This window comes from Fundulus heteroclitus, chromosome 15, assembly GCF_011125445.2.
Source record: "Fundulus heteroclitus isolate FHET01 chromosome 15, MU-UCD_Fhet_4.1, whole genome shotgun sequence".
In the NCBI taxonomy this organism is placed as follows: Eukaryota; Metazoa; Chordata; class Actinopteri; order Cyprinodontiformes; family Fundulidae; genus Fundulus; species Fundulus heteroclitus.
In genome coordinates, this window is record NC_046375.1 from 4,095,596 (window position 1) to 4,227,769 (window position 132,174).

The 132,174-nt window shown below is 41.4% G+C and overlaps 2 protein-coding genes and 1 long non-coding RNA gene across 5 annotated transcripts in view; 1 reads left to right on the top strand and 2 right to left on the bottom strand.

The window, feature by feature from the left end:
* The window catches only part of esr2a (estrogen receptor 2a), a 34,389-nt gene extending 25,479 nt beyond the window's left edge, over window positions 1–8,910 (bottom strand). The window contains exon 1 of one of the 2 annotated variants that reach the window (XM_021323205.2): window positions 8,674–8,910. The gene's annotated coding sequence lies outside the window, so the exon portion shown is untranslated. The remainder of the gene's footprint in view (window positions 1–8,673) is intronic. The other variant, XM_012875793.3, reaches the window with a different exon arrangement.
* A 56,800-nt stretch (window positions 8,911–65,710) lies between these two features.
* Window positions 65,711–121,674, bottom strand: jag2b (jagged canonical Notch ligand 2b). Of its 2 annotated transcripts, XM_036147229.1 has the most exons (26): window positions 121,326–121,674; window positions 119,568–119,888; window positions 101,917–101,971; window positions 96,173–96,430; window positions 95,682–95,742; window positions 92,332–92,462; window positions 87,914–88,033; window positions 87,643–87,756; window positions 87,370–87,483; window positions 83,041–83,154; window positions 82,618–82,664; window positions 82,338–82,511; window positions 77,553–77,715; window positions 77,288–77,449; window positions 77,097–77,210; window positions 76,818–76,931; window positions 74,637–74,750; window positions 74,217–74,333; window positions 72,913–72,940; window positions 72,220–72,305; window positions 71,213–71,326; window positions 70,951–71,066; window positions 70,391–70,648; window positions 70,144–70,275; window positions 68,214–68,364; window positions 65,711–68,108 (listed from the first exon to the last, which is right to left on the bottom strand). In XM_036147229.1, exons 1-26 carry the CDS (start codon window positions 121,392–121,394, stop codon window positions 67,591–67,593), a joined length of 3,765 nt encoding a protein of 1,254 aa, XP_036003122.1. In that variant the 5' UTR covers window positions 121,395–121,674; the 3' UTR covers window positions 65,711–67,590. The 2 variants fall into 2 exon arrangements, with proteins under 2 accessions (XP_036003122.1, XP_036003123.1); XM_036147230.1 differs by lacking the exon at window positions 83,041–83,154.
* Window positions 121,675–125,770: 4,096 nt separating this feature from the next.
* On the top strand, window positions 125,771–127,961 carry LOC110369354. The gene is made up of 3 exons (XR_002428957.2): window positions 125,771–125,868; window positions 127,246–127,308; window positions 127,941–127,961. It is a non-coding gene; the product is annotated as an uncharacterized LOC110369354 (long non-coding RNA).
* Window positions 127,962–132,174: the final 4,213 nt, after the last annotated feature.

Sequence of the window (132,174 nt, forward strand, 5' to 3'; positions counted from 1 at the left end):
AAGGTTTCTCCTGAAGAGGTCCTGTTTAAAAAAAAGGGTTAGGTTTCCCAAGAAGAAAAATATCAAATCTCTTCAGTAATGTCAACAATATAAGTTCTACAGATTCTAGGTATACATAAATATACATATACTTATGTATATTTATGAAGTCCCTGGAAAATCTATTTGAAGACTTCCCAACATATCTGCCTTGCACATATTAAGGAGTTTTTGACCAGGGCCCAGCCAGGTCCTGTTAAGTCTTATTAAGTTAAGTCTTATTACAGGGGATTTTCATCAACAGCAACGAACCCCTAAAACCCACTTATCACCAAATATTGAACTATTGATGGCCTCTGTGGGGTCTAGGAGGGTGCATCATGAACAGTGCTGTTTACAGTGCTGAACAGTGCTTGACCTATGGGGTGGCAGCACTGCAAATGATTTACTGTAACACACTCAGTGTGCCTGCAATGCGCAGGGTATGTTTCCACTGCTCTTGGTGCAGTCAAAAGAATCGCACATAAATTATATAAACCGAACAATCCTCGTTCTCCATGAAAACCTCATCGGGCCATGTGAACTGAGCTCTATGGCTCACAGCTAGGGAGAGGTACCCACACCTCCAAATTGTGCAGCTGCCTGCTAGCTGATTAAGTTTTCAGTTCATCATGTACAGTTCTTCTGCCAAATTAATTTTCCATTCTGTCCAAGAGAAGACCCCTTTCATAGTATGCAGCAAAAAAATAAGGAATAGGAAGAAAAATGTGATTCATAATATAACTTCACAACAGCTGCAGTTCAATTAATAAACATTATTTGATTTCGAGAGCCTCAATATGATGAGCATAAAGTGGTCAATAGGAAAAAAAAGACAACACTTTTGAGACATGCCAACACTCAACAGAGCCCCAACCTGGAGAAAACATTACTTTGACGCTAATATGTGGCATTCTGCACAGAAAACTCGCTCATTGCAGCCTTTGCTTCTGCTGAGGGGCTAATAAAAATACCGATGGCCTTCCCTACATCATCGAATCCTTGTGTCTCTGCTCCGTCTTCTCAAACCCCCAGTTGGTAATGGCAGATGGCCGTCCACACAGAGCCTGGTTCTGTTGGAGGTTTTTCTTCCTGTTAAAAGGGCAGCCCCCCCCCCCCATCACTACATGCATCCCTGGTTTGAGGGATTGCTGCAAAGTCAACGGCACAATGCAGATGACTATCCACTGTGACTACACGCTCCGAATGCTGCAAGTCAATGACTCCACGCAATCTGCTGGCTTTTCATAGATAGAAAACCTTTTAACCAAAATGGTTAATGATTTGATTCAATTGACTATGTAACGTGCCTTGAAATGACATGCGTTTTGAATTGATGCTATAATCAATAAAACAGAATTAAGTTAATGGAAATTCTGCTGATTTTAAGCAAACCCTTTGGCAGGGCTATAATATTAACATGATGGGAAGGCCATAAAGCAGCAGTGAAAAGATAATATGATGAATTAAATCATACTAAAATAAAGTTTTCCAAATTTTCAAGCACTCAGTAATGCTCATATAGACCCTGGGGACAAGAGTCACGCCATTCCAGTTCGAAGGGGTCTTGCTACTATTTGTGACAGGGAAGCTTGCACAATAAGTCCCCCATTAAAAAGGTAGCTGCAAGTTCATATTAAACTAACAAAAGTGGATATAAAGACAACCATAAGTAGAGTAACAGCAAACACTGTTACGGGAAAACACTGTGTCAGGGACAATTTATAATACAGTTAACACAAGGCAACATAAGGTCCCACCCCCAACTACTCTAAGGCAGTAAATCCAAGGAGAATTTAGCTTTTCTTTCCAATTGATTCTGAATTTTCCCTATTTGGGTATATTGTCTACATGTTTAATCCTCATTTTGGGTGATTGTGGATCAGTAGCCGTCTGGCAATTGGAAGATTGTGGGTTCGATTCCAGCTTCCCCCGTGTCACACGTAGATGTGCCCCTGGGCAAGGCACTTAGCCCCAAGATGCCTAAGTATTGGTGTATGGATGTGTCAGTGTGATTGGATGAATGTGGCTATAGTGTACAGCGCTTTGAGTGGTCAGTATGACTGGAAAAGAGTCCGTTTACCATTCCGGAAAGCCAACAAATTATTTTAGTTTTAATTAGCGCTGACTGCAGCTCCAGATATGTTTAAAACCCAACTCTTCACACAAAAAAAACGATCTCAACGACCATCTACCACGTTGCCTGGGCATCGGTGCCATTAATCACCCTCCTCGGTTTTTCTAAAAAGGAGGGTTTTAATCATTCCCTTCCTCAAGCACACGGTGATTTAAAGCCATGAAATCAGAGAGTTTTCCATATTCAGTTTCAGGTTTTAATTACACGGTTTGTTGGCTTATCGCTTTCTAGAGAATAATGTGGAAAGATTAAAGACGTTTATTACACTCACACAAAATGTATAAAAAGAAAGCAAGGCTTAAGGATATATATATATATATATATATATATATATATATATATATATATATATATATATATATATATAGATAGATAGATAGATAGATAGATAGATAGATAGATAGAGATATATATATATATAGATAGATAGATAGATAGATAGATAGATAGATAGATAGATAGATAGATAGATAGATAGATAGATAGATAGATAGATAGATAGGTAGGTCATGTTCTCAATTCAACCCTAAGACATTTCTAAGGTGATCTGTCTCAGAACGTCTAGTTTAGTGTCAGCGCTTGCCGTGACCTTGCGCCTGCAGCCAAACGTCTTCCACCCAACACAGATGAGTCACTTTAAGAGTCGCAAAGATCCTCTGCCAAGGTTTTTTTTTTTTTTTCCCTGCTTCTTTGACAACAGTTTCTGCCTAAAAGCAGATGTGGATGGGCTCGTGTTCCTTTTGAAGCTCTGACCTTGCCTTCAAACTTCCTTGCTGTCACAGTCTCCGGGAGCTGGCAGCTCACTGTGGGAGAAAAACTCCCTCGCGCTCCACGCCGCTGCTCATCCTGCCGCCACTAATGGAGCCGTCTGAACCTAGAAAAGCTGGTAAATGTTACTCAGAGACTTGAGTTTTACATTTTCTTTTTCCTCTAACCTTTTACGGGAGGAGATGCATTAAGTGGGAGGAGGAGGGATCAAATGTAATACAGGAACAAGTTCAAGGGATGTAAAATCTTAAAAGTCAAACTTAATGTCTTCTGGTCTGTCCAAGCTAAATCACTTCAAAAAAAAAAGAAAAAACAAGGGCAAGAAACGTTTAGGTATTACACTTTGGATAGGTTATCTCATATCAAACCAAGTGGTGCAATCAAAATCCGCTGTCCAAATTATGTTCTGGCTTATATCCTGCACCTCCACAGCCAAAAAAGCATATGGCGCTCCAAAAATCACATACAAACTAACGTCCAAGTCATAAAAAGCCGAATCTGTAGTCCTCCCGGCCATTAGCTAGATTCCACAAAAGCTCAAGGCCGTGTCGTTTTCCCATCCTTAAAAGTTCACTGCCTCCTTAAAATCCAGGCGGAAGAGGATGTGGAGCAGCTCTGAAAGACCTTGTGTGTTTCTATATACAGTAAAGATCCGATGGTGGAGATGTGAAAAGACACAAAGCTAAAAAAAGAACATTATCAGTTAAGTCCAAAGGGAAACACACATTGTTAATAGCTTTTTAGCATCAGAAACTTAAATGTGATCCTTCAGGGTTTGTTATTTAACCATTTTCAGCTAATCTAAACTAAACTCAATTCCAATATTTGATTTTGTGCAGAGCTACAAGTTTTGTAATTAAAAAAGAAATTAACACCCACGTTTACTGGGTTTTAAGTTAATCGTTGAGCCAATAAAAAAAAAATAAAAAAAAATCACCAAGTTCCAGTTTCTTTCTCTTCCCATAATGGAATTCTCTCATTAAATGGCTCTAGTTTAGTGATACATTTATTTCTCACGCATGAAAATCTAAATCTAAAGAGTTACTGTCCATCTCCCTTAAGAAAAAAATAATAAAAAAAACTTCTAAACCTTGTCATTTCCCATCAACATCTAAAAAAAAAGAAGAAAAAAAAGTTTTTTTCAATCCAACAAATAAATACCAACACTGTACAGCTCAACATTTTAGATAAAGGACAGCCAGACATAATTGTAACTTAATAAATTTAAACATGATGTCACCGTTCCTGGTCTCAACTAGACTATTAAACTGTGTTTTATATGAACTACTTAAATGGTAACCCCTCTGCCCAGTTTACTGATTCACACTGAAACATTTTCTCATATGCTGGTCTGAGTCACTCATCTTCAAAATAATAAAAATTAAAGCACAAGCCTTATAAAGATGCAAGGCAAAACATTAGGGGCCAATTGAAGAGCACATCTATCCCTACAGAGCCAGAGTCAGCAAAACCAACATAAATACAGGTTGTAGCCATGAAGGGATGCAAATGTATGAAAATCTACCATCATGGTTACTGTGAGGAAATTGATTACAGTTATTTGTTTTACCATAATTTTGTCAAGATATGTTAAATTATGCTACAAGTTTATTTACTAACAGCACACCAGGCGGCATTAATACAATGATCAAACTCTTTATCATAATCAGCAGTATTAGTGATAGGACTAGCAGCAATTTAATTTTACATATAGCAGGCAATTTGATAAATATCCATAATTAAATAAAGTCAGGCTGAAATAATAGTCATCAACGCACCCCACAATCAGGCTCATGGAGTGGAAAGTAAAAAAAAAAAACAATACTGTACACAACGCTATTCTTTTTAAAGTGTAATGTTTGAAGATCAAGGTGCATTACAGCTGCACTTGAGACTCTTATTGTGTTTTTTCAGGGATTTTTTTTCCTTCTGCTAGCCGCACAGTAAATTGGTCTTTCTGAATAATAAAGTTTATTTTAAAACGCCATCAAGTACTCGTAAAAGATTAATAATGTGTCAGTTGAGCCCCTGCAGAGTTTTCGAATGATTATTTGCATCTCAAGTCAATAAGAATCGGAAGTGGGATTCGGGTGGGTTTCCTCACATAGACACAGACATAACTTTTTATAAATGGAAGAAAGGTTTCACAACGTATGCAATCAGTCTGCATGATAGGGTTGCATTTCTCTGTATAAATTAGATCTGATTGACTTGTAAAGGGCCTTGAGAGAACATTTAATCTTATTCTGCACTGTATAAACAAATGAAATCAAATTAAACTGAAAATCATCCGACAAGTCCCATAATCACTTCAAACTCGGATTACAAATTTAAAAAAAAAGGTGTTAATTTGTTTTTTCTGCCCTTTGGTGGACTTTTCGCAAAAATGTAAAAGGCAGATAAAAAATAATTGGATTACAGTGTCAGGGGGGGGGATTGTTTTCATACGTTCATAACAATATTTCCCTTGAACAACCAAACAGCTTGTGCAAATCAGACCCATGCAAGGACGAAAGTTTATTAGTCTTTTTCTGCAGGAAAAGCAGGAGTGAAATGCAAGAGCGGTGGAGGAGATGGAAAGGGCAAAGCAGGTGAGACAAAGGAATTATTTATGTTGTTCTTCTTTTTATTTATCACTTTTCACAATATCCTGCATCGCAAAATATTTATTTGAATCCAGATTGTGAGCTCCGAGCCCGCATTTTACCATCAGCAGGTGTTTCGGTTTCTGGAGCAGATGTTTGGCAGCCCGCAGCCCTGAAGGACTTAACTATGGACGTCGAAGTAACGTAGTCCAGGACTTTATCTACCGTGAAAATATGTGGTTTAGGTAAGGACAGGCGTGTGGCCCCAGAGGAGCTTTAGATCTTGTAAAGGGCCCGGTCTGAGGAATACCTTTGGTCCGAGGCGTAACTGGAGTGTAAGGAAACTTTTGAAACCCCAGTATTCAGAATATCTGACATTATGAAATAATGGATCAGGACAGCCGGGGAAGCAAAGTGTCCATGAAGAAAGTGCCTTATAAAACAAATTGAATATTTAGAGCATGAAAAGAGGAACTAACATACACTTGTAAAGCAAAAACAGGAAATAAAAATAAAATGAAAGTAATAAATAAGTCTAGTGAATCTGTGAAAAAAATACTTTAAAAGTATTACAATGGGCTCAGAGTGGGTGCTCTTGATACAACAAAAACAATCATTATTAACTGCTCAGATGGAAAAGCAGGGAGGTCCCACAATAAAGATTATATTTTTATGTGCGTATTAACACTAATACACAGTGAACAGCACAAGATAATCTTACAAAAACCAGTAGACGGAACTTATATTGCGCTTTTCTAGTGATACTGACCGCTAAAAGCTCTTTACACCATGGACATATTAACCCAATCATACTCACTAAGCTGCACACATTAATACACCGATACATAATAATATATGAAGTGGGTTAGGCAACTTGGGGATAAATGCCTTGCCCAAGGGGGAAAATGAGATGCGACAAGGGGAAGCTGCAATTAAACACACAACCTTCTGATTGCATGACGGCTACTACCCAGTGAGCCACAGTCGCAGTAGTTATGTGTTTTATTTAAACACTTCCATCTTCTGACATGTAATATGTTGCACATAAACGTTTAGAAGCTGAAGGGGGTGGAGTTGGTAGCACTGCTGCGTGCAGTGTGAAGGTCCTGGGTTCTGCATGAAACAGTCCAAAACCATGACTGTTGGGTTAATTATTACATTTAGAATATATTAAGGCTGGACGATATAGGAAAAAAAAGCATATTGATAAAATAGAAATCATATTGATCGATATAGATAATGATCAACAAATTTAAAAGATGTATTTTAAGTGTAGCCCTGGTTCTGTGTTGTGATTGGTTGTAAGGATGTAACGACTGTATTATTAACCTACATGGCTAAAATGCATAAGGAAGGAAAACCTTTGTTCTATTGAACTTTTCATCGACCCTTTTTTCTATCATTGATATACGTCAATCAATATATATATATATATATATATATATATATATATATATATATATATATATATATATATATATATATATATATATATATATATATATATATATATCGTTATTGAATTATCGTCCAGCCCTAGAATATATACATTATCATAAAAATAAACCTAACTATATATGTCCAGATGCTAAACTTTAAAAGTAGCATTTTTTTACCATTACCTTCATATGTCATTCCACTGTTACGCAGACGACACTCAGATTTATGTCCCACTACCAAAGAAAACGTAGATCACCAAAACAATGTCATGGTGACATAAAGGCCTGGATGGCTCTCAGCTTCCTGAAACCATGTGAAAGTAAAACTGAAGTCAGGGCTTTTGGTAGCACAGCTGAAACCCCCCACTTTAGATGAGACCCTTAGCTATCTGCACTAAAACAGCCATCACTAATCCAGGGGTTTAAAGTGGACAAAAAGCTTACCTTGTCGTCAGATCAAGCTTTTATAAATTTGATGAAGTTGGCTAAAATAAAAATCAATTGTTTCTCATGAACCACTTTGAGATTGTGATTTTTGCCTTTGTCACCAGCCGCCTTCATTTCTACACTTGCCCAGATCCAGAGGGTACAAAACTCACAGATAAATATGACAACATCACCACCATTTTAGCTTCTCTGCACCAGCTGCTGGTACATTTTAGGAGTTCTTTTAAAACCTTTTTATTTGTTCTTAAAGCCCTCTGTGGTGTTCCCCCATCCTACCCGAGCACCTCCACTTTTATACACCCTTGCTTCCTTCAGGACAACACCAGCAGCTCCTCTGTGCTCCGAAGACGAAGCTTGGGGAGGGGGGTCCGTTCTCCGAAGATGTGAAATAACCTACCAGTGCAAATTAGACAGGCCTCCTCTCACTCTGGTTTTAAAACTAAAGTCTTGGATCTGACCTTTGACACCATTTGTGTTCAGATGTCGATTTCTACTCGATTTTGTTGCTTTACCTGTTTAGTGTGTATTGTATGATTGCTCTCTTACCGCTGTTTTATGTTTCTTATTTTTTTTAAATCAGTATGGCACTTTGGTTCTGTATGGTGTTTTAAATCGCTTTAGAAATAAAGCTGGATTGGATTGAATTTTTATATTGGCAAATAATATAAAATTCACACTGCAAATAATCAACGGAAACTGCCTGGGAAAAAAAGGCATCAAACTGACTCCAAAGAAATTAGGTCCACGTCAAAGGAAGGAACCCGTTTCTAAAATGTGTCTGCGTATTTGTGGAGCTTGAACTGATTGTGACGCCTCTGACGGTGAATGGGGCAGCATGCGGGTCCTGAGTAAAAAGGAATGTCATCCTGTGAGCTCTTCCATATCAGAACAGCTGACTGATAATATGGGCTTTCTGAAACGTCTTGGACTTGTTGAAATCTAAAACACCAATCCTCAAAAAACGCACCAGAGAGCCCTTATTAAGCACAGAGGAGATCGCGGCTTTTACCGTTTCTGCTGTTTGACATAGTTTGCAACTTCCATGGGAGCTGAAGGGCTGTTTTTAAAAGGCAGGTTGTTCAGCTGAGATTTGGTAATGATTACTGGAGCCTGCAGCAGCCGGGCTTGTTGCATGAGTTCACCCCGCCACCTGTTAACCGGCCTGATCAGATAAGTCTGAAACGCGCAGTTCCAGGCCTTCGGCTGTCCCTCTTTCTCTCTCTCTCTCTCTTTCTGGAGGCTGTTTTTATTACTTTAACAACCCGGAAAATAGAATTACCTGCTCCCCCAAGTAAGAAGCTCCTGTTGCAGATGAAACTTGTCCGCCCTGAGCGCCTTGAAGTCCCGCCGCGGTGTCAGCGAAGAGCGAAACAACGCGGGAGTACCGCTGCGCTCCGTCCGTCCCGAGACGCGCAAAGTCCGAGCGCAGAGTCGCTCCAAGCTGCCAGGCTGCTCTGATTTAAGGCACGCAACTTCCAGCTCTCAAGCTAACCACCAACTGCCTTCAGGGAAATAAATAAGCCGAAGCTGGACGGCGTGAGGCGCGCAGGTTCCGGTTGGTTCCTTCAAAATAAGAAAAGTGGAGCGCAAAAAAAAAATAAAAAAATAAAAAATGAACCGACTTGGACGAATTAAACATTTCTCTTTTGAAAAATAAAAACAAATGTGTTGTGGAAAATCCATATATTCTATATATTTTAGTTACTGAAAGTTTCATCCCCTGACCTACAACATTGCTGCAACACTGAGAAACGTTTGCATTCATTTTTGACACATTTGTGCTTAAAGTATGAAAGAAGTGTAAAGTGAAGACATCAGACAACATAAGATAGGTACCACTTTACAGCAAGGCTCCTCTTACAGATTGCAAAACATGTTTTAGTTATTCTGTAAACACTTTTCATAACTCATTCCTAATTGTTTATTATGCATTAATTAAGGGCGTGCAAGACCCAAAACTGACCGTTTTCTTGCCAAATATTGAGCCTAATCTCTTCAGCTATACATTTCATCTAGAGCTGCTCATATTAAACATTTCAGACTAACTGAATACCTTTTAAGCATAAACCGATCAGTTGCTTTTGTCCACTAAACTCTTTGGGATGAGTTATAAAGTGTTCACAGATTAATTGATAACATATCTGTAAACTATCTATTGGGCATTAATAAGGGCAGCCTTATTGTAAAGTGCTACCGGAGTTTATTTGTCATTGCATAGTGCTGTCAGCATTTTGAGTTCCTAGATCGAGAAATAAAATCAACAAAGACATAATAATATAGTAAGTAAAATAAGAAGAACAATAAGAAGAACAAAGCAGTTTAAGAGTTACTATGGAGTGTTATTATGGATCTATGTGGCGTGGACAGCTGTAAACAAGCTGTCGGTGAGAAACAGAACAGTAAATGGTAAATGGCTTATACTTGTATGGCCTTTTATCAAGTCCAATGACCCCAAAGCGCTTTACACTACAGTCACCCATTCACACCCTGACGGTGGTGAGCTATGTTAGTAGCCACAGCTGCCCTGGGGCAGACTGCCAGAAGCGAAGCTGCCATTCATCAGGGCCCTCTGACCACCGCCAGCAGGCCATGCAGGCAAGCCCAAGGACTGTGACGTCCAGAGCAGGGGATCGAACCAGCAACCCACCAATTACAGGAAGACATCCCTAACTTTTTGCGCCCTGTGGGTGAATGAATTTTCGGGGGGTTGTCCACACTGCAGAATTTGAAACTATCAAGCACATTTCATCTTCAGAACAAGAGACATAAGTGGCTCCGGGACTGCAGAGAACCACAGGGAGAGGCAGCACCCCGAATGGAGAGGGGATGGAAGAGTGGTGACTGCTGTGGACTGAAAAAAGAAATTACACAAAGATCCTTCTCACATTTACACTATAAAAAATTGGGGTTCCACAAGTTTTTGCAAACATATTTTAAGCGCTTAGGAAACAAAAATTGTACATTTTGAAAGATTTGTGTCCTGTTACATCTGCTTGAATTGTAACAATCCATTTCACAAGAAGGTGATGTGACAGTTGTGCTGGCTTTGTATCTTCAGGTCCTAGATCTAATTGATGGATTCATTAATTCTGCTCTCTTGCAGATGATTCCCAACCCTTTATAAACTTTAGAAAGACTTCACAACCATTTTCTCTGTTAACAAGTTAAATTATCATTTTAAAACAATTTTTTTTATTCAGTCAGGTTATCTTTTGTCTCATGTTAAAACGAATTACCTGAAATGCATTTATGCAACATAAAAGCAAAAACTGGAGCTATTTGCAAGGGGCAAATACTTCTCATCACATTTTATTACATCCAGATCACAAATGGAGTTATTATTTCACAAATAATTCCTCAATGTAAAACTATTTGTTCCAGAGTTCCAGGTTCGTTCAATTTAATATATAATAAATAACTGAAATATATATATACATTTGTGTGCTTTCAAAAGCTTTTTAACCTTTAATTTATCAGTAAAAGTGTTTGTAAACCAGTTCTCACTTACAAACATGACCTATTTAGATACAGAAGGTTTATTTATTCAACATTCTCCAAAAACTGAACTGTCACAAAGTACTGTCCACAAAACAAATAAAAGACCATTAGCAACATGTACTATAACAGCCAATAAAAAAAGTTAGAATAAAACGCAACAAAACATACATAAAATATTTTAAAATGATAAAAATCTTGCCTAATACAGTTAATGTTTAATTACTCTCAAGTTTCAAACATCTTTGTTCAATGGAGAACAATCCAGCCAAGTTTGGATTAATTTAAATAAATTAGATTTTTAACTAGAAAAGGTTAAGTTTAGTTTGATTTATGCATGTATGTATGTGTGTATGTGTGTATGTATGTATGTATGGATGGATGAATGAGAAAACAATAGAGGAAAAGAGCAGACTGCAGGAAGGGTGGAGGGAGGAGAGTCAGCAGGAGATCTGTGAGTGTGAGACATGCTGTGATGTTCAGTTTGGATACCGTAAGAACACACACACACAAATACAAATATAGAATATATACACACAAATATACACACAAATATATATATATATATATATATATATATATATATATATATATATATATATATATATATATATATATATATGGCTTGGAGGAGGAGGTGCAGGAGGACTAACGAAGGTCAGTGGATGAAATTAAACAAGCATGGGCCCAGTAGATGCCATACCGTGTCATTCTCACATCAAGTAATTTGACATAATACAGAACCCCTGGGTTTTTGTCCAGGCTTGTACATCACAGCTTAGATTGTTTTCAGCATTTTACATTTTACTATGATCGATTAGTAAAAGGTTAAGGCGACGGCTGTTTGCGTGAAGCTTACTCCTGTTGTGAAGTTCATGGAACACTCGCCTCAATAAAACAGCCTGTTTTTTTGCCTTTCCCGTTTTAAAAATTGACTGAGAGGGGGAAGCTTGTGTGTCTTTGAACCTTAGGAGATGAGGAAATTGTGGATTAATGCGTAAAAGCTGCTAGACACCAAACTAAAAATTGGTAAAATATTTGTATTTTGGGATTTGTTAGAGGCGTCCAATTTGATTGAATGTCTACTTTTGTTAAAAACAGCTTTCTTCCCAACATGGGAAAGCGTCCCCACTTAAAAAAACTTCTCTTCTTTAACTGTTTCTGTTTTTTCTCTCTTTTTTTTAAATTTTCAGCATGAGATTATAATAATGCAAAACAAACTATTAATTTTATAGTGACATACCTTTACAAGGGCTAAAGGCACTAGCGCTTGCTAATGTGTAACAAGTCGCTTTTAGCCATAAAATTCTCTGTGCTTCCTTTTTTATCAAATCTTTGTTATAATGGTTATAGTCTTTTTTTAAAGATCATTAAAATCTTAAATGTCAACAACCTCTTAGGTCTCTTTAACGTTTTTTTTGTTATTTTTTTATCTGTTTTTATGTTGAGCATATGGCAGGGCGTTGGGCCCCTTCTGCCTTCAGTGGCTCTGAAACCTCACTGACCGTTGTTAAATTGCCTTGCTTATTCAAAGTAAAAAAAATAATAATATGTGAAACATGAGCAACATGGTGGTGGTAGCATGCAGTCAAGCTCTGCAGAGCTTTGCTAATGAGCAAACATCAGCGCCAGGTCTGTTTAAACGGAGATACATCCATAAGTTGCAGGACACCGGCCCTCGAGGACTGCAGTTTGAGACCCCTGTACTAAAAGATTGAAGTTGCAGCTGAATTGTACAGAATAAATATCACAATAACTGTGCAAGACGTTTGGAAAGGATTTATCGTGATCTCATACATAGTAAAAATTAAGCATTTTAACAGAGTTGGGTATTAATTCAGAGACCAGTTGTACCTGTTGGTAGATTACGGTCAATGGTTCGTTACCATCTTATCATGTAAACAAATTTTTTTTGGTTGGTTTAATCCTAAATGACATGCATCCAGGTGCAAGAACATATCAGTAAGATGCGTTTATAAGATTTGTTTTTCCAGTTGACTTTCAATTAGTCCTCCACTTGGAGCCTTGGTTGGTCTGGCAAAATGTCCTGAATGTGTCTCCAGAATAGAAACGATCAGTTTATCCAACAGAAAATTTAATTGCTTCCAAGAAAACAAGCGAGAGCAAAGTTTCCTTGGCAAATGTTGGAGGGATTTAAAATATGCTGCTTTTATTATGAAGGAAAGTACTCAACTTCTCGTGAACTTGACACTGCTGGGAGAAAGTCCCCCAAAAAATCATAAGAACAAACCACACCTTCGTGGTTACAGTGTCATCACCACCCGGTACACGTTGTTCTTATCTCAGAGCTCATCAGTTAACCTTTATTCAGTGAGGTCTGGAAAACCCTGGGCTTTGTCACACATCTCCAGTGTGAGGTTTACATCATATGGGTCAATCAGTTCTAATTTTAAGTGTTAACCGATAAGCGATAAGACAGAAGCTGGTTGCAACCATTCTCTGTCATTTGGACAGTTTCTGTATTGTTTCCTGTAGACATGAGACTTGTTGCGGCTGAAAATAGGCAGCCACGTCCCCTTCCTCGCCTCGGCTGAGAATGGGCCAAATAAAGCAGCACGTCCTTTAATCGAGCGCAGGCTGCAGAGCAGGCGCACCTCTGCAGATTAAGTGGCTACAGATAAGACAAACCCATTAACGAAGAGACTGATTAATTACATTTGAGAAAAAAAAAAGTAGAAATCCATTAGGGCACATTTGGTTGTAGAGGTACGCTTGAGTTCAGCGTCAAATGCCTGCACTCACGACGGAAATCTGAACTCATTAGCACAAGGTTCTGAGAGGAAACTGCTTATTAATCTGCAGCCAAGCTTGAACAGAGGAAAACAAACAATGACCCTGATGCATTGCCTCATGCACACTCATTTTCTGCATAGCAATGATGCACAAATGTTATTTGGCTGATGTTTTTGCACAATAAAGTGCTTTTGGAGGTTAACTCTAAACTATATTTGTATGCTTACATGCATTAAATATGCATAAATGCATGCTGTATACAGAAAAAAGATGGGGGGGGGGGTATTACCAGATCTTGTGAGTCGATGGGTGCACTTATAGCATACTTGGGAAAGACTGCACATCCATACAGTCATGCACGAGTATTTTAAGCAAAATCAGGGAATTTTCTCATCCAGAGATTCTTCTTGACAATTTTCCATGTCATGTCTGGAGAAAAGCAAGCCCTGCTTACCCCGTGGATACACGCCGGCGGCCGCATCATATTGGTGGGACTTGTGCCCACTGAAGGTGAACATGACACCTGCCAAAACTTACAGTTTTGTGGAAAAACACCTACAAATGGCTGTCCAAGGATGTTGCCCATCCAACCTGACTGAGCTGGAGAGGATCTGCAGACGAAAATGTTGGAAGATCCCCAAAAGGAGGTGTGTCCAACTTGTAGATACATACCAATGGAGGACAGAGGCGCCTAAATAGGTGCAGCAAACCCTATCTTTCAATCCTCCTCATGGACCTGTTAAATTTAAATGTTTCTTATTTTTATAGGTTTACAACAATGTTTGAAATTTTTTTTTTCATTTATTGCCTTTTTTATTATGTCTATCACTTTTAAACAATAGTATACTTAACTCTCTTTTAGATTAGGTCTAACATAAAATGTGGAAAAGGGGTAAAGGGGGTTGAATACTTTCTGGTGATTCCTTATTTTTGGCGTTGCTGTGCTGATGCAGCACTGATCTTGACTACAGCTAGATTATAATTCCTGGCGGATTTAAATCTAAACTTCTAAAACATCGGCGCGGCGCGGCACCTAATTCACCGGCTCTGCTTCCGAGGAAAAGAAGAGGTGAGAAACGAGTTAAGAGAAAAACAAGATGCTCCTCCAGCCTCAATGGCAGCCGTAAGAAAGAGTATGAGGCCTAATTTACTACGGCCAGTCTTGAAACTGGAAAAGCTTTTCTTCACATTTAAGACTCTCCCTCTACACCTATTCTCCCAGGTCTAAAAGAGGCCGTGTATTTTTTTTTGTGTGTGTGCAAAAGAGCCCTAGCGCTTGCAATTTTCTTCACAGATAAAAAAGAAGCTTTTCCTCGTCATGAAGCACCGCCACACCTGCCGAGATAATCATTAAGAATTACGATGCGCTCATTTCTCACCTCTCAAAATCCAATTTTGATGATTACGCGTTGTGGCTTTGAAGTCTATCAGAGTTGCAGAAGCTCATTTGACATTACCCGGTAATGGATTACAGTCTTTACAATCTGGCAGAGCCCAGATGAGCGCTCTGCGGGTTAAAAGGTGCAAATTGTGCGAGGAGATGTGACAGGGCCTTCTTCGGGTTTTTTTCATTTGCTTCGTGGGTACCCAAAGGGCCAATTTGGCCCCCCCGAAAATTGGGCTTTTAACCATCAACTTTCAGAGAGGAACATACCTAATGAGCGTTTTCAAAATCTGGTCCCAGTCGGAAACACACCGTCGCAATCGTGCAAATATGCCAAAGTTTTGTTTCTGTACTTTTGTGCCTTAGACGAATCTGACTGCTGAACTCAACAAGTTTTTTTATTTTTTATTTTACTACACTCACATACGGCTCTTTTTAGATTAGCAATAAGTTGCTCTATCCACCAGAGATGCGTACAGGTGAAGTTTTGATTTTCTAACACAAACTGCTTAGTTATGCATGATAAATGATGAAGAATATGCTTAAAAAACTTTAATAACATAAAATTAATGAGAGGTGATCTACTGCCTCCCTCAGACCTTTCTTTTGGCTGTTTTATTCAGGAGTTTTAGGGGTTTGAAGGACTTTTAAATCAGGTTTTAGAATCTTTTAACTGTTTTTTTTTTTATCATTGTTGTCTCTGGTTTTTAAATTCCATGAAAGGCTTCAATGTAAATACGTTTCAAAACTGTTTTGGTTAATGTGTTGTTCCTCAGGTGGCTGCTCCGCATAGTTTTTAATTTCTCATTCTGTGTACACAGCTCTGAACGTTCCCAAAAAGATCTATATCTTTTAAGTTACCACAGGCTAAGTTAGACATTTTGACTTTAGAAGACCCAGTAAGTCATATACTTGTTTTGGTCAATTCATGGTAAGCATGACACAGCTGGAGGAACATTTGCATTTTGTTTTAAAGGTTTGTTATCTCAATAGGTCATTCATTATGTTGCTGATGAGGTAAGATGGTAAGAGGTTGTGATTATTTGCTGCAATTCCTTGTCTTACTTGTCCAGACAACAGGAGTTTTACAAATACAAATTAGGAAAAAAATGCTAAAAAATAACACAACTTTTGATTGCTGAAGCTTGGCTCCAATATAACACCACGTGTTTTTTCCCCTACATGTCCGACTGCTAAGGAAAACAGCAGGTTGGGTCTGGTTGCGTTTTCAGTGTCGGACATTTTTTGGTCTCAACTGAACTTGAGCCCAGACTTTCGCTGGGCCACTAAAACACTGTCACTTGGTAGCTTTTTAAGCCATTCGCTGATGTGTCTCAGAGCATTTGATGATCATTTGATGCAGAAATGATGGTTGAACACAAGTCCTGATTCTGAAGAAGTATTGGAGCCCCAGACCATAACATGACCGCCACCATGTTTGAACACTGACATGATGTTCTTGGTGTTGCTTATGCCTGTGAGTAACAAGTGAAATTAAACTTAGCTGTGAAAAAAAGCTGTTAATCAAAGTCATTTCGGGATTTAAGCAGAGTGGATGTGTCAGCACAGTCTGATTCTGCTTTTAAAATCTAGAAAAGAAATGGATTAAGCAAAGTTGAACGCCTTCTCATTCATGGGGCATTCGCATCATTTACACAGTTTATGGAACAGTTTAATAACCCGCGTATAAATTTTTTCTGCAATTTGCAACTGCGACATTTTGTGAACAATAAATGTCCCTTATTTCCTGAACTGCCCGAGGAAACAACTCTGGATAAAATCATAGGTATAAACATTCATAAAAGGGGGACTGGGGGGGGGGTGGTAATTAAAGAGAGAGAGAGCAATCTGAAATGGGGGTTATATAGCTGTAAACAGATTAACTCAACTTTTAAATCTACAGCTTCTTTTTTTTCTTTGTTCATTAAGCTAAAATATCAGAGTACAACAAGGCGGCCACAAAAAGCCTGAAAGAAGATAGTGGGGGCATAGCTTAGAGAAGTTGGAACCGTCAGCTAAAAGGTCAAAAGTGTTGACCTGGGGGCCAAATACAAATGACTGCCACACTTTTCAGATTCTTATTTGCGAAAATGAAAGTCTTGTAAACCAAGCTTCATTGTCACTTCAATTTCCAATTATGCACCATATACTGTTATATTTTCTTGTTTTATTGCTTTGTTTCTGTAGCTTTTTGATAGATAGATAGATAGATAGATAGATAGATAGATAGATAGATAGATAGATAGATAGATAGATAGATAGATAGATAGATAGATAGATAGATAGATAGATAGATAGATAGATAGATAGATAGATAGATAGATAGATAGATAGATTTTGTTGTGGATTTATTGCATTTCTCATTCTATGAGGCAGCTTTCATCATTGACAAAAAAAATCCCACCAGAGCACTTGGTACTAAGCTATTCTTCTTCATTTTAGGTCATCTGAACCAGTTATAGTTCACAGATAAACTATCTGGAAAATGTTGCTTCAGAAGCTATATTTACTTTATCTTTATTTTTCAATATTGCATTACATAGATGTATTTCCAGAGATATTTCAAACTCTGTCCATGCAAAGCAGAGGCAAGCGCTGAAAATGAGCAGCACTCGTGTGCAAACACAATTTTTGGAATGGTGTGTTTATCTCTATGGAATAATATGATGTATAGGCATATTTTTTTCTAAACTGTGTTTTTTGGGGCGGAAACAGCTGGCACACAGAAAGAAGAAGTCCTGTGTGCCCTGGGAGACATGGATTTATCAGTAAGAGGAACACAGAAGGTTATGTTGCCTTCAGAACTTATAACCCCAAAGAGGTGACCTCCGGTTCACAGCTGGCCCCTGGCATCTGCGTATGCTTGCATTGCAATTTAAGCTACAGCATATACCTAAACTTTCTGTTTGACACCAAGGGGTCACTTTAGGATCAATACCCCAAAACATGTTTTTTTTTACAAACGCTACGAGCTGAACGAGCTGAACTCTTGACGGCCCGGCAGCATCACAGGACCCACAGAAACATGTTGAAATCTCCCGATCAAAACAGACGTGTCAATAATCTTCAAGCGCTCAGAAGCAAAAACAGGAAACCAAAAGTGCCTGCCCTCCAGGCTGCAGGGGTCTTGTCAGGGTTAGAGGTTCATGCTGACCTCTGGGTTGCGGGACAGGGCAGGCATCACATGCTGGCAGCTTTGTAGAAGTGAGAGTGGGAAGTTGTTGCTCTTATTGTGGCAACCTGGCACACGAGGTGACACTGAGGGCACTGCTTTGCATTTTGGGTAGCCGGCTCTTCGTAAGGATGGAGCGCAAACACGAGCGCTATTAAAAGAGATGCATCCTGGGAACGCCTACAACGTCACTGTTGTTTTAGCTTTGCGCAGATTCATCTTTGCAGGATCTGAGTTAAATACATATTCCGGTATTACGCGTTGTCTTGGAAAAATCTGAAAATTTTTGACCATATTTATATATTTTTAAAATTACAACCACATATATTATGTGCTTTTTCTATTATTTGATAGATGAGCACACATTAATGCACAATTGCGTGGTGCAAGCAAAATCATACATGGCTTTTAACATTTTTCTCTACAAGAAAAAAAAATCTTCAGATGTGATGCACATATTTATTTAGCCGCTTTAATCTGACATATCTAAATAAAATCCAGTGGAACCAACGCCTCTGTGTCAATTTGATATTGGTATAAATACAGCTGCTCTGTGAAGGCTTTAGATAACTTGAGTGAACAAACTTGGTCCAGAAGACCGAGGAACCCTCCAGAAAGGTCACCCAGGGATAAAGTTGTGAAGACATTTAAAGCGGCGTCAGGTCATGGAACAAGATCTCAAACCTTCATCATCTCAGTAGTGACAGTCGTGGCATTTCTGGAATGAATGCACCATCTATTTCACATAGAGAAATGTAAGAGTATATCTTTTTTTCAATGTGTATTTCCCCGCTTGTTTTGATACCATAACAAAAAGCGTGGAGCAAGCTTGAGTGTGAAACAGGATTTCTCCTATAAAATAAAGGTTTAAGAATGCTTCTTTCATTTTAATTTCAGTTTTCAAGAGTCTCAGAGTAGAATAGTTTAGTTCAGACTAGACCGGTCAAAGTATTTTAGACTTTTAGCAAGAGCCGATCAAATGGCTGGCAAAGAGAAACGGGTCAGATCTTATGGGAAAATGGTTGTAGCCAAATGGAGCACAAGAAGGCTGCAACAGACTTGAGCTTTGAGCAGAAGGTCACTTTGCATCTGAGTGGTGGGTCCAGTCCAACCTTAACCTGAATCCAGTTAGGAATCTGAGGCAGTAAAATGTTCACAAATGCTCTCCAAAAGCTGAGCTGGAGCTGTTTTGCATCGAGGAATGAGCAACCATTCAATTCTGTAGATGTTCAAATGAGGCTTTGATGTAAAGTTTAAGAAGCGTTGTTGGTGAAGATTCTCGATCATCCAGGTCATGATCAATCTAAAAAAGGTAAAAAAAATTAAACAACTGGACTTCAGTTCTGAAGCTGAAGACGTTTCACTTCCCAATCCAAGAAGATAAAGCTTCTTGGATGCAAAATGTCTTTTTTAACCTTTTTTTTTTAGATGTAATTAGTGTTAAAATGGTCGAAATACTCACAGAGTACATTCTGGCTGAATGTATATTTAAAAGATGCCTGAATCAGAGGGGGGTCTGTGTTGGATGCGTTTTTTTTCTCCTACACAGCCGAATCAAACAAGTGGCTCCTTTCCAGGACTGGGACTTGGGAGCCCCTGGTACAATGTAAAGGTTTTAGAGGTACAGAATATAGAATTTTAATTTCAGAATCAGGATCCACTTTATTTGTCAAGTCTGTGGGTTTTAACCAAGAATGATTACAATTACGGCCACAGATGTGGCGAGGCTAAGTACGTGCAAAAGTCTTTCTGCAGTTTTTCTATTTTTTATATATACATACCAATGAATACAAATTAACCTTTGGTCCCCATCTGCCTCTGAGACATCCGTCAGTGATGCATCAACCCCAACAAGACCTGGAGCTCACTTGCTGGAATATGTGGCGTTGGAAAGCCTTGGGACCCCCAGAAAAAAGGCGTTGAGTGTCTCTCGAGTTCCCGTGCAACTAGTCATCAGAGAAGGAATGGCTGAACTGATATTTGTCTCAACACGAACACATTTAACCTATCATTAAAGCTGGACATTTTCCAGATTTAAAAACTCTTGTGCAACCTCGAGCTTCCCAGAGCTTCTTTTGGCTTTCCTACGATGATCGTAGCCTGAAAAACACAATCTTTATTTCCACGACGCTACCTAAACGTCGGTTAATGCCTTTTAATACATTTCTGGGGCTGGTTTTCCTTAAGATGTTGATGTCATACAGTTCATGACAGCAAGACGTGCGTCACCAAAATGCCAGTAGGGGGAGGAGATAAAGGTCGCTGATTTCAGACAAAGTTAGGGAGAATATCAATGAGAGTCGGTTCAGAAATCAGAGAAGGAGACGAAGCAGAATGGCCGTAATCAAACTGCCTCAGTCTGCTGCTTTATTCTTCAAACTGAGCAGAGTCAGAGGAGAGGAAAAAAATACAATGTGCATAGGTGTGACGTTGCTTTAGCGCCACAGAACAGTTGTGGCACATTTACATAGACAGGTACTCAAAAGCAGACAAAGAATAGGCTTATTTCACAAGCCGCAGCTAAAGCTTGGATAAATCTAAAACACATTTTCTCCAAATATTTCTCAGACTTTTTTTATGCCTGCTCTTCCATTAAAGGTTTAAAAAAAATAAAAAATAATAAAAACTGATTTAGTAGCTGCTCATATGTTACAGTGTGATGTTTCTATAGAAGGTCTTTGGGGACATTCAAAGTAAAGCTCTTATAAGAGTCTAGGTCTTTTATTACTAAGCTATTACAACAACAAAAAAGTAGCTTTGAATTACCCGGTGGAAAAGTGGATGTCAGATGGATTCTGGGGTTGACTGCAGCCTTCGAAATGTCTTCAGGAGTTTTATTTCTTGTCTTCACATGAAACAGAAAGTGATGATGCACAAAACATGTTCAGCTCTCCTGAACTTTCAATTGACAGCGTTTTCACATTTTCAGCATGTTTTAAAAGATGAATTCTATCTCAGCACCCTGGAGAAGAGCTGCTGCTTCTCCACATTGAAAGGAGTCAGTTAAGGTGTCTTTTGTGATTTATTTCTTTGTTTTACATCTGATAATGAAGCCCCCTGTGGAACTCCCTTTAAAAGGTTTTTTGGGCACGTCCCCCTGGGAGGAGACCCCGTCTAAAACCTAGAACTCACTGCAGGGACTATATATGCCGCCATGGCTTGGGAACGCCTTGGGATACTAGAAGAAGCTGGAGGATGCTGTTAAGACCTGTCACCCCCCCCCCCCCCCCCCCCCCCAACCAATTTTTGGGTAACCAAAGGATGGATGGATGGATGGATGGATGGATGGATGGATGTGTTACTTGCAGTTCTCAGAGGACTGTAAGTGCAGATTAAGAAGATTGGTAAACCCATTGGTTGGAGGCTTTAATTGTTTATTTGCAGTTTTCTGTTGTGTTTAATTAATTAACTAATTGATAAAGTCATTTTTGGTGATTAAAAAAGTATTTCACAAGCTTTAAAAGGTTGGATTTCTAGTTTTTTTTCAAATACCCTTTATTTTTCTTGGTCTTTGCAGAGCAATATTCTGTGGAAAACATCGTTTTTTTCTGCAAAAAAAAAAAAAAAACACACACACACACACACACAAAGTTCAGCTTGAAGGAAAGCATCAAAGCTCTGGAATTTGTAATGGCGTAAAAATGTGCAGCCTTGTGGAAACGTTGTAAACTGGTCCATCCAAGGCTTTCTAAATGTGCTTTTTCCCAGAAACCCATTTTTTGGTTATAGCTAGTTGCAGCTTTTTAGTTTTAAGTATGTCTAAAAATTACGGTTCTGGCAGCGAAAAGTAATTAGATAAAAAAAAATAGTAAAATTTAAGGTGTGCGTTTAAACAGACAATCTGATTAAAGTCTAACTTCCACCTGAAACAGATGGCCTAGATCGCAAAAACTCTAACGTTGACTGTCATTAGGGAAACTAGAGCTGAAAGGTAATTAATTTTAATTGTTCATTAGGGTTCTAATGAGTACATAAAACCTGATGAAATTGGCTTTTGTGAAAAAAAATGTAGACATGAAGCTATAAATTTAAAAGAGGTTGGTTCAACCACATGCGTCAGATCTGGAAACAATAAGAGATGAAGAAAATGCATGAAAGGCCAGAGCTTTTATTTATTTATTCATTCATTCATCAGTGTTCTGGATGCATTGGAGAAAAGAGCGTTGCCAGGCTTTAATGTTCTGTATGTTTGCAATTTTGTTGAAAGCAAATACCCCCCCTTTTTTTATTACTGGTGCTTGTGCAGAATTATTAAAACCAAGGTTTGACAGAATTGGCTGCGAATGGAGCCGAGCGAAAAGAAGAAAGTGGATAAAAAAAGGTATTGGTAATGACAGGTGAGAGAATGAGAGCGTTTAGCCCGACGGGAAAGAGTGTGTGGGGTCAGTGTGAGACTGAAAAAAAAAAAAAAAAAAAACAAGCAGAGAGGAAAGTTTTCATCCGTGTGTCAGACTTTTCTTCTTTTTTTTCTGCTGCTGCTGGTTTCCTGTAACAGGCTGAAGAGGTTTATTTATTGCTGGAGAGCTCCGTGCCTCGCATTCTCTTTCGGTACAATGTGTGATGTGGGAGTAATGCTGCTCTTCCGAAAAGCAATTAAAACCATCCAGAGTTTAAAAAAAAAAAAAAGAGAGAGAAAACAACCTTACAGCCCACACTTTTTTTTTACTTTTTTGTTTTGTTTTGTATAATCATGTTTCCTATCTCTTATTTTCCGTAGGTTGCGCACTTCCTCCGTGCGTCTCCGCAGCACAGCGGAGACACCGGTCCAAATTTAAAAACGCTCCACGGCAAAATATTGATCTGGTTTAGTGCAGCTGAATTTAACGTGTCGTTCTCCATTTGTATTCGCAGCGACAACGCTTAAGAAAGCAATTATGCTTCAGTTTGAGCGAAGTTTAAAAGCTATTTAATGGCTTTACTCTAGTTTCAGTGTGCAAATGAATCACGCATCCCACCCCTCTCTCTCTCTTCCTCTCTTCCTCTCTCTCTCTCTCTCTCTCTCTCTCTTCCTCTCCAGATGAGTGTGGGCCGAGAGATAATTTAACGTGATGTTGTTCTGTTCCATGACCTGTTGCTTCTCGACAGATTAAAAGCGTATTGGCCCCAAAGTCGCGCCGATTTTTTTTTTTTTTTTTTTTTTTTGGACTCGCTGCGAGGCAGATGCGGCTTCAAACACGAGACATTCAAACGCGTTAAGGTTTTTATTGGATTCTGATCATGTTCAGATGCCACTATAGCGTTCACCACGGTGCACTTTGCACGGTAAGGAGTGACAGGTTTAGACGCCTGGCAGGACATAAAGTGAACTTTTGAGGACGTGAAATACTGCAGGGCTCCCCTCGGACTGTAAAATAGATGTGCAACATAAATCCGGAACGCTACAATGCATCCATCCTTCCTGTGACGCATACTTAGCTGTCTAGACAGATTTATTCTGTTTTATTGTGCTTGTTATTTTTTGCCACATTATCATCATCATAGCAAAAAAAAAAACGTAACATCACAGCAGGATAACTTACAGTACGTCTAGTTTTGTTTCTAAGTGCAAAAATAAAATAAAATCTAAGAGCCACCTGGTCTTGTGTGGAAAAGTATTTAAACACTAAAACTACCAACTAGTTCTGCCATCTTTGGAGGCAACTGCTGCCATCAGTTGTTTTTGATGACAGCAATCAGTTTTTTACGTTACTGTCGAGGAGTTTCTGGCAACTCTTGGTGAATCTGCTTAATTCAGCCATATTGGATGCTTTTTTTAAAACCACGATCAGCTTCTTTCGTTACTCCAAGCCATTCCCTGGTGGACTCTCTGGTACACTTTGGATTGTTGTCCTGAAGGATGACCCGAATGCTCTTGAGCTTGACGGCACCAACTGATAGCTGAATGTTCTCTTTAGGATTCTCTGCTAGACAATTTGTGGGTTAAACAAATCACAGAATGTCATCCTCGTCGTGAAGCAGCAAAAGCAGCCCCAGACCATTACACCACCACCACCACCGTGTTTAACAGTTGGTGTAGATAGATAGATAGATTAACTTTATTGTCCCAAAGGAAATTTGATTTGGGTTACAGACTCTGGCTGCTACATAGTCCAAACTATGTGTCACACTACATTCACACATAACACTACTATAAAAATTCCATTATAAGACAATAAATAGATACATAAAGGAGCATGTTACATTGTATTCACAATAAAACTTTGAAAGAAGAGAAAAAAATAATAATGATAATAAATAAATAAACATGTATAAAAACCGTTCTTTAAAAAAATCTGTTTTAAGAGATACTGAAAAAAAATTAAATTAAAAAAATAAAAATTAAAGAGCATGTGTCAGTTTAAATGTTGAATACTGTTGCCTATTCCACAATTTACTGCTTAATGCTATTTGTTGTTTTAATGGTGTCAGGATGCAGCTTATTGGCTGCATGCTGAGCCTCTCTCTCTCTCTCTTGTTCCTGCGCAGCCTGATCAGTTTCACCTGGCAGGCTGCAATTAACCCACAACTGCTTCCACCTGTTCCCACTGCTTTATCAGACTCACCTCTTTCGGTTCCCGTCGCCGGTCCATAGCGTTCACTCCCGCTCAGTCCCTGCCAGTTTTTCTTGTCAGCTCCGTTTGTTACCGTCAGCCTGAAGACTCCGTTCACCTGGTCTTGTTTCAGTCAGCCCATAGACTTTCCGACAGTTTTGTTTCCTCCAGTATTCAGCTCAGACGTTCAGACCTCCACCGTTCGGCTCAGACGCTCAGACCTCCACCGCTCGGCTCAGACGTTCAGACCTCCACCGCTCGGCTCGGATGTTCAGCCCTCCACTTCGGCTCGGACATCCTGTGCTCCACTACTCGGCTCTGAGGTTCTGCTCGTCTCTGCTCAGCTCTGATGCTCTGCTCGCCACTGCTCGGCTCTGACGTTCTGCTCGCCTCTGCTCGACTCTGATGATCTGCTCGGCTCTGACGTTCTGCTCGCCTCTGCTCGGCTCTGATGCTCTGCTCGGCTCAGATGCTCTGCTCGCCTCTGCTCGACTCTGATGATCTGCTCGGCTCTGACGTTCTGCTCGCCTCTGCTCGGCTCTGATGCTCTGCTCGGCTCAGATGCTCTGCTCGCCTCTGCTCGGCTCTGATGATCTGCTCGCCACTGCTCGGCTCTGAGGTTCTGCTCGCCACGGCTCGGCTCCGAAGCTCTGCTCGCCTCTGCTCGGCTCAGATGTCCTGCTCTCCAGTGCTCGGCTCCAGAGTTCCTCCCGGTCAGTCTCTCCACACTCCTCCTGCCAGCCAGCTTCTACACCCTTCACCTCCGTCCGTTGAAAGACTCTGGTCTCATCCTCCATCTTCCAAACTATTCAATAAAACTCACTCATAAGAACTGACTCTGTGTGTGCGTGCTGTGTCCGGGTTCATCCCAGAAAAATATATCATAACATTATGGACCGGCCAAGGGATGAACCCGAGCACGCACAGAGCCTGGTGTAGAAGCTGGTAGGATCTGCCTCGCCTCCGGTTCGTCTCGCCTGGGTCGCAAGGTTGCGACGCCACGCTTCTGGATTCATCTTGCCTGGGTCGCTGAGTTGCGACGCCACGTTTCCGTCTCGTCTCGCCTGGGTCGCATGTTGCGACGCCACGTTTCTGTCTCGTCTCGCCTGGGTCGCAGAGTTGCGACGCCCCGCCTCTGACTCTGTTTTCCTGGTCCGCCTTCCCCGCTGCTCAGCATTAAGGACGGCGCTCCTCGCTGTCGCTGCCCAGCGCTAACTTTTGCTTCTGCCCAGCATATTCAGACTTTGCTGCCCAGCGCCTTCTGGTTTTTGTTTGGAGTTATTTTTTGGTGTTGTGTTCTAGATCTGCTTTAGTTTCTAGTCTTTTTGTATATTTTTTATTGTTTTAGAAGAATTATTTCCGCCTTCTGTTCTTTGTTTTGGCTCAACCTTAGTTTTTGCTTTACTTAGGATTTTTTTTTTGATTTATGTTGCTTTTGAGTATTGTGTTTTATTTTGTTTTTGTCCGGGTTTTTGTGTCCCAGGTTTATTCTAGTCATTCGGGTTTTTCTTTAGTAGTCTAGTTTTTGGTTTTCTTAGTCAGCTAGTTCGGGTTTTGTTCTCTGTCTTCTTGTTTTAGCCATAGCCCTGATTTAGTGTTCTAGGTTCGCCTTAGTCTTCTGAGTTTTGTTTTTGAGTTCCAGTTTTTTTTTTACTTTAGACTTCTTGTTTGCTTTCTGTACAGATTTCTAGCTCTAGTTATCTAGTTTTTCATTAGTTTAGTCGTACTTGCCCTCATCTCCCTGTTCTGTTTCGTTTCATAGTTTTGCTTTAGCGTTTGGTTCCTTTCCTAGTTGTCAGTCTTGTTTGTAGATCCGGTTTCAGCCCTGTAGTTTCGTTAGCTCTGTAGTCCCTGTCTTGACCCTGTAGTCCCTGTCTTGACCCTGTAGTCCCTGTCTAGCCCCTGTAGTTTCAGTCTAGCCCCTGTAATTCCAGTCTAGCCTTTGTAGTTTCTGTCCAAGCCCTGTAGTTCTAGTCTTGTTCTGTATTTGTTTTTTCTTTATTTTAGTTTTGTTTGTCTTTATTTTTCCCCCCTTTAGTATTTAGGTGTCTGGGTTCCTGCGCTGTATGGGGTCCTGCGTTGGATGGAGTCCAGCGCTCTTAAAAGTCCCTGCGCTTTCTAGGTCCCTACACCCTTCTCCTGTTTTCGTTGTATGTTTTGCTCGGTTTGGGTTAGTTTAGTTCCCTTCAGTAGTTGTTTTGTTCTGTCTTGTCCTAGTGTATCTGTGTTGTTCCCTTGTTTAGGCGCATGCAGGTCGCCGCCAGAGCCCTCCGGCGCACCCATGTCGCCGGCTGAGCCCTCTGGTGCGCCAGACTGTCGCTGCCCTGCGCATGCAGGTTGCCGCCAGAGCCCTCCGGCGCTCCTATGTCGCCGGCTGAGCCCTCTGGTGCGCCAGCCTGTCGCTACCCAGTGCACGCAGGTCGCCGCCAGAGCCCTCCGGTGCTTTAGTCGCTGTCTGTGCCCTCTGGCGCGCCTGGCCTGTTACTGCCTAGCTCACCCTCTTGTTGTTGTTCCCTTGTTTAGAGGCGCTGCCAGAGCCCTCCGGCGCCCCTATGTCGCCGGCTGAGCCCTCTGGTGCGCCAACCTGTCGCTGCCCAGCGCACGCAGGTCGCCGCCAGAGCCCTCCGGTGCTTAAGTCGCTGTCTGTGCCCTCTGGCGCGCTTGGCCTGTTGCTGCCTAGCTCACCCTCTAGTTCCCTGGTGTTTAGGTCTTGTTTTCCTGGCGTTTAGATTTAGTGTTCCCCGGCGTGTTAGGACGCCCTCTGATTCTCGGTTTCCCGGCGTGTTAGGACGCCCTCTGATTCGTGGTTCCCCGGCGTGTTAGGACGCCCTCATTTCTCGGTTCCTCGGCGTGTTAGTACGTCCTCCGTTCTTGTTCCCTGGTGTTTTAGTTATTCCTGTTTCCCTTGTGCCCCGGCGTTCCCTTTGCGCCCCGGCATTCTTCTTCCTGGCGCCCCGGCGTTCTCCCCACGCCCCGGCGTTCTCTTCCCCAAGCCCCGGTGTTTCCCTCACGCCCCGGCGGGTTTTCCCCTGGCGTTTCTGTACACCAGTCGTGTTCCAGCAGGAGTTGTTGAGCCTTGGTGTTTTCGTACGCCTGTTCTTCCCTCTGGCGTTGTCGTACGCTTGTTCTTCCCTCTGGCGTTGTCGTACGCTTGTTCTTCCCTCTGGCGTTGTCGTACGCTTGTTCTTCCCTCTGGCGTTGTCGTACGCTTGTTCTTCCCTCTGGCGTTGTCGTACGCTTGTTCTTCCCTCTGGCGTTGTCGTACGCTTGTTCTTCCCTCTGGCGTTGTCGTACGCTTATCCTTCCCCTTGGCGTTAAGTACGCCCGTTCTTTCCCCTTGGCGTTTTGTACGCCCGTTCTTTCCCTTTGGCGTTAAGTACGCCCGTTCCTTCCCTTTGGCGTTAAGTACGCTCGTTCCTTCCCTTTGGCGTTAAGTACGCCCGTTCTTTCCCCTTGGCGTTAAGTACGCCCGTTCCTTCCCTTTGGCGTTAAGTACGCCCGTTCCTTCCCTTTGGCGTTAAGTACGCTCGTTCCTTCCCTTTGGCGTTAAGTACGCCCGTTCCTTCCCTTTGGCGTTAAGTACGCTTGTTCCTTCCCTTTGGCGTTAAGTACGCCCGTTCCTTCCCTTTGGCGTTAAGTACGCCCGTTCTTTCCCCTTGGCGTTTTGTACGCCCGTTCTTTTCCTTTGGCGTTAAGTACGTCCGTTCTTCCCTCTTGGCGTTTTCGTACGCCTATATTTTCCCCGTGACGCTGTCATGCGTCCGTTTCGCCTCGGCGTTTCCCTCACGCCCCGGCGATCTCGCCCCTTGGGCCCCTGCGCTCCTCTCACGCTTCGGCGTTGTTTCTCCTTGGCGTTTCCACACGCCCGTTCCTTGCCCTTGGCGTTTCCACACGCCCGTTCCTTGCCCTTGGCGTTTCCACACGCCCGTTCCTTGCCCTTGGCGTTTCCATACGCCCGTTCCTTCCCTTTTGGCGTTTCCATACGCCCGATCCTTCCCTTTTTGGCGTTTCCATACGCCCGATCCTTCCCTTTTGGCGTTGTGTTGCGCCCGTTCCTTCCCTTTGGCGCTGTGTTGCGCCCGTTCCTTCCCTTTGGCGCTGTGTTGCGCTCGCTCTTTCCCCAGCGCTGTCAAGTACTCGCTTTTTCCCCGGCGCAGTCAAGCGTTCGTATCTTTCCCTGATGTGCCGCCCCCTGATTGTGCTTTGGCACATCAGTGTTCTCTAGCTCCTTGGTTCCCCCCGTGTTCTTTGGCTCCTTGATTCCCCGCTGTTCTCTAGTTCCTTGGTTCCCCGCTGTTCTCTAGCTCCATGGTTCCCCGTGTTCTCTGGCCCCTTTGGTTCCCCGTATTCTCTGGCCCCTTTTGTGTTTGCAGGCTCTTTGGTCCCTCAGTGTTCGGTTTCGACTCTTGCCCGCCTTCCTGGGCCCCCTCCACCCGCCCGGCGTGGGGATTCTGGGCCGTCCGGTGTCCGGCCTTGGGGGGGGGGTACTGTCAGGATGCAGCTTATTGGCTGCATGCTGAGCCTCTCTCTCTCTCTCTTGTTCCTGCGCAGCCTGATCAGTTTCACCTGGCAGGCTGCAATTAACCCACAACTGCTTCCACCTGTTCCCACTGCTTTATCAGACTCACCTCTTTCGGTTCCCGTCGCCGGTCCATAGCGTTCACTCCCGCTCAGTCCCTGCCAGTTTTTCTTGTCAGCTCCGTTTGTTACCGTCAGCCTGAAGACTCCGTTCACCTGGTCTTGTTTCAGTCAGCCCATAGACTTTCCGACAGTTTTGTTTCCTCCAGTATTCAGCTCAGACGTTCAGACCTCCACCGTTCGGCTCAGACGCTCAGACCTCCACCGCTCGGCTCAGACGTTCAGACCTCCACCGCTCGGCTCGGATGTTCAGCCCTCCACTTCGGCTCGGACATCCTGTGCTCCACTACTCGGCTCTGAGGTTCTGCTCGTCTCTGCTCAGCTCTGATGCTCTGCTCGCCACTGCTCGGCTCTGACGTTCTGCTCGCCTCTGCTCGACTCTGATGATCTGCTCGGCTCTGACGTTCTGCTCGCCTCTGCTCGGCTCTGATGCTCTGCTCGGCTCAGATGCTCTGCTCGCCTCTGCTCGACTCTGATGATCTGCTCGGCTCTGACGTTCTGCTCGCCTCTGCTCGGCTCTGATGCTCTGCTCGGCTCAGATGCTCTGCTCGCCTCTGCTCGGCTCTGATGATCTGCTCGCCACTGCTCGGCTCTGAGGTTCTGCTCGCCACGGCTCGGCTCCGAAGCTCTGCTCGCCTCTGCTCGGCTCAGATGTCCTGCTCTCCAGTGCTCGGCTCCAGAGTTCCTCCCGGTCAGTCTCTCCACACTCCTCCTGCCAGCCAGCTTCTACACCCTTCACCTCCGTCCGTTGAAAGACTCTGGTCTCATCCTCCATCTTCCAAACTATTCAATAAAACTCACTCATAAGAACTGACTCTGTGTGTGCGTGCTGTGTCCGGGTTCATCCCAGAAAAATATATCATAACAAATGGAAAGCGGAACAAATGAGTTCTTATAGCGGTTTAATCTACAGGCAGGGACTCTAAGATGTCGACCTGATGGAAGGAACTGATATTCTGAATAAAGAATATGAGTAGGGTCTGACATGATTTTCTGGGCCTGTCTGGTTATTGTATCATTGAAGATGGTCTGAAGTGAGGGGTGTTGCTTGACTCCCATCAACTTCATTGCTCTTTGGGTCAGACAGGTAAGTTTGGCCTTCATTTGGACAGACAGGTTACCAAACCAGGCAGAAATGTCATACCTAATGATGCTCTCTATAACAGCATGGTAAAAGAGCAGCATGACTTTCTGACTGACACCAAAGGCCCTTAGCCTGCGCAGAAAATGTCGCCGCTGCTGGACCCTGTTGCAGACATAATCAACTTGAGCAATCCATGATAATTTATTATCGATTATTAATCCAAGATATTTATATGAATCTGCTTGGGCAATTAATTGATTATGGATGACCACTGGAGAGTGGTCTCCAACCGCCCTAGGGTCAAAGATCAGTTCTTGTGTTTTTTGGACATTAAGAGTCAGAAAGTGTTCCTCGCACCACTGAACAAAGGTTTTAATCTGTGTGATGTGCTTCTTCTGAAGTGCCGGTTGTAACAAGGTGTACACCTTCAAGCAAATTCCGCTCTTGTCTCACTTGTACACAAAAGTCTTGGGAGATCATTAACATGTGTTTAAATTAAATAATAATGAAAAATAGGGGGGGGAAATTGTCGGTATAGCTCACTTTAATGGGGTTTCCTCCATGGGTTTTTGTAGATGCTGAGGAATTCTGGCTGGATGGATCTCCTGTAGCGGTCGTTCTTACAGCAGATCTGGGGAAGCCTCTGACTGAAGACACTCTGTTGTTGTACAACAGTCGGAATAAGAGGATGCCCAGGGTTGTCCATAATGTTCCTGTCATCTCCACTGGTTCTAGACGGGTTCCCTAGAACCTAGCCAGCCTTATTTCTTAGCGTGTTGAGCTAATCAGATGCTCTTATGCTGGTACCATGACAAACCTTCCTACAAACACTGAACGATCTTCCTCAAGATGTTCTGTCTGCTCGGTCCCCTTCTGCTACACGGCTTCACAGTCGCGTCTCCAGTCTCTTGTCCAGGTAAACGCCAAGATCCTCCATTTATGATCCTCCACCACCTCCACTTCTTCTCTTAGAAAGGTGTTAGACCTATTCCTGTTTCTCCTGGAACCCAAAACCTTTTTTTGGGTAAAGGGACAATTTTTGCATGTGTAACAAGAGAAGTAAATATTTGTTACAAAGGGCAAGGTTGGTTTGGATCTTCTTTTTTCCCCTTACGGGAATGAAATCAGACTGTATTCATTTAAATATCCATTATTATTATTATTATTATTTTTAGTAGTAGTAACATGATCAGTTAAAGACGTTGTCATACGGTTATATGTCCACTTGAGGGCACCGAAGCAGTGTCAAGATCATTTCATTTTAATGAATTGTTGAATATTTAATTATTACTGTTGTCATTAAATTTAAGGTGCTCATCTTCAGACAAATGTTTACCCAAAAGTCTTCAACTCCAACCAAAGCACAGTGCAAACCAGCAGTTTGGTGCTGAGCAAAAACAAAGGGTCATACAGTCAGATTCTGCATGTAATGCAGTGTTTCCTTTTCAAATAATCACTGCAGCGAAAGCCCTATTACTGGTTTATTTCCACAACGAGTAGATATAATGAGCAAACCTTCCTGGAATATGACGTTTGATGTTCCTGTCTTTTCTCTTTTTTAGCAATTCGCTTAGGTCCCTTGTCCCTCGGTTTAAGTTCAATAATTGCATCACGGATGTTTCTCGCAGCAACCGGTGAAGCTTTTAACAAAGATGCTATTAAAAAATAAAATCCCCACAATGCAGCAGTACCTGGGCTCTGTCAAATGACTGGGAGGCACCCAGCTGGGGAGCACAAAAGAAGCATTTAGGAGCCAAATATTACTGGTGTGTGTGTGTGTGTGTGTGTGTGTGTGTGTGTGTGTGTGTGTGTGTGTGTACAGACAGGAGCTCCAAATTAAATATTGGACTTAGAAAATGAACAGATTAGGTAAAGTTGACTTTACAAATAGACCAGATCCAACCCTCTTGCCTTAGAGCTCAGAGTTTTTTTTTGTTGTGTATCTGAACATGAAAGTCAAAGCCGAAGCACTCATTATCTGTATTTTAAGGAAAAACAGTAATTGTTACTTTATCCAGCACTTACAAGCATTTTGCACTTCATAAAAATATTCCAAGTGAAAGTTTTTACTTCCTCTCGTGGCAGGAAGAATGTTGCTACTATTCCTAACTCTCTGGGTTCGTTTGAAGCTGAAAAGTCCTTGGCAGTATGGATTTGCCCTTATTGATGAGGTCAAAATGTTATTTTCCTAACAGCCACACTACTTACAACTCAATTCTTAAAGTTTGCTTTCATTGATCTGTTTTCTCTTTAGCTGTATGTTTTAGTGTAAGTACAGACCTGACGGGTGCTCAATTGCTATAATTATATTGTATGTGTGTAGAGCTTTTTAAAATGTCTGAGACTTAGCATATTGAAATCATCTAATTCCCTCTGTATTTCTTTTTTTTTTCCAAGATATGAGATTGTTTGAAAAAAATCGTGTTTTCCTGACTGTTTTTTTTTTTACATTGTTAAATCTCTTAATCTTGTTAAAATTTAAGTCTAATTTCTCTCGTTAAACATCAATTTAACTGTCTTTTTTTTTTTTTTTTTGACAAATCCATTTTTGTGCGGCGCTTTTTTAAAGTTAAACGACAGTGCCCCCTAGTGGTTTGTGCTCCAACTTACACCTCGGCGTGACGCAACATTTATTTACCAAACAGACCTGCTGAAAAATCTTCCTGATTTTATTTTATTATTGTATTTGGACTCATTTTTACTGGATTAATTCAAAATGTCTTAATCTAAAACCTTAAAAACAGACTACCTACATGCCGCCTTTATTAATTTATACTTTAATGAAGTTACAGAATTTCAGTACTTCTTCACAGCTTGGCTGCTATTTGAAGTAATAAAATGATGCACAGCCCTGATAAAGCTATCATCCAATGAGGATCGTTTAGTCAGTGTCTCAGAGCTGCATACCTAACCAGACAGGACATGATATACTGTATGTTTTTTCATATCCATACAACATTTCTATTAGTTTTTTATTATACCCCTTTCTTGCTAGGAAATAAATTAAAGAAAAAATGATAAGATCATGGAAAAAATAGGTTGTTTGAAAAAGAAGTGAAAAAGGATGGACATCTATGTTATGTTGAACCCCCTCGCTCACTCAGAATGCTACAAATGGAGGAGTTCAGTGAACAGCAGAGACACTAATGGGATTCCTGACAGTATAATTTAACAATGAGGCCGATGCTCTTCGTCTCCCTCACATCTGCAGCTGCTCTCCTCCGTTCACGGCCGCTCTGCCCGACACTCATCCATCAGACAAATCCATCGCTCCGCAAAGCTGTAATGACGGCTAATTTGTTTTCATCTAATTTAGCAGCTGTCAGAAATCCAGACAATTATCTACACTTTGGCAGACTGCGTAGTCATCATGTCACCGAATAAATAGCTATGCTGCTCAGTCTAAAGGAGACAAGACAGATAGAAATCTTTGACTTTTACAAAAGCTTTCTTCCCAGTAAAGGTGACTTTTAATCAAGCAGCGCAGAAATCCGAAAACATCCAAGTCAAGAAAAACAAAAGAATATCGACGGAAATGTTTCAGTTCCTTAATTTTGTCAGAAATTGAGCAGGGAAACATATATGGTTATCACACCCACTCACTTGTCGCGTCACAAGTGAACTATCCAATTCCCAACAGACACAATCCCAGTTTTATATGAAATATGTATTTGATTAATTTGAATCATTACTTAGTGGAAGTATGCGCCCACCAGGTGTCCCACTTGAGCAGAATGTGCAGAAACTGATGCCTTACAAACCTTTTCTGTTCAATGAGAAAAAGTTTAACTCCAGTCTTATTTTTTTCCTTGATGTAAAGCTTTCTTCCAAGTGGTTATGTTGACAGAGAATATTCTGTCTAATATTCTCCTCCATCTTTTGGCGCTGATAGATCCATATTGTCCTGAGCTCTGGCCATGGAAGGAGGCTGATTTGGAGTCTGATATCTGTGTTGATCTGATCATCATCTTGCTGAATGATGACCCACTTTCTGTTTTCTGGCACTAAATTCACAGCCATAGATTCAGTGGTGGGTTTTGTTACGCCTGATATGGCTCATCGCCCAGGGTGGCAGAAACTAGGGGAGCCAGAGGGAGACACCGCTACAAAGTTCTTTGTTCACATTTTCAATTTTAGCTTTCGGTGCCGACGGACACCAAAGCCGATATCTGATTTGCAGAGAAAGATTTGGTACTAAATTAAAGTGCAATTTTCATGTTTTTTTTAAGGAGTCTGGGTTGAAATCTCAGCTCACTTATTCTACACAGACTGCAATTGTTCAAGATTTATAAAAATTAGATTTATCTACCTTTTTTTGATCCTGAAATACATACATAAGAACTAACAACATTGAAATCATCCTCCTCATTTATTTCCAATATTTTTCGGACTATAAGACGCACTTAAAATCCTTAGATTTTCTCAAACACTTATAGTAGTGGCCTAGTGGTTAGAGCGTTGTGCTTGGGTCCTGGAGGTTCTGAGTTTAACTCCCACAGACTGCCACTCTGGTTCCCTGAGCAAGACCCTTAACCCCAGAATCTTCCCTGAGTGGTGCACAGTGGCAGCCCAATGCTCACCAAGGGGATGGGTTAAATGCAGAAGCGAATCTCTCCATTGAGAGATCAATAAAGTTAAATTATTAAATATGATAACCATTGTGCTTACTGACTGATTTTATGTGGTACAATGCGCTCAAAAATCTGTTAAAATCTATATGTATTTGATTAGCATAGAAGCCGCTCCACTCAATGGATATTCGAAGCATTATGGTGTCTCTACCTGATAGGACCCCTGAGCTGTCTACTAGACTGCCTGACTGTAATGTCTAAACTAGAAGTTTAGACATTAGTGCGTTCATGTAAGGCAGCCCGTACCCAGAGTACGCGCTAGCAACTATAAACCTAGTAAGTTAATTCAATATAAAAGTTATGTTTATTTTGGCCTTATGTTAGAAACAGGGGAATATGCTTCATCTGGGGGTTTGGGGGTGGTGATGGTGAGGGGCTGTCTAATTGAAAAGAAACAGGCCCACAGCGTTACAGCCACTGAGCTATATTATACACTGGAGAGCTGATTTTGCCGAAAAACTGAAGTCACTGGTCGCCATCTTGCTACTCCCTACTCTCACAGAATCCCATAGGATTTGGTTGCAACAACAAGCAGTTTTCTGGCTGTGTGAAAACGTTTCATAGGTAATTCTACAGTCAGTGGATGTACTAACACTATCAACTACTAGGAAATGAGGTGCTGAAATATTTTACTTGTTATTCATATTAAATATATAAATATGTATATATATAAGTATGTGTACATGTATATATGTATATATATATATATGTATACATGTATGTAAATATATGTTTTTGTATATTGTTATTTATATATTTATAAATGTTATATATATATATATATATATATATATATTTAAATAAATAAAATGCAAAATATTTCAGCACATGACTTTCTCAGTACTTAACAGTTTTAGAACATAACATAAAAGTATATGGCATTTGACATTTTAAAAGTTTTAATCCCCCCCCCCAAATATGAGAAAATCCTCGTTATTCGATGCTGTAGCACACATATTCCCTCATTACTGGGGGGAAATAGGGAGTACCAATATGGCGGCTGGTGGCTTCAAAGCGACTCGTTCTAACATACGTCGATTAGCACTCCAGTGTATAATATAGCTCAGTGGTTACAGCCTTACCATACTAAACATCCTTTTTTTTTTCTAAGGCAGCCTATACCTAGAGTATTTGGTGTCAAAAAGCTCACTCTTAGTCTTATTATATCAAAGCAAATAATCCAGTTAAAGTCACAAAGTTTTTCCGCCTGGCACCTGGCCTTATTAACTGGCAGGTATTTTATAGACACATTGAGCTATTTTCAGACTTGCAAAAAATTGTTTTCCTCTGTTGTCACTATTTGAATGTTTTTTTTCCTACTTTTTATGTGGTCAAGTAATTTAAAGAAATACATTTTCAGAAGACAAATTGTTTTAAGGAAGATCATTAGGATAGGACTTTTTTTTTGGGGGGGGGGGGGGGGAGGTCAGTGAATGGGAGTTGAAGCTGGATTTGTTTTAGTGAAACAGCAACTCACTCATTCAAAGTGATGGATTTCAACATTCAAGTGCCTATTTTCACATTTAGGTTTCGATAAGCATATTGTTTATAGCCACAGCAAAAATTCACCATTTGCCTGCTTTATGTTTTTGAATCGCTACAAATCATCAGCACTGTGACCCGTGCTGCGATCTCCTTTTAAGCAGCGGGCCGCTCCGATTACAACCTGCCCTCCTCAGCTCAGGAAGACCCCCACAGCATCAGAGACGGGACCCGGTGCTGCACCTCTGCGAGGCTCAAAACCGCAGGTGCACCAGCCGATACAAAGCCAATTAAATGAAGCTTGTGTTGAGTTAACGCGATTAAAGTTCAACAACTCATATGTTTCCACCTTTCGAATTGGATTTGTATGGAGCGTGTATCTGGAGGGATAAAAAAAAAACCCAGCCGAACACACAGATCAATCTAAGAGGCTCCAGAATCTCCTCAGCCTCACCGCTCATTCGTTAACCCTTGCCTCTGGTTAACAGTTAACCTTCTTTCACGCCTGATTTCATGGTAATTCTTGAAAAGTGTTTCTGCCTTCTGAGGTCAGGCAGAAGTGATGCTGGAGCCGCTGCAGGAACATCTCCGTTACACCGCGTTGAAGCCTGACTGACTCTCTGCAGCTGCTGATGTATTGCTGGGCAACAAAGAAAGGCTTCCTTTGTGTCCTGGAATAAAAGCCAGGAATGCTGGACGCTCCATTAATTAGCCACTTTGTTGTGCTGCTGCATGGGGGTAGCAGTAATGATTAAGCCACCCTGTAGTCACATTAACAGAGACTAAAGAGCAGTGTTGTAGCGTAATGGCTTTTCTCTTTTAAGCTTTTATTCCGAGGAGGTGCGCGGCACAGTTTTATGGTAGGAGACTCATGTTGTTTAAAGAGATCTGACAACCTAAAGCTCCGCATTCCCGACCTTACCTAGGCGCAGAGATTAACTTGAATTTAATTTAGGTCTTTCGTGTTATTTTGCGGCCAAATCTCAACATTTGTCATGCGTTTGTTGGTATTCGTGATGTTCACTGCTGCAAAAATCCGACTAAAATAAGAAAAAACTACATCAAAAAAGGACATTGAGCAAAATTAGAACAAAACACAAATTATTTTTAAAATGGATTACATGAGTAGTATATAAGTAGAGTATAAATGAGAACAAATGTTTACATTTACATTTTTGTGATTTTTTTGTGCAACATGTCCATTCATTTGTACTCATATCTAATAAATTAGATTCATTTTGTAACTCGATTCACTAAGTGAATCACATTTTGTAGCTTAATTACACACAGATTGTTGTTTCCAAACCTTTATTTCTGTCAATTATGGTGATTTCTTTTCTAACAGCTAATGAAAACATTAGTGGGCTTAATGGAGTAATCCTGCTTAAGGATTGGTCTTTAAAAGCTACTTTTAATTTGACAAAGTTATTGAATATAGCTGCACTGAACCAGACACCTAAGTCATAGAGACTTAGGTGTCTAGTTAGGAAAGTCTCTATGAGATAAACAAGAAAAAACAGCTTATGTTTCACAGTGGAGCAGTTGGTAGCCATGTTGCCTTGCAGCAAGAAGGTGTTGGATTTAAATCCCAGTTTAGGGTGTTTTTTTTTGCCCATGGAGTTTACCAGTTCTCCCCGTGCATGCATGGATTTTCTCCAGGTACTCCAGCTTCCTCCCTAGAATCCAAAAACATAACCATTAGGTGCGGCCCGGGGGCCATGTGTGGCCCCTGTGCTGATTTTGGGTGGCCCTCTAACTGCATTTTAAAAAGATTTGGTCCACCAGCACAGGCTGATGCAGATTTTAGTTTTTAATTAGGGCAAAATTATTCTAGAAAAGTTAAAATCCTATAATTGAGAATGTTAAAGTTTTCATCTTTTAATAAACACCCTTTTGTCACTCTCTTTAATTTCATAGTAACATCTGTCCAATAACATTTAATGACTCAAATTCAGACTTTGGTGCATTAAAATCTGCTTCGAACTAAATTATTAAAATTGGCTAGTTACAGCAAGTGTTTTCAAAGAACAACCGACCCAAATACTGTTCTGATATTGCTTGACCAAAAAGAGTTCATTATTGTTAAAAAGTCAAATTAAATTATTCTAAATAATTTGCAAACTGGACGACCATCTTTTAATACGACAAATAGGCAAAACTCTTTTTTTAAACTTTGGATATACAGTGATTTACACATTCATTTCCTACAACGGACTAATTTATGTATTTAAATTATCATATTTTGTAGCGCAAGCAAATTAACATATTTCTTTGGTTTAAAAAATGTTTTTATTAATTTTTTGCCCCTTGAGTTCCTTTGACTTGACAATTTCGGCCCACGTACCGAAAAGTTTGGACACTCCTGCTCTAAATGATCTTTAGGGATGAACGTGTGCGTGCATGGTTGTTCCCCAGCGATGGACTGGTGACCTTTCCAGGTTGGAGCTCGCCTCTCTCCGCATGACTGTTGGAGACAGGCACCAGCCCCCTCTCCGCCGCTCTCCAGAGGATAAGAGATAACGATGGACGGATGGATGTTTTAACCTGAGACCAAACCTGCAACACAATCGTTAAATCTGTACACAAACAAATCCAAGGCTACCTGTGCAGCGATTGATTCAATTCTCACTGAACCTTAAAGGGAGCGTTTCTTTTTTTTTTGTAAACAAAAATGAAACCAAGCCCTCTCTCAATAAAACAGTTCTCTGACAACAGCCGTACAGGTTGCGGTCTGACAGTAGGGGGCAGTAAAACTGCACACATCTGATGGCAACCCTGACAGTGGGCACAGAAGTTGGAAATGAATACATCTCAGAAGAGTCTCCTTGCATGTTACATATGCTGCAGCCTGTATCTGCATGTTGACAGACTTCTCTGTCATCGCGCCTCTGCTGCGGAGACACGGCCTCCTCTGTGGCCTGCAGCTGTCATGCTCTTCAGGTTTGGTTGGCTTTACCTTGCTTTTGTGCGTATTTGCTGACATGTTCATGTCGTCTATCTAAACCTGCACACTACCCTCCAGCTTACCAGTTCCTTAATTTGATTATTACCTCTCCCACTTCATGCAGTCACGTGTATCTAATAGTTCTTTCTCAGACGCCAATGCGCCTTCTTCTTTTCTTTCTTCAAATTGTGGGGTTTGATTCCCCCAATGTTTTGGTGCTGCATTGTGTTTTTCATTGTGCCTTCTTTGATTTCCTGTGTGGCACTTTGCAAGCAAGGCCTTTTTAAAATTGTTTTAAAAGGAGCTTCCAGCAATATTTCTAAGACTGTCTGAAGGGTTTGTATATGCTTTTTTCATTCATTTTTAGTTCCTTATGGGAGGAGTCCAAGGAAATATTTTCTCTCCAAGAGAAACACGAAGGGCTGACTAAAGTTTGCTGGGTTCTTTGGATAGTAGAATAAAAGGCAACTGTGAAGCATAGAACTGGAGGTGTCATGATTTGGGGAGGCTTGATTGCAGCAGGACCTTTTCTAGCTCACCGTCTTAGAACCCAAGATGCATTCTACAAGAAAGTGGGAGAAGATTAAAGCTGAACTACAACTGAACCCCTTTACGTGACAATGACACAAAACGTACCAGCAAATCCAACAAAGACTGATGGGGAGAAGCTGAAAGCAGAGTCTAAGCTGAGGTCTGGAATTTATTGAGATGCTGTGAGGAGAAACTGGCTGAACATGCAGGGAACCCTGACTTATCCTCAGGCCAAATTCAGAGACCGATAAATAGCTAAAAGAAGTTGTTCTTGAAGATATTACGGCAAAATAAGACTAGCTGTGAGTGTCCTAACCTTTTCCTACGTTAGAACACTGTTTTGTTACAGTTTGCTTAATGAGTTAAAATACTAATTCACGTGTTTGGCTATAAATGAATCCCTTTCTTTTCTGCGATAAAATTTATTACACATCTATACGTAAACGTTTCATTTGAAAGAGCTGAACTCTTAATGATGTGTCGTATTTTTTCCCTCTGGACTGTGCGTCATGTCGGTTTGATTGATTTTCAGTTTTACTCTGGCTATCTTAAATACTTTACATTGTCGACCTACTCTTCTGTTTGTAGGTCATCTTTGAGTTCATGAACTTGATCAAAATAGGAATGTAAGAAAACACAACCGTGAAAAACTTCCAGAAAGCCCCAACAATATTGCTGTAGACCCCGTTGGAAGATTACAACATAGTCTTTCTCCTTGAAAGCAGAGCATGGGGAAATTCGGTGGGGAGAGTGAAAACTTTCACACAATACGACAAACCCTCCACTTGCCTCTGGAGATCTGGTGAAATGTATGAGCTGCCAACCTCCATCATCACCACACAGAACTTTCTTGAACGAAAATGAATATTGACTGGTTAAAATCAGTAAAGGAACACTTTAGATATCAAATTATCATGTCAATTATATCCAAACTGATGTGGAATGGGCAATGTGCTAGAAACAAAAGGATGCTGCATCAATTCAATTCAATTAAATCTTATTTATATAGCTCCAATTCATGAAACATGTCATCTCAAGGCACTTTCCAAAGTCAAATTTAATCAGATTATACAGATTGGTGAAAAAAAATCCTATGTAAGGGAACCCAGTTGATTGCATCAAAGACAAGCAGCATTCGCTCCTGAAGAAGCGTAGAGCTACAGGGAGAGTCGTCTGCATTGTCCATGGCTTTGCAGCAATCCCTCAAACTGAGCAAGCATGAAGCAACTGTGGAAAGAAAAACTCCCCATTAACGGGGAGGAAAACATCCAGCAGAACCAGAACCAGGCTCAGTATGAATGGTCATCTGCACGACCGACTGGGGGTTAGGGATGACAGAGCAGATCAAGCTTCATTCACTGAAGATGCTCAACCCACAGAGGGCTTAGTCCAAAGTCCCTGAGAAAGTGCATGCATGCTCAGTATGAGGGATTGCTGCAAAGCCATCATCAATGCAGACGACTGTCCACTGTGGCTCTACACTCTTTCATCAGAAGAAGTGAATGCTGCTTGTCAAGACTTGATGCAATCTGCTGGGTTTCCTTAGAGAGGAAACTTGTTGACCAATCTGTATGATTTGATTTAATTTGACTTTGCAAAGTGCCTTGAGATGACGCGTTGTGAATTGCCGCCATATAAATAAAGTTGAATTGAAAGTGAAACTGGTCAAATGATGCAGCAGGCTGGTCCAGTTTGCTCCATTGCAGCACCTGTAAATAGTACTCAGTAGTTTGTATGCATGCCTGGCGACGTCAGAACAGACTTTTTATGGGATGACGGATGATATCCTGGGGTGTCTATTCCCACATCTAACAAAAGGAGTTTGTCCTGATGCATAATGGTGGTCAGGGTGCCACCATTTATCCTGTACAGGTCTTTGCGTCCTTCCCCAGACCAGCACCGATCAACAACTAAGCTGAACAATGTTACGGGCAGCAAAGCGTTCACCACAGCTTCTGCAGACCTTTTCTCATCGTTGCTCTTATATGTGAAAAGAACAGGGAGTCACCTGGTGTTCTCTGGTAAATGCCGGTCGAGCTTCATGGTGCTGGGCAGTGATATCAGGGCCCACTAAGGGACATGGGACCCTCAGGCCACCCTCATGAAGCGTCTTTCTAAAGGTCTGGCCAGAGACTTTATGCCAGTGGCCTGTTGGAGGTAACTTTGCAGAGCTCTATCAGTGCTCATCCTGTTCCTCCTTTCACAAAGGTGCAGATACCAGCCCTGCTGATGGGTTCAGGACCTCTGACGGCCCTGTCCAGCCCTCCTTCAGTAACTACACGTCTCCAGGAATCGCCTCCATGTGCCGGGAGACACCGCAAGCCTTCTGGGACGTACTGATGTGCCCTCCTGGTGGAGCCGGACTGCCTGTGCAACCTCTGTAGGGTCCAGGTATCGTCTCATGCTACCTGTAGTGAAAGTGACCCTGGTCAAATGCAAAACTATCAAAAGGCTGTCAAAACGAGGAAGGAAAAATAGCTGTGGCCTCCACATGAAAAAAAACATCCATGTTTTTTGGGGGGTTTCTCAATGTTTCCCTTTTAGTTCCCTTGTTGTTAATTTCGCTAACACTAGAACAGCCGACGCGGATTAACAACCCCCTCTACTACTTGACTGATCTAATCGATGGTCCAGAAGTTTAACTGATTTAACATTATACTCTGATTAAAAGGAGTTCCTTTAAAAAAATTTGAGCATTTCCGTGCACAGCTGCATTTTTCTGTAATGACGCGTTGCTTGATCTGTCCTCGTGTGTGTCTCTCTCTCTCTCCGTCGAATTTGTTCTTAATACCATTCCTGGTTCAATAAAGGTTAGATAAAAAAATATATATATCAGCTCGCTGTTAAATCGTACTCTACAGATAAAGCCTTTGTGATGTTTCTGTAGTGGCTATCTGTGCTTTTTTGCAAGTGCTATAACCGCAAGCTCTCACTGCAGAAAGAGCTTTTAAATATACGAGAGCTGCCATTGATATAAATCCTCTCTTTTTCTCTCGATGACACTTCAGTGCTTGGACAGAAAGACCGGGACCAACAGATGGGATGAGGTGCTCCACCTCTACAGCGGTTTAACAATGTTTAAATGTTATGTTGGATTGCTGGGGCTGTCCATTGCGCACTTAGGGCCGAACAAGTGCCGTCAAATGCAGCCGCGCAGGAATAAGTCATCTGCTCGTGAAAGCTGAAATTATTGTTATTCTGCCCACATACTTACATAAATCACAGTCAGAACCAACTTTACTGCCAAGTCACTCCATACACCGACAAGCATTCGTTTTTTGTTTTTTTTTTCCACAGTAATTGGAAATTTGGCATTTTAAAACCTGAGGGTAGTTCAACTCCTTTGAGCAAACCACATTTTAAACACTGTAAATGAATATAATTGTACACACGGTCTCTTCTAAAACTATTCATAGCCCTTTGAGAGTTTGAATGAAACATTTTGTCATGTTACAACCACAAGCTTCAATGTATTTTAGCAGGTTTTTATGTGACACACCAACACAAAGTAATGTATTACTAACATAAAGCGGAAGGCAAAAATGAAATGGACTATACGAGGACTTTGATTAGGCCATTGTGACACATGAATATGCATTGATCTAAAATTTCTCCCCATTCATATATTACATCAACTCTATCTCTTTCTCGTGATACCGCCACCACCAGGTTTCGCATCAGGGAAGGTATTTTTAGCGGGATTTGAAGTAGTAGTGCGTCTTGCATAAATGTTAAACAGCACCTTTTTTCCACGTTTACTGTATGACGATGCCTGTTATGGGACCCGCCTTCATTTTGGTCATTTGGGAGAGATTCTGAAATGTTATGTGCTTTTCGTCTGCACAGGGTTGTATCTCTTATATTTCACGTTTCAGCTCTCCAGTTTCTGGCACCAGAAAAGAAAGAAAAGACTGTTAAATTATAATCAAGAATCAATCGAGAGTCTTTATTGTCAGTAATGTGGCCATAATGGAGTTTGGGTGAGACGAATGTGAACAGATCTTGGTTTCTGGGTTTAGTTTTTTAATAAAATCTGAAGGAGGAAAAAAAAAAGAGGCACTCTGAAATACAAAGTCGGTGATAGTGCCGCCTAAATGAGACATTTTAACAAGTAAGACACTTCCCAGTCAAACTTTACATGATAATATATTCTATTTTAGAAGAGCAGTATTGTAATATTTCAAACTGTCCCTCCAGGCCTTTGTTTCTAAAGAAATCTGCTCGTCATGAGATGAAGATCTTCCATCTCCTCGCCTTTGTCTTGCCTTTCTTCAGAGCGTATGCAGTGGAAATCTCTTCCTCCCTCCCTTGGCTGTAAACTTACTGACCCTCTCTGCTGCAGCAGTACAGCTCATCTCTCCACCGACTCCCTCTGTGGAGAAAATCAATAAGCACGGGTCAGAACAGCCACTGAAAGAAGGAGTAACACTATAAAACCGGGATCTGTCGAGCATTCAAAGGAGGTCTCTTAAAGCACTAAATAGCGTTCTTGGTTAGGTTTTAATTATCATTTTAAACAATGAGAAGATAATATCTTCTCCTTGGGATATCTGATATTTGTCTAATTAGATGAACATGGCAACGCTGATGTGTATAACGTGAGTTTTGACCAACGCTCGTTCTCTCACAGACAGGAAATTTCAGATAAGCGTAATGTGAGGACAACAGTCCTCCTCTTTCCACAGAAGCTTCTCACCTCCAGCTCTCCCAGCAATCATCGTGAATACGAGTATCTCTGGCTCCTCGCCTGCTCTCGTCCATGCTAAACTCAGGCTTCTTATCAAGTGTCGGTCAGATAGGGGTTTGGTGTCACTGAAGTCCTGTCTACCCCCCCCCCCTCCTCCTCCTCCCAACATCACAACGACACAATAACTAAACCAACACAATCAAAAAGAACCCTCCTGATGCCCTGCTTTGACTATAACAAATGTGGTCTGCAAGTTTTAAGGTTGGAATCGAGGAATTTTCTTCCACATCAAAAAGCTAAAACATCAGGTTGTTGTGGCGTAAAACACTGATCAGTCGTTTTTAAAAACTTTTTCCACCTTTACTGTCTTTATATCCTGCAAATTTCAACTGGAAAAAATAAATCTCTTAGGAGGAATCAAAGTTGCAATAACAAGTGTGCACGCCCTCATACTGTGCATGCAGATTTTGGTTGACAGGAGCAGCACATCGTCTTGACTTGGTAATATTTGCCCACTTTACATTGCAAAAGTCCTCTAGATCAATCATGAGTACGTCTCTTGTCCACAGCCCTTCTCAGGCGACCCCTTCAGTTTTCCTCTTTAGCTTTCTAGCAAACACCGTACGGTCTGGGTTCAAAACTGGCAGGTATTCACAGCTGTTCATCGCTTTTATCCACCCTGACAAAAACCCTTATTCTATCTAAATAAAACCAGACCCACAGCATGATGCTTTCACAGCCATGTTCCAGTATGGGCATGGTGTTCCTGTGTTCAGTCCTGTGGCAGCTTCTCACTTAGTTTTTATGAACCAATAAGGTGAAGAATGTCTGGATTAAATCTAAATGCAAAATACGATTTTAGAATATTGAATGCCGTGGGTATTTGTCTCTTGACATTTGTACAATAATGCTGTCCTCCAGATGAAGCGGTTGTGTCTTTTATTCCCGTTTCGTACAACTATATATAAAAAAGGGATGTGAAGTGGAATCTGTTTTACGTGAAATTCACACAAGCATAGTTTAAATTTTATTTATGAGTGCATTTACTTTTAGACACGCATGCAGAAATATCAAAACTACATGAAAGTTCAAAGCCAATATTTCCCACAGTGACAGGTTTGACTGTGTTTGCTTATTAGTGTATCTCAGGGGTGTCCAAAGCGTGGCTCGAGGGCGGTTTGCGGTCCTTGGACTGATTTTATGCGGCCCCCAAATACAATTCAAGAATGATACCAAATTTTTGGTCCTTTGCCAGAACAGGTGGTTGATGCAGATGGAGACTTTTTATTTTTACTCCGAGCAAAGATATTACCTGCAGATTAAAATTTTCTTACAAAGGGAAATTTTATACGCAACACAAAGTATTTGTCTTTTAAAAACTGTACTTTTTTCTTTAAAGCCCCAGTGTGTACAATTTTCACACTAACACACCTGATAGTGGTGCTACTATATATAACTACTCCATATTTTAGCTACTGCTAACAGCTAACAGCTACATCGTGTGAAATGGTTTTTGGCACTGTTGTCAAGGCTGCTTGTGGTTTTCTAAAGTTGCTTGTAAATTCCACAAGTCGTGTTTTTTGGGGCTCTTTTCTGAACGTGCAGTCGCTTATTTGGGGTCTAATATAAGCGACTATAAACACCAGTGAAGAAACCCGGCCTTGCTGCGGCACTACAGACAGTGAACGGCTGATATCCCTCCGCCGGTCCCCGTACACACATGGAGGGAGACAAACAAGCGAGCCATCTCTGCCTGCCGGGAGGACAGAGTAGCTGCTCTACCGCACTGCCCAGTTTCTAACATAAAGTCAAAAATGAACTTCACTGCTATATTGAATTAACTTACCTGCTGTCCAGTAGAAAGACTGCAACCTCCGCATCCTTTTTAAATCCCCGCTCCCTCATGAATTATCTCCACTCGGTAATAATAGCTGCACCGATATAGACTCTCATTTCTCCCGGTTATTACTACTTTTTCTTTTCTTGGTTACTTTCTCTTCCCTCTCGCTGGGTCCTCCATTTCAACAGAAAAATCGACTGATCTACGATCGTCTTTGCTTGTTTTCTACTCCTCCTCCACCAACAGCATGTCTCGATATAGAAGACAGATAGGGAAAATGTGAATGGCTGACCAGTTTGGCCCCATTCGGCTTCTGAAATCAGAGATAGCGAAGCAATTTGGTGCCTCCCAGTGGGTGCACCGACACCTACGTATTTATAAACTACTAATTCCAAGTTTTGAGAATGCTTTAATTTTTGATGTGATGTTGTCAGACTTTGCCAGAATATATATTTATGAAAGCAATACTTGATTTTTACTTATTAAAAGCCAAATTAATTACACACTGTCCCTTTAACTTCATGGTAAACAGAGCCACATCTATCCAGTGGCTTTTACCCAAAAAACAGACATTGGTGGACCCAAATCTGCTTTTGATTAATTCATTATTCGGACTTGGCTAAACACAGCAAACTTTTTCAGTCAAGGCCAAAAGAATTTGTGTACTCACTTTGTTTTAACAAGGCAATTGTGCATCCCTCTTTTAAAGATTTGGGTCTATATTGATTTGCTCATCTCTTTCCGACAATAAAATCAGACTACTTTTGTGTTTAATTAGTATCTTGCACACTTAGCTTATTTTTTAGCTGGTAAAAAAAATGCAATATCAAAAGCAAAATTTATTATTATTATAGTTTTTTTGGCCAACAACGTTTTTTTTGACCTGACACATTTGGCATGATCTTTGGGTTGAAATGTAAGCTTTTACTTAAGGAGCAAACAATAAGAAACATTTGGCCCACATTCTGACATTACAAATCCCCAAACCTCGCACCATCTTTATTACAGGAGACAGGATATACTGTTATATTAGGAAATCTTTACTTTAGTCGCGATTGAAATGACCCTTTAAATCGTTTTTTTTTTTTTATGAGATGACTGTCTAAAGCACATTTTTTCCAACTGATGTAGCTCAGTGTTGCTCAAATTGCCGATCTCTTAAAGCTCGGAAAGCCCCACAGCCAACCGTGGGAACGCGCTACATCAAAGCCGCTGGCTCAGTACCGGGATAAGTGAATGAACTGTTTAGATGTAACGTTGTCTCTTTGACATTATTGGCAATTAGCTGCTGATAAGTGGCAGGAAAGGCGGCAGACAGCGTGCAAATGTCACCACGGGGCTTACAGAGAGAGATACGACACTGCATACTGAACAAAACAAGGTCACCGAGTTAAAGCTGTCGAACAAACACATCAGGAGACGTCCAAAGTCATAACGCCAATAATCTGACAAAGTAAATACAGCAAATAATCACTGACAAACACAACATGCATTTATTAGAGTTCTTGAACTGACAAATTATTTATCACATACAGAATACCTGCATATGCAGAATACCTACGCTGTTTGGAGTTTTTACAAGTCACACAGGGGACACAGCAAACATGGGGAAAAAGGTGTTCCTTAAAACAATGTGTGATGGAAATCTAACACGTTACATCCCCCTAAACATGTCCTCTCCTCAGTGAAACATGGTGGTGGCAGCATCATGCTGATGGCATGCTATTCCTCCGCATATACAGGAAAGCTGGTTTAAAGTTGAGGACCCAGAGACTGAACAACGCTAGAAGAAAACCTGTCCTTGGGTGCAAAATATAGCTTTATAATGTAGCTATAGCTGGTTTTCAAAGAAAAATGTGGAAATGGTTTAATTCTCTAAATGTACAAAGTTGTTAAAGACAAACATTGAAAGACTTGCAGCTGTGACTACAGTGAATGGTTGTTTTTCAAAGGATTGACTGAGGGTGGCCGATTACAAATGCTTGCCCCATGTTTCAGATTTTAATGTGATTAAAAAAGGAAAAACTGTTTTTTTTTTCTTTCTAATTCACTATTATCCACAACTTTGTTTTGGTTTATCACATAAAATACCAAATTTAATACATCTTAGCCCATTATTCATCATAACCCTGGCAGATTTAGATTTAAAGTCAATTTAAATCAAACAAGAAGTTGTTGTTTTCAGACAGGAAACTAAATAGGCTTCTCCCCACAATAGAAAACATTAAGACAAGACATGGCTTTTTCTTTTGTATTACATTTTAACAAAATATTGCATGTCAAGATTTGTTTATATCCTTCTTAATAAACAATTGAGACGCATTTTTGCATGTTTCCACTGGTTTCCCCTGATGATTCATCTTGTGTGATGAGCTTCAAGTCTTTATGGTTGGAAGGCCTCTTTGCCAACACCCTAATCTTTAGCCCTCGCCCCCACATTCAAGTCAGGGCTCTTGCTGGGCCACTCAGAACCACTAACAATTGTTTCAAAGGCCAGGGGAAACAGGTCGGTAAAATTATAAGGTTGCATTAAACCTAAATCTTCCATTGGTCTAAATAATTATGGGCTTAACTGTAAATGGAAGTTTGTGGTTGTAATCCTATTTAAGCTGATTACCACAACTATTAAAGACTCCAATATGAGAGGGGAATAATAAAAAGAAAACTTACAGTGTAGAATAAATGCAGCTTTTCTTATCTGAGTAGAGTGCTGCAAATGAATGAAGGATGCGGTTGTTAAAAGTCTCAGAATAACAGCCGCTATGCTTATCAAGCAAATGGAAACATATTTAAATGGACTGGAGTTCTGTAACGCTTTTGACCTCTCAAACGTGGATTTTAACCTATAGATGAAGAATTTACACCTAGTTCTAAATGAAAACTAAAAGCTGCCTGTGGAGGGCAACAAAGTCCGTATGGCCTCATATTTAAACATGTGCCTTCCTGCTTTTCTTTTCACGAAGCCAAGAAAAAGAAAAAAAAAATAATACCGTGAGGAAGGTTGAGGAAGGAGATTTTGAAATCTGACTGCCACAGGTGCACACGTGATGTTTTATTGGGAAAGACAAATGGAATGCTATCTTGCATGTATGGATCTGTGAATAAGCATCAGGTCACTTCCTCCGAACATCTGTCAAGAGTTGTGGTTCCATGCAAGGAAAGATAAGAAGACATGTTGTTCAGAAGCTGCAGCTGAATCAGAGAGCTTTTGGAGACGAGGTGTGTTTTTCAGGTATGGCGTACGAAACAACACAGCAGTCTAAATATTTTTCCCCCAGCATGCCTGAAGCAAAAATCATGTGGAAATTTCTCCCCCACCTTTGAAGCGTCGCCAAGGGGGGGGGGGGGGGGGGGGGGGGGGGGACTATTTATATAGCCATCACTTGTTGTCTTGAAAGTGCACGCCTTGTGCTGCTGCGCAGATCCCCACTGTACACAGGCGTATAAACATGGTCTGAGCTCACAACGCGAGGCTCCTTATCGACAGGAACCCAAAGTTCCTCCGGTGGAAATGTCTTTGTTCCCCCTCAGCTGCCACACAATGAGCGCGACTCTCTGGAGTCTACCGAAGGCGCTGCGAGCGAAGGCCTTCGCTCATTCCACACATAGCACAGCGAAGGCACTGACCTTGGCGAGCGGCTATTAAAATTGTTCTCCATTGAAGCACACTTGCGTACAGTCACCTTGGCACATAGGAACAGGCACTTGTTTGCGGCAAAACATGTTTAGTTAAAACGCGGTGAGCAAAAAAAAAAAACACAAATAGAGACAAGGACTGCTTGGGTCTCTCTAGGAAGGATCTACTTTAATGCAGAGTACCTTTTGACAATCAATCAACAGGGAAAGTTAATGAGAATCAGCTGTAATTGCATAGTTTGTGCACACATAGAAGCAAAATAGACTTTGGTCCCAATTTGCTCTCGCTCAAGACATTTCAAGTATGAATATATTCAATTCAATTCAATTCAATTTTATTTATATAGCGCCAAATCATGAAACATGTCATCTCAAGGCACTTTACAAAGTCAAGTTCAATCATATTATACAGATTGGGTCAGATTATACAGATTGGTCAAAAATGTCCTATATAAGGAAACCAGTTGATTGCATCAAAGTCCCGACAAGCAGCATTCACTCCTGGGGAAGCGTAGAGCCACAGGGAGAGTCGTCTGCATTGTCCATGGCTTTGCAGCAATCCCTCATACTGAGCAAGCATGAAGCGACAGTGGGAAGAAAAACCCCCCATTAACGGGAAGGAAAACCTCCGGCAGAACCGGGCTCAGTATGAACGGTCATCTGCCTCGACCGACTGGGGTTAGAGAAGACAGAGCAGAGACACAACAAGAGAAACAAAAAATCACAGAAGCACACATTGATCTAGTAATCTGTTCTACATTAGATGGTAGTAACGGGTGAGCCGTCTTCTCTGGATGATGTCACAGTTAACAGAACGCCAGACCAGATGTACCTACTATGAAGAAAAAAGAGAGAGAGCAAATAGTTAAAAGCAGAAATGACAACACATAATGCATAATTGAAGAACAGTAGAACTCTATAGAGTGAGAAAATTAGATCCTGATATCCTCCAGTAGCCTAAGCCTATAGCAGTAAAACTATAAAGGTAGCATATAAAATGCGGAACAGAAATATTGTTTTGTAAATGTGTATATTTACATGTTTTTACAAAGAAGGAAGTGTTCGTCAGAGTGACAGCCTGGGGGAAGAAACTGTCTCTGTGGCGGCTGGTTTTCGTAAATAACGCTCTGTACCGCCGACCCGAAGGTTTCGTGGGGAGGATATGTGGGGTCTGCCGAGATTTTAGATGCCCTTTTTCTGACCCCCCGGACCTGTACAAGTCCTAGATGAAGGGAATGTCAACCCTGGAGATTCTCCCTGCAGACATAGTTGTTCGCTGCAATTAGGACCTGCGTTGTTTTGTGGATGAGTCAAACCACGCAGTGATGGATGAACAAAGGACAGACTGAATAATGACGTGCGTAAAAGATGACCAGCAGCTCCTGGGGCAGGTTGTGCTCCTTGAGTTGCCACAGGAGGTACCGTCTCTGCTGGGCCTTCTTCCGAACAGTGCTTATGTGTGAGGGCCACGTCAAGTCCCGATGAGGGGTGGTTCCTAGGAATTCACCGATGACACAGTAGTAATGTTTACATGCACAAAATGTCATTATCGGATTAAAATGTATTCAGATTAAATAATCGGATTGTAACGTTTATATGGGCAGACAATCAATTAATTTGATCATAATGTGTGTCCATATGCACAGGCTTTATTCAGAATAGAAGCACTCAGATATATGTAGTTATCAAATTCCCCCTAAAAAATACAGAAGAAGAAGTACTTCCGTTTTTGGTAAACAACAAAAACAGTAAACAAAGCAGTATTAAATGAGTTTGTTTGTCCTCCGGACTTGCACCAGGTTGTATTTACGGTTAAAACATTACAGCGTAAGCAACAATTTTGAGCTCTTTTATTTCTTTGAACAGAAAGGTTGTGTCAGGAGCTCCGATGGTTTTGCTTCCCGACTGATCGGACTATCAATCGGCATAAACCACCCTCTCATTTGGAATCCAACTTCATTCCCATTTAGCTTAATCCGATCACAATATTCTGGTTGGCTTGTTTACATGATGCTTTTTTATTCTGATCGGCCCTTTATTTCAATTACTTTTGTCCATGTAAACGTAGCCAGTGTTGTTGAGGATGGTGAGGGGAGGGAGTTCTCCAGAAATCCAGTCTTGAGCGGGTTAAGCTCCAGGTGGTTCTGACGGCATCAGAATAATGACTGTGTCATCTACAAACTTTAGGACTGCAGTTTAGGCGTGACAGGTAGAAGCCTTCATGAAGGTGGAGGATAACTGGATTGAAGGTAAAGGCTGAGTTGAAGTCCACAAACAGGATCGGAGCATAAGTAGCTGGGTGGTCAAAGTGATGACGGGGCTCAGTTGGTCAGTAGAGGCTTTCAGGCAGAAAGGGGGAAATACCAGCCGATCTTTGGGCTTTCGTGGCCTTCTGACTCAAGGACCCTATTTACAGCTTCCATCATCTTGAGACTTTGTAAAAGTGGCGTAAAGTGTTTAATCCCCGGTGGGATATTTAACATGCTGTTTGTAGTTTGAAAGCTTATCTGAGAGGCCCTCTTGCTTATCAGATGCATGACAGTCACATTGCTGAATTGTTATTTCCTGACAGCAACTAATCTTCTTCCAGTAATAAAACCAGGGCAGATTAGCAATAAAGTGACGAGGATATAAAGGTGCTAAAGACTTTTTATAAATGTAAAGCTGCTTTTTGCTGTCAAGTCATGGTCACATGTTTTTGTATCCTTGATTGCACGACAATCTTGGACTGAAAGTTTTATGCTTGACCTAGGATCTATCAATGCCCCCAAGTGGTCAAAAAGTTTTCTCAATGTCATGGTGAATGACTCTTCACTATTCAAGACTGAACATCTGCAAATGATAGCATGAGGCTGAGTAAAGCATTATTATGACTTTGCTCCTGCATGTGAGCGTCTGGCATGAAAATGTTGTTAAATCCGAGCCCATGAGCAGTATTTTTTGCGTGTCGGAGTTATACTCACATTTATTTGCTATCAAAAACAAATCGGTGGTGTGGACTGGACAGAAAAGGTCAGAGAAGAGGACCGTCAGAAAGCTTTCAGATTTACTGATAAAGATAATTTGAAAACGCATCTTGCACAGTACATTGCAAACAGATCATGTATGACTGGCATTTATTCCCACTTTTACCTCCCTCAGCCATTTCCAAGATGCCCCAGCTTTATGACAGATTCAGCCACTCAGACCCCGAGGGAAGTAAAACCTCTTGCGTGCTGTGAGAGTATCAGCACGGGTGGGGGACCAACACACTCACACAGCGAATCTCCCTAATGAGTCGCCTCACGGCAGCAGTCAGTCGGGGAGGCAGGGAGGGCGAAATCCTGTTACAGCTGGCTTTTCATGATACCTTTAACCGTATTACACACACTCCTCTCAAGTCTAGATCCAATTTCCCATCAAATGAGATGGCACACACAGCGACGCTGTAACACGGCTGCCTACCTTTAATGTTGTAAAAAGAAAACAAAGTATGTTTTTCTCCTTAGTGCCTCTCTAGTGACTGGGCTCTCTGGGTAGATTGGAACAGGAACTGAGTCAGTCAGACAGGGGTTTCAAGGAAAGGTGCGTGGGAGATGGGTTGGGGGTGGGGGGAGATACCTCCCTTGACTATTGTGTGTTTTTCTTTCAATATCATAACTATGGTACAAACTGTCCTGTTCCATTAGCATGCATAGAAAATGTACTACAGTATATGATTTCTATCATTTTACACAGTAGGTAATTCATTGAATGATTGTTACACAGAAAGTTGCAGCTTGCTGTTTTGCCTCAAAGTTCATTAACCAATAATTAGTTGCCATGATTGGGGTTAAGAGGGACTCAAGAGCAGAAGGAACAAGAAACAGGGAAGAGAAACAAACCAAGGAAAGAAACAAACGACAAAACATCTGGTGGAAGAACAGAGCTACTGGAAACAGAAGCAGAAATATCTGGAAATGAGTAATAAAACCAGGGAGTTTAAATACAGAGGGAGGAGTGGGAAAAATGTGAGGTTTAAGACAGGTGAACGTAACCAGGAGGAAATGAGGAACAGCTGAGACCAATGAAAGCGCTGAGCTGAGATTACCAGTCTAGTGTACATGCAGTAGAATAAACTAAGAACAAAATCCACACAGGTATGAACTAACCTGGCAGCAACTACAAAAACATAGATATAAATCCAAAACCTCAAAAACCTCAGGATCGTGACAGTTGCAAGAAATAATAGCTGCCAATTGCTGTCCTGATGTGTGGTAATAAAGGACCCAAGGGCAGGGAGTAGCTGTGGCAAACATAGTTTTTAATGATGAAAAAAATAAATCTTTGATGGGGAGAACAGGTAACAAAACACGGGAAATTAAATGAACAGCTGACAGAATCCAGGGCAGAACAACAGAAGAATCTAACGATGAGCAACGAAAACCAGTGTGCTTAAATACAGAGGCAGGACTGGACAAATGACAAATGAACCGGGAGAGCTAATTAGAGGAAATGTGGAACAGCTGAAGCTGAAATGAAGGCAGTGCAGCAGAGGGAGGGAGACTATTTAACGGTGGAAGGTGACCTAAGAACTGCAAATCAACGGGAAAAGATAAGCTGAGATCGTAGAGAAATAAATCATACAACACAAAGACACAAACTAAACAACTTCTAAATGAACATGAATAAAAAACAAGGAAAAACACAAACAGAAAAGATAATCAGAACCTAAATACCTTAAGACTGTGATTATTATTATAAAGTAATGACTCTAAAATAACTTTTTTTAAGGAAAACAACATAAAATATATAGTTGAGCTGCTGTTTTTTGTTTGTTTGTCTTGTTTTTTTGGCCAGAAAGATATTTAAGTCATCACAGATCATCATGAACATCTTCAGTAATTTGAGATGAAAATAATTAGCTAAAGTTGTCTGGCTTTGAGAAATAACTAAATAAACTGGATATTTAAGACAAGAGAGAACAAATCGCAGCATCCATTGCCGAAATAATTAATCTTCTCCCACCCTCATCATCAATTAATGAAAAATAGGACAGCGGCTGTTTCAGCTTCAGCCACATGTTCGTCTGCAAGACAAAGCATCCCCCTTGTTAAGTCATCTGCCACATTGGGCATCTTTCCAGGCAGCACATCCATCCACTTGCTATTCCCAGCTGTGCCCTCATTCGCTCCCTGCCAGCTTCTGAGTCCTTGCATGACCTAAAAAGAGCTCAGTTAAGAGATTTCTTGGTTGCCTTGTTGTGCTTCCACTATAATTGCACTTTGCCTCTTATTAATTAAGATGTTTCTTTGGAATGTGCACCAGAAACCTTAAATTACACAAAATTCATGCATGCTTTTGGAGCGTTTTCCACATGGATGTTTGAAAGAACAGTTGTGGCCATTTGCGTCATTAACCTTGGACGTTAGAGGTACATGGTAACTTATGTCACCTTTTCCTCCCGAGAATGTAACCGAACCAATTGAGTCCAAATGAAGCTGACCCTTCATCGGCTATTCAAAGTCAAAACTCTCAAGTGTCAAATTGACAGAATTGATTAAAGAGTTGCCCTGGTTTCTGATTGATTGAATTTCTTTTTTTCCTCTGGAGAGCATCTGGTTTACCAAATTCCATTAACTCAGGAAGGACACACAAGAAATAAAATCAGCTTAACACTTACTCAGCTTTTTGGAATTATAAAACATGCTTTTTAAGATTGGGATTTTCTTTTTTTTATCAGAAAAAGTAGAGTTAGATAATAAAAAATCTTACATCAATGTTTGTCTTTAAGGTGCGACACAAAAATGCAAATCAAACATACAATACACGAATTAGACTGTCTTAGAAGCAGAATCATAGATACAGTTGAAAATAACTCTAAGACGTCACAAGGTGGAAGCTTTATCTAAATATCTTTGTGTTTCATTTGTAGGTCTTTAGTTTTTTTTTTTCTTGATAACCTACAATCTGGATTTAAATCCAATTTATATCCTCTTGCATGAACTTAAAGAAGTTGATCACGTTAAAAAAAAACATCTAAAGTGGCTAAATTAAGCAATTCTATGCAAAGGAAAAGGCAGTATAAAAGACCACCAGTCATTAAAGCTTGATGTGAGTCAACGGTAGCAAGAGTTTAAAGTTTAGGGGCAATTCTGTTCTCGCTTCATTTGGTTACTTCTAACAAGTAATTTTGCAGCGTTTTTAGTCTCTGTTTAATCTTGCTTTGCCTTCAAGAATGATGGTAAAATAATGAGTGTCAAAACTGAAAATTGCAAGTAAAATATGTAAGCTTTCTGTACCAAGGGGTAGTTAGACTCGGAGTTCCTAATTAAGTCCATTGAGGAGAAGCTGGATGCTTTATGCACAAAAAATATGATCTTCTTGTCTTGACAGTTTTTAATAGTACCCTTAAGCAATCCTTGAGGCTTCCACGATAACCTGACAGGTCCTTATAGCAAAACATGTTTTTGGGAGGTTTTGATCTCACACACATTAAAACTTTGATTTGCGTAAAAGAAGTAGAGAACGCTGGCTATGTGAAAAATATCTGGGAATGCATGCAGTAAAAAAAAAAAAAGAATATAATCAGCAAATTGGAGAGCTCCTTGTGCAGTTCACCGAGCTGCTACATGCCTCAGCCGAGTTGGGGTTTTTGCTAATAATTATGAACGTTTTATGACTTCAGTAGTTGTGCAGTAGGGGTGTTCCTGTAAAACTTTTCCTTTCTCTCCCTGACTAAGAAGCAGATGAGGGATTCAGGGCAATTATAGGTATGCTTAACACGCTTCTTCCTCTTCTTCAGTACATTACATCTGCAGCACATTCTGCGGCTCATCAATACTTACCATAGCCCGGGGGAACATATTTCTAAGACATGCCCAAACCAAGTCAGGCAAGAATGTGTGATATTTTAAAGTCATGCATTCATTACTTCTTTATTCAAGCTAAACCGAGTGAGTCAAAGATGAGTCATACAGGAGTGCCGAAATGAAAAGATAAGCTAATAGACGTAGGTGTACATAAGTCTGTTCACCTTTTGAACAATGAGGGATTTTTCCATTACCAAGTAAAGAAATGCTAAATGTTTCCTAACAAACTCCAGGTGGTCAGAGGTTTGCATGTGGCCATCGTGAGCAAGAATGCCACCCGGTATAATGTGTTGTTGTTGTTTTTTTTACAGATTGGTTTAAATCGTTTTCTTTTTTTGTTTTCAGGATGCACCAATAGTATGACATGCCTAAATGTTACCAATAGTTCAGTCTATACAAGTTGACCATAAGGATTTTTTCCAGAGAGCATTCAGACTGCGCTTGTGGGCGGCTGGGAGTTTGAGATCTACTGTCCTGTCGGAACCTCCGAGTTTTAACATTTGATTTTAAAATGAAGTAGAACTCTTCGGAGGTAACCCTCCCCCTTTATGTTTGCATTTTCTTTAACAGAAGGACAGACCCTCAGCGTGCCGATGGTACCGCCACCGTGCCGTTTCTCCTGGTAACAGAATTGCCCCCTACATGCTCTTGAATCTGAAGCTACAGATCACAAAGTAACCCGAGCGCTGTTACGACATAAAGTACAGTATTATCTTCCCGACACGGCTTTCGCGAACCACTTCCAGATATCTGATTGTCCCCGAAATATTCTGACATCAAAGCGATATTTGGAACGCACGGCCCCGACGTTCAGCCGTGCATAACACAAAACAAACCCCTATAAGATTAGAAACGCCTTTGGGCGTGACGGGGGCGAAATCACGTAGACAGGATACACCTGGATTAGCGATAGGAATAACAAGTACGTTCAAAATGAAGTTTTAAAGTAAAATGGATGATAGGGAAAAAGAAAACATTGCGCAATTATTGATCATACAACATATCCAGATAAAAATGCAGTATTCAAGTTAGAGGAACAACAGCAGCCGATTTACAGAATGATGGATGCTGAATGCTGGAATGGAGGACCGTTGTAAGCTCTCCTTTGAGCATCTGGGATGCAGCGGTCTGCCACTGAAGGAGCTCTCCACTGACATTGTCCATCCGTGATGTTATTTTCCTTACAGTCCTTCTGACTCCCACCGGGTCCAGGAGGCATCCTAGGACAGAGCTGACCCTCCAGAGCTTATCCAGCCCCTTCCTCTAAACTACAGATAAGCTGCTGCTTCAACAAACCACACCATAGAAGATGGCTGATGCCACCACAGAATCAAAAGAAGGTCTTCAGGAGCAACCCTTGCTCTCCAAAAGACCTCAGTCTCCTCAGCAGTTTGGTCTAAAGAGTATCCGTAATGTAACTCCTGTCCGGTTTATCGTTAAGGTGAACACCCAAGGTATGTATAAGAGTTCACTGTCTCAGCATTGGTTCCCCAGATGTTAACAGGTGTTAATGAGGTGGATTCATGCCTGCAAAATCCACCATTTCCTTTGTTTTCCCTGGATTTAACCTGATGGTTCTGCTGGCACCAGTCTACAAAGCTCTCTATCCTGAGAGTACTAGAGGTTTTGTGTATTGTAAAGTTTCAGAAACCCAATAAAGTTCAGTGGAACTTTAAGATGAAAAGCAATTTTCATCCTGCTGAAACAGCGTTTCTCCCAATATTGGTATAAATGTGTCCTGGGTATATGTGTTGGTGAAGATTCTCAGTCCTCCAGGTCATAATCAATTAAAAAAAAAGGTTAAAAATAAAACTGGACTTCTATTCTGAATCTGAAGACGTTTTCACTTCCCATCCAGAAAGCTTCCTGGATCAAGCTCATATGTCTAACCTGTAATCTTCCCCTCTGCTCCACTGCCATCAGCTTCATAATTTGCACCTTTTACATGGACTACTTAAGCACTCAACAACTTTCGGATCCAGATTATTGAAAGCTTTTTGCGAGTAGATGTCCAGCATCTCTTTCAAGCCCTGTTACCAAGTCAATGACCTGATCTCGTTTCCTGGATTTTCCCTGCCTTGCGGACATCTATTAGGCTTCTGACTTTTGGACCTAGACCAGGATTTTGGGTATCCTGTCTGTTTAGGTCTTTACACTGGCCTCCATAACTGGACTCAATGTAAGCAGCATTTTAATACTAAAGCTATGAGACTAGTTTAAGCTCTGTACGTAAATTAAGACTAGCAATTGAACAGGGGATCTGTGGGTTCATGAGGTGGATTAAGTCCAAATAAAGCAAATCACAGGAACAAAAACCAGGGAAACCTACCAATTTATAAATAATGTTGTGAAGTTCAAATGTATTACAGATGTCGAATGTTCTACACATCCATTTAGACTACTTTCACTCCTGCCTGTAGACAGTAAAGTCAAATTCACAATGTTATATTTTGATTGTTTTGTACCTTTAGAGTAGCACACTTTAAATAAAATCTGCAGCGCTGCCAGAAATGGATCCTTTTGTCAGATTTGACAACCGATTAAACTCCCCAAGACAAAAATCTAAAAACTTCCTTGCTGCCCTTTTTTTCCACTGTTCCTCAGCTTTTAATCTTATTTTATTGCACTTACTGGCAACATGGTTCAGAAAGGCTCCTGAGGGTACTTTACACTCCCAAACATCACTGGGAGAGGTGCAAATTGACCTTGCATATCCCCCGTTCAGCATATTGAGTTTCACTGCACGCTGTTACTTGAGCATTTACAAACAGACATGCGTGGAATATGTGGAGGCGAAGCTACAGGAGGATGGAAAAGTACGTGGTGAGACCAACAAAGCACAATCTTTCCATCCGTCGGTTCACACAAAGATAGGTGTGGGGTGAGCATTATATACATTATATTTAGGTGACATGAGGTCATGATTTCACTTCTACCAACCAGCTGTCTGGGGACAAATTCTCAACAGAAATATCTTGCCAGGAGGGCCGCACATGACCTGGCATCGTGCCTTCACATGAAGATGTGCAGGCTAGCGCTTCTGGCTGCGTTTAGGCAATAGATGCATTCAGGTTGTTTATCATCCTTTGACCTTTTGACCCCTCCAAATCGTTAAATGGCTTGTGTGGGTGTCATGACCCGTCCGCCTGAAGTCTTGCATGTGAAGGGGGAGAGCAGTCCACCTGTTATAAGACGTGTTTCTTAGGTTTGTTCCAATGACCGTATTTTTCGGAATATAAATCGCTCCAGAATATGAGCCGTAACAGTCAAGAAAATGCATCATAAAGAAGAAAATAACATATGTAAGGCGCATATATAAGTTTAAATTTATTTAGAAATTGATTCCACACAATCCAAGACATTTAATCAGTTAAGCCAATGTATTCAATTAAACAGCTGCATCCACAATCGGCTGAATAATATGGAACACACCTGGGAGGTTGAATGAGTTAAATGAACATAAAACGCAACCAACTCCCACCCAGAAAGTTCTCGTCAGCGCACTTCAGCGTAACGGCCCGTTAGGCTTAAAGTTGTGCGAATTACGCTGAAATTAGACCATGAACGTAACAGTGCTACATGCTAAGCTAGCAGTACGTTGTTGTTTCAGAGCAACATACAGCTCACGTGCATCAGGGAAGTTGTAAAACGTCCGGAAAACAGACCTGTAAGCTAGCGCTAGCTGTTATTAGCTTCACGGACAGCCAAATAAGCTCTGCTCTCAAGCTGCACCACGCAACGCTCTGCTGCGTGAATAGCTATGAACTGAAACAGCAGCACAACATACAAACGTGTGTTCAGTTTTTGTTGTCTGTAAGTTCATGTTTCAATTCATTTTTAAGTACAGGAGCAGCATATAGTTTTCACAAGCCTGTAGAGGTAAAGTTTTCTACTTGGTCAGTATGATTTACCATTTAAAATTAATATATAAGTCATGCCTGACTATAACTATGAAAAAGGTGCGAAAATGACGGTACCATAAATTAATGACAGTAGTATATTTAATGTATAGATGCTTTTGGATTTTTAACTTTCAAATTATAAACAAGAGACTTGCACATTTGTCTTATTGCTTTTTTTTAGGTTTGATAAATAAATTCTATATTTTGAGCTGACAAAAAGGAGGAAAGAGCTTGTAGATATAAAGTCAAAGAGTTCTACAAGGTTGTGTGTTTGAACCCATGCTTTTGCCTTAATCAAAACCTCCAAGGGAAAAAAAAATGTCCTCACATTATACGAATTATGCCAGCAGTGATAATTGGGTGGCAGGATGACACCCAGGACTGGACGGGTCCCCAGTCCATCACAACACAGAGACACTCTGGACAAACAATCCTGCACAAACACAATTAAAAAGACCATGTTGTTTTTGGACCGTGGGAGGAAGCCAGAGCACCCAGAGAGAACCCACACATGCACAAGGAGAGCATGCAAACGCCCTGCAGAAGGACCCCAGGCTGGGATTTGAACCCACAACCTCCTTGCATCAAGTCAACCCCCCTCCCCTCCAGATCAATATACCTGATGTTTAAATAACTCAATAACATACTGTGTTCCTTTCATTTTTTTTAATCCGGGCACTATCATGAACCCTTCCTTCCCATTAAGCCCGTGTCTTCCAGACCCCGGTGCAGAATGTGTGTGTTTGGGTTACTGCAGCGGCAGTAAACACCCCACTCTCCCCATACAAACACACGCCGTCTGTGCACCGTGGCTTGTTTTCGCTGCTTCAGTCAGTCAGCTTGCAGTGCCAGCTGCAGCCCTCTTTCCACCAGCACGTGCCAATTGATGTCCCATTAGGGCAGCGCTCGGTGTGTGCATCCGTCGACTCTCGGTGAGTGTGTGTGTCTGTGAAAAGGGGTGAAGGGCTTAGCCTAAAACCCTGTCACCCAGCTGCCTCCGCTGTCAGATGGTCCCAGAGACCCACATCAACAGATGTACAGGGCAGCTAAGGGGAGCAGAGCTCACCAAATATTCTCACAGTCTACAGGCAGCAGTCCGTCTGTGAGCACAGAGGGGGGGGGGACACGGAGCCGTGCAACCATCACTGATCATGCAAACTGCACTTTAGCTTCATTTTCCCTCCGACTGCTTTCATCTGTTTTGAGACGGGCGTAGTAGCGTAGTACTATGTGTTTACAAGCACACTAAGCAGAAATGTCCTTGGCTGAGACGAGGAGCCACTTTTGGAATCTGGTGTCAGTTTACCAATGCAGTCTGGAATCGGTGGGGCTTATTGATGTTGACAGGCACAAAGACAGCTTGGCAACACACCTCTACTGCCTTTTTACCAAGCAATGGCTCTGCACAACGCAGCTCTATGCCGTACCCCACAATTAGATATGAATGGGGATTGACGACAAACAACAATGGATTGTACTCAGGTCAACAGCTTAGGAGAAAACCTTTTGACCAGCGCATTATTTCGTGTCTTGGTTGTCATTTTAGAGAGTGTGGCTTCAAAGCATTTTTCTTAAAGGACGTTATTGCAAATAGATAATTTATTAATTATTATTTATTAAGATTCCAAAAAATAAAACTTTACAAATAGGTTTCCCTGTTAAGGGTGTGAAAACTAAATTCAAATCGGGATCAGACTACTTGTACTGATGACAGAAATAAAAAAAATAGACAAAAAATATATACATTTTGCATCCCTAGTCCAAAGATTTTGGCATGTGGAACAAAATTGGGCCAGTAAATGAAAATGAAAAACATAATTTTTTTTTACCTGATCTACAAAATGTGATCATTTTAATGAACAAATTAGCCAAAAAGGAGTACAGGGGCTGCAAATGGACCCCAGGCTACACTTTGCACATGTCTGAATTAAGGGAGTTTCCAACGAAAATACTGCTCAGGAGGGAGATGGGTCCTGAGTCCTCGAGATGAGCATGTTGTGTGTAAAATGTTATCGTCAATTCCACCCCCCAAAACAATTAATGCCTTAAGAAGATCCTGGCCAAAGCTGGTAGGGGAGTGTGTTTATCCACATTAAAACCATCCTTGTATCATTCCAGGAGCAACACCAAAATTGTAAATGCACTTAGGGAAAAATCCTACTTTTGGGTAAAAGATGTTATGTATGGCAAGTAAATCCATCTGGTTGGGTCTCGTTAATTTTGTAAGTATAAAAAAGAAAAACCCATTCACTTTAGCTCTACACATCAAACCTTGTAAACCGTACTTAATAGTAAGAAAAAAATGATTACGTGAATTGGTGAGTCATATTTAAAAGTGTCTGATCTTGTTAAAGCATAAAGCTCATCTTTAACTGTCTGGTTAAAAAAAAAAAAAAAAAAAAAGGAAAAGGGATAGACATAAAACAGAAGGTTGGAGATATATAAACCAGACCCTATTTCCAGGATCTGATAGTGCTGATGCTCATATCCGTAAACATCATCAGCTCCTTTCCTCCCCTGAATGATGACACTACCTCTTCCACAAAGCTGTGTAACTCGACACGGCCTTTCCGACAAGGGAAGGTCCCATTAGCGCCAGCCTCGGGCACCCAAGGGACCCCGGGAGGTAAAGCGTCCCACCGCACCAACACCCCGTCAGAGACAATCACGCCAGCCTCCCATTGGCGGAGAACGCATCGGCCCAGAGCAGGAGAGGAGGTTCTATTGGCGTAGTGGGAGCGAGCGCTACGGCAGGATGTGGGCCGACTGGCGAGATTATTGGATCCATCGATCCAGGTCCTCCTCAGCCCATACAGATGAGGGAAAGGGCAGGTTATGCAGGGTCACCTGGAAAGACTAATCATTCTGTAACTGGGGGAAAAAGTCTGATTAAAATGATTTACAGCGATTTAAAAAAAAAAAAGTGTGGTTTAAATTTTCCATGTGCTTACTTTTTTAATCACTGCTTACCAGGCAAAAGGAAAGAAACTTCTTTCTTTGCTTGGCTGTTGTTGAGAATGACTTAAAATCAGGGCACCATCTTTCTATAAACCCCTCTTTAGTTGCAAAAAACATGTTTATTATTTCAGTCAACTGATCTTAAACAGAAGTTGAGGATAACCATATCTGTTCTAATTAGTTTTTATTAAGATCACAAAGTGAAAACCTTGTTGATTTCACCTTTATAATTCAAAGATGACAATATTGCCTTAAGATGGTGACTTTGCTGATAAAATTAGTTACTTTTTTTAAGCATTTATCATTTAGACAGTTGAGGCTAATATGACATTAAAGTGGGTTTATGGTACTTGATTTGATTTTAAGCTTGAATTAGATTGTTAGCACTGCTATATCAAACATGAATGAAGTCCTTATTTTGTTCAGCAACTTCAAATAATTTCTCATTAACCCGAGACAACACTTTTTAGGGCAAAATAAGTCCTTGTATTTGTGGTTTACCCTTACTATGACAAAAACTAATGTATGCATTTCAATATATTGTCAAAGGTTATGTTTTTGTGGTCGCTTCCATGAACAAAAGTAATGCCGACAAACATGATGGCAGCAGTGGGATTTGGTCGGGTTTGCTGCTTCAGGATCTGGAGGACATGCCCTAATTGATGGACCCATGAACTGGGATCTTTACCAAAAAAATCCTGAGGATGAATACCTAACCATCAGTTTGCAACCCCAGTGCTCAAGGGTACTGGGGTTATGCACCAGGAAAATGCTCCAAAGCACACAGGCAGGTCCACCTCGGACTAAAAAACAAGGTGTTGGAGTGGCCTAGTCAAAGTCCAGACTTGAGTCTGATTAAAAAGCAGTGGAACTGCCCAAATCAGGCTGCTCATACTAAAACACAAAAACCCTAAACGTAACAGAAAAACAACTTTTTAAAAAATGCCAAAATGCCTCCTTATGACAATGACTCGATGGCAGATGTTAGGGCATAACTATGCATTAGGTCAATCAATCAATCAATAAAATCGATTGATTGAGGTAGGGGGATATTAAACAAGCTACTGAGCCAATGTGGTTTAGAGAGCTTTATCGCCCTTCATAAATTAAATAATTTGAAAACTGCATTTTATATTTCCTCAGGTCATCTTTGATATTGAAATATCGTTTGATGATCTGAAGCATTTAAGTATGGCCAAAAAAATAAATGGTGAAATTGGGAAATCTGGTAGGTGGGAAATACTTAACCGCACAGTAAAATTTAAATGGTTTGATAGATCTTTTAAACAGCAGCTGCACAAAAACACCAAAGAACAGACAGCAAGTCTGTGTAAACTGAGAATTAAGCATTTGGATACATTAACATTAATTTCAGACAAGAGGAAGGGTTTTGTTTCCCCCCCCCCAAGTGAACGTCAATGAGTGAAAGGTGTTTATTATGACCACACTGCTCGTATTGACTAGGGATGCCCTCTTCTGTTTATCACTGCACACAAAGCCTTAATTAGAGCTCAAAAAGTGAATTACTTTGGCGCGGTAAACATGTCTGAGGCAGCGATCAATTAAAAAGCATTTACAAAACACCATTAGGTTCCCATCGGTGTACAGACCATACTTAAAAAATGAGTTTTCTCAGGTTTTTAACTTCTATTGTGGCTCTAAAGTCGCCATGTCAGCACTGCTCTATAAATGAGTGGGATCATTATTTAAAAAAAAAAAAAATAAAACTCAGTGAAAGAATGAAAACTTTTTACTTTGTACAAAGTTAACGGGCGTCCCTTGGACAAGTGTGTATACAATATGCGTATTAAACAGTGATGCATCTTTAAGTCTTTTATTTTTGCCGTGTCCCATTTACAGAAATACAATGTCGTTTTTAGACAATGACAGGGGTTAAAACGAGGGGGGTGGGGGGAGGTGTTAACTTTTGCCCCTTGAAACTTTGTAACCTAATAAAACATTTGCATTACAGCAAAAAAAAAAAAAAAAAGACATTGTTCCCGTCGTTAAAGCCTTTGAACCAAAACACGAAGCGGATGAGTGAAATCCACGTTTGACCCGCCGAGATCCACATTCAGGACCGCTGTTGTGGATTGCTGGGTTGTTTTATTTTCTCCAAACGGTGTAATTTTAGGAATCACCATGACAGACGAGCAAGTGAGAGAAATGGAGAGTTTTACTCTGGTGAATAAAACACGGCCACGATACACCACACAATGGTTTGAGAGAATTGCGTTCTTTAACAAGTGGAAACAAACCAACGAAAAATTACAAAAAAAATAAAATTCAACAAAAATAAAAAGATGAACACAAATGCGAAATTTAATAAATTATTACATTAAGGCACCTGAAATAAAAAGGATTCTTGATGGGTTTAGAAATGATTTGAAAACTTTAAGGCTACAACGTTGGCATGTTTTGAATGCTTTTCGTTACTCCAAAGCTTAAAAAAATAAAAAATAAAATACATTATGAGATGGTAGTAATTTTTGTCTAAACTGTGCGAGTTATTATGTTTTATAACTGAAATTTACTGATGAACTATAAAAAGAAACTGAATCTGGGTGCCAAACAATTTATAAACCCTTCAGAAAATCCTTTATAGGTGGTACCTCTTTGTAAAAGTTCTCAAACGGTGGGACTCTGGATGTTAACTTGTTATAAAACCGGCTTATATCAACTGACATAAATAAAAGAAATGACATTGTAAAAAATAAAAATAATATTAATAACAATAATAATAAAAATGTGTGACTTGTCTTTAACTTATTTCAAATATACACAGCGACTCCTTTAAGTATTTACATGTATGTACAGCGTAGTCATTTCTGCTTTGATCAAATACCTTGAATGGCGTTGCTGTGAAATTGAACTCTTTAAATGTACAAGAATCCCTTCGAGATCAGAGAACAAGGAGGTCAAACATAGGCAGCACGACTCGGAGCCACGACAGCTCTTGGAAAAAGGCACTTGCTACCAAACTCAAATACTGCAAAATATTACAAATACAGCTTTCAGCCAAGACAACTGAGACACAAGAGAAACAAAATGAAAAAAAAAAATAAAACATAACATGGAAGGCCACGTAGTAGGCACTGGGGTTTGTCCCCTCTCCCCCCTCCAGGCCAATGTTTTGGTAAGGCATGACAGCCACAGGTGGATCGGTGGGCGAAAGCTGGAAGGTGATGGAGAAAACAGCCCATTTTTGTCCAAATCCGCAGAGTGAACTGACACTTTGACAAAATCATAACAGCCTGTAAACAATCCTTACAGCTTCTTTTTTTTTTCTTCTTTCAATTCCTTTTCAACAATTCAAAAGTTACTTAAATAGAAGAGTTACATAACCCCCCGAAAAAAAAAGAAAAAAAAAAAAGTGGGAAGCTTCTTTCGCCTCCTGAAATAATATATTACATGTCGGCGCCTTCTTCTGTATGCAACGAAAAGTAACAAGTAAGCAAAAGATGTCCACTGTGCTCAAACCTCCTGAATAGGAAGAAAAAAAAAAAAAAAAAAAAAAAAAAAATCATCTTCGGCGACAGTGACGAAAACATATAAACCAAATCAAAGAATGGCTTCTTGAACACAAAGCCTTGTTTCCTTTTCAAAAAGAACAAAAAAAAAAAAAGTCCCAAACATGATAGAATAGTTAGTAGCTGCCTTGCAGCCTCTCTTGCTTCTGCATTGTCCTTTAAACTTTCTTACACGCAATGGTCTTTCAGCTCTTTCTGACCAGTCAAGACGGCACTGACATTTTTCCAGCGGTTGTCTTTAGGGCTGTAGCCTTGGGTCCGGTGGGGGGCTTTAAGAGGCGCGCTGGAGCTGTGCAGGGTACAGATCACGCCCCCACTGGACTGCACCGCAGTTTTAGAGTACTTATAAACAAGCTCCTCTCCCGCCTCCGCTCCACCGCACTCCTCCTCGAGCTCCAGCTCGCCCTCCGTCTCCTCCTCCTCCTCCTCGTCACACGTCCGACAGGATGGGCCCATGAGCTTTTTGCGCTCCTGCTCGGCCTCCCTGTTGTTCTCCTTCAGCTGCTGCTGCTGACGTCCCACCACGAGACGCAGCGGTTCCCACTGGTTGTTCACGTTACCGTCGGGAGCCGACCGGCTGCTCCTCTCGCGCTCTTTTCTCCGTTTCCTCGTCCACCACACGCAGACGATGATGCAGAAGAGGCAGAGCAGACAGAAGAGGACACAGAGAAGAGGCACCAGGTAATCTGTGGCGTACGGGAGAGGAAGGGGGGGGGAAATTAAAACTCCGAAAACTAAAAATGACTTCCAATTAAGGCGTGGGGGTACGCCTCTTGTTCATCAACACTCACCCACTGAAGAGGGCATGGTCTGCGTTTGCACTTTGACTTCGATGACCGCCAGCATTATGGTGCTGTTGTGCCTCTTGGATAAGGTGCCCACAATGGCGCTGGCAGCCTCCTGGATCAGACTGTGGTCTGGCAGATTCTCGGGCTGGAAAGACTTGAAGCCAAAACAGAACACAAGAAACGCTCAGAAACAAGAAGAGTGGATGTGCATTCATTCCAGCCCCTATCACAAATTCACACAGCGTAGATGTGTTAAATCTGGAGGTTGCAGAGCAGGGGCTAGACCAAATTTACCAGGGGGGCCAAGGTGGGGCCAGTGTTTTTTCACAGGGGCACAGAAAAAAAATTAAAAACAATAAAATGGCAATATTTAACACTGGAACTACAGGTTCCAGACCCCTGATCTTGCAGTTGAAAACTTTGCCCCCTGCTCAATACGGCTAAAGCTAAACGTGAAACATCTTAAGTTTTAAATTCTTTTTAGAGTAAAGCTGTATAGGTAAAAAATTATATTGGTCAAAGTGACCAATCAGTTATGGTTTCTTTGCCATTGCAAATAATCATGAAGTTTTTTAACATCATGCTTTTAGTACAGGGGCCATAACAGGGGCCAAGGCCATTTCTACAGGGGCATGGGCCCCTGTTGGCCCCTGTCTAGAACCGCCCCTGTTGCAGAGTCATTCTACGCGAGTGAAACAGCAAAAAGACTGAAGATGAATAACGGTTTTTAAATAAAGCGGAGATGGCGGAACAAAGAGGCTGCGGTGCACATTGCACAGCTTCCGTGATCCATTTCTAACCACTTTTCCAAATTGATTTATTCTAGTAATAAACATCTCTGGTGTGGTTTGATTTGAAATGACCCGACTGCAGCCAAGAAACGCTTCTGATGTGGCAGACTGAACAACTTAGTAAAGCAAGTCTTCAAAAACAAAGTGCAACTGCTCGAAGGAGAGTGAGAAAAAAAAAAAGTCTGGTCTGAAATGTGCAACTTTAACCTCCTAAGGAGTGAAGGAGTCAAAAATTGATATATGGGGCATACACCATGGTTCTGTCTTAGGCCCAATGCACTTTAGCCTGAATATAGAAAAGCCTGAAAGTGTTTTAAACCTGATTTTAATATAGTAATGTGTGGCAGTGTTTAATGCTGTATGTAGGCATAAGATACTGTTTATGTAGACCAGTGGGTCTAAAGTGCAGCCTGGTGACCATTTATAGCCCCTTGACTGATTCTGTGAGGCCCCTGACTGCAACTCAGGAACGATACCAGCACATGTGGATGATGCAGATGGAAGCTTTTTAGTGTTTAATTATAGCAAAATTATAAATTATACACATTTTCTTTTATTTCTTACAATGGCAAATGTATAACAGGAAGTATTTGTCTTTTAATAACCACTCTTTTTCATTTCACATCTGTCCACTGACATTTATTCAATAGCAGACATTGGTGCACCACAATCTGCTATTAAGTAATTTATTAAACTTGGCTAACTACAGTAACATCCTCAAAGAATCGCATTCTTATTTGTGAGAATAGAGAAATTTCCATACTGAGTCCAAAATAATTTCTAAAATTATGGCTTTCTTGATAGTTTGATTGGTTAAAATATTGCAGCCTTATAGACTCGTTGAGCTGATTTGCAAAAGCGGAATAATAAGCAGGCCAGCAGTGCAAAATTCCCAATTGTTTACGTTTTTCTGAGACTTAAAGAAGTTTTTCAGAACCTTCCAAATTTTATTATTAAATCTTAATTTCGACTTATAGTGCAACATATTTTATCTGATAAACAACTGAAATATCAGTCGTTTTTTTAAGAAATAAAACCTAATCCAACAGAAAATGGGGGGAAAAAAAACGACCTGCCACACTGCGCCTTAGATTAAAATGACTATACAGAATATGCGATGTGTTCAGTTGTACTTTACTTACGATGGCCACCTCTACAGCATCTGGATTTGACTGGGAGAGGTCGCACAAAAGAAGAAGGTCGTGGTCTTTCGCCAGCCTCCTGGTGTCGGGAAGATACCTCAGCTCAAAGCAAATATTCTCCACCGTGATCCCCTGCACAGACGCATGCAACCACATGCATAGACTTTATCAGTGTCGGTGCAAAACTCAGGAGAGCTCAAAACCACAGGCTGCCACAGGAGAAACGACGCGCAGAGCGATGACTCACGGGCGGGACTTTGTCTCTGTTGAAAACAAGAGTTATGCGGCCGCAGCTGTTGTCCAAATGGCCGCTGTTCGGCTGGCACTTGGTGGTTGCTTGGAGAGGCGGGGGCCCAGCCATCGAACAAACCCCCCACTGATCGCAGGGCTGGGAGAAGCAGGTGTAGAAGCTGTGCTCCAGACACTCCTGTCCAGCTGGGCAGGACTTCTCTCCCTTCTCTGCGTCTGACGGCTCGAGTCGGCAGGGGCGGCGGCCGCACACCACCTGGTGTCACACGGACAGAACGTAAAGCTTTGTTTTATTTTGCCAGATCATTTAATTTCCAGTGGTAATTAGACATTTCTTGTTTAGGTCAATTAGCGACTTCGGAGCGTCGATTGTTTGTTGTTTGAACTTTAAAAACGCACAGCAACCATGTCCAGTCCTCACACAGGTTTCCAAAGACTGCACGTTTGTTTTCAGCAAGCATCCACTGCTGGGGTGCATGCAATCTTGACTCGGCGCGAAGCGGCCTGCAAAACACTGCTGCAACATGGTATGAGAGTGAGAAGAAAGGGCCCGCGTACCTTTGAGCAGTGCACTTTGCCGTTGATGCAGTGGCAGTTGTTGCACTCCTCCTCCCAATGGCTGCCGTGGGGAAACTGCAGCCCGGCATAGTGACAAGTCCTTCCAATGCCGATGACTATAAACAAACACTGGGTCAATGTTGAGCTTTGGTAATCGGATGTTTGCAGTAATGATTGAGTACGTTAGTTGGTCCGACAATAAGAATACTTAAAAACAAAAAAAATGCACTATTAAAAGAAAAAAAAAGAAAAAGATAATTACATTCTTGACATCTGGCTCCTGATCGACCAAGAGGACAAATGCACTGGAAGCTATTGATCTCATCCACGCAGGTGGCCCCGTAGGCACAGGGAGATGACTGGCACTCGTTTATGTCTACATGGGGAAAGAAGAGCACAGTAATTAACACAAAATCAGTCTAAAACTTAGTATTAGTACACAGGGGAGAATCAGAGCAACCCTAGTAGTGGGACTTAAGCAACTTCGAAGAGGATAGTTAACTCATACAAGGATGACATTTGGGTCAATAGCATCTCCAGAACTACTCTAGGTCCATCTATGCTAAAAGCTTTCACCTACAGTTATGGAATATGGATCATTACAAAAAGAATAAAAGATACAGGCAGTTTAAATTAGCCCCCTTTGCAAGCTGGCTGATACACGGCTTGCCGGGGAAGAGGGGCGTCTGGGTTTCCTGTGGTCCCCGTTAACCCCATGCGGGACGAGCAGCCAAATCTAACGAGATCGTTTCGGGGTTAGCGGATCGATGCCGCCGAGCATAAAACGTTAGAAAGATCTCAGCTTCCGGGTCCGCTGAAATGTAGAGCAAACCTTTGGTCCCCTGTTGGCCGTCTTATCACATAAACTCAATGTGGAGGAGAGAATTCTCATAGTCAAGCTAGACAACAAAGGTGAACTCTATCCGGTCCCAACAAAGGAAGAGAAGGAGAGTTTCAGGGTCACTGGGTAATTTGTCTTGTGTGTGCGAAAGTGTGACCGTGTGAGTATGGAGGAGGGATGACCTCTGACCCCCCCGAGGTGTCAAAGAACCAAGAAAAAAAAAAAAAAAAGAAAAAAAAAAAAAGTGTAGAGGGCTTGGTGTTAGCTGTCGATATGTCAGTTTAATTCACGGTTTCATCTTTCTCCAAGCTGCCTTCTTAAATCCGTTTTAATATGTACAGTGGTGCCATGACTACGTGTGGATCTCGGGCACGTTGGACGTGTATTGTTTTAGCCGGTAGTGCGACTTATTTGCAGAGTTTACTCACTTATTCTGCAGTCTGGACCGGCGAACCCGGGGGTGCACTCGCAGCGAAACCAGTTGACTCCGTCCACACAGATGCCGCCGTTGTAACTGTGAGAGAGGAAAAAAAAAACAAAACAAAAAACACCCGATTAGATTAGGCTGGACATCCTTTCCAGCTGCGGCAGAGTACATTGTGTGTGTGCGTGTGTGTGTGTGTTAGTGGCGCGGGTCACAAAGCTCAATTCAGCTCATCAATACAAGCCTCCACCTTTCAGATGCTAATAGGTGTGTCCAGTCCCGCCCCTCCCCTCCTCTCATCGTGCCTTCCTTCCATACCTCCTCAAAGCTGAGCTCCCCCCAGGTCGCACGGGAAGAATGGACCCCTACATCTCCCCTTTGCCATTCAACCCCCCCCCCCCCCAACCCCTACACACACACACGCACCCCCACCTGCATTCACCACAGGGTCGGTGGGACTCTTGTCCTCCCCACAAAACTCCCACCTCTCACTGTCCTATTCAATATCGGAGCGCACCTCCCCCCCCCTCCGAGATACCACCCTTTGAGTCTCGGTTTTAGGGCAGGTTCCACCGGCCTTTAAAGGCCTGTCACCCCTGCAGCCAACATTGTCTGTGTAAAGTGCAAAGATGACGGAGGGAGGCGGGGAGACGAGGACAGATGTGTGCGAGGGTGCAAAACGGTGAGCGTTACATACCATGGATGATGGTTGCAGTCGTCTATGTCTGTTGAAGAAATAAAAAACAAAAGAAAAGGTTATTTAAGGTAGTTCTGATAAACTAGTCATTCCCTCTGCATCTGTTATTGTAACTCTTGTACAGTCCAATGAAATGTGTCCTCAGCTTTTAACCCATTCGTTCGGCAGCGGTGGGCCGCCAGTGTGAGGCGCCTGGGGAGCTTTCTGGGGTTATGGGTGTTGCTCAGGGACCCAGAATGCTCTGTGGGATCTGAACCGGGGAACTTGCAGCTTTCCTAGGATGTAAGGGCCCTGCTCTACCCATTGGGCCACCACCCCCTTTCAATTTCCCCAATTTAGAGGACATCTGATAAAACAGCCACGAGTGAGTGAATGAAGCAAATCATCTAGCCGCAGATTTGCATGTGACAAATTTCATTTGTAGACGTTATTTCAATGTTTTACACATTGTGGTAAAGTTTGGACCCAAATTTGCAGATTTGATTCTTTTATGTCGCAAGTTCTTGCAGATATATGCAAGTCTACCAAGAGTTTAAAGGATCAGACCACTGATAATAGTGTCTTTAACAGAGATGAGGTAAAAAATAAAACTTTATTTCCCTGTTCTGTGGCAGCAACACACCAAGCACTATTAAATGGCACAATGAGTTTTTCTTTTTTTCTTCTCGCCGTTTTATGGAAGACTCAGTTAGCCAGGATTGGTGAGGATGTGTAAAATAAAGTCTGAGGAAGCACAACGGCAGTAAGAACACATTTAAAAAGAACAGTATAATGTATGGCAGCATCTTGAAAGTTTTTTTTTTTTTTTTTTTGCATTTTAGCAAAGAAACTTCTGCTGTGGAGCACGCTGGGTTATTAAATGTTGGCAATCTGTTGGAAGTCACACAGGTAAGGGTTTCCTTATTCTATATGAACACCTGGTAATGCTAAGCAATTCATGTGCGCTAATTGCTAGCAAGAGATGCTAAAGCCCGTTTAAAATGGAATCCATCCCATAACAGCAAAACATTTTCTATTCAAATATTCCGATTGACAACTGTTTAAAAAAAAAAAAAAAGATCTTATAAACAAACACATATTCCTTGTCATAAGGTGCGCTTTTATATTTGGAGGTGAGGAAAAAAAAAAGTTAGAGCTATTCTCTATCTTGTAAAATCTATTATCACAAATCGGCTGCAAATATCACTGATCGGTGCGTCTCTAGTCTGCAAAGCTGAATAACTTTAGCCCCGTCGGTAAACGAGTTGCTTAAGCTGCAGTGCATTTCCTGCTGGTTACATTAAAAGCAATGCAGAGGCACTAACTTTGTTCACAGGTGGGGCCCTCCCAGCCCTCTTTGCAGATACAGGAGAATGTGTCTCCCCCTCCTACGCACGTCCCACCGTTGAAACAAGGACTGGAGCCACAAGTGCTGTTTTTGGCTGCCGAAAGTGGGAGGAGGAGAAAAAAAAAAATTACAGTGTTGCCCACAAGCACGAACACAGAAGATTTCACAGGAAATCACATTTCAAAACTGGCAGGAAAAAGGCATTGCAGAACATGCTCCAGTAATTACAAGTAACCAAAATCATGAATGTATTAGAACCATTAAACGTATAGTCAGAATTCCCTACTAAATACATAACGTACATTTTATAATCTTAAACTAGTTGAAGCAAAGCTACATATAGTAAAAATGAGCGTTGACGTCGGGGGGGGGGGGGGGGGGGGAACTAGTGCCTCACCTGTGTTGCACGTTTTTCCTCCCCAGCCAGGTGGGCAGGAACAGCGGAAGGTATCAATGTGGTCGTAGCAGGTACCGCCGTTACTGCAGGTGGTTTCATCACACTGACTCTCATCTGTTCATATTCAAATAAAAAATAAACTTATTCCCTTCTCACAAATCACAATATGAACATCTTTCAGTCAGACGGCATGTTTGCTTTCAGCTTAAGGGCAGCCGGAGCTGTAAGCACGTTTCATACCAAAATGCCGTACTTCTTTAGAGCTAAGAATCCCTTTTAGATTTTAAACAAGAGTGCAAAATAATGTACTATGATTTTATGGCACATATTCCTACAGCACTTATTAAATATGGAAGATGTAAATGGTGATGGCTGTAAGGAAGTGAGGAAAGAAGGAAAGAGATGGATAGTTCTAAGGTCGAACAATAAATGGACAGATTAATGGATCGATGATGGAAGGACAGGTCAATTTGGCCTGATTTTTTCCCCTAATATAAATCTATCTCTCCATTTTATCGTCAATGAATCTGACAATATTAAACATGAACAGTACTGAAAACTTCCATTTCATCGTCATGCAGATGTTTCTGTAACTATCTGCTGTTCACACTCGATCACAGACTCCAGACTGCTGCAAAGGTGGACTGCAGAAATTCAATCGAAACTTTAAATCCAAAATAATGATTTTTTTTGCCACCCCGAATTCCTTTCCTTCTCCGAAGAACATACAGTTAATTAAAACTGCCTGAGGAAAACCTCTCATGCTTGTCACCAATTACAAGCACCTGGGTTTATTCACTGATGTAGAGGTTTCTTTTAAAGGTCATCTTAAAATATTTGATCTCCAAATTGAGGTTAAGCTCATTTTCTATAACAGAAACTATTCATGTTTCTCCCTCGGAACTTCAGCTCAGACTCTTTCCCGTCTGCACGACGTTGCGCCTACGTGCGCTCCAACCTGTTCCCTACAATCCTCGACTCTGGCGTACTACTGTCCTGAGATGGTTTGTTGGTTCCAGCCGCCTCACCCACCGCTGTGAACTTCACGCTAAAGCTGGCATGCATGCCTTAAATGCAAGGCGGCATACTTTATTTTATATTTTAACTTTATTTTACCAGGTAGGTCACTAGAGAACCAATCCTCATTTTCGGCGACAACCTGGTCAAGAGGCAGCATCATACAGCAGTAAAAAACAAACATACACTCAAAAAAGTTCCCATAAGACAGACAACATGAGACCACTTAATCACCATTTACAATATATTACACACATGTAACGTGGACTAAATAACCAGAAACAGTTTCATGTATCAGAAACAACTGTTTTCATTGTGGTGATGAAGGTAGATAGGGGTGGTAATACTCAGTTTTAATGTTTTCTGTAAATCGTTCCCGTTATTGGGCGTAGCCAATTGAAATTAAGTTTGACCAAGTGATGTCCGGACACGTGGGAGGTGAAACACTGATGAGTCTGAAGGCATTGAGGAGTTTTGCCAATTATAGTTTTATAAATGAATTTGTACTGGATGACTCTAGTTCACAAGGCTCTTAGTGGGTGGTTCCCCACTTATTTATGCGCCTTTTTAAGAACCGTTATGCCTCCTTATGATCAAATTAGATTTCAGTGTTTTTCTGCACCTCATTATGGAAAATGAATCAGGACGGAAAGCGTTCAGTTATTCAGCCCCTTCTGCTTGAAACGCCCTCCAGTCTGAGCCGAAACCTTTCAAGCTAATTTCTCTCAAAGCCTTCCTCTCCGTCTTAAGAAAGCAACAATGGAAATCCCTCGATTAATGCCGGCGTTCACATCTTAAATAGTTACAGTCTTAGATTTTTTACTGTTGCTGTAAAAACAATTCCTGCATTTATTCGTCAAGTTGCTAATTTACTAATTATTTAGTTATTGTCGTCTTGTCCACTGTGACGTGTGCTGCTGCCTTTCTTGACCAGGTCAACCTCATGAATGGAGGTTTTAATCTTATTGGGTCTCATCTGGTTAAATAAATATAATTGTGCCATTTTATTTACAACTGTACCAGTTTGCATTCTTATAGACTTACAGTGGATTCAAACGTGTTGACCACTGCCAACTAGTTACAAATAGGCGGACTTGTGCCACAGAACGGAGCTGGAAGTCGTCGACACGAACGGCGGCGTTAACAGGAAGGAAAACAACTCACGGGAATGGCAGGTCTTGCCCTTCCAGTCACCGGTGCACTCGCAGTAAAAGTCATTGACCAAGTCGATGCAGCGTCCGCCGTTTTTGCAAGGGTTGTGTCTGCACTCGTCGACGTCTGCGGAAGGAGAAAGGTTACCATTGAATGGGAGAATGAGTCATCTAACTCCAAGCCATACAGGGAGATTAAGTGCGGTGCCTCTGGGAGCTCCACCCAAAGTGGGATTTTCTCTTTTCTGAAAGCTGCAGAGATTTTTTTTTTCCAAACAGAGGACGAACTCACTGAGGTCACAGAGATGACCCTCCCAGCCGTCCGGACAGAAGCACTGAAAGGAGTTCAAGCCGTCAATGCAGGTCCCGCCGTTCTTACACGGGTTGTCTATGCAGTCGTTGATGTCTGAAACAAACAAAGACATTACAGTTAACTCTAATTCAGTCAACCCGGAGGATTTTATAACATAAGGCTATACGTACTTTCATGACAGTAGATGCCGCTGAAACCCGGGTCGCAGATGCAGGTGAAGTTGCCCGTGGGTTGGCTGATGCAGCGCCCGCGCGGACCGCAGACGTTGGACGAAATGTGCTGCACTCCATCCGAGTCATTGGTGGGAACTGCAACAACGCAGCTGTCGATTACTGCAAAGGATAACAAAAAATAAAAAAAGGTTAAAACACATTTTTTATACTCCATAATTTTTTTTTCCAGGGTTGTTACATGGCTGCGTGGTTCTAGAGGCACCTTGACATGTTGTAGTTTGGCAGGCCTCCTTTACACGTTCGCATGTTTTTCCCACGTAGCCTTCGGGACAAGCGCAGTAGAAGTCCTGGTCCATGCTGTGGCAAGTCGCCCCGTTCTCACAGGGGCCGGAATCACAGGCATCGGCGGGAGGGTAGTACGAGATCTATGGGAAGTGAGAAGAAGGGCATGTTCTATTAAACACATTGCATTACACAGATTAACCCAATAATTAAAAGAAAACAATAAAAGGGTTCCTTTAATGCACCAAACGAGGATTGCTACCAGAGGCCAAACAGCAAGACACATTTGCACCTTAACTGCAATGATTGACAACTAAAGAAAGATTTTTGTTAGGAATAAGGAAAAATAATAAAAATCCCATAAAGAAATTGTGACAGTGTTTTTAATATTAACAAAAATACCATCTGTATTTTGATTGCATCTTATTTTTTGGGTTTACGGCCACCCCTAGGTTACACAATTGTTTGCAAGCGCCATTTGACTCGCTATAAAAAAAAAAAAAATAAAAAAACGTCAATTGCAAATCTAAATGAAAAATGTGATTCTGAAATAACATTTTTGCTTTTGCTCATGTCAACAGCTGCAAGAAATCTCGGTCACATCAAAACTGAAGCTACAAAAGTGAAATCTTTACTGCTTCAACATAAACAAAGCCATAAGACAGACAAGAGAAGGCTAATATGACGCTGGCTACATTTGTAATCTAAAGTAGTTGGGAAAATAACAAAGATTAAACGATAGACTAAGTATAAATGTTTAGAAATAGCCTTTGTATGCATAGTAAAAAAAAAAAAAAAAAAAAAAAAACGAACCTGGTGCGCAAGTTTTAAATTATTGCAGAAATTCTCAAATACACCCAGGTTTAAAATTACACCCACAGACAAAAATATATGCAAACAATCCAAGTAAAAAGTTAAAAAGGGTGTTTATGAAGTTTCACTCCGACCTCAGGTTTATTTGTAGCCATCTTCGAGCCTCTGGCATAATCCTCTCTGGACAAAATAACCCTCTTTGTGGGAAAAAAAAATACTTAAATTAAAAACGTATTGGACAGGACATTTATTATTAGGGTTGAGGTCAGGGCTAGCTTTTACGTTGACTTGCTATATTCATTCCAAAACCAGTGTTGATGCGTTTATCCTGATCAAACACCCAGTTGTGTTAAACCAAATATTTGTTAATTAAAAAAGGTAAAGTTTGAGAATTTGGAAGTATTACCGCTGTCAGGGAAACTGACCCACAGCATGATGCTGCCACCACCATGCTTGACAGACTTCTCGAAATATTCTTCTTCCCCCTGGGGTCATATAGCTCAATTCTTGTGTCCTTTGACGATATGCGCCCCCCAGCAGGCATTTTGATGGTCTGTGCAGGGAGCTCACAAATTAAAGTTAAGCTTGAAGGCATTTATCTTCCAGCAGTGGAACCCTTTTAGTCTAGGCTTCACTGTGGACCGCAGTTTTCAGGTCACAGAAGAGGTCAGCCTGCTTTTTGCGTCTCAATATCTTAACCAATTTCCTTTCTTCTGAGGCTCACAGTTTGGATCAGATGGCTGAATCTTGGACACAATATTGCCTTCGAACAAGATAAAGATCTGAATCAAAAACATCGAAGCTGGTTCTGAAATGGATGAAGCGGGCCTCTGGATTGGCATTTTAAACGCACCATCATTGCACTTAGAAAAAAAAAAGCCATTAAGGTATTGAAGCAAGTGAAACCAAAGCAGCGGTGAAGACAGACGAGCTCAAGTATGTTCAGATGAGCAGCTTAACAGTCAGCCACTGTTGTCGTGAACAAAACAAAAAAAAAGGTAAGCAAACGAATTGAGCCTTAGGAAAAAAAAAACTTTCCCTAAAGCTCAAAGGAATTAATGTGTTTGGTTCCCTAATCTTGCAAGATTATTCTGAGACAAAATCCTTGCCGAGGACACAATGGGAGAAACCGAGGAAGCAAAGAGAAAGATTATCTCGAAAAAAGAGCAAATGCTAACTGCGGCCCGTCACACAGAGCCGCGGAGAACAATAATAGAGATAAATCGTCCCGGCTAGAGGCCAACGTGACTTGCTGCCATTATTTAAAAACGAGGCGTTCAGAGAAAAAAATCTCTTTCGTGTAAACAGAAGCCTACTGTGCATAAACTTTGTGTTGGACCTCACTGCCATTTAAGGTGGTGAACAAGAGAGGTCAGCAGGGCAACAGGGTGGTCGAATTCGTGGTTGTATGGTTTATTTTACCGAAACTGTCAGACGCAACTACACCCCCCTGCCAAAAGAATGCAGCGTGTTGTCGGTTCATGTCTGAGTGCGTCAATAAATCATGGTATTGTACTGCTAGGCAGCTCGACACAAAGATTATCCTGAAGTTTAAGGTCGTTCTGAAATGTCACATTCAACGGTTAAGATCACAAAGACTTTACATTGGACTAAACCAAGGCTTTTATACCGAATATATCTGCAAGACCTAACGCAATTTCATGCGTTCAATCAATCAAATAGCTTTTGTTATGAGAATTGCTTCAACTTGTAGGCCTTTGCGTCTTAGTTTCGCTTTCAGTGCGGGTTTATAAAGTGACATTACTAGTCAGATTCTTCTGTGTCTAATGAGTCGGTCTGCTTTTTCCACTCATATCAGATCGGGGGCTCGGGCGAAAACTGTTACACAATCAAATTTCTAATGACCCGACAGGAGATACTCATCAGAGAGCTATGATGCTGTGGGGCATCGTAGTTTTTGGCACGACAGTACAGGAATGTACATCATGCCATAGCAGGCATCGCAGCTCTGGAGGCGCGGGCAACACTCCAGCATCTCCTCATTCAGGGAGGCTCACATTTATAGTAGAGAAGCTAAATTCAGACTGGCTTAAGACCAGCAATGTCCTCTATTCAGGGTCCCAGAGATGCACCAAAGTGTCAGTTTTCTCGCCGATAACCTACATGTAGTCACACACTGTGTATATTAAAAAGGCGTCGGGGAGGGGACCCACTGAGACGCCATGAAAAGCTCAGAAGTCTCGAATAGGAAAAAGGAGGGCTTGGCTCGCAATGTTGGGGATGGATTACATTACACAACCAGAGAAGATCACAGCAGCCATTTGGCGTGTTGGGTCAGATGACTGTTAAATGCTGAAGCAGTTTGTAGTTTTTTCCTCCACTGCATGAAAAGCTAGCAAAAGACAGGTTGAAACCAGCTGCAGTGCTTTAAAGGGGACGTGTGTTTTTCAGTTTTTATCCTTTTCACATCGAAATCATTCAGCTGTGGGCCATATAAAGTGGAACTGCAATGCTTTGGTCTGAACTCCTCGTTAATTTACACCTACGTTCCTCCGTTTCACCCCTGTTCTGAGGTGCGGCTGAGAGCAACTCGTTTTGGTACCATCGCTTTAAATCTAAAGGAGGCTCTTCACACCCCTCCAGGCCCTAGAGCATTCCACTCCATCACATTCAGCCATTTTTGTAGGATGCTAGGGGACGGTGTAATGAACAATTGGTGACCACTCCACATGTAGCTTCGGCATCCTTCGGCTAGGGCTACAAAGTCGAATAAAAATGGCGGAGTTGCAAGACTGATGAGCTGGAAGTCATGACCTGGTTTACCAGGCCTGCAGCAAATACTTTGACATTATAGTTTAAAAAAAGGTAGAAATAGAAAACTCAACGGCTTGGAAAAAAAATATCTATCAAGAAAACTGCGCAGTACCTGAAGAGACTACATTCAAATAGAGAATCCAAGTACTCAAAAAAAATCTATTAAAGATCTAAAAAAGTGGATTTTGCATGACATTTCTCATTTAAATGCAAAATACTAAACAAAAACACCCAAGTAGTATTAACTTCACTTTTTATTTACCACAATAAAAACTGCTTTATGGTGCAGAGGAACAATTTAGTTGCAAAGCCATGCATCCAGTTTGCAAGATGGAACTATACACACACACACACACACACACACACACACACACACACACAATACTGGGTTCCCTAAGAACAAGCGCTGTTTTTAAGAGCCCGTTATTTTTTTTTCTTTCCACAGATAAAAGATTCAAGTAAGCAAAATCTCAAAACGTGTTAAAAATCTATTCTGTTTAGAAGCATGCAAGTTAGTATGGAGCAGTCCTAGTATTTTAGATTTTGAGCTTAGATCGGATTTAATCATCTCACCCTTGTTCGAAAACTCTGTTTTAAAGCTTTCCATCCATCATAAAATAGGCAACTTCTGCGTCGCTGAACGCTAAACATTAGCCAGTCACGGTTTTCACACCGCTGACACATTGCTTGTGCCTTGTCTTATCCCACGGTCACAATTTCAGTTTTCTATGGCGTCTCCAAAATGCTAATTATACTATATAATCACCTTTGTCAGTACAACAACTCCACTCAAAAACGTCTTCCTTTATTACTTCAGAATAAGAGCCTCAAACATTGAAATGGTTGCCATGGTTTGCAAATTCATATTCAAGATTATTCATAGTAGCATAAAGTTACTTCACCAGTGAAATGTCACATGAGGTCAACCAAATGTGCCTGGAGAAGCATCAACTGGAGGAGAAATATACTAATGTTTCAATATTGTGAGATTTTGTGGCACAAGATCCCACTGAACCCTTAAGTAAAACTTACAAATTTTACTTTAAGACATGCTTTCAATGAGCCAGCCTTCCTTGAAGACTTTCAAAGTGACCAGCATTCAAAGAAAAACTGAACAACAGTCTAGCAACTTGGAAGTAAGAGATTAAGAAATAAAAGCTTGCCGCGGGGGTCTCACCTCACACAGTTGGCCACCAAAGTCTGGCAGGCATTCACACACGAAGCCGTCCAACACGGCGTGGCACTGGCCGCCGTTCTGACACGGTCTGCTGTCACATTTGTTTCGCTGGATTTCGCAGTGATTGCCGACAAAACCGGGAGGACACTGGCAGTGGTAACCCCTCGGACCCTTCTAAAGAACACACAAGCAATATAAAAAAGGTTAAGGGTTTAACAGATCTCTGCAAATTTGTCCTTCTTGGTTCAAAAACGAAAAAACAAAAGAGACACACCCGTACCTTACAGGTTCCTCCATTCCGACACAGACCTTGGCAGACGTTGATGTCTGAGAACGAAGATAGCAAATACAAAGTTTATTAGCTAAAAGCATTAGATTAGCTGCTCATTATTAGGTTACGTTTTCAGTGAAGGTGGGGATTAAGTTGAAGACTGGAGATGGAAACATGTGAAGTCAAGCCAGTGCCGCATAAAACCGGGAGAGAAAGGCAGCATGCATAACGGAGCTATGGATCGAGTTTGCCAAAGCAAGAATCAAACAGGTTACCACATGTGCGAGAGTGAGGCTAAACTACACCCATGTTGTATCTTCAGGAGGAGAAAAAAAAAAGGAGCCGAAGTGAAGTAGGTGTCATTATTGGGGGAGAAAATAGAAGCAAAGTCAGTGTAGAAGTGACGCCGAGTTAAGGTAAAGAAATACTGACTGATGTCACAGTTTTGGCCAGACCATCCCCGGAAACACTTGCAGTGATATCCACCAATGAGATTTTTGCAAGAGTAAGCGTTCACACAGGGCTGTCCTGCACATTCATTTGCATCTGTGAAGGCAGATTGAGTCCATCAATTGAAGGAAAAGTAGAAAAAGACAAGGGGAGGCAGATGAGATAAAGGGGTCCGAGTATTAAAGAGTAAAAACGGAAGAACCAGCATGTAGGGGCTTCGATTGTAAATTAATTCTGGACTGAACCGTCACTTGTGTGACTAGTATACATGGGCAGCGCAATAAATAAAGGTTTAGTCAATCTAAAAGCAATCAGGATATTTTCACTCTTTATGCTGCAGGATAAATGGGACTGTTCTGCTAATTAACTGGAAGGGAACAACTTCCCTCTGCATTATTGATCTGGAACTGCCGATACCGTCAGGACTAATACTGTTAATGAGCTCGTCTCATGTGCTCGATTGCAGGCTAGAAACTATCCATCAAATCATCAATTCAGCCCCTTGGAGTGAAAATAAGCAATTTTTCCTCCAAAGTGACATTTATGGTTTGTGATGCACCAACGCTGTCACTGAGAATGAAGTCCAGACATGGGATCCAATGACTTCAATCCAGATCAGTGACCTGAGTAAAGGACATGGTTCTGAGAATGAGGTAGTGGAAGGAAATTTTACGACTGTTCTTAAAAATAATAATAATAATAATAATAACGGATGAGGTTTTCAATGTTGTTTGCCCTCCTCATTCGGGTAGCTTGTTTTAAGCAGTGTAAACTGAAGCAGACTTCAGTGAAGAACTGCTGGTGACTAGTTGTGCTGTGATCCATTTAGCTCTCAAGGTGGAAATTGGATCTGGGAATGACATAAAACCCAATTATGTTCTAGCAGTAAAATGGAAAAGCAGCAGGATTTCCCAGTTGATGTGCTTAGTGACCAGGATAACGTCTACTAACAAGATGAACCAAGAATGCATCTCTCTGCAGTTGGTATCAAGTAGAAACGTGTCCACTTAACGAGGCTGTACCGCACTGTGTGAGCGAGAAAGATTTCACAGGATACAAATTGTGACGAAGGCATGTTTTGTTTTGTTACTGCCTCTGTGCGGAAGTTTTAAGGCGAGGGCAGCCATGTTGAATTTTGGAGAGACACTGCCAAACTTTCCATGAGGCAGGTGCCTGCAACCTGAAGCTCTTTAGACCCCTCTAACAATGGCTCGACAGCTTTGACAGAAAAATTATATATAAAAAAAATAATAATAATTAGTAGGGTATTTTATACATTAAGTCAACAGGAAATATTGCTGTTTTATCTGTTTCTATTCATATGTGAAACACCAGAATGATACCTTTAGTTAGAGATGTTATTTTTGGTTTCTCATAGGTTTACAAATGATGTATTTTATTTTACATAAAGTGAGAGGAACAATTTTTCACCATTCCATAAATATGAGGAAATACCTGTGGATTGCGTTTCCCCAACACAGACGTTGGGAATTTTCTCTTCAAATATGGATTGTGGCACATGTGATATTCAAACTTTTCATAACAAGTGCGTAAATACTGAGTAATAGGCATTTTAAAACTTCGTAGAAAGATTTTGTCATGCAATTTCAGTGCAATAATTTTCTCCCTTCAGCCTTCAGGTTTGGTGATGTTTCCAACAAAAAAAATGCGAGAATTTTTTTGTGAAAACCACTAAAAAGATCCTCATGTCCAATGGATGACCTTAATCATTGCCCATGCAGATGTTCATCCATCCATTTCTCCTTGGTTTTACAGAGCAGTAGACACTTCATATTTAGAAAAATTTTCTGCATGTCCTCACTGAAACATAAATGAGTGGAAAAAATAATTGAACAAGAGCTGGAGACTATGGGGGAGGCGATCAGCAGCAGCAAGATGTCCTGCAACACACCTACACGGCTGTCCTCTCTGAAACCCAACACTCCACTCACACAACAAGCTCCAGGTAAGACAGGAGGCCTATACCTGCCTGTAAGCCGAGAGCCGAGCGTGTAAGATGACACTGAACACTTGGGATCTCTTTCCTGCCTGCACCCCCAGACACACATACAAGCACAACAACCTTGTTTACTGGTCGTAATACATTTCCTGGCTCGGCGCCGGTCACGTCCGCTTTTTGGACCGAGAGATGCAGAAGCGTAAGCCAAAACCCAGAGACAAAAGCTGTAGCTTATAAAGTTAGAAAGTCATCAACGTTAACACAGAACCCTTGTGTCCTGGGAATCTACAGCCCACACTTTGGTTTTTAAATTTCTGGAATTTTCTGCCCACATTTTGAAATCTAAAGATTTGTGATACATTACAGTTACAAATCGCCCCCTTCCTAAATGAATGTCCCGAGTCATTTTTTTTTCCAGTTTTTCAGAAAACACAAACAAATATGGCAAAAAAAATGGTGACAAAATAAAAAAAATAAAAAAAAAGGCTTCAAAACTGTACTCAAAATGTATTTTATCATCTGAAGCACGGGCATTAATGATTTTTTGAAAGTTTTAAAGTCAAGAACTCCAAAACCCAAATGCCATACACAGAAACTTATTTTGATTAATTATCTAAGAGACTGCTTGAGAACAGTTTTAATTTCCGTTCTAAAAAAGGATTGCCGGCTCATTATCAAATAGTTTCCCAATTATCTCAATACCAGAGATAAGAGACAACAATTTGATTGTATAATCATCTAAAATAAATAAATAAATAAACCTCATTTTGTCTCAGTATTATACGATCTTGAGTTATTTGTTGTGAATACAGGCCTTTTTTGTATCAAAGAAACTAATCTAGGGTTAAAATTGCGTCTGGCCCTTCTCTGGACTCGTGCTGCATAAACCGAGTCCAGTTCTTGCAGACGGCATCTCAACTCCCTGCGCTGTCCTCACCACCCGTGCTTCTTCTACTTCACTGTGCAGCTCCCATACTACACAGTTATGCTGAGACATGAGACGCTTTCTATTGTAGCAATGTAGAAGTTTTTTTAGTAGCTTAGGGACACGTCCAGTCCATTTCAGTTTTCTGAGGAAGAAGACCTGTTGTTGAGCCTTCTTCACCAGGTGGGAGGAGTTTACGGACCAGGTGAGGTCAGAGGAGATGTGCATACCCAGAAACATGGCGGCCGTTTGCGTAAATCTACCTCTATAGTGCTTCAAAACTCCTCAAAGCTGTATTGGTGATACGTATTTTAGTAGCATGTTTTGTAGAGTTATTTATACTCAAGGCACATTATTCATGTTGGACAGGTGAAAGCTTTACGGCACTGATTGCTACCTCACGGTGTCCATTACCTGTTGCAGTCAAGTTATCGACAAGCAATCCCTCAAACTGAGCAAACAAGTTGCGACAGTGGAAAGTAACGACTCCCTTTTCATGTTTAAGTTTTTTAATCATACCGCTTCATTTCTCCTTTTATCCAAAGCTTGCTTCATGTCATCTGTATTTAATTGTATTGACATATCAAAAGGGTGGCTTTATAAGAAACCAGGTTTATTTACAGAAATCTTGACAGTGATGCGGGCTGCTTGTCCAAACTGAGGAGATCCATCATGGGCCACTGCATCACAGAACACCATGACGGTGCTACTGACTGATGAAACTAGGTGCCACCAAAGAGAGTTGGCATTTTGCGCTATAATCTGGGCCTGGGTGATGAACCAAAAAACTACCGATACCGAAATTTACGACAATAACCATTGTCATTTTGCCCATGTCGATATTTTCGGTATTAAAGAGATAAAAGAAAAAGCTGTCTTTATTGGTAAAGGAAGGCTATGCTCCTGTCCATTTAAGACGTGGCGCTACGTTTACAGTCTGTAGTCACGTGACTCCACCCCATCCAGTCTGAAACAAGAAGGAAGGTTGAGGAAATAACATTTTTGGGCGCAGGCTGCACCTGGAGATTGCTACGTGCACATCTTAATGGAGCTACCAAAGGTGCGGTGCTCCATAGCGTAATTATTATCACTTAATCTTTAACCTATATGCACTATTGCACTGGAAGATGTGTAGTTGGGATTTGCATCTGTTAAGATGATTTAGCTGTGATTTTCCAGGTGAATTATACCATCAATATAACTGGCTGTGAAGTAGCCCGTGGGATGGGTGTGTTATGTATAACTAGTGATATATTATATTTACATGTCTACAAGTCCTTTTTTTCCCCCATAGAAAAACTAATGTTTTTCCATGCCATCTTATTCTATTCTTCTTTTTATAGTTTTAGAAAATTCCACATGCAGAACTAAAAGTAGAATTACCTTAAAAAAAAGATGGAAGCATTATCATTTAAGGTCAGCTTACCTATCTGGCAGGTCTTCCCTTCCCACTGTGGGGGGCATACACACTCAAAGCCATCCTCCAGGTCGATACAGGTCCCACCCTGAGCGCACGGACTGGACGCACAGTCATCCAAATCTGGAGAAACCAAAACTGTTCGTTTCTGACGGATGGCAACCGAAGTAGTCGATGAATTTAAGAGCAACGATGTATGGGTTATACAATTCAACAAGTGTTAAACTAAGGTAATTCACCAGATACTGTTGAATTTTTTTTTTGTTTTTAAAAATAACTCACTTTTTTCACAGAGAGAACCCTCCCAACCTGACGGACACAGACACTCATAGCCGGCAGCAACCTCCTGGCACGTCCCACCGTTCAAGCAGGGGTTGGAGACACATGAGTGCTCAGCTGATGGCAAAACAGCAACAGAATATTAGGAAAGAAAAGGCTATTTTTAAAGCTAAAATGGCAGTATTCGATTACATATAGTGTCTATATTTGTTTGCGTTAATATGTTACCAGGGATGGGGGGAAAAAATAAACCCCAGAGGTCACATTTTCTCACCTATCTCACAGTTCTTTCCGGAATAGCCCGGTGGACAGGCGCAGTAATACAAGTTTGGTTCGGTGTTCAGGCAGGTTCCTCCGTTGATGCACGGCTGGTGGCGACCGCAGTAATTCAGATCTGATTGAAAACAGCAAGCGAGGGGAAAGACAAAGAGATGAAGATTCAAAATTAGTCAAGCAATAAGGTGCAAAGCAGCTCAGAGAGATCAGATAATGACCGGAATCAGCTGGTTATCAGCTGTCCAACTAGCTCTGACTCGCAACCACCTGGCCAGAAACTTAAAAATATAATCTTTCCCCCCAGCACACTATAATAGTCTTTACCAGGTCCCATTGAGAGCAGCACTCTTTTGTGATGATGCAGTTACTGAGGGAAAAAATTACTAAATGTTAACCATTTCTAGTTTCACAGGTTTAAAAGAAGTCAAACGTATTCCAGAAGTATACAAATCTATTTAACAGGAAGCCAATTTTCCACAATATATTCAGACATGTCTGTGCTCCCATTAAGCCAGCATGAAACGGAGAGAGCGAAACTTCCAACGAGTAACAGGAAGGCGGACTGTATTACAGCAAAGACGCCGTTTTCTCCTAGTGTATATTTTATATGATCGCTCATGGAAGCAAGAGTGGAAAAAAATGAAGGTTCTGATTTGCTGATGCAGACTCTGTCCAGATTTCTCCTAAAGAGCATTCGAAATATTTATTTCAACACAGTACCTCTTTATCTTAAGTTCTCCTGTTAAATTTATGTCTGATCTGCTGAAATGAGCTGATGGAGAATGAACATGGCTTCATACTTTAACAATCGAACACCTCTTGCTGTAACTAAAAATACACTCCGTCCCATCATCTCCTCCAATATGAACTCAATGTTCATGTACAAGTTTGCAGTCCGTATTTTGTGTTTCGACAAGCTCTGTGCAGCCACCTCCAAGTGTCATTTTTTCTGGGATTTCCCAGAAATCTTGTCGCAGCCTTCGCTCTGAAGTACCAGCTGCCTGCGTTGGCAGGACGTGTTTTCTCAGCCCCCCTGCTGCATCGCTTTGTGACTAATTTTCTGTATCTGCAGGCTATAGACAGGTGGTTGAGAATTAGCACCACAAACCAACCTGTTATTTGCACATATTAAAAATGCATTCTTTGTGCTTTTTTTCCCCCCCTCACTCCCGCTTCCTTCCTTGAAATAACAAAAAAATAAACCAAGTAAACCCTAAATGATCCTGTCACACAAGGCTCAGACAAGGTTCCCCAAAAGCCTGGTAAATAAATGAGCAGGAATCTGTCTCCGCTGGGGATCTCAGGACCTGCTCTCATCCCCCAAAGAGCCCTCTGTGACGAAGGCATGTGGGGGGATCGGGTGTCCCTGCCGTTGCTCAGATCACACGGACAGTAAAACTATCCAGCTTCTGGTTTCCAGAGAGAGACGAGAGGCCAGCAAAGATGATTCAGACTTTATTTTATACGTCCAGTAACTGAAAGCATGCATTGATAATCTCCGATCAGAATTTAACTGAATCCTCCATCATGTCCTCGCCACCAACTAATGAACACCTGAAGTACAATTTGTTCATTATTACTAAGCCATAGTAGCACATAGTTACTTCATACAAAAAAAAAATGATACACAGATTTGTCTCTGCTGTCCTCCAGCTTTAAAAAAAAAAAAAAAAAAAAAAAAAACACTCCACCAAAAACACTCGCTCCACAGACGAGAAAGGGGTTGATGTGGATAATTAGAGTAAACTGGTTATCATGGGAGCCCAATGTCCTCCATCTCCAGCATAGTAGTAAAAAGAAGCTGATGGCAACACCCAGGTTCCTCCTTTTATTATTCAAGCAAACCGTAAAGTGTAGAGAATTTTAATTTTAGTGATGTCTACTCATTCTGCGAAGAGAAATCTCAGTTAGCTTTAGACTCCATGAGGTGCCTCGCTCCAACTAAAGCGTGGATTTTGTCAGCCGTTCCACCTCTACTAAAAAGCTGATGAGGCTCAAAAAGCTAATCCAGAGGGGATGAAAACTGCAGTTCCTCTTAATGAAGCCATCTCTGCAAGGACGCCGATCCACTCATTAACGGTTCAACACTGCAGCAGCACTAAATAGATTTACATCCACTTGTATCCCATTTCAGTCGCTCTACAAGTTCCACATTTAAATTTAATTGTAGCATTTACAAAAAGCCCCAACTGGATGACGACGTTGATGTAATAGAAAACTTTTGCTTTCTGCTTCCTTCTAATTTCAATCTAATTTTATTTGATTAACTTTTTTTTAATCAAAAAGTAAATTATAAAATTGCATTGGTAAAATATTCCAAGTGCTTAATTTCTTTATGTGTCCAGATTGAGTGAAGTTTTAACCTCCTGAGGAAATAAAGTTAGTCGTGTTTTCCCCACCTGGCGTGAAGCGTGTGTTTTCCAGGTGAGGTCAGCAGGGGTGTGGACACCACGAACATGTATTGAGAGGAGAGTGTGTGTGTTCTAGATTTCCTGAAGACCATAATTAGTTAATCTCTGAGATGTTGAGGTCCAGGTTATTTTTCCCGACATAAGTGCTGGAGCTCTTCCCTGTAGGCCGACTCATTACTGTCAAAACTCAGACCTACAACAGTGACGTTGTCAGTAGACTTGACCACGTTGTTGTTGGAGTGAATGGTGGAGCAGTTATTGGTGCATAACGAATAGAGAATGGGGTTGAGGACACACCCCTGGTTTGTTCCTGTGATCAGGATGAGGGTTGATGAGTGGTTACCTACACCTCAACATGTTTCCGGTCTATAGTCTGTTCCTAAGGTAATCCAGAATCCACCAGTACAGTTAATTACTCAGACTGCTCAGTTTAGAAGATTTGCCCCTATAGTCCCACAGAGGGGAAATTTTGTCTGTGTTTAACCCATCCCTCAGGGAGCAGTGGGCTGTCCACACTGAGTAGCGCCCCGGGAGCAACCTGGGGCTAAGGGTGTTGCAGCCGTCTCAGAACACAAGCGTGCCGCTCTAACCACTAGGCCACTCCCCAAATATGGGGAAATGCCAGCATTAAAAGGGACAGTGTGTAACTAGTTTGACTTTTAATTAGCAAAGAAAAGTATTGCTTTTATAAAATACATAGTCTGGTGAAGTCTAATAACCTCACATCAAAAATGAAAGCGTTCTCATAACTTAGAATTAGTAGTTTATAAATACAAAGGGGTCGGTGCACCCACTGGGAGGTGCCATGTTGCGTCGCCATTTCTGATTTCAGATGAAGGGGGCCAAACTTGTCAGTTATACGCGTTTTCTCTTCGTTTCCCATATGAAGACGCGCTGTTGGTGGTGGAGGAGTATAAAACAAGCAAAGACGACCGTAGATCATTCTATTTGCTGTTTTCTGTTGAAATGGAGGACCATCCATACTCTTTGCCCAGTAAAAGGGAAGAGAAGGTAATCAAGAAAAGAAAAAAAGTCATGAAAAAAAAACAACAACAGTCTATATTGGTGCAGCTATAATTACCAGGTGGGGATAATTCAGAGGGAGCACAGACTCTGGCTTTCTGCTGGTCAGGTAAGTTAATTTAATATAACAGTGAAGTATATTTTTAATGGTATGTTAGAAAAAGGGCAGTGTAGTCCAGCAACTACTGTGTCCTCCCACCAGAAACAGGTCGTTTTGCTCGCCTCTCTCTCCATGAGAGAGACAAAGGGTATGCATGTACGGTACGTGGAGGATATCGGCCCGGCCCGTTCACTGTGTGGTAAGGCAGCAAGACCGGCTGGGTCCCTTTACTGGGGTTTATAATCGCTCATTTTAGACCCAAAATAAGCAACTGCACGTTCAGAAACAAGCCCAAAAAAACGACACTCATAATTTACAAGCGACTCTCGGAAAAAAAAGGAAAAAAAAACAGACTTGACAACAATGTCAAAAACCATTTCACACCAGGACCATAGGTAATAGCCATTAGAAGTAGGTAATGCATGGAGGACATGTTTACATTGTCCCACTTATGATACTCCGAGTCTTCAGCAGTAGCTATTACAGCAAAGTCATTCAGCGCACCACTAGATGGCGCACCACTGGGTAAATCTTACACACCGAGGCTTTAAAGGTGGAACTAAAATACACAAACAGCATCCTAATGCAGGTGTTGACCTTCTCCAAGTGCGTCAGGGCTGTTTGGAGAGCAGCCATTACTCTGCTGACCTCTTTGTTCTGTATGGAAATTAGTCTTGGTTGTGGTCAGGAGGAAGAGGAGTTTTAATGTGTGGGAGAAGAGCCTTTCAAACCATTTGGTGATGATAGGGGAGAGCGCAACCAGCTACTTGCCATGGTGTGTTTCTGCAAATTTCAAAAGGACTGTCTGGCCACTCTACCATGAAGGATCAGTTGGTGGATTGTAATAAATTAAAAAAAAAAAAAAAAAAAAAAAGCACATACCTTTATCACACCATAGGCCACCCCAGTTCTTCTCGCAGTTGCACTGCCAGGGCCTGTTGCAGGTGCCATGAACGCATCCGGGATGGAGATGACATTCATCGCAGAACGGGCCCTTCCAGCCGAACTTACACCTGTTCAAAAACAGACAGGTGAGAATGCAGCTTCTTTTCCGGAAATATTTTACAACGACAGGTGCACACACCCACACACACACACGATATGATTTGAGGGAATTTTTACTCCCATTTTATCAATGATAAATTGGACAGGGACTGTCTACTGGTGGGTTTATGTGCAACACTTTACTTTGGTATGGAAATGTAAAATTAAAATTGATTCTCTTTGCTTAGAAACATTTTAGCTTCAATGCACAACGGATCCTGAGGATATTAAGGTTGCTCTGGGCATACAGAAGTTTTCCCAGACAGTCTCAGGAACGACTTAAATATTCTGTACTACCTATTCCATCTTTCCCCCACTTGTTGCTGCACACTGCACCACAGCTGGCTGAGAGAATCTACCAAGTTTTTCCCGATGCTTAAGAGGAAAGACAAATTTGGCCATTTGTTATTTTTTTTATTTACAAAAAGACATTTCTGGACATGGATCGGATACTAAAACGATACCTACAAGCCAGCTGCAGCCTAACCAACAGAGTACATAGCAGTACTAATCAATCAGCTTAACATCAACCCTTGTGTTTTTGTGTCACTCTGTAAAAGAGCGGAATAGAAAAAAAAAAGCTATATTCTGTGAAATAAGCAGGTTTAAGCATCTATTTTTTTTAGTTTCACTTAAGCATGTGTATAAAATGCAAAAAGAGCACTAAGTCAACCTACAGGATACCCTGTTTTAGCAGGACCAAAAAGTGCGCTGCTTTCCCATTTTCAATAAAAGCGATTGGATCATCAAGCGATATTGTTTTGCATTTTTATGTAAAAACCGTGGCATTTCTGCTGAAGGTTATCACACCATGAGCATGTCGTAGAGGCCTAGCTCAACATGTCCAATCTCGCACGAATGGCTAATGGTTTTCTCGTTCACTTTCACGGACGTCACCGAGGGAAGCACAGTTAAGGCTAACCTACATATTGACATCCTGAAGAACATTATAGCTGAAACTGTATATTTACATTACACGATGAAAAGACAACCTTTTTTTCTTCACCGTGACATTAAATCAGACTCAATCGGCAAAATAATTTCCATGTGGTAAAAGTCAGAAGAGCTAAGGCATTTTATTGTCTAATCTCTGAAAAACATTGTTATCTCTCTAACAAGATCTACAGATAAATATAATGATCGGAAAAGTCCCATCATATCAGATGTGCCATTTTGAAAAAAAAACTAAATAAAAAAAAAAAATCCTTAGCAGAAGCCTGTTCACAACCCTGAACTTCACCGACAACTCAATAAAACCAAAACGGATTTTAAATTTGGGTCAACACTGGCAAACAAAGACGTAATGTACCCCCCCAAAAAAAAGACAGCTCATTTGCGATCAATGCGTCACTGAATAAAGCCCTAATAATTTTTCTGCACGTGGACTCGTATTAGTCCTATGGCCTGCGGCCAAGCAATCCGTGTGCGTGTTGACATTCCAGGGCAGGAGAGGTTAAGTATACTTCCATGGGCTCCCGTGCACAAGCAGAAGTCTGGTTGGGAAGAAGAGTGGCGGCTACGAGGGTGGTAAACTTGTTCAGGGAGTGAGTGGCTGGAGACAACTGTGTATATACACAGAGTCTATGTGGCGCAGCCTCAGAGTCGTACGCTGCTATTCCAAAGCCGTGGTGTCGTCGTGCCAGCTGTCTTGTCAATTGACGGCTATTTTGAGCCCCCTGCAGACGGCACTGCTGCCTTTCTGAGAGACGGAGCCTTTGGAAATCTGCCACTCTCAAGCAGAGGGGGCATTGGGACAATACAGGGCCTGCTTCTGGACATGAAAGCAAGATTGAGAAAGCAGAAATTTTTTTTTGATATTTCAGAGCAAAAAAAAAAAAAAAAAAAAAAAAAAAAAAAAAAGTAATTTATTGGTTCAATTCTACTTAGATTTACACAGAAAGCTTCTGTAAAATGCCTCGGTACAGGCCATTTACCATTTTTTAAACTCCGTGTGTCTAAATATCAACTAGGTGGATTACAACATAGAGGTTTGAGTCAAGGTTTGCTAAACCTTTCCAAAGGGATTTAATGCTCTGCACACCCAAGGTGATTCTCAGGACAAGCCTCCTAAATGTGTCGGAACAGGCCCAATGGGGCAGAGTCAAAGGTCTGAATGGGGCACTGTAAAAACAGGCACGCAGCACCTTTTATGTACCAGCTTTTAGGTGTGACGTACTGGAGGGAATAAAAAAACAATAAAAAAAAAGAGGTGGTAAATGATTTAATGCCAACTTTTTGTGCCCTGAGGAACCATTTAAATTCGTGCTCCTGCAGGACTCCCTTTTTTACTGCCGCTCCTCTATTCATGTCACTCTTCCTGTTGACGGTTTACACGAATAAGCTGCCGTTTTACCCGGAATGAGAAGGACATGTAAAAATGTGAAGCAGCTTCCCAACCCCGGTTCACCCCCCCCACACACCTTCATTCCTCGGCTTTTGGCCAAACAGTTTTTTTTTTCCTCTCCCCCGTTAATAAAAAGGGAGACGAGTGTGTCCTCACATCCGGCAGGTGGGGAGAGAGGGGTTTCCACAGATGACAACGGGATGTACACGCATCCTGGAAACAAGGGACCAGCGGGGACGTTCCGCGTCACTCGTATTTAACTGTCATTTCCACTTTAGGGGAATGTAAATAACACAGCGGGGTATTCATTTCCTCCGCTGCCCCTTGCCCTTCAAGGAGGACTGCAATGCGGACAGGGGGGGGGGGGGAAACTGGGATCTGACAATTCCCGGCGCGGTTTACGGCGCAGCAATTCACACTTGCAGAAGAGCGCCTTTCTTTGGTCCAAGGTGCAGAGAGCCGACGAGGCGCTTGGTATTCTGAGGAGGATTTTGGGCTGCTAAAAATACGAGGCAGGCAGGCGCGGCGTCGGCCTTGCCTTCAAGAAGGGATCTGGGAGATGCCCACAAGGGAAGGAGAGGCTGACACGGAAAACAAGCCTCGCCAAGTTGATGCTGCCTCTATTCAGATTGCAAAATATCATATCCCCCCCCCCCCCTTGTTTTTTGGGGCCGTCTACAAGATTGCTATGGTTTCAATTCCTGCAGAAACCTGCTTTAAACATAGAAGGATTTCACAAAAAAAGAAATTAAAATGTGTGAGGAAATCAAAAAAAAATTTTCCCCAGGATCACAATTACCACAAAAACTTAGAGACAAGTATGAGGTAAAAGAAAATCTCTTACACGCATGTGCCTGGTAGAGAGCAGTTGGCGTGTAACAGGTTGCAGCCTGGTTTGCAGATTGCTGAGGGGAAAAAAAAAAAAGAAATAAAAAAAGGTTATACACTGAAGTGGAAATATGTCACAAAAAGAGGAAACTGGAAAGTAGATGAAAAAGTATAATTGAAACAAGTGGAAGTACACAAGATTATTAATTACATTTTGAAAAGAACAACAACTTTGTCACAAGTGTGTAAAACCAAGCTTTTGAAAAAAAAAACACCTCGACCCTTTTCACCGCACATCTGTCACACTTTGCCTTCTAAGGTTAGTTAATGACTCAAAGTCTTGCCTCATGCCACCTGCAACTATGGCTACACCCTGAGTTACACATTATTAAAACTCATTAAACCGACACAAACGATCTAGTAAACAGACTGGAAAAAGCAAAGATTTGATAGCATGAGATACTAGCACATTCTCGTATTTTAAAACCTAGTATCAGAAAGTCCAACCTGTCCTGCAGTCAGGGCCCATCCAGCCATCCAGGCACAAGCGGGTCCCTGCAGGGTCGCAGCGATAGTGTCCGAAGTAGTCGTCGCGAGGCACGCACAGCTTGTTGCACTTGTTCCCAAAGTAGTTCTCGTCGCAGCGCACCCGGATGCGGTAGACGAGGCGAGCCACCGGCCCGTCGTAAAGGATGGTCTGCCAGGGATCGTCGGGGTTGATCATGCCGGTGTGAGAGCCGCGCTCGATCAGCCGCTTCTCGTCGTCTGCAACAAGCAGAAGATGAAGGCACATCATGTCAATGGGGTTAGATTTTTTTATTTTTTTTTATTTTAAAAAGCCTCGAGGCTATGTAGGCATCAAGTTTAACAGAAATCCGGATTGGAAGCTAGCATCAAATAAGTATGGATGCCCCAGGAATTTAAAAAGGTGACCAGAATTGGAATATTTTTGGCTCAAATGGCCATCAAGAAAAAAATAAAATAAAATGATCTGATCTCTGGGTAGGGTGCTATTTGGTCACAGTGACAGCTTTTGGGGTCAGTGTTAAAGAAGAAAAGATCAGCTATCGCATCAATAAATCAGTATGCAAATCACACAAAGTGTTAGAAACCATTTAAAAAGGAATAAGTAGCTTTTCTGTGCTAGCATTGTTGGATTTTTAAATCAGATGGCTACTTTCAAACAAGGAGAGACACTTCAGCAGATAACAGGAAGGCTAAACAGGATCCTGAAGACCTTAAAATGTAAACTCTGCAAATATTTCGTTCATCATTTCATTGTCTTTGACTTACCAAAGCTTGGGTTGCAGGGTTAACAGTTTCAATAAGGACACTAAGACAACCCTCATGCCAGTGACACTTTCCAGCTCATTCAGGGGGATTTCAACGCATTCAACCGGCCAGAAGGGATAAATAGTCCTTCCAGGGACCCGTGCCTCTGCTCCAGGGTTTCCATCTAGCAGGACATGCCCAAAAAATCTTCAAAGAGTGTCCTACTAATTAGATACCAAAACCACCTAAACCTTTTATGCTTAGGTGCAACAACTGCACTGCAAGCCTTCGGTGGACGATTCAACTCCAGACCCCCTCTGTAAGGCTAATTCCAGCCCCCTTACGAAAGACGCCAATTTCTGCTGATTTTAATCAGAGGATGTTGTTCTTTCAGTCTTGATTTAAATGCAAGGTGGTAAATGGTAGGCAGATTACTCCTGCTTTTCCACAAAATAGACAAAAATTCACAGCAAAAAATTAAAAAAGGATAACATAACCTTCACAAATGTTTTCTTCTTAGTCTTAGAAGATTAGTTTGACAGGTGATCCTTCCCCAAATGGCTTAAAAGTAAATTAAATGGATGCAAGAAGGCAATAAGAATGGAACATTTGAAAGTTATTTGAAAACTGCTTTATGATTTAGGAAAAATAAAGACAAGTAGTTCTAATATTTCTTTCATTTGGGGAGAAGCCCTAAATTCCCCATAGAGAAAGTCTATATGAAAATTACCAGCTGAATTTCCAGTATCCCATTTATCCATCATGGGTGAGCTTTAGAGCTGGACCCTCATGTTAATGGTTACCATCAGGCTCTAGCTCGCACTATTCTCAGAACCGCTCCAGTAGGAAAACAAATTGATTCATCAAATTGAGCTCAATGCAGACAATCGCTATGAAGTGGGGGCCTGTGATTTCTGTTTCTCCACGGTTTTGGACCCACTGGAAACAGGAACACACACACATGCCTGCACCTTCCTCTGCTGGGGACTTACACAATGTCAGACAGAATTAAGCAACAACAACAACAGAAATAACCCTCGCCGGTTGCCAGATAGAGAACAATGGGGTCTGGGCCCAAGCCGGTCCCCGCTACCAAGTGTCTAAACAGTGAGCCAGTTCACCCAGTCCACTCCACTTCCTGTTCGATAAACACAAGGAAAACAGCCAGCTGCCTTTCCTGAGGACACGGAGGTGGTGGGGGGGGAGGGGTAGATGGGAGGATGTGACGGCGGAGGAGAGGAATTCACCGACAGAACGACACATCGGTTCTTGTATAGAACCAGACTAGCCTGCTGAGTCAGGGCTGGCATGTTCGGCTTCATGTCTAGTAGACTTGTAAGGTCATGTCTTTAATATCTGTGCACAACCAAGGCTGTCTGGATGACCAATGAGTCGGCCAATGAGCAAGAGAAAAAAAAAAGAACAGACATGAACCCAGAACAAACATGCTCTTAATCCGTTTACTGCACATTATTTAGCCAGGATGCTCCAGTTGAACAATCGGTGATTGAAAACTTGCCAATTTCTCTTGATCACTTCTAAACAGGGGACAACAGGCCCAAAATATAAAATAAGGTCAGTTTTTGACGTCTTTGTTAAATGCGTAAAACTATAGTTCTTACAGGCATTTTTAATTGTCATTGAAGGTTATGATTCATTCCCCTTGAACAAGATGTTCAAGAGGAATGAATCTGTTGGATTTCAATCCCAACTGTTTTGCACAAAAGATAGAAAATAATCATTTATCAAGGTAACAGTGGCTTTGTGTCTAGTATTACACTTCATGTGTAAAACTTTACACATGAAGCTTTATATTTCAGAAATTAGATATTTTGTAAAAACAGCTGAAAGTTATCTAAAATAAAAGTAAAGTTAGTTCAATGCTCCGTGTTTGTTACTATATACAATTTTCAGTATATTCCAGTTTGTCTGGTTCAGTTCTAAGTAGAAAGGTAACAAGTCCACCATCACTGTCATATTTGTGCTACGTTCACAAAACAGGAGGTCTTAGCCACAAGGTAGACAGTTTCAACATCTTGATCAATTCAGATGCTTCTACTAAGGTGGAACAAAAGAAATCCCTCACCAAGTTATACATTTTAAATGAAGAAAACGTATGGTTTACCATTGGAGGGGGAAAAGTTAAACGAGCAATAAACTGTGGTTGGAAATTTGCCACTACATGGCGACAGTACAAGAAGTGAAAATAACCAATATTTCATATTTACCTTTAATAAATCGAGACGTTTATGGCAGAAATTCATCTACTTTCGAGGTAGGTACTAAGAGTAACAAAGATCTGAGCCGATGAGTATTCTGCAACACTTGGCAGTCTTACCCTTTGACCTTAACCTGACCTTTAAAACCAACATGGATCTAAATTGTTGCAGAAAATTAACTGTATGCTCCATTAAACGACAAGGGTGTGGTCTACCCCAATTATAAAACGCAGGCCCTCTCAGAATGATTTGCAGCTCTGCTGATACATGTGCAGGAAGCATGTCTCAACACATGTCCACTTCTCACTCAAACTGTATGAGCACCTTCAAAAATGCAATGAAACTCAAAGGAGAAAAAAAAAGTATTTTCCCCATTTTTCTCCATTTATTCAGAACATTAAAAATCTTGAGGACATAGCATAGACGTTCCTATTTATATTAATGCGACAACCTTGTATTTTGAGACTTCAAGCTGTAGCTTTAGGACCCATGAATAAGAAAGAAAGGCCCTCAAACAACTTTTGATCCTTAAACATTAAACCACTTTCTCACTTATTTGGTTTAGCTATAAAGAAACACGGGAGATCAAGAACATCAAACAAAAAACTGCACTAGTAATTGGGGCCAAAAATGCTACCATCGCGCAAACTACTGTCGCTCAAAGCCTTGAAAAAGCTATTTTGGCCTACATTTAGGGTAAAAATTTTGAGACATGGTGGGGGCAGCCTCACGCTCTGGAGATGCTTTACTTTAGCAGGGACCTGGAAGCCATTTATGAGATCAGAATAAAGGCAGAGCTCTCCTTCTTGCAGAACAACGGTCCTCAACATGCAGTCAGATCTAGACTGGGCTCTGAAGTGCTCAAAACTGGAGATGCACCCATCCAGTTTTTTCCAATCTAATGCGATACCAATACCTGGGCTGAGCTTATCGGCTGATACCCGATACTAATCCGATACTACTGTTGAACGAATATACCATCTAACTTGGCGTGCGAGTGAAGGCATCAGGCTTGACATAAAGATTGTTAAAAAAAAAAAAAAAGGTCTGCATGCTCTTTGGCATGGTGCTTTAGGAGTTGCTTATTCAGGTTTGCGCTGTTGAATTTTACAACTCTTCACCACCCCTTCAAATTTTTACATTGCAGATATTGCAGGTTGCAGTCAGACTATCAAGTTTGAAATGTTTCCAAATAGCCGACACGGCTCGGTCAGGTACTTTTTACATGATGCTCTGTGTTTGCTCATCACAAGCTGCGTAATGACATAACCACCGTTGCAAACATAGAATTGAAGTGACTAGATCACCATTGCCGTGTATATTAATAAAAAAAAAATTAAATGACGGGATCGGAATGCTGGATCGGCGTCATTCACCCGATATCTGATCCAGCGAACTAGTCAATATCGGAGCCACTATCCGATCCAGGTATCGGATCGGTACATCTCTGCTCAAAACCCCCAGATGGCTGTTCACACCGAGTCAGGTTCTGCTGGAGGTTTCTTCTTATTAAAAAGGGGAGTTTTCCTCTCCACTGTCGCCACATGCATGCCTGGTATGAGGGATTTAACTGTTTTAATTTATCAGAATATTATTATTCAAGAGAATAGCTTGTCGAGTTGAACATCAATTCTTGTTGAACATAAAGAGAAACCAACAAACAAGTCTGTGTATTAAACAGTTTGACCGCTACTTAATGCTATTGTGAAAAGATTCTGTTAAAAATTATTATATAAACTCTAAAACAAATATAATTACATTTTCTTACTGCTGCAACTCTTTCCAGGCAAACCCACTTTAAACATATTACCAACAGCCAAAGGATGTTTCTGAACCATTAATTATTACATAGCCAAAAATTGCAGACCCCTATTTGGAAAAAAATAAATAAAAAATTAAATAAATAGCGATTATATTGCGAATGCAAATAATTGTCCAGCCCTACTTTGTGTGGGAAGCTGCAAAATTTGAGAAGACCCTTTAACCCTTGGACCAGAAACATCAATTTAAGTTCCTTACAGCTACTTGGCTGAGAGTTAAATGCTACAAGCTGGAAGGAAACCAACTGGAATGTTTCGAACAACAATTAAGCCTTAGATCCATCAGAGCTGCAAATTTACTCAACTAATGCAACAACAAGAGACTACAGAGAGCTAATCAAAGCGTGATGATGTCAAACGCCATTTATTCTCCATTGTCCTCATCCATGGGCGGAAGTCTGTTTGATGAGGGCGCCAAAACAGGATGTGAAAACCTCAAATAAACAAGGTAGAAAATTGGGCAAAAGAGATGGTTAGAAAATGCGGATTCTGAGTCAATGAACAACAAGTGAAAGAAGCTCATGAGAAATGCTTGGTATCTTCACAGATCAAAGCGTCAAGACATGCAGATAGTACAGCCATTGAGGGAGGCTACTGCACAGAAGTGGGAAGAAAATGTTTTCTTAGGAGACCACCAGGAAGACATACCCAAAGTAAAAAAAAAATCCAGGATACAGCTGGACAAAAATGACCATCAGAGCCAACATCACTGAGATACAAAGCTCGTACTGTGAGAAGATTTATTGGGGAGACGCCTTGAAGCATATTTGCGCATCGCCCAAAAGAGAAACAGAAAGTGGCCTCTTGTGACTCTCAACTATCAGGGAAAGGTATTAAAGTGTGCTTTTGGAAAAAAATCAATAAAATAAAATCAATAAAATGGTAGCAAGGGTTATTGATATCCTCATAATGAAGCAACAACAATGAGATGTTAACTTACTGTTGCGTGTGTCATTGTCCCAGTCCCAGGCCTCCACTATCAACGTAAAGGTCCGCTGCAGAAAAGCAAAAACAAAGACAAGAAATTTAGGACAAAATATCATCTCTCTAACTCCATTTTGCTACTTTGCGCATAAGGACTCAATATAGTTTTCACAACGCATCAGAAACGCCTCAAACACAATGAGAATCAAATTATTGAATAGAAGACAATCATCACTACTCTAATTAGCCGTCAACCTACTGGCACTATACTCAACAGATGCTTCTAAAAGCTAAATTTACTCCACATGCCGTCAACTCAGTGCAAAAGTGAATCTTGCAAATTGGTATGAAAGTATATTAATTCAGCAAAGATTGTGAGAGGAAAAGGAGAGCATCATTTTAGTCACCCAGTTCTTGAACAAGCATCTCACACACACAGACACACACAAAAAGAAAATCAATTTTCTTGCTACTACAGAGTCTGGTGTTCAGCTTGGCTCGACTACACAGAGTAGTGCTTGAGTTACAGCTCCAATGAAACCCAATGATTCAGAAATAAGAGAGCATGCTACAGTAGTTCCAACTGTGAGCAGCCAAAAGTAGCAACAGGAGAAGAGTCGGGAGCGACGCATCAACCTGCGTGACGCCTTTAGCTTTCCCGTAGCTCTGCATGTCGCGCGCAAATATCAACTTGCACGCACCTTTCAGCTCAAGGGTGAAACTTTGCAGGTTCTTAAAGTTTCACATTTGATTCTCAGAAAGAGCTTTTCTTTTTGTTAAACTAAGCATTTAACTGGGCTTCACACAGCTTTCTAAATGACTAGCAGCACTTCTCTGCTCCAAGAGGAGATGCGGACGGATTCATTCATAGAACCGTGTCAAAAGAGTTGAAGTTAGACAAAGCCATTTAAAAAAAAAAAAAAAGTCGATAAAAACTCATTTTATTGCCACAGCACAAAAAAAAAAATAGCTGGAAATCATACACAAAAAAGGTTAGGATGAATAATTTTGGCGATATTTTAAAGAAAATAGTGCCACAATCATTGCTTGAATACAAGAGGGAAAACTTATATAGCAACCTCAAATACTGGTGCCCTGATAGAGATGTTTAAAGCCTCCAACTTGTGTCCCCCTCCAGACACGCTTGTCTCACTGTAGTTGCAGTCATTTTAACCCTTTAGTTAGTGCTCCAAACCGCTGATAAAGGGCTGCACAAAATACCTTAAATACTTGGCCAACATGTCTCTGGGTGCAATTCTAATGCAAGGGACCATTTAGATAATAATTCTCGTGTTTTTGATTCCAAGTTTTAGGAATTCCCACGTTGACAAGGCAGAGTTGAGGCAGAGTTGAGTTGATGTGGATTTATCACAAATGTTACTGAATTTAACAAACATTTCAGAATTCTCTTATATTGGGCAGCTTTGAAAAATGTGTTAATCATAAAGTCTTAATAGACTTAAGATCAACACTCCTCTGCATTGCTTGAGTGGTATCAAGCCCGTATTAAGACAATGTGGTGCCCCTGGGCACTATACCTCAAAGCCCCCCCCCCCCCTACCCGTGCTGTCCTCCGGTCAAAAACATCAGACATAATCAAGGGGATTTCTGTAATTTACTATTTACCAACTTACACAACTACATGTAGGCATATGAGCAGTGAGCAATATTCAAATATCTCATTTTAAAATGTTGAAATCAAAACAAATCTTGATTTATCGTTTATTATTATTGTGACATCAGTGTTCACAAAACGAATAATGCATGGTCTTTCAATAATTTCAAGTAAATAATATAACAATTTATGAAAAATATATTTTTAAAGCAGGGCTGCACAGTGGCGCAGTGGGTAGCGCTGTTGCCTTGCAGCAAGAAGGTCCTGGGTTCGAGTACACCCCTGGGTCTTTCTGCATGGAGTTTGCATGTTCTCCCTGTGCATGCGTGGGTTCTCTCCGGGTACTCCGGCTTCCTCCCACAGACCAAAAACATGACTGTTAGGTTAATTGGCTTCTCCAAATTGTCCTTAGGTGTGTGTGTGAATGGTTGTTTGTCCTGTTTGTCTCTCTGTGTTGCCCTGCGACAGACTGGCGACCTGTCCAGGGTGTACCCCGCCTCTCGCCCAGTGAACGCTGGAGATAGGCACCAGCACCCCCCGCGACCCCATGAGGGAGAAGCGGTTTGGAAAATGGATGGAATGGAAATGGATATTTTTAAAGCATGTGTCATGTGGCACCCCCCCATGGTTGGTGCCCCTGGGCACTGGCCCTTATGGATAATCCGGCCCTGGTGGTATGTTCTCTCATCTTTCGTGTATTGTTGAAGGGCTTGAAAAAACAGACCTTTACAGGAAGCTATGGGTTACTCATTTAAAGTTCCTAGGCTTTCTGATTAATAATTTTACTATAGTAATAGCTGGATATTTCAAAAATATTTCAATCATTACTTTAGTAAAAAAAGGTTCATATAAAAGGTTATCATTAATTAAAAAAAAAAGGTAGATTTTAAGAGTCTGCACACATATCTACCAGGCGTAAATTAAAGTGGGCGGGCTGTATTCCCAGAACAAGCTCGGAGCTACTGAAAATGGTTAATCTGGATGAACACCACAATAATGACCTGAAGCTGGGGTCAGAGTAGATTACTGCCATACACTTAGCTTCAATTTGGAACAAGAAAAAAAACAATATTTTACACTTCTCTCATGCAAATGAGTTTCCGTGTCTTCCGGACAAAAATGAAGAGACATATTCCTGAAACCCCAGAAGGTTAGGTGGCCTGTAACAAATTCACCCTGCTGGCATGAATTGCACAAGATGAACTGGCTTTGCCCTTGGTTGTTAGACAGGGAGGTAAATCACCGGTAAGTGGATTATCACGTTTCACACCAAGTTATGCTTTACACTTGTAGGGTGTTGACGAGCATTGGCTGCCGTCTAATAAAGTTTATGCAATGGAGGGAAAAAATATATATAAAAAAATAGTAATATTAAATGCCTCAACAAAGAATCTAAAGTCATTCAGATTAAACTCAAAGCTGCATTTTTCTTCATTTGTCTCATTCAACGTCGTTAATACATTACTTGTACTGCTAATAAAACAGTTTATTGCTATAGACCATAAACGGTATTAGAAATGACAGAATTATAGAATAGAATTGTAATTTTAATTAAAAAAAAAAGTAGTCTTTTAGGCCATAGAGATTGTAAAACATGCCCATTTGTGTGCACTCTGCACAATCACAGCAGGGACTGGTTTGTGTAAATGTAAATGGATGTGCACACACAGACGGGAACTACCTAAGCAAACCAGCATCACTGCTAGGCAACCAGCTGACCTAAATAGCACTCATTACATCACTACCAGTGACAGTCGTAGTAGCCATAGTGTGACTGCTGTGACCTCAAGTGTAATGTCACTGATGGGACGGGGGAGCTAGATGGGGACTGGTTTAGGGAGTGCATTCAGATTTATTTCTGAATGCATGAATCAAGCTGAGGGGGACAAAAACTGAGGAAAGGATGGCAAAATGTGCGTTTGTAAGTCTGCGTTGTTGATCTGGGGGACCAGCAAGCTGGTAGGCTGGTCTGCTGCTGGGCTGTGGGATTAAGCAGGCTTGTCTGGCTGTGGGTGGTGGCGGGAGGTAGGGGAGGGGAGTGTTTTTGAGGAAGACCACGGGTGACGAGAGGATAGCGGGGAAGATGATGGGTTAGCCGGGGGGGGAGGCTAAAGCGCGCCGGTCAGCGCTCAGATGCGGCGAGCGCAGGTGCACCATGCCGTATCAACAGGTAAGTTTGAAATGCTGCAGAGGTTGTTGAGGCGCAAACCAAAATTGATCTAAAAAAAAGAGAAAACCTAATATCCAGAGGGTGACGTTCAGGGTGTTTCAAAAACACTCAATCCATCTATCTATCCAGGCAACTGCAGACGTGCAGCAGATGCAGCCTCAGAGATGGATTATGTGACATGAACCTGCATCATCCCACGACATGTAGCTCGGCTTCTGACCTTTCCACCCATCCCCCCCACCACCACCACCACAAAAGGAAAGGCTGGTTGCTCCTGTCTAAGCATGTGGGAGGGTATGCCAATGCATAGAAAAAGAACCGATTGGCAATACAGCCATCTTTGGTTGGAAATTGTTGTACATATCCGCATGAGAGGAAAAGAATAGTAATAAAAAAAAAAAGCAAACTGCAGTAAGGTCACCTGCTTTTTCTATTTTTTTAGGTTTTCCAAAGATCTAGACTTGCTTGCGGGCCTACACGCCGTTAACGGTTTAGCAAATAGTCTCCCAAGTCAGAAGAGCAAAGCCATGGACCAGACTGGTTTCCCACAGACCGGCCCAGTCTGTGATTGGCTGGATTAAGTGACAGCTGCCCAAATGGTTGGAACAAGATAAATGGATGGGCAGTGGGATAAAGGGGAGGATTGGGGGAGGGAACGGGGGGAAAGGCTACCAAACAAAGACCCTTGTCCCAACACCGTAACTCACCCCCATTCCAATCAAAACCATTGTCCGTGAAGAGACACAGTCAGCACGAGGACAATTAGTGTCAGCATGTGTGCTGCCGGGCCTGAGCAGGACAGTTGCCGGACGGCCGCCGGTGGTTCTTCCTCCAAGTCTTCATGATGATTTATATCCCCCATGAGTTGCACTTAAGAAAACTGGCAGATTGAGATCACGTTTGTCATTTCTGAACTTTTTGTTTCCCCTTAAACGTAGAAATATCCGATGATATTAGTCTGACAAGCCAAAAAAACAACACTTCAGTTCAAAGCTCCAAAATCCTACTCATTCCCCTGACGGATTAGAGGATTTAGGCAATAAAGAATTGGGACATGGCAGAAAAACATGGAGTATCTTCACAACAGCATTAAACACAGGTGAAATATCTTTAGGCGACATGGTTTAAAAGAAAAAAAAACTTTTCCAATGAATTCAGGTATCTATTGTAACTCTTAACAATGGACTACAATTGTGAAAGGGGTGAAGATGTGGTGATGGTGATGCCTGGGGAGAGCCACAGGTGTAGGTTCCCACGCCAGATGAAGGGGTGGACGGATGAGTGGAAGGTAGTCGTTGAAATATATTTAAAAAAAAAGGACTGAAGAACAGAGGGAGAGATGGCAGTGGGAAGTGGAAGCCGGGGCAGGTTGGGGTCACTAAGCATGGGATCTGCACGCTTCGCTCTGAAAAGAGGGGTCAGCCCTCTGCATGTGGGGTGATGTGCATGTTTGCATTCGAAGAATACTAAGAATGTGAGATCCGGGTCTGGTGTGTAATCCCATGCCTGATCCCGGTCTGCCAACAATTCAGCACCATCAGGGTCTGTGTTGTAGATTGAAGGTTTGATTGACTCATAGCAGTCTCTTGGGGAAGGTTGGGAATCGCACATGTTGATTATTAAAAGCGTCAAAGAAAAAAAAAAAGAAATGCATGAAAGACTCAAGTTGGGATGCTACTCCCACATTGGTACTCTGAAGAACACCACCCTCTGTGACCTTGGCATATCTTCGTTTCTCATGTCCCAGAGAGGTGACCCGATAGTCCACCTTTGTGTTTCCGACACGTCCACTGACATCGACTGATTTATTACCTTCTGATGGGACACAAGGTCAAACGTGATTCCTCCCATGGCCTGTAGCGGCTGTGTCTGTGTTATATTCATTAATCTGTGATCTCAATCCCATTTTCTGCTTCTCTAATGGCTCCATAGCAGCTCATGCAAACTGTAGAAGTCACAAACATCCTCTGATGCTTCCAGTATCATCAAGACTGACAAATACTCCCATCATGTCACATCAACCTGAATCGACAAATTAGTTCAATGCTTAACCCCCAAATGGACATTTTTATATTTATACTAGCCAAGTGAAAAGAGGTGTCCTGTACTTGACAGTTCAAGATGTTTCTGAAGCCAGCGGAGCATTTTTGGATCTAGGATTTAAAAGGGAAAAGTTTCAAAAGGCATAAAGTAAAAATAAATAAATGGGAACCAAACTGGATTCTTTTCATTTTCGCCAAAAAGAAATGGAAGACGTATCCCCTTCGCCTTTCTCCTCAATCTGTTCAGGGGCAAAGATCAAAGACCTCCAGGGGCAAAATCCAAGCATATGTGGAGATGATATTGGCAGGTAGATGAGAAATTCGCTCAGAGTTTGACCCTGATTGAAGCCTGGTCAAAGACTACAAAATAAGGTCAAAGAGGCCAAAATTACCTCTGGCTTTTTTAAGTGAGAATTGTTGCCCTTCTGGGTGGGGAAAAAATGAAAATGCAAAAGAACCCAGCTTTGGAAACTGGTATTTGTTTTTAGAACACACTCATTAAGAAGAACCATCACTTCCTGTAAAGATTTAAGAGACACAAACCTTTCAGGTCTATATGCACAGCTGTAACTGGACTGGGTCCCCATAAGGCCCAGTCCAGTTACAATTCAATTCAATTTTATTTATATAGCGCCAAATCATGAAACATGTCATCTCAAGGCACTTTACAAAGTCAAGTTCAATCATATTATACAGATTGGGTCAGATTATACAGATTGGTCAAAAATTTCCTATATAAGGGAACCAGTTGATTGCACCAAAGACCCGACAAGCAGCATTCACTCTTGGAGAACCGGGGAGAGTCGTCTGCATTGTATATGGCTTTGCTGCAATCCCTCATACTGAGCAAGCATGAAGCGACAGTGGGAAGAAAACCTCCCCATTAACGGGAAGGAAAACCTCTGGCAGAACCGGGCTCAGTATGAACGGTCATCTGCCTCGACCGACTGGGGGTTACAGAAGACACAGTGAAATATCTTATGCTTTAATCGATAAGATACCAGTTGACCATATGAAAAAAATCTTAATGTTTAACAATCTGCACCAACATTTAAAGCAATAAACATTTCTTTGTTTTTATCCATGTAAAACCCAATTAGATTATCCTTTCGATGATTCCACTAGACATAATTCAGAACATTTAGATAGCCCCACTACACATCTAATCATTGCATTAATATAACAAGAAAATAATGGGGGGGGGGGGGGGTCACCTAAAGCCAAAGCTAGCTACACAAACACAATGGGTTGAGGAGGAAGAGCTCCATCAACAAAGAAAGATTGGGTACTATGAGCTTTGCCCGTTGGCGCCTGCCAGAATCCTGAGCCGCTGAAGGCCAGGCATTTGGCTGACTGCTGTATACCGGCTGTGCGCACACATACACGGCCCATTGAGCATGCTGCTACTATGCCAACAGGGTCATTACCCATGCACTTCCAATACAACAAACCCCTCCTTCTCATGGTGCTAATTAACCAGCATGATCCAAGACTATGCAACACGTGAAAACAAACACCGGCACGCAAACGTTCGTTTGGTGAGAGGAGTGTAAATGAGTTTGCGCGTAAACCACAGACATGTCAATGCCAATAACCACCAGTGTATAATTGCTCCAAAACAAATTAACTATTTGGTTCGAAATCAAAAAGGTAGGGGCGAGAGAAGCCAGTCGCACAATGGTAAGATTATCCAGGGGTAACTCTTGGATAAATTTGTCAAAATATGAAGCACAGCAAAACCCCCACATAAAAAAAAAAAAGGTCATGCTAGAGACATGTCAGTAAAGGCAACAAAAAACATCACCTTAAAGAAAGGTCAAGCATGTTTATGTTGTGCACTTGAATATGTTAATTACTTCCTAAAAAACATCAGTTTGCCTCAAGCCTGAGAGAAACCACAGCAATAAGCATGCGCCGGAAACATTAACAGGCCAATTTCTGATCCAAGGCAACACGGCACCCGGCTGGAGTGCGGCACAGCACCGCCTCCAGCCGAGCACCATTAGCATTTCAAACAGGTTCAACAGTACGGTGACAATTTAACTGCCCGTGTAATGACATGCTTTAATTACCTCCACAAGGAACCTCTACCACCTGCATACCAAACATTTAACATGAAGCGAGGGGGGCGGGGGGGTGGGGCAAGAAATGAATGGCGCACAAGCAGAGACGAGGCATTTGGAAAAATATTTGTTGATGGCAGCATCACATTTATGTCTTCTGAATTAACAGCCAGCCAGTATTTTGCCAAACATTGCAAAGAAAAACACTTTTAATTTAAATGTGCAATTCCAACAGAAAGTGTGATGATATAACCATTGCCTTTAAAACAACATTAGCTCAATAGCTATTCCTAAAGATGTACCCGTGTAAATGGGCAACATACTGAACAAATGTGTAACATTTTAATGAAAATAACTGATGCAGACCATTTCAAAACATCCTCACCCGCCAATGTCCCTTGTACTGCAAAGTTTAAGTGTTTCTATCCGCAAAACATGTTTCCACGACAAATGTATTCGTTTTGGGCTTCATGTGTTGTGATGCAGATTGTTTTCAATGGAAATACACATGATTAACGCCATGTATATGGAAGATGATTAACAAACTGCTATGGAGACAGGGACGCATGGCGGTCAGCTGGATGGGCAGTAGGGTTGGGCGATGGGGACCAAAAAGGATATTTTCAGGCTGAATGCCGATGTATGATATTTATCTCGATAGGTTTTTCTTTTCATAAAGTCATCATAAAAAGGAATCTCTAAAATCAAAGTTTTATCCCAAATGTCTCACAGGAGTATTTTCGAACAAACAGCTGTCGATAAGTATGAGAAATGGCTAAAAAAAAAAAAAAAAAAAAAAAAAAAAACCTTCCTGAAATATGAAAAAGAATAATTCTAACGCAACATAGACCATCTTGATATAAACGATATTGCCTCATGTTATATCGCTTTGTTTAAAAAAATAATAATAAAAAAATCTCGATATTCTTAAAATCTCGATTTATTGTCCATCCCTAATAGGCAGCCACCTGACCAAGTGAGGATGTACAGAAACGTGCCGTGGTTGGAGACGACAGCTGGGCTGCAGAGCCTGGGAACTACCAGGGAAACAGGTGCAGTACTGCTTTTTCACACTGATGTTTGTGTCTAGGATAACGTGGAATATTTTCAGCTGTGATTACACATGCAGCAAGAGCCCCTGCTGGTTGAAGACAGTTGTGTTTTTGATTTGACCCGTTAAAATGGGGAGCATCACCGAATACGTTTGGATTTACTAGCACTGCTGGGGGCCACACATAATCGAGCTGCAGAATATATTGAATCGCAATCATCACCCCACCGTCAATGTACTTAAATTCTAAACGCCAATATATTTTTGCCTGTTGGATAAAATTTCACTGCTCTGCAACTATAGTTTGAATTGCCCAGGGGTTAAAGTACAAAAGGAGTAGGAGGGATATTGTGATGATGGTATACTATAGTGATAGTATTGCAATTACATTTTTAACGCAGCTCTACTTCCATAACATGTGTGCAATATCACAGTTGCAAGACTCAGTTGCAATATTTTGCAGGATATATTTCATGCGTCATGAATTCCAGCTTATCATATTTATATTTGAACAATTAATTGACTCCAAAGTCCTTTACTGCCCCCACCAGGAACATTTCCACAGTGACTGTGATGCTAGAACTCAGAGCAGTGAGGACAAGGATCACACGTCATTAATGTTCACTGAAGTCGTGCAGCCTTACTTATGTCTAAATGGTAAAGTGGCAGATCTGATATGAAACCTATGCCCTGGTGCTGTTTTGCATATTGGAATTAAAATTCAAATCACTAACTGATGTAGTGGAGAATACCGACAGCTGGTTACCATGGTTACAGGATGCAGGCTGGTGGATGGACTCTAGTAGGTGGCCCCAATTTCTTCAGCAAGTACTGTGTTGGCTTCCACTCAAGCGTAGTTTTATCATCTAAATATCTAGAGCGCAACAGTATATCAAAAGCATCTACTCAAAAAACACAATTTCACTGCCTTATACATTTTTATATGAATAAAAATTATATTTGCTATACTTTCCTTGATATCAAAAAGCAATAATAATAATAATAATAATAATAATAATGTTTCCTTCTTGTACTTTGTTGGTTCACTGTTGCTTGACGAATCTCTCTAATGGATAACACTACAGCCATCTACAATGAGCTCATTAAAAATTTAAAACCAGTCCTACTTGGGAACATAGCCATTGTACGTCGATTGCCAAGACGACAAAAAACCTGCAGCCTGGATGCACCAGGTGGGGTTTCATGTGACTCCCCACCTCACTTCATCTTTACGTACAGACATTTCCACAATGAGTTTAAAAAAGAAAAAAAAAAGAAGAAGAAGTCTCCATGGCAGCCAAATTTGAATACTGGTGTACGCGTTCAAGAACGATAAAGCCATGTAATCGAATACCAGCCATTCACGGTGTGCTGGTTTGTTAAAGCTGTTGTTTAGACTAAGGCGCTGACGTGAGGAGGATAAATACAGGGATTTATTCACGCTTTGTGTTTACAGGATGCGTCTCAAAGATTCTGCTGACAAGATCTGACAGGCAGCATGCAAATAAACCTGGTTCAGTTGGTCATCAGAATAATACAGTTTGTGTCTGCAGACATCTCAATCATGTGCCGCTCTCAAGCCAACTTGACATTTGGAAACAATGCGACGTTGGTCATTGATGAACGGTAGCCAGACTACATAAAAAAAGTGGAAGCATTTAAAGAGAACCTGAGGAAACCTTTCAAACAGCTTTTGCTTTCCGTTTTCAGTTTTTACGAGCCGCTTTGTAAGATATCTGGGTAAGGAGGACAGCACTAGAGGGATTCTGATGCTTTTTTTTTTTTTTTTTTTTTAAATACTAGACGAAGAAATGTGTCCAAAGTTAAAAGAAAGTCTCAGATCGAGATAAGAGATCTATACTGATTAAAAAAAAAATATATATATATATAATAATAATAATAATAATAATAATAATAATAATAATAATAATAATAACCTGACCCATGATCAAAAACATAACTTAAAAAAAACTGTTTTCCAAGGGTTTTACGTAGCCAATCATTTCCCTGCTCAGTAATGCAGATCCAAACACTTCATAAAACATGGTTCCCTTCATCACACGAATAAGACAACAGGTGTTCTGTAGTTATGGAGAAGCTGTTTTCCTCTTGAACACCATGTACCTTGTGCGAAATCACCGACTTAACAAAAACGTTCTCATAGGACCTCTCTGCTGCCTCTTCCAACATTATATAGATTCGTTTAGATACCCAGAAACTTAGGGGTCAGATGGTCGTTATAAAAAAGTTCAGAAAAGCTGCCCGGATGACAGAGAGTACAATGCAAACACTACAGGACATTAATTCAAATGTTTAAATGGATTCAGAGCATAACGCGTAATGCTCGGGGTGTGATTCGGCTATGTTGATGGCTCAGAAACGTCTCAGAATTGCAACAACAAACAAAAAAAGGAAATCAAACTTTCAGTCCAATCCATCCATGGATTAAATTTTCTGGTCAATCTGCCCATAACTCTTAGTAATTTTGAGGACAACAGACTAAACCAAGCAGAACTTGACCTCTTTGACTAGTTGACTTTAGTCCTAGGAAATAAAAGGTTTGCAGATGTCTGATGTGGACCTTTCCCTAAACTCCCTAAAGATTCATAAGTAAGTCGTTATACGGTTCCAACCTAATCAGAATACTCCAGAAACACACGACTAACTGCAGGCTCTGCCTCTGCAGCATAGATGAGTAAAGCTGCTAACTGCAGCCTTAAGACACAAATAACATCCTCAGCATGACTTGTGGAAAAAGCAGACCTCACCTAACAAACAAAACAGTCGTTTCACCTTGGAAGCTCAGGACTCAGCGGCTAATTGCATAATCAATACCCAGCCGAGCTGAACCACAGGTGAGGCTCGTGCGAGTGGTTTTCCACGCCGCAGCCCTGGGACCGAAAGGAGGATGGGTGGGTGGGTGGGGGAGGGAGGACGCCACGGAGAGGGGAGCATAATTGTTTACTGGAGGCCTATGCAGCCGTCTCTTAGCAACAGCTTTGACAAGCTGCGTATCAGGTGTGGCTAACCATGACAGCGTGCATTAGTCTCCAGCTCAGTGCATCCAAACCATAGCTACTTACTTTTAGAAGGCAGATAAACAGCATTAGAGAGGTCCCTACCCGCAGCAGCAAGCAGTCAGAGTTGCTTCAGTTTGGAGAATTTGGGGGAAAAATCTTTGAGTTTTAAGCTAAAATCTGTCTAAAGACGAGCCATTTTAGCATTTTTAACAATTTTAGAGAGCAAAATTATTCCTGAAAGGCCATTTATAAGCTAAACAATGGCTGTTATATTATAAACTCATGCAAGGAGGCAACTGGGTGAACCTATAGGTAAATCCATCAATTGCTTCTGCGTAAACAGCGTGTAAGAGTGGTGAGATGTTATGACAAACATGCTGAAGTGTCTTTAACCATAGCTTGCAATTAATGAAAGTGGACCAGATTAGTCCTAAGTGAACTGGTGTCATTCTGACAATTATGTTTGTTGCCACTGGTGTATAGGTCTTCAATCATAATCCCTACAAAACAATTATTAATGCTGTCAAATTCTGGTTCTTTTCTGCTTGATGCACAAACTGCACAAGATGGCCTTTGCCAACTCCTGCTGCTGTTTTTGCCAAAAAAAAAAAAAAAATCTTTTAGCACGACTCCTTGATGAAAAGTTCTTCCTGGTCAGCCAAAGATAACATGGTAGCTGCTAATAAGTACCAAGTAAGTCGGATGGGATAAATCAATCAATTAAATAGTAATTGTTTACATAACTGATGCCCCTAGCAGCAGTTCAGAGAGTTTAATTGCTATGAATTTTGTAAAGGATATTTTCCATCTTCTTGTCCTCCAGCAAAAGAAATTCAGAAGCGTGACAGGAGCACAAAGCGAGCATTACAGGAGCGGTGTATGCGTGTGGCACATAAGAGCCCTGGGACGACAGCCAAGACCAAATACTTTGGGTTTGAGAAGGTTTCTCTACAGGTCTGTGCAGGTTAGAACGCAGTTCAATTAATGAAAGGGTAAATGTCAATCCCGACCTACAAATGAGAGGCTTAGGTGCTTTTTTAAAAAACCTCAATACTTCTTTAAATTGACCATCTTGACTGTTTAAATGCAAGTAGCAATTCAGCTTTTTTTTTTCCACCCCTTTCCAGATCCACTACTGTCCTGCCTGGCTGCACGCATCCAGTTACCAGCTGAGAGAGAGAGCGCCGGCGGTCTGACACATTAGTCGAGTCCAGAGAAGATACAGTTACAGGCAGAGTCGCGTCAAACGGACGTCCGGCGCGTGGATGTGGCCGCCCAGCGGGGAGGGAACTGAAGCAATAGACGGGCGCAAAAATTCCATCAGAAATATTAATGATCAGATGGATGCAAGACGTGCCTTTCCCCCCCCCTCCATCCTCGCTCCTGGAGCGCACAAAGCATTGGCAGCCAACAAAACTGAAACCATCAGGCCAGACAGACAAGACCCTGCCTGGCGAACTGGGCTAATGTTTGACACGGGTTCCACAGAGTTCTCCATGTGCCGATTGGCTGATCAATTAGAGCTTAATATTGTTTGCAAACCCATTTTTGGGATTAACTTTAATGTCCTTTAATAATCTTTTAATTTGTATGTTAAGAGCTATGTTCAACAGTGGTTGTCCACAAGTGAAACCAGCAACTGATTTGTCTTGGTGTGCCATCTAGGTGAGCCGCCATCACTGCAGTAGTCATACTGCGTCTTCCTCGGGCCGAACGTATTGACAGGTGAATTTCTTTGAAGGACTGATACGTGGGTATATAGTTCAAAATAAATTAAAAACACCTATAATGCAACTGCTTAATGAGATTACAGATGATTGATGAGGGAAGAGGCTGTCATTTCAGAGGCATTGGGGTGTTGTCAGATGTCTTTATAGCCCAACATAACGTGGAAAATCCCAGATTTATTTTACAGGGATTTTATATGATGGACCAACAAAAAAAATGCAGTGCAGCAAAAGAAAATGATTTGTGGGTTTTCATTTGTTTTACAAAAAAACAATACGAGGGCACAAATGTAATGAGTCAACTTTACTTTTATAATCCTAAATAAAATCCAGGGCAACCTATTGCCCACAGAAGCAATCTTAAGCGCATTTATAGTCCACCTGATGGTTATTCAATCTTAGTAAAAAAACAGATGCTCTCTGAAGGCCTACAAGGTTTGTTAGGAGTACATTAGCAAATAAACAGCATAATGCAGACCCAGGAACACAGCAGACAAAGCACAGTTAGGTTACACAATCACCAAGAAACAGAAAGAGCACGGCACAATGGCAAAACCCTAAGGCGTCAGGCCAAGCATGGAAAGCAATGACCAGAAAAGCAGGCAAAAGGCCAATGGTTACTCTGGAGGAGCTGCAGAGGTCCACAACTCAGGTAGGGGAATCCGTCAACTATACATTTTGCGCTTCACAAATCTACTGTGCTAGGATTATGAGCGTCAGGCAAGAAGTCAACTTTTGATGCTGTGGGGGACGCCTTCTTCAGGAAGTATGGCGACGCTTTTCAATAAATGGGAAGCTTGAATGAGGTAAATAATCCTGGAAGAAACCTGTTATAGGCTGCAGACCCTTAAAACTGTTGCATAAGTAGGGCTGGGCAATATAATCGAGATTTTTTCTTGTTTAAGGCAGTATATGGTGAGACTATAATAGTTGATATTGAGATGGTCTATGCTGTGTTATAATTATATTTTTATGTATTCTAGTAGATTATTTTTCAGCTGTTTCTCATATTTATCTACAGCTGCCTGTGAGACATTTGGGCTAAAGCTTTGATTCAGAGACACTGTCACAAAACTTAAACTAAAATAATGGGAGACAGTCAATCTCATTGAGGATGGGCTACTTTGGAAACATGTCCATTCTTTTCTGCAGTCTCTGGACGTGCAAACCCAATAAAGGGTTGCCAAAAGACTGTGACAGCAGTGGAAGATGTGCTCCTCAACGTGTTGACTCATGGGGGCGTAATACTGATGCATGCCACAGCTTTTTTTTTTATATAAATAGAGATAACCATGCATAGTTCTTTCCACTTCATAATTACTCACCAATTTGTGTTAGTCCATCACATTAAATCCTACAAAAATACACCAAAGTCAGTTTGTTAGGTCACGAGATGTAGTTAGGATAACTGAAAGGGACGATCGGTTCCCCCGTCAGGCATTTAGCAGGAACACCTTAACCATCCAAATGTAGTTAAAGGAAGCCAAAAGTACCGTCTCCAAATTTAGGTCCCGCCTACAACCCAGGAGAAAAGATCTGATTTAAAAAAAAAAAAACTGCTCTTGACAAGGCAAAATAATTCCCGCACAGATTTATTTTCAGAGCCCCGCCGAAGTCTGGTCCGTAGACGGGCGAAGACTCCGAGCCTCGCTTGTTAGCCGGCCAGATGACACGGCCAACAGCACACTGCATCTTTGTCTCTCGAGTGAGGACAGCAACGACGCCACGGCCAGTGACCCCCACAAGCTTGTTGTGACATCTGGCACTGGAATAGTGCGCCGCTATCAGCTGGGACACTTAACAGAAGGACAACACACCAGAATAGCCCTCTTCACCTCTGCCTCGAGGTGTCTGTCAGGGAGTCAAACGGGAGGCGGCTCAGTGGCTTTCTTTTCTGTGTAAGGCCAGGCATGCCGTCAATCCACAGAGAGCATACGCTCAGGTGGTAGAAAAGAAAGAAAGGAAAGCACCTGACTGTTTTAACAGCAGCCTCCTTGCTTTAACAGACGGCCCTTAGTGTATGAAATGACACCTCTTGGCTTTTTTCCCCCCTGAAGCTACGAAATGTGTTAGCAAGGCAGTTGGCTCAAAATGTGATCGGCTTCCGCTGCGGACACCAGCGTGTTCTAGATAAAACTGCCTAAAACGCCATCAAATGCACTGCAGGACTTGTACACTGCAAAAATAGAACTAAAAATAAGAAATTGTTTCTTGAAATGAGACCATGTTTCCTTGATTTGAGCAGGTAAATAAGATTATTTGCCAAAGGAATAAGATCTTTGCACTTCAAATGGGAACAATTCATCTCCATCATCTTATTTCAAGTGCAACGTATCTTATTTTAAGGGTAAAATACTCGTTCTATTGGCAGATAATCTTATTTACCTGCTCAAATCAAGGATAAATGCACTAATTTCAAGAAAATTTTACTTATTTTTAGTTCTCTTTTTGCAGTGTAAAAAAGAGGGAAGCAAAAGGTATAGAAGGATATTGAAATGATTGCTAATCGAATTACTCGGTTATGGTTCGAAATAAGTAGAACCTAGCATGCGCAGAGCCAATTAAACAAAATCTGAAATACAAATAAAATGAAAGAAAACATGACCCTTTCGTATAAAAATCTTCACGTTACATCACTTCCAAATGGACATCCCAATGATTAAAAAATCTAAAATCTGCAGGAACGAGACGTAGACGTCTGATCCAAATCCAATGCCCAACGTTTCTGCGAGCCAAAACCATCAGCTATCACTCATCCGCACTCACATGCTTAATTGCCCTGAAGGGGCCACCAGGGGCCACCTGGCACCCTCAGCAGGAGACGAGGCGAGAGGGGAGGAGGAGGAGGAGGAGAGGTGTCAAAACCAGCCAGCAACACGCGGAGAACCACCGCCGGCAGGCATCACACTTCAGCTGAACGCATAATTCAAGCTTATGGAATAATGTCAGCCATTCATCACTTTTCTTTTTCCTGGAGAATAAAGTGGAGCAGCCAACCCCCTAGCAGCACCTAGCAGCAGGCACACCTCATTCTCACACACCTGCGAAGGCTTGTCAGTTTGTTCCTGCTTTGCATACAAAAAAAAAGGGTTAAATTATCCTCTATTTTGACTGTTGAACCAAATCTGATGGAGTCTTCCTGAATCTGACAAATGTGGAAGTGAAAAGGGTGTCAGCCTGACAGTTTATCCGCACAATAACTTGTAGTTCCACCCCTTGATAAGGATCTGCATAGGGAAACACCTCTGATCGCTCCATAATGGCCTGAGCAGGTGCAAGCTGGTGAACTGGAAGAAAACCAATCTGTATACGTTTCATTTATATGTATAGTGGTAACTTCAGGAGCCACAAGTTACTGCAAAACACTATATGCATTAAGCTTCTTAAACAAATGTGATCGTTTTGACAATACAAAAACAGCCAAATATCCTCTGTTACTGAAATCAAAACGTGAAAACAGCCAAGCTCTCATCCAAGAGTTAAAATCCACATTAAAAGGCCTACTGGGAGCTATTTGGCATATATCTCAGAGTTTTATGTAGCTTTAATTATGAAAACTGCAACTTTTGGCAGACTAAAACCTGTACTCTAAAGCTCACCATCATAAAAAGGTCCATACATTTTGAACCCAAACAGTTATGTTTTATTACATAAAAAGGATAAATGATAAATTATAGGTCCATTAAATATGAGAATACATCTTTTTTGGGGTTACTTTAGTTTCCTCAGTCATTTGACACATCAACAGGATGTGCTTCTATAAAACACAGTCCACTTCAGGGTAACGTGTACGTGCTGAATGAGCAGCTATAGCAGGTGTTGCTTCAGGTGTGTGCACAGATAACAGATTTCACACACACACACACACACACACACACACACACACACACACACACACACACACACACACACACACACACACACACACACACACACACACACACACACACACACAGAGTGTTGACAGAAATTCACTCACCAGCCACGCGAACTGGAAGGGGATCACAATCCTGCCGGCCTCGTCGATCTTATTCGCGTTGTTCTTGGTGGTCTTCAAAGAAAACATATTCCCGCCGAGAACCGGCGTGGAGCCGGCGCCGAACGTGCACGCCCCCGTGGTGGTGACCTTTATCTGGTACTCCTTGAGGCACACTCTCAGGTAAGTATCGCACTCGTCCCGGGTGCAGCGCAGGTCCTGGGGACTCCTGGGGCCATCGCAGCACTCCCCGTCCGCCAGCTCGCCGTTCACATTCTCCACCGAGATCAGCTGCAGCTCAAAATAGCCGGTTGACTGGGACACCTGGAAACAACGGGGCCAAAATTAAATGCAGGGGCCCCCCTCCCTCTTTTACTCTCTCGCTCTCACTTCTTCATTAAAAGAACGGACCGCGATAGCATTTTCGCTGGTACAGTGGGTGAATAAAGCAGGGGCACATCTAGGAAGTTATCAAAAGGGGCAGCACAATGTGGGGTTGGGGGGTAGGGGGGATTGGGCACTGATCATTTTGGGTCAGCGCACCAAAAGTAGCTCAACAGGACAACCACATGACTTGAGCATGCGGACATTGATAATTACGGAGAGCATTCGTCTCCTCTCGTTAAAATAAATAAATAAAATAATGCATACTAGAGTATACGGCCAGAAGCCATGGGGCAGGGTATACGTGGTCCCCCGCCCCAGCACCACCTTGGTGGCACCGCTGGTGTGTCGACAGACAGCCAAACTGGGTCAAATTTGCAGCTTCTATCCTCCCAGTTCGGTTCTGGGCGGCTTCAGTTTGCAAAGACTTGATATTTCAGAGCAATCTCAGGTGTATGCAACATAGGCAGGCATAAATACTCATTTTATTTTAATTTTTTTATTACTACTGCTGAGAAATGTGTAGGATTCTCCAGCCAGGTGTGAGCTGGCTGGGGTGGCCATTGCCCCTCCCCCACCTTTTTATTTTATTTATTTATTTAAGGAACATAACAGGCATTAATCAAATAAACAGTCCAATAAATAACGTTGCAACTAGTCTTCTCATTACCTAAATCTACCGAGGTACATACAGTATACGTGCATAAGGCCGGGGGAGGCTTTTTTATAAGCCCTCCCCTGGTTCCTGCTCCCCACTGGTGGCGCAAAAAAAAAGGTGTGAAGATGTACAACTGCTCTAATTGGGTCCAAATTAAGCGCCATAATGAGGCTTCTTCCATCGCAGCGCGCACGGAGCAGGTGAGCAAGTTTACTCTGAGAGACGGGGAGCAAAAAAAAAAAAAAAAAAATCCACCCGCAGTGGCCAACTGATGCAATGCAAAGCAGCAAGTTCCAAGTTGCGCGGCGACACTTTGCATGCAGGGATTTTCACGCAAGCAGGTCGCGCTCAGCTCATTAACCGCGGCTGCAAAGCCCGACGGGCGACGCAACTTCCAACTTGTCCTGTCCGTGGCCTCCCCTCCCTCCCTCTCTCCCGCAAGCCACGACTTAAAGGGAGGGAGAATCCGAATTAAACATGGAGAGCAGCCTCCATCCGCTCCTTACAGGTCTTGTCATGGTAACACGACCACATGCTCCGCAACTGAAGGGCCGCGTAATTCAATTATCGATTAATGTGATGCGTAATGTGCAGCAAATCCATCTCTACCCCCACCACCCCACGCCCACCAAGTTTCCTCTCATTTCAGATATTCTATTTATCGAAATGAGAGTTTTTTTTTTGTTTTTTTTGCTGATAAAATTATAGAGTCTCCTTACCTTCGTCCATAACGCCACCAGCAGGCACACTATTGGGAGGCAATTCCTAATCCTGGTGCGGTTCCACATGCCTCCGATTAATTAGAGTGACATGTGAGGGAGGGGAGGGGAGAGGGGGGGGGGCAGAGAAGCGATAAGAAACAGACAAACAGCCGCGGAGCCGGCCACCGGTTCCTCCTCTGCTTGACACGCAAATCCGCAATATTTCACATGCGCTGGCGTCCTCTCCGCCGTGGCAGATCCTCACCGAGGCATCACGGATGGCGGCGCACTGATGGGGTCCACGCACGGGAGCGTCCCTCCGTCAAATCTCTCCACACAGCAACTGAGATGTTTCGCAGTCACAGCCTGAAGAGAGGACGTCTGCTTTGATTGGCAGCTCCACAAACCATTTACAAATTGGCCTGCAGGCGCTCTCTGAGCCAACCGGATTAAGGGGCGGACAATAGTATAATACCCCCCTCCTCCTCCTCCTCCTCCTCACCCGCCTCCTCCTTCTCTCGTCTTCTTTTCACCGTCCTCACAAAACTTGAATTTTTTTTTTTTTTTTTTTGTTCCTTACTTTAGACAAGCCGCATTAAAGGCCGCGGAACAAAGCGGGGCTCGGGCTTTAATTAAATGCTGCTGCAAAGGTTTCACAATGAGCGCAGAGTGATTCAAACGTGCGGCGCAATTAATTGGAAATCTTAATTATCGCTATTATTTGCATTCTGCCTCACCATTAAACCGAAAAACAGTGCAATAAGACCTCTATTTAATGCATATTTTTGATATGTCTGAGAATATAAGGATTAACAGGCTACGAAACAACCTGTTTAAATCTCTCTACCCATATCATAGAATGGACTTGTATTAATTTCATTTAAACGAGTCATTTAAACCCTTAAATTAATTGCAGTTTAACGAGAATCTTTTCAAACACATCCTTCATTTGTTTTTTTAGAAGCAATAAGCGTTAAAATAGATATCCCCCCTCACCCCCAATAAAAAAGCCTGCGTTTACGTGCCATAGCGTTGCAGCAGTTTAGAGCGCCCTCTACTGCCCATGTGACTTTAAGACATACATCGATCAATCAAAACATTATGACTACTGACAGCCAGGTGAAATGTATAACATTGATCATCTCTTTAGGAGGACTGGATTCAGTTTTGGTGCTCCTACTAAATTTAGCTTTTGTATTCTTATTTTGCACCCTAAAAACACCCCAGATCTTAATGGAAGTAAGCACAATTTTATAGGAAAATAAAAAGAAACAATGGCTTATAATGGCTATATCACCACACCTAGTTTACAAATGCAGATAGAACATAATACAGGAAAACATGCTCCACGCCGCTTTGATAGGCAGAAATAAGCAACATTACAAAACCACATAAATCAAAAGATCTAGAAAGATCTCCAGGCATGTAAATGTATATAAATGCGTGTACACTTAAGATTATAACTGATAGAAACAGCTACACACCAAAAACAGAACAACTGTAATAACTAAGTTTACCTCAAGACATTTTCTGAGTCTATCTTTGTTTACATTTTTCTAAAGAGCTGGGTTTTAGTGCAGTGTCGTATAAACTGCAACATAATTGGGTCCAAATGTATGAAAACCTGACTGCATTTATTACAAAACAGAGGAAGGTGCAGGTCATTTTGTACCTGGCTTGTATTAGGATCGTCTACATGCCAATTAATAATAAAAAAAAAACATAATGCAAGTAAATAACTTTACAATAAAAATGATTAACATCTTAAATTGATTTTAAAAGGCTTTAGTTTCTTAGTTATGAATGCAAACAACTATGCTGATGGTTTGGTACACATCGCCGTCAAGGCTTTTTTCCGCATTAAAATCAAGTTTTTCTGAAACGATCTTGGTGTTTGTTCTACCTGAAAATATTCAGTTAAAATAGCATAATGTTAGGCCAGAGTTGGGGCTATGACATCATCGTTTTCAAACAGTTGCGTGTTGGTTATGTACATGGAAATCCTTGACAAGTCGCACTATGACCATCAACAAGTTCCCGGCATGATTCTGTCTGAATGTTTGACCGCTTCTCTTTTCAAAAATGCTCCAGCTTTTAAAATGTTGTTCATATCCCAATGTTTCACAAAATTTCCAACAAGAATAAGATCGGGTCATTCCGGAGTGCATCAGTTTAGGATTATTGTCCTGTTTTTTTTACGCACAATTTTTGTCCACGTTCACACTATCTGCTCCAAGCCGTCCACCTCAGATGAACTGATGTTGATATTTAGAAACAATCCAGGAAGCACCAAAAGCCCAAGCCTGCCGTGAGCTGACACCTGCAGGCATATTTACTTCATCTTGGACAAAGGGAGCGCAGACCAAGACAAAGTTCCTCCAAAATCTACATCTTCAAGTGCAACAAAACTTTGGGACTACACTCATGGGCAAGTATTTCCTGGAAATAAAATAGTTATGGTCAGAAAAAAAGAAGAATGACAAGAAGAATGCACGAAGGAGTCAGGGGGAGGCTTTAAGACTTTAGAACAGCATACCAATTGTCAAGCATGTTGGTGGTAGAATAGCGCTGGCGTGTGTTTCACATATTTATATGTATTGAATTATTTGTATATTTGTTTTCTACGTGCAAATCTAACAACAAACCCTCAATTATGTGGGCTTATGTTATATTGGAAACCTATAAAATACCACTCACATACATCCATTCATTGAAACTAAAACCGTTTTCCGTGCGGCTCTTAATCATGACGTCCGTCAGAAGGTGGGATATAGGCAGCAGGAGCATTTTTCCTTTAAATTTTATGCGTCAGAAGCAGGAAAAAAGTCAAAAAAATCTCCATAACTGCAGCTCATGTGGCCTTCAGTGGTCAATATCTAAAAGAGGAAACAGAGTCGAACCGACAACACAGAGCAACAGAACAAGGTGGCTTAGTCTTATGAATCATGATTTCTTCTGCGGGGCATGGATGGCCAGGTAAGTGTTTGTGGTCTAAGACGAAGCTCCAGCATTCACTTTGAGAAGTATAGGCAAGCCAGCAGCGAGACAGTGGGACTCTGTTCTGAAAGGTTCTTTTGGGTAACCTTGGGTCCTGCCAACTTTGACGCATGCCACCGGCCTATTATCTGCTGCAGGATGAGTACACCGTTTTGTGGCAACGGTTTTCCCTGATGGCCGTGGCCTGTTTCAGCAAGATTATCTTCCCATTCCACAAAGAAAAAAAGCCTTAGGAATGGTGCATGGACGACAATAATGAGTTTAAGATGTGCACCTCCGCTCCAAAATCTCCAGATCTCTTCCAACCATGGATTGAGATCTGATGTTTTGCTTTGTTTTGAAAAACTCAAAACAAAACGCAAATATGTCTTCCTGATTTAGATTTTTGCCCGATTGGGCCAGATCGGCATGTCAGTGCTCATGTAAAAGGCATGAGTAGTTTTAAAATTTGGCACGCTTTCTTCCAAGAATCCTTCAACTTCTTCTTTTATTACCGAATTGCCCAATATTCTGTCTCTCTTTAGTAACAGTCTGTCCTGCATGAGACCCTAGAGTTCCTTATCATTATATTGGAACGGCACAAGAAAGCAATATGGGAATTTTTTTTTTTTAACCAAAGCTCTAGACAGTTAGATTTCAGAACCAAAAACTGTTCATGTGCTAATTAGCCGTCATGAGTTTGCCTAAGCAGTAACAACAAAAATGTCAATGAAATAATCCCGACAAAGTCTAAAAGAAGTGTTTTCAGTCAGGGATTTCTCCCAGCTTCTTGGATTGTAAGAAACGGCAGTTAGAAAACAAACTAATCCCCTTTGAGAGAACTGTGTTGTTTGGAATTGTCTGAAAAAGACCAGCTCTCACAAAGAGAACCAGGCACAAAAATGAGTAAAAAAAAAAAAAAAATGAGAACATGCTTTGGTTTTTCAGCTCTAGAAGGGAAATCAGTAAGTTTAGGATGAATTCTCCACCCCAACATGCAAACAAAGATCTTATCCGCCAACACTTGTGGTATGCTGGTTTAGCGGGTCTACGGTGAGATTTAAAGGCAGAAAGGCTCAAAGTGACTGGAAGCTTCAATTATGAGGCAAAGTCTCCAATCAACACACTAAGCTATGGTCTTCCATTGCATACGCATGCATCTCCTGTATGTTTCACAGATGACCTTTTGGCTTTAAAATGAAACCAAAGACTATGCAAATTACACCGAAAGAATATTTCTGTTGCATGCAGGAAAATGTAAAAGACTCCTCGTAAAAAAAATAAAAAAGTCTTCTCAGGTGTCCACAAAAACTGCCATTATCTGTTTAATCATGGACCCTTGTATAAATGTGCCACCTTAGGTAATATTTTGACATGCAAACAGGAGCTTTACCTCTTCCTGCAGGAGAAGAAGCTGCCAATCAAAGCGGAGGTGACAGCCGCCCTCCCTTCCCTCTGCGTGTCACCGTCTCCCTCTCATCAGGCGACTGCCAGCTCGTCAGATAGGCCCCAACGGATGCTGCAGATAGCCTGAGCCGCTGCAGACGCTTGGACTGGAACGTTTCACACGCTCTCACAAGAGCACGTAAGTGGGCTTAAGGTGGATCACCCTTAATGAAGGGTCTTAGGTGGTGAGGGGGATGATGTGTCGCTGCAATTTTAAAGTTTCGGGTGTCAGTAAATATTGGGGAGAAACGATCGTGTGAGACACAATGAGTTAAATGCTGAAAAGGTAGCATGAAGTTATGCAAGTGTAGATTTGTCATTGATAGTAAACAACTTTGCAGATGCAGCGTGAGTATTTAAGTATATCAAATAGTACATGCTTGAGCTAACATACATAAGTTAAGTTTTAGGTGTTATTTATCGTTTTTTATTCTTCTGTTTTGGGTCAGTTGATGTGCTCTGTTTCAGGGAACTTTTTACTCTAAGCCCCAGCTATCATTTAGATGGCCATGCAAAGCTACTTAAAAAAAAATTGGTATAAGAAGGGATTCACAGTCAACTCGGTGACTGAACGGTACCCAGATAATGACGCTCCAACACAAGCTCAAACCATTATACCTCCACTGCTGCGCTTGGACAAAGGATAGTGTTCCAAAACTCTTTGGATTGTTTACATGTAAGCTTATTTTTACACCTTTTTAGCAAGATCTTTGATCTGCAAGGCCTTGCGATGAACTCTCTTGGATCTCCACTGTTGGCAAGATGGGCAACAGTCGTCAATGTTTCTCTCTTGAAAACAATATTTGTGTTTTATAGGAGCAGACTTTAAATCGGTAGAAGTGGGTTTTCAACCCCTACCAAAACTAATTTGCAGCAACAGTTGTTCCTTTAACCCCTTAAACCCAATCATACCAGTACCAGTATGAGCAGAGCCATGTGCTCATACTGGTACTTTTCCCCTTAAATACCTCCAGTTTGGAGTCTTTAATGTTTCTAAAATAAGTCCCTAATTTATTTTCTCAAATACTTTTGGTTTCACTGCACTTTGAACACACAAGAGGTCATTTAACTGTCTATAAAACAATGCTCATTCTCTCAGAAAATTGCTTCGCTGGACAGCAATGCTTACCTCCACCCCGTCATGGTCAGTATCATTGGAGACTAGAGAGTCTTACATTTCAGACAAGATGCGCACATCTTTCTCTCATGTGTCCCGGTGAAGTAATCTCCCTGCGTAACGGAGCTTACAAAACTGCAAGTCACTGCTGCTTTGTACACATCTGGGCTTTCCCATGGGAATTTCTCAGAGCTGCGGAGCTTAACACCCCGTGCCTCATTACACCTGTAACTTTCTGATGTGGTACAAACCTGTGTATTACAGACCACTAACCTACTAAAACCTCTGCTTTTCCAGAGATTTTAACACTCCCTGATGACCAGTGAAAAGGAAGCATTTACTTACCCATACATAATCCCGCTTAACGTTTTAGGTTAGTTTTTTTTTTGTTTTTTTCAGACATGCTGTACCATCATGAAGTAATGTGTCACGTGTTGCTGTCTTCACAGATGACAGCTTTTGGTAAATACCAAACATTTCAACATTCCTTGGGTATGTGAAGCCTTGTTATTTAAAGAATTTGTTCCACATCATTTTTACCAAGATGTAAATAAATAGAAACCACGGAAGCACTGCCGTGTAATCCTACTTTATTAAGAATTGATCCCGTGTCATGGTCGAACGATTCTTTATGGGGCACAAAGAGATGGTGGTTCACTCCATCATTAGCAGGACTAAAGCAATTTTCTAAACATTTCATCTTTTGGAGTTTTTTTTTAAATATGTAAAATTATCCGAAAATCTAAGCACAAGAGAGCATGTTTATAAGCATTTCAGATTTGATAGTGTCTAATGAGCCTCAGCTTTATCCCATCAGTCACAGATAATATCTGTAAAGTCATGAAAGACTAATATTAGCTGCAAACTGGTGCATCTCTTGAATCCTAACACCTACCCGTGGGCCTCGGGCTCCGTGTGCCTACCTTGTCTTTCTGTTTGCACACACACCGCATGCACAGAGCGAGGAGTGTGTGTGTGTGTAGAAGGAGAGAGGATTATGAGTGGGAGCACTGTGGGGGGTGTGCCAGCCTCCAGGGGGGGAGGTGAAGTGGATTTCTTCTCTCATCCATTTTTCATGGCTCTTCTCCTTTCAGATCTGCAGCCTCTGTACATACGGCTGACGGGTCGATTCTCTTTTATCTTTAAGCATCTTTTGGGGACTTCTCTGCGTGCGTCTGCCGGTGCGATGGTGGAACCGGCGCAGGCGGGGATGGGTCAAGGTTGAAGCACGCTGTTTTTAATCAAGCTCTAATGGCTATCTCACATCGCTGCCCACAAAGACGACCGGCTTTTGCTGATGTTTTCACGTTTTTAATTGGATCGGGAAGCTTCATCAGCTTCCTCTGATGGTCACAGGATACCAAGTTCTAAATATTTTAGTGAAATCTTTATTTCCCACACAGCAGATGGTTGCAACTCAAAGGAATATTATGGAGGGCATGTATAAAAAGTGCTGGTTAATGGCAGTTTTCGTCCCCAGCGGGTTAATTCTTACACATATGTCCTTTTGAAAGGGACTGAATAATTAACAATCTCTGGTTGTGACCTCTATAGTTCACTCACCAGCGTTGTTTCCCGTCCACCATCCTTCAGCTGAAGCTACAGACACCTTAAACTGGACCGAGAAACAACATTTTGCAGTCAGAGGTTAAGATGCTAACGTGGAGGCGTTAAGTAAACGAGCAAAGACAGTTTAACAGCTGTTATTTTTCAAACAGTATCATCATATTGTAAAAAAAAGTTTGTACTTTAAAACGACTCCATTCTACAAGGAAACATGAAAACCGCTTTTGATATTCAACGATGTATCAAAAATGTTTCAGTTTTAGTAGGCGTCTAAGCATGCGGTACGCACGGGAACCCTTTTGTTTACGTATCACCAAAAGCATCTCAAAAATTGTTTTTCTGTAACTCGGTTTAACTACCGTGTTTCAGCACTAACCAGAATCAATGTATTAATCAAACACTAGTTCTTGCCATACATACTGGTATCTGAGAAACGGCTGCAAACGTGGGTAAAAACGTGAGGAAATAAAGAGCACTTTGTGAAACATCTAGTCCCATCTTCTCTTTCAGGTATGTGTGTCATTTCTAATGTTCTCTCATTCTGAATATTGCCTATCTATTGGGATCCGGGCGTGGAATTCACAGTGTTCTGGTGCGTCGAGGCGGTTATGTTAACCTTGCTAGCAAGATTAATTTTCGTGGTGATTGTGCGTTCACAAACACACAAGAAGAAGTTGTCCTCCAACATCATTGGCACCTGCATTGAAATGTATCAAAAGCCATTAATAAAAGATTTTATTGTCGTAGCAAAATCTGACCCTAAAAATGTGAGAAAAATCCAAGCCTTATTTTACAGTACATAGACGCAAAAGTTAAAAAGTGCCAAGAAATTATTATTTTTAACAGCGCCAGTGGTGCCACAATTATTGAAGCCCGTTAAACACATTTAGCTGTGGCATTTTTGCGACCTATTTTGGTATTTTTTAAGTGTTTAGAATATTTTCCTTACTAGTCAAAGGCCTACTGTTTTATTGGTGAAAGACACAAAAGCACATTTGCATTTTGCACCTCTTCAAATAGAAAAAGACGAGAGAACATGCATTTCAAGTAAAACAGATGTTTGTTCATCTTCATACGATGGGAAATTGGCCAAAAATATCTAATAAAATAGCTACCGATCTAAATTATCAACAGTGGGAACATTAATTAGAAATTTTGAAACAACTGTCAAATAAGGCTGAATAAGGACCCAGAGTTATGTTGTAGCCAACAGTGAATAGGATGGGAATAGAGTTTTTCTTTTATCTCCAAAGCTCGCTGCCAGAAAGTGCAGAAAATAGGGGCATTTTGGAGTCATTTACTCTGTAAAATAATCATTAAACACCATCTACAAGCTAATTGAGATGGAATGAGACTAAGATGGAGCTTTTTCACCATCTAACACTCCAGCTGGGTTTGATGTAAAACAAAGAATGAATAAATGGAAAACTGCCTCACACCCACTGTTAGGTACGGTGGAGGTTCTGTGACAACATGGCCCTGTTTTACTTTTACTTTAAATGCCAAGAAATATTTGGTAGAGTATCTGGCATCAAGAACTGTTTCAAATTGTGGGGTGTTTTGAATAAAAACCCGCCGGCCTCTGCTAGAGCACTGAAAGTGGGTGTTTTAATTAGATAGTGATCCAAAACATATGGCCAGATCAATACAGGAACGGTTCACCAGACACCAAATCAACAAAGGACCCCAACTAATGAGAGAGATCGTATAAAGAGGATGGTCAAAGATCCTTTTATTTGTATGCACCAACATAAGTAAGAAGACTGAAGTCCTGTGGATGAAAAGGGGTTTGTAATATCAACAGAAGCGTCAATCATCTGTAATTTTATGTACATGTATTTAAAAAAAAATCTAACATTGGATATCTTCCACACTGATTAAATGCACTTAAATTGATGGTTGTATTCTTTTGCGCAACTGCAATAAAAACAATTTCAAACATCTTTACCAGGAAGGCCGATGATGGTGGAGGGTGTTGTACTAACACACCCTGCCTGGTGCAAAAAAGATTTCTCAATGACCAAAAATGTAACCTGACTTAACCTGTTAAAAATATTTGATCAGACAATGCCATATACAATAGGTTCTTGGTTGAATGCCAAAGTCAGCAAGATTTTTCAGCTCTGTGTCTCTGTAAAAGCTGTGAAGCTTTAAAAGTAAATTTTATTTAGTAACGTGACATTGCTATTATGTTTGATTTGCATTGCTTTAACTGGATCTACTTTATTCACAGGGTCCATACTTTTGGCTTTTGGAACAATGTATTGTTTGAACAGTTCCTAAAAGACAGAAGAAACAAGCAGAGGTAAAAGAGATTGTGGTTTCAATCGAACTGAGAACGTTAGAACTATCTGTCAGTAGCGCTTAACCCATAGTAACTCCACTCATCTGCCAGTGCAGATACAAGACAGCAGCCATTTTTGCTTAACTCACAGCCCTTACTTTTGAAATGAAGAAATGTATTGTCTAAATTCAAAGAAACTCCTTACCAGTGGTTTAACCCTTGGAGATAAACAGCTAAGGTGTGCACAGCATCTGACAGCTGAGGAATGTAGCTTTACCAGCACAGTAATGGATAAACTACTTTTAGAACAAAGGTTGTTGGCCGGGTATAATGCAGTAGACATTATGCAGTGTGCTGTGGAGAAAGTAAAGCCCATAGAGAGTTTTCATGCATAGCATTTTCCATTATCAAGAGGTTCCCACCCTGATTGGAGAACTTTGGCAACTAAAATCTGTGTTATCCAACTGGCCAAAAATCTTATTAACATGCATTTTGCATCCAAGTAATTCTAAGTCATAGCACTGATATTCCAAATTAATATTGCCAATAATGCAGTTTGTGATTAGACCTCTAGGTAAAGAACTGCATTTTAATTTGCTGTGTAAAAGACGTGTAAGTTTGTTTTTATTTGTGAAATCAGACAAGATTAGTGACCTGGTTAGCCAGGACGACTTGGCTAGTTTGACTTAAGGAATTAATCAGCTTGCAGTAACTTCCTGTGCTGGAAAATGAAGAGAGTGGAGAAGATCTATAATTATTCTAGGGCTGGGCAACGATTAAAATTTTTAATCGCGATTAATCGCATAATTTGCCCGATTAATCATGATTAATCGCATTGTATGCGCAAACTCCAAGAATGAATTCAAAAGTAGTGTAAAGAGCACTTTTATTTTAATGTTTTGCTGCCATATGAACAAAAGTGTTGTAACATTTGTAGCACTTATCTTATTTTATACTGGATATTTTCAACCCATCTATTAAATTTAGTGCACTAGTTGATCTTTTCTTCATAAGAGAACAGCAAGCACTGCAGCCAAAATATGGCCTTTTTTGACCTGCTGTATATTAGCCAGTCCCCAACCTTGAGGAATCATGAAACTGTTGACCTTTTGGGTTTTGTGGTTTTTATTTTATTATTACAATTAAATAATAATAATAATAATAATAACAATAATGTTATGTTCAGTGTTTTTTCGCTAATCCACCTCTTATATCTTTCAATCCTTATGAACTACCTGGATGTTCCATGGAGGACTGAAACGCCTCAGTCAGAGACGTCTGTGGGTCTGTCGGGGCAATGACAGAAGTTTCGTCTCCTCTCTCCGTTTCTGTGGCTCGACGTTTTCATGTTTTTTCACGTGCTTAGATAAATTTGTTGTGTTTCCACTGAAATGAACCGGCTTTTTACAAAACATACAGCTTGATTTCATTTACGGTATTAAAATAAAGCCAAACGGTGCTACTTCCCCTGTTCATGT

Coding starts and splice junctions, on each gene's coding strand:
- jag2b (XM_036147229.1), bottom strand. CDS start 121,394: ATGTGGAACCGCACCAGGATTAGGAATTGCCTCCCAATAGTGTGCCTG. Junction 101,972..119,567: donor CCTTCCAGTTCGCGTGGCTG/GTGAGTGAATTT, acceptor GCTTTTCTGCAG/CGGACCTTTACGTTGATAGT. Junction 83,155..87,369: donor AGGGAAGACCTGCCAGATAG/GTAAGCTGACCT, acceptor CTGCCTTCACAG/ATGCAAATGAATGTGCAGGA.